General features: G+C 30.8%; 6 protein-coding genes, 4 long non-coding RNA genes, 8 other non-coding genes and 1 pseudogene across 32 annotated transcripts in view; 14 read left to right on the plus strand and 5 right to left on the minus strand.

Annotated features, from left to right (window-relative positions):
* LOC145326852 (protein N-terminal asparagine amidohydrolase-like) overlaps positions 1–982 on the plus strand; it is a 17,273-nt gene extending 16,291 nt beyond the window's left edge. Inside the window, exons 10-11 of the mRNA XM_080170290.1 lie at positions 1–75; positions 480–982. The exon at positions 1–75 is cut by the window's left edge and continues 35 nt beyond it. Of these exons, the coding sequence (XP_080026416.1) occupies positions 1–75; positions 480–639 (235 nt within the window). The 3' untranslated portion in view covers positions 640–982. The remainder of the gene's footprint in view (positions 76–479) is intronic.
* A 3,700-nt stretch (positions 983–4,682) lies between these two features.
* Positions 4,683–6,994, minus strand: LOC145326881 (uncharacterized). Its single transcript, XM_080170318.1, has 4 exons — positions 6,674–6,994; positions 5,978–6,247; positions 5,402–5,535; positions 4,683–5,238 (listed from the first exon to the last, which is right to left on the minus strand). The coding sequence occupies exons 1-4, from the start codon at positions 6,693–6,695 to the stop codon at positions 4,756–4,758; spliced, it is 909 nt and encodes a 302-aa protein (XP_080026444.1). The 5' UTR covers positions 6,696–6,994; the 3' UTR covers positions 4,683–4,755.
* A 2,107-nt stretch (positions 6,995–9,101) lies between these two features.
* Positions 9,102–11,134, minus strand: LOC145326883 (uncharacterized). Its single transcript, XM_080170321.1, has 4 exons — positions 10,986–11,134; positions 10,498–10,608; positions 9,822–9,936; positions 9,102–9,238 (listed from the first exon to the last, which is right to left on the minus strand). The coding sequence occupies exons 1-3, from the start codon at positions 11,132–11,134 to the stop codon at positions 9,879–9,881; spliced, it is 318 nt and encodes a 105-aa protein (XP_080026447.1). The 3' UTR covers positions 9,102–9,238; positions 9,822–9,878.
* Positions 11,111–14,438, minus strand: LOC145326882 (ral GTPase-activating protein subunit alpha-1-like). Of its 2 annotated transcripts, none has more exons than XM_080170320.1 (4): positions 14,230–14,438; positions 13,390–13,497; positions 12,728–12,845; positions 11,111–12,113 (listed from the first exon to the last, which is right to left on the minus strand). In XM_080170320.1, exons 2-4 carry the CDS (start codon positions 13,491–13,493, stop codon positions 11,907–11,909), a joined length of 429 nt encoding a protein of 142 aa, XP_080026446.1. In that variant the 5' UTR covers positions 13,494–13,497; positions 14,230–14,438; the 3' UTR covers positions 11,111–11,906. The 2 variants fall into 2 exon arrangements, with proteins under 2 accessions (XP_080026446.1, XP_080026445.1); XM_080170319.1 differs by having other exon boundaries at positions 14,126–14,244.
* A 12,557-nt stretch (positions 14,439–26,995) lies between these two features.
* RpS3A (ribosomal protein S3A) lies at positions 26,996–31,403 on the minus strand. The gene is made up of 7 exons (XM_080170292.1): positions 31,265–31,403; positions 30,264–30,378; positions 29,515–29,595; positions 29,076–29,183; positions 28,390–28,485; positions 28,009–28,125; positions 26,996–27,311 (listed from the first exon to the last, which is right to left on the minus strand). Exons 1-7 carry the CDS (start codon positions 31,351–31,353, stop codon positions 27,111–27,113), a joined length of 807 nt encoding a protein of 268 aa, XP_080026418.1. The 5' UTR covers positions 31,354–31,403; the 3' UTR covers positions 26,996–27,110.
* Positions 31,404–33,210: 1,807 nt separating this feature from the next.
* On the minus strand, positions 33,211–37,547 carry LOC145326853 (uncharacterized). 4 transcript variants are annotated; one of them, XR_013881992.1, is made up of 7 exons: positions 37,334–37,547; positions 36,589–36,671; positions 35,995–36,056; positions 35,569–35,631; positions 34,470–34,650; positions 34,234–34,355; positions 33,211–33,761 (listed from the first exon to the last, which is right to left on the minus strand). It is a non-coding gene; the product is annotated as an uncharacterized LOC145326853 (long non-coding RNA). The 4 variants fall into 4 exon arrangements; XR_013881994.1 differs by having other exon boundaries at positions 33,211–33,751; positions 34,234–34,368; XR_013881991.1 differs by having other exon boundaries at positions 34,234–34,368.
* An 884-nt stretch (positions 37,548–38,431) lies between these two features.
* RpL3 (ribosomal protein L3) lies at positions 38,432–45,411 on the plus strand. Its single transcript, XM_080170293.1, has 8 exons — positions 38,432–38,580; positions 41,204–41,450; positions 41,983–42,097; positions 42,393–42,548; positions 42,964–43,129; positions 44,030–44,199; positions 44,658–44,847; positions 45,136–45,411. The coding sequence occupies exons 1-8, from the start codon at positions 38,578–38,580 to the stop codon at positions 45,292–45,294; spliced, it is 1,206 nt and encodes a 401-aa protein (XP_080026419.1). The 5' UTR covers positions 38,432–38,577; the 3' UTR covers positions 45,295–45,411.
* A 246-nt stretch (positions 45,412–45,657) lies between these two features.
* LOC145326856 (uncharacterized) lies at positions 45,658–93,188 on the plus strand. Of its 11 annotated transcripts, XR_013881995.1 has the most exons (25): positions 45,658–45,741; positions 46,041–46,130; positions 46,316–46,364; positions 46,538–46,587; positions 46,782–46,834; positions 47,365–47,413; positions 47,655–47,711; positions 48,628–48,691; positions 49,013–49,053; positions 49,224–49,273; positions 49,542–49,601; positions 49,773–49,819; positions 49,989–50,031; positions 50,218–50,259; positions 50,448–50,489; positions 61,532–61,573; positions 61,938–61,998; positions 62,171–62,228; positions 62,377–62,416; positions 69,768–69,850; positions 70,046–70,085; positions 72,254–72,328; positions 72,595–72,686; positions 86,532–86,576; positions 93,141–93,188. It is a non-coding gene; the product is annotated as an uncharacterized LOC145326856 (long non-coding RNA). The 11 variants fall into 11 exon arrangements; XR_013881997.1 differs by lacking the exons at positions 69,768–69,850; positions 70,046–70,085; positions 72,254–72,328; positions 72,595–72,686 and adding an exon at positions 79,521–79,577; XR_013881996.1 differs by lacking the exons at positions 69,768–69,850; positions 70,046–70,085; positions 72,254–72,328; positions 72,595–72,686; positions 93,141–93,188 and adding exons at positions 79,521–79,577; positions 86,748–86,814.
* Positions 46,165–46,251, plus strand: LOC145327328 (small nucleolar RNA snR61/Z1/Z11). Its single transcript, XR_013882156.1, has one exon. It is a non-coding gene; the product is annotated as a small nucleolar RNA snR61/Z1/Z11 (small nucleolar RNA).
* Positions 53,958–54,044, plus strand: LOC145327329 (small nucleolar RNA snR61/Z1/Z11). Its single transcript, XR_013882157.1, has one exon. It is a non-coding gene; the product is annotated as a small nucleolar RNA snR61/Z1/Z11 (small nucleolar RNA).
* LOC145327338 (small nucleolar RNA snR61/Z1/Z11) lies at positions 72,363–72,438 on the plus strand (annotated as a pseudogene).
* Positions 72,721–72,807, plus strand: LOC145327330 (small nucleolar RNA snR61/Z1/Z11). The gene has a single exon (XR_013882158.1). It is a non-coding gene; the product is annotated as a small nucleolar RNA snR61/Z1/Z11 (small nucleolar RNA).
* LOC145326857 (uncharacterized) lies at positions 74,677–76,046 on the plus strand. The gene is made up of 4 exons (XR_013882006.1): positions 74,677–74,883; positions 75,573–75,612; positions 75,787–75,831; positions 76,003–76,046. It is a non-coding gene; the product is annotated as an uncharacterized LOC145326857 (long non-coding RNA).
* Positions 80,193–80,278, plus strand: LOC145327334 (small nucleolar RNA snR61/Z1/Z11). Its single transcript, XR_013882162.1, has one exon. It is a non-coding gene; the product is annotated as a small nucleolar RNA snR61/Z1/Z11 (small nucleolar RNA).
* On the plus strand, positions 86,380–86,466 carry LOC145327336 (small nucleolar RNA snR61/Z1/Z11). Its single transcript, XR_013882164.1, has one exon. It is a non-coding gene; the product is annotated as a small nucleolar RNA snR61/Z1/Z11 (small nucleolar RNA).
* Positions 92,772–92,857, plus strand: LOC145327335 (small nucleolar RNA snR61/Z1/Z11). The gene has a single exon (XR_013882163.1). It is a non-coding gene; the product is annotated as a small nucleolar RNA snR61/Z1/Z11 (small nucleolar RNA).
* An 8,951-nt stretch (positions 93,189–102,139) lies between the features above and the next one.
* LOC145327331 (small nucleolar RNA snR61/Z1/Z11) lies at positions 102,140–102,226 on the plus strand. The gene has a single exon (XR_013882159.1). It is a non-coding gene; the product is annotated as a small nucleolar RNA snR61/Z1/Z11 (small nucleolar RNA).
* A 1,475-nt stretch (positions 102,227–103,701) lies between these two features.
* Positions 103,702–103,788, plus strand: LOC145327327 (small nucleolar RNA snR61/Z1/Z11). The gene has a single exon (XR_013882155.1). It is a non-coding gene; the product is annotated as a small nucleolar RNA snR61/Z1/Z11 (small nucleolar RNA).
* A 3,122-nt stretch (positions 103,789–106,910) lies between these two features.
* LOC145326858 (uncharacterized) lies at positions 106,911–107,543 on the plus strand. Its single transcript, XR_013882007.1, has 3 exons — positions 106,911–106,952; positions 107,139–107,183; positions 107,313–107,543. It is a non-coding gene; the product is annotated as an uncharacterized LOC145326858 (long non-coding RNA).
* Positions 107,544–144,179: the final 36,636 nt, after the last annotated feature.

Raw genomic sequence — 144,179 nt, forward strand, 5'->3', positions numbered from 1 at the left:
TGCCCTGAAGAGAATCAAACAGGATCCATATCCATCTGTCTCCATCTTTGGAGCTAATCAGCCGAGACTATACAGGTAAAATATTCCTTGTAGGTTAATCTTAATTTTGGAATATTTGCTTTTTAATGTTTTTTTTAGCCTCAAGAGATTTTTTAATTAGGGGAGAGCGGGGGGGTAGATTAGAATATGTAGTATAAAACAACTCTATGTCAAATATGTTTTCTCCCGGTAAAAAAGGCAAATCATCTTCCAACTGTTAAGAATATGCTGTTTTTAAAGAAGGAAATCAGGTTTTGACACGATTGCAAACAAAAAAGCCAATAACTTGTAAGGTTTAATGTAAAGTTTCTCTAAAAGAACTATTCGTTTGCAAGGTATTAAGGTACAGACAAAAATACATTCCTTCTACCTAATAAAATTTATAGTAACTTGGAATTATATTTTAAACATTTATAACCAAGAAATCAAATTTATTTCAGGAAAGATGAATTGTCAGGTCACTGGGTGCGGACTAACAAGGAGCCAGAGCCTACCTGGACCCAGACAGGTCCCCCACCCCCCATACAGCATCATAATTTCAAGCAGGAACCTGTGCCTCACTGGCCCAGTATTCCTGTACAGTCACAGATTTACTATTAATAGCTTCTCAAGGTTTAGTGATTTTTTGAAATATGGAAAAACAATTGAAATTTTGATTATGCTTTTCGAGAGGTGTATTAATCAAATTCAAAAGGTACTTTTTAAAAGCCCCAAAATTTGTTTGTTAAATAGTTTTTATGGGGGGGCCACATCTCCTTGCTAGTATTTAAAGCAGGTTCTTGAAATTTACATTTGTAATTATATCTTATATTTCTTATAAAATATAAAATTAAATTTATCCAATGAAGTTATTCAAAATCCAAAGGTGCTTTCTTAATTTTTTTATAATGTATTATGTTTGTTTTTTGTATTTTAGTTGATATATATTTTAGATAAATTTTTTACTTGTATAACTGTTTGAATTTGTGTTTTATTGTATTTTTGTTAGATTCACTTTTGTTGCCAATTGAACACCCCAATTCTCCTCTTTTTGATGCTGTGAGTATTGGTGCAAAAATATGACGTAACAAAAAAAATTAGCCAATGAGAGGCCACTATAAATTTTACCATTGGTCAATAACGGCCTCTCATTGGCTAATTTTTTTTGTTACGTCATATTTTTGCACCAATACTCACAGCATCCCTCTTTTTAATAATTTTCATTAAATTTAGTCATGCCGGATTTTACCTAAACTATTAAGTTCATTCAATTTGGGGATAGTTATTTACAGGGCTCGTCAGCTGCTTGTAAGCCTCATTGAAACCGTCATATTATAACTTCATAATAAACTGGATATTTAAACCTGTCCTTAAATAGGCAATCAATATTTTTGAATTTTTTATTTGCACCCAAGAAGATTAAAATTTGAGGCTTATGGGAGGCTGAGGCTTAGCTGCCTAGTCCCGGTTATTGGCATTCCTTTGGCAATAAAATAGATTTTACTGTACCTTTTCTAAAAATAATTCTGCCTGGCCATATTACATGGTGATTTAGTTGTCATGTGCCCGTGAATTGTTTGCCAAAACTTTAAAAATAAAATAATATGCATAGCATTTCTATAAATCATACTCTTCTTTTTTCTCATTTCTTAAAAAATTCAATGAACTTTCTAAAATTAAGAATAAATCTGTTTTTATGCTTTTTGGACTTCACTTTTTTTCTGTTTCCTATTATTGTTATGATAATGCTATACATATGTGGATATTTCTATCCTTTTGTTTATATTTTCAAAATAAATTTTCAATAAAATTGCACAAAATCTGTATAAAACACTTATTTTGTAAATGTTAGTATCATAATTTAGTAATAATTTTAAGCTTTGTGATTTTTCTTTAGTTGTTACTCTTATTGTTAAAAATTTAAATGCCAAAAAAACTAAATTTAGCTCTAACCCAAAAATTAAAATTAAAATTAAACTAGTCGCCTTTTACTTTTATAATTTAGTAAAAAAAACGAAATTTACAGTAGTAAATGAAATAATTTTTAATTTAAGTTTTGTAAAAGTAATTTAACATTTTGAAAATGTTTTTCCTATTTTGTATTTTAAGCCCTGAAACTTGATCTTTTTAGTTCAATATTTGATGAAATATTGATATATTTTGCTCAAATTAAAATTTTGATAATTTGTAAAAATGTTGTTTTGAAATTCTATATTTTTGTGTCAGATTTATGTATTTAGTTAGAATAAATGGATTTTTCTTAATTTTTTTCGTTCTCAACGAGGCAACTCTACAATAAGAGATATAAGTTTTCCGGAATTTTAATGTAGGGAGTAGATTTGAAATCTGCATCAAATTTTAAGGATTTTTTTATAAAATACGTTTTTTTTGTAAAATTCTTTATCTAAAAGCGAAAATACATTTTAAGTTAATTAATTTTGACCAATAGGATAGGTGGATTTTAAACTACCTGCGCTCTAATTGGTTGAATGATGTACGACATCCAATCAGAGCGCAGATTTTTTAAATCCACCAATCACAGATGCCAAAATTAATTAACTTAATTTGTATTTCCGCTTTTAGATAAAGAATTTTACAAAAAACGAATTTTATAAAAAATCCTTAAAATTTGATGCAGATTTCAAATCTACTCCCTACATTACAATTCCGGAAAACTTATATCTCTTACTCTACAAGTCTATATCTGTCTGTCAGTTATGATTTTTAAAAAGCGAAGCTTTTCTATATTTAGGGTCCATCCGTCCGATCGAAACTTAGTTGAAATATAATGCATTGAATAACAACATAAGTAATGTGAAACTTCTCTAAAATAGAGAACCCAATCAGTGCAGTGGTTAAGGAGATATACAGCTACAGACAAAATACCTTTATACAATAGGAGTAAGGAATCTAAATATACAAACCCATGTACCAATAAGTAGTATTTTTGATAACCTTGGATCTGAAATCTTTCATAATTATATTAAAAATTATAGAACCTTTTATCCATTAGAAAGTGGACTAATGTTTAGAAAAGCCAAAGGATTTTTAGTACTTTTAGAAAAGCATAGAGAAACCTTTCTTCATTCAAATATTACTTCATCTGTTTGGGCAAAAAATGTCAAATTTAACAATGTTGATATAATGGAACTAAACGAGCATGGACTAAACACCATTGCATCAATTCTTGATTTCATCAAAATACAGCACAAAGTTTTATATCGGCCATTGTTAAATTCTGCCATTAAAGAAAATCTTACTGAGAAACCAGTTTTATTAAAACTACAAAAAGTGGTGGAAAATATGTGTAGTGGTTTTGAATTTAATAACTTCATCTGTTTAACTGAATCAAAACAAAAGTTTGTTTTGAAGCCTATCATAAAGCTTTTTGAAAACTCTCCCAGAATATATACCTTTTATTTTAAAAAAACAAACAAAGAATTATTGCAAGATCAATTTGTCCCCCCTTCATTTAAAACTAGAAAAATGGATAAAAAATACAATCCAGAATTTGAGGTTTTCAAAAATAGCTTTAATAAAATTCTGTCGCTTCCTATTGTTTTATACTATAAAAGTTTTCTGTTTGAACAATTTAACCGTACTCTTATAAGTAGAAGCAAATTGTATGAAATGAAATTATTGGATAATAATCTTTGCTTGAAATGTAACGTAAAAGCAGACACTGCTCATTCAATTATGAAATGCTACTTCCCTAGTTATTTTACGCATTGTCTCGCATTATTTCTTGATAATTACTACAATGATGGTAAACCAGATTTTATTTTTTTGAAAGAAAACTTTTATCTGTTCAATATACATTTTCCTGTATATCAAAATGATGAATATATTCAAATTAGTATTTTAACACTTATAGCAAAAGACAGATCATTAAAAATAAGCAAGGATGAACAAATATTGAAATTCAGCGATTTTAATTGTTTTGCTTAAACAATGTTTATTGCTCAATTTGCTTCTAAAATTCTCAATAACACTGGAATTAATAGTAACTTAATTGATAAATTTATTGATTATTTGATGCTCAGTAAAAATAATGTCCACTTATTTCGCATTAGTTAGATATTATAATTTACAATATTGTATTATCATAACATAATTATACCAAATATTAAATGTGTTTAATTTGTTTCATTGCATTGAAATAAATTTTAAAACAACAACAACAACAAACCCATTGAGAGTACAAAGGATTTTTTAGCTAGCAATGAAACTATACTTTAAATTCTATTTTTATCCTTTTAACAAGGAAGCTCTAAAATCAATTGGGACAAGCGAACCTTAACACTTTAGGGGTGTCAGAACTTAAACAGCTGAATATAAGTCTTAGTAAAAATAGTGCGAATTTGTAGCAAATTATACAGATTTCTTTTCAAGAGAGAAAGAAAGAATTATACCTTTACCCGTAAATAATTATTCCAAAAATTTGAAAATTATAACAATTTCATGTAGAAATAGTAAAAATAAAATATGTTACATATTATGATAATAATGCTAAAAATTATATCAAACTGTTAAAGCAATAATCATGCTAAGTTTGAAATAAATAGCATCTAAATTAATAATCAGAACTATCAATTAATGAAATACGGGCTGACAAGATTTTTAAAAAGCTCCGCAGTAGAAAATAAAATAGGTTATGTACTTACTACTTTAGTTATATTTCATAAATTTATGCTAAAACATATATAAAATAGATAAAACTTGTTCAAACATCATAATTTAATGATAGTACTGTGGTACATATCTATATCCAGAGGCAGGTGCATAGGTAGTTCCAGATACTCCGGCAACTGGAGCTGGACGGATGAGCCTGTAGGTTCCATAAGACCTGGGAGACCTGGGCAAATATCCTCCATTGTAGGGGCTAGCAAAGGTAGAGTAACCATTATAATATTGGGCAGGGTTGCCATAGGATGAGAGGGAAGGGGTGTAGGCAGGGTTCCCATAGGAAGTATACACAGGGTTGTAGGCAGATACAGCTGGTACATCATAACTCCTAGCACCTCTAAAGGCATTGATGTTGGTCTGACCAACTCCATTTACATTAACGAATCCATTGCCCACAAGTCCTGCAACTCCAGTTCCCTGAGCATTGACAACACCAGTTCCCACGGCAGCTGTGGCTCCAACTCCCTGGAATCCACCCTGACCAACAAAGTTCTGGAAGCCACCAACAACACCAACACCGGGAACTGTTGCTACCTTAACAATATTTCATATCAGGGATCTCATGGGATAAGACAATGCGTAATAAATTAACTAAAACTCCCATATTCAAGATGGACACAATTAACACTTTGGATGATTGAAAAGATAAAGTAGTTATACAATTTTGAATTAATAATTTAGATAAAAATATCTATACCTGGATTTGTCCAGCTCCATCAAACTGTGCCTGTCCTTGTCCCATGAATACTCCAGCAGGGAAAGCTCCTGCAAAATCGACCTCTCCCTCGCCAGCAAAGAATCCAAGGCCAGTTCCAGCTGCAGTTACATCACCTGAAATTTTACTTTTGTATTTTAGATTAAAAACATGTTCATCCCAAATTATTCTAATTATTCAGGCTCTATTTAGCTTTCAACTATAGACTAAGTTATAAAGTTAAAAGACTACAAATTTAGAAACATCCAATTAAAGATCTATTAAAGTATCAAAAATTTACAGCTACAAAATACCAGTGTAATTTACAGTTAAATGACCCCTCCCTCCTTGGGATAACTAAACATTATTAAAAAAGATTATATAATAATATCTTTGTTTCATGGCGAATTAATTTTCTTTATACTATGCACTGCTGCCGGCACCCCAATAGTTAGGGGAACTTTAACCCAAAACCATCCCTAAAAGCTATTTAAAGATTTCAGCAATAGCGTTACGGATAGACAGACAACGTGAATTATATTGAGTAGCTTTGCTACTAAGAAAGTTTAAGAAATGAACCTGTTCCAGTAAAGATGACAGATCCACCTGGAGCTCCAGCAGCCATAGGACCAGCAGGACCAGTAATTGTTGCAGGTGCTACGGGAGCAACACCAGTGGGAGCAATGGGAGCACTTGCCAAGGGCTGATGCACTCCATAGGGATAGTATCCAGGATAAGGGTAGTAGGAGGCAATAGTCTCATAAGGGAACTTGAGCCCAGGGCGGATATACTGCTCCCCATACACAGGAATAACGTTACCAGCTTTCACAGCAGCAACGCACAAAACTCCTAAAAACATAGAGTAATTAATGTGTTAAAATAGTAGACAAAAATGACCACTAGTAACCAATACAAAAAATCGTAGATAGAAAAACGGACAAAAAAATTTAAAGGGCATGTATTATTGAAATAAGAATATAAATCTGTTAGAGAAAATAAAAAAAAAAAACTTTATGACGTATTTTCAAATTATAAATATTCATAATTTGTAGCAGGAATGACAGACCAACGGACAATGTAAATTAAATACTTAATGCTTCTGTAGATTATGATTAAAAGTAATAAAGTTTGAACACTACTATAAAAGAATCAATCACTCATAATTTAAAGATTAAAAGCCAACAAATAAGATAATATAATCTAGGGATATTAATCAAACTAGCAGAATAAAAAGAGAAAAGAAACAGTAAATAAAAAAAGAAAAAGGATGATTACCAAATAAAACCAATGATCTCATATTGCAATTTGATGTTGAACTATAGATAGAAGCAAGAACAACTCTATTTTATATGATTAAAAAGTAAATAAAACATTGGCGTGCCAAGAGTTTTGCTAAGGGGTTGCATGAAGCGCAAAAAAAAATTGACCTCCTCCTTAAACCAAAATCGAGGAGGGTGTATGGGGTTGCAATTTGTGGGTGATGACAAATTTCATTGGGGGTGTATCAACCCTCTTTTATTTTGCACTTTATTCTGCACACTTCTGATTTATACAAGAAAAACTCTTTAGTTTGTTTTGTAAAGTGTGTTGCATAAATAAACATAGATTTATTTCTCTTTATTTATATTTCTAAACATATTTCTAAAATCGTACAAATACCATCTATCTCTCTTTGTGGGTATTTTAATGTTTTAAAATACTAAGCATAAACTTGACAATAATATTTTTAAAAAATATTTAAAGAACCAATGTATAATTTGAAATATCTGTCTGTCTGCCAGTACGTCAGTAACGGATAGCTAATTAACGTAGCATGTTAAAATTGTCCTATTGATTTTAATCTTGGCTTGATGATTCCTGTTAGAATTATTAAGATATTTTGGGTCTCGAGCTGTAGTACTCTGGAGATGTGACTAGATTCAAAGTTTAATTTTGCATCCTTTTTTATATACTTGATCCGGATCGGTCATGCTTCAAAAGACAAAACTACTTATTTTTATTAATATTCTGTGCATCATTGCATATTCTCTCTCGTTTTCATTATTTTATTTTGCTTGTATATTGTCATCCTGGTCTAAATTAAACAAAATACAAAAAGTAAATCCCAACATGGTGATTTATTGAGTAGCTTTGATATTAAAACCAAATTTTAAGGACAAATGGGTCATTTAGGTTCGTTAAGTAGATCGTCAGAGGATGTATATAAAATGATTTTCTAATTTAGTAAATCAATGGTTTCTAAATTGGGATATTGTAAATAGATTGATAAATATAGCTAACTAAATGTATCTAATAGTACTTGTATGTGTTTAATAAAATCTCGAAACAGATTTACTAACAGTTTTACAAAATTCAGGACCCCCCTATCTTGCAAGAGCAATATCTAATTCTACAGATTAAAACTAAGAAATAATCTAGAAAAGTACAAATCTTTTTCTATTTTTTTATGTTTGTATTCGAATGGGTAGAGAAAGGGGAGAAAAATATCCTAAAACAATCGCATAACAGTAACTTACAAAATAAAATACTAGCCTATTAATATACGAAAACCTATGGAGAACCCAATTGGTACAGTAGTTTCCGAGATCTTTAGCTTCAGACAAAAATCTTATTATAGTATATTAACTAATTTAGCTAGTTAAATAAGTAGTTAAGTGTCTGCTTGCCATGTCTTTAATACATTCATTGGTTGCAAGAATTGGGTATATATTTGAAGGGCCATATGAAATGAACGCAGTATAAATGGACAAAGAATTAATATTAGAGTAAAAGAGAAATAGAGTAGCAAAGCAAAAAAACATTGATATTTCAAGAACAGCTTTAAGACTGGCAGTGTAGTGTTCAGGGGAATCTACACAAAAAAAAATATTTCAATTACAATTAATCAAATTTTCCCAATTTTTATCTCAATAAAGGGGAAAATCTGGTATTTTTACATTAAAAAGAAGATAATAAATTTTCTTTACATTTTTAGTCTAAGTGTATTAAGAAATATTTAATGAAAAAGCTGCTGCTGGGTCATGGAAAAAACCGAAGTAGAGTGTTTTGTTGTATTTTTCACAGTAGCTTTTATCTTGTTTCCACGATCCAAAAAGCTTAAATAGCACTCTATTAATAATAGGTCTTGAGTGCGCTGAATTAGGGTAAAACTAATAGTCTTATTGACCTTGTTTAAACTAAAATCAAGCACTAATTCCCAGGTTCTAATTAATACCATAAAAACACCTAGGTTTTACCACTTTTATGGTAAAATTTTACCAGCCTATACGATTTAAAAGGTGGTAAAATTTTACCGTAACCGTGGTAAAAACACTTTTTGTGGTACTCTCTGACGCTTTTTACCAGCGATTTTTACCACAATTATCGGTAAAATTTTACCAGATTTCCGGTAAAATATTACCATTTTAGGACGCAAATTTATACCAGATTTTGACCAATTTTTACCACTTTTTTGGTAAAATCTTACCGCAAATTTCTGTAAGATTTTACCGAAAAAGTGGTAAAACTGTTCAACACCTGGTAATATTTTTGCCCTAAATTGGTAAAATTTTACCAGAAATAGGGTAAATATGGTAAAAATTTACCAAAAATTGTGGTAAAAACGGGTGGTAAAAATCACGAGAAAGTGGTAAAAAACGACCTTAATTATAGAAAAACATCGCTTGTAGGTATAAATCGCAAAAATAAAAAAAAATTGTTTTCATTTTTATCTTTATTGATTGAAACAACACTTAAACATATTTTTCTTGATTCTACTGCTCTGGCCGCGAAAACTGTTGCGCAACCTCCTGGATTTGCTGGGCACCGGCCCCATTCGACCTCGTATCACTGATATTCAACCTGGAATAAAATTGCTCATTAGTTAATTAGATAATTACAGGGATATAAAGGGATAAGACAATGGCTGATAAATTGATGTTCATCTCTAATGATGATACACATCGTTACCCCTTCTGTAGATTACAATAAGTGATTGAAATGTTAGGACACTCAACTTAATGAACCAACCAATAAAAAATCAATAAAAGTACCCAAGGTTGTTAGGCCAAAGAATAAGAAAATGTTATTTGAAAACTTTGGGGGCTAGTGTAATTTACAGCCCAATGTCCCATCCCTCCCTACTAAATATCTAATCTATAATACAAAGTAGAACGATGTCTGTCCGTCCGTCCGTCCGTCCGTCCCAAAGATAAAGCCTATACTCGCTGTTTACGCAAATGTGTCAGAACTTCCCCCCCCCCTTACTCTCACACCTAAATTTTTTCTTTTGAAAGCAAAAATAAAAGTGTGTAGGTTCGACTCCCCCTCTCCCCCCTCATTCATTTCCTACAGGCATCTTGACATGTGGCAAAAAAATCAGCAAACTTATCTAACTAAACATCTTTGAAAACGCAGAACGAGAAAAAATAAAGGGAAAGCTTACCTGGAAAACATAAGCAGTAACAACATCCCTGGCTAACAAGAACATGCTGTGTCCATACTACTCGGCATTACTGATTATATGCTTCACGTGGCGTATGGAGTCGTGGAACGCGGGGTCCTAAGTTATGGAGGATTAAATGAAGGAAGGAAGTGGACTGTTTATTACACTAGTCCCCAAAGCTTTATTTTCTTCTTCGTTGCTTTAACAACTCTAGGGACTTTTATTGAATTTTGAATGGTTGATTAATCAAGTTAAGTGTCTAAAGCTTTCAACAACTAATTATACTCCACAGAAGGGGTAATTTTGTGTATCATCATTGCTGATGTACATCAATTTATCCGCCATTGTCTTGTCCCTTTAGATCCCTGTCCCAAACAAGTACTAATATTAGATAAATTTAGACCTAAACCCCAGGCAGGGAGGGTAAAATATGGTGTAAATATCATAATGGTATCCAAAGTTTCAGAAACAAGTTTACTTATTCGTCAACTCAAAAACTTTGAGTACCTAATTTTTATTAGGTAAATCTTGATTTAATTTCAATACTTCGTCTTTTGTCCTATCCCATAAGAACCATGTTTCCCGTTGTGTCTACAGAAACGTAAATTATTTTAGTACAATCTTTTTTTAAACTTAAACAATATTTTACTTCGTCTTAAATCATTTAATAACCCATTCCTGAATAGCCTTGGTCCCTGGTCCACGTCTACCCGGGGAGGGTGGAGGTCCCCTGCGTCCTGGAGAATAGTCACCTGGTGGCCCTTTGGATGGGGGTGGTGACATGTACCTTGAATATTCAGATTAGTTTATAATAAGTAAATGTTATGTCGTTATCTATTAAAAATAACATATATCATCAAAATTCTAAAAAATACCTATTAAAAATCAAATTAGGTAAAAAAACTAGGTACTTTATGTCATTATTGAGAGGAGACAATGAACTGTTAATTTCATCAGTCCCAAAAGTTTTATTATAACGTTTTCTTATTCATTGGCTTAGGTAACTACTTTGGGGAGTTAATTAAATTTTGATTTATTGTTTCAATAAGTTGAGTGTTCAAACGTTTTTTAACCACTAATTTTATGTATCATCGATGTTGATGTTCATCAGTTTATCGGCCATTGACTTATCCCTTTACATCCCTGATATAAATTTGATTTTACCTTGGGGGTGGCCGACCTCTTGGTTCAGGTGAGTAATCCCTGGGTGGTGGGCCCCTACCGGGAGGTCCCCTCCTGGGTGACGGGGAATATTCTCTGTGGTGGGGGGGAGGAGGTCCGCGGGGGGGTCCTCGTGGCGACATATCCCTCATTGGCGGTGGGGGGCCTCTGTAACGTTGTTGTGGAGGGGAGTAGTCGCCCCTGGGGTGTGCCTCCCTTGTGAAGTAATGTGAGGGGGGTCCGTAGCCATCTCTCCTCTCATACCTGAAAAAATAAAAATAATTTACTTAAAAAGTTAAAATTCATTAAAAAAAAGGTTTTTAAAATTTTTTGATTGGTAGAAAAGGGAAGAACTAATAAAAAAGAGCATATCTAGGTAGGAAAGTTATTGTAATTTTAGAAAATCTTTAATAAAGCAATAAAAGAGATGGTAGGCATTTAAAGTTAGCAAATTTGGAAATTACACTAATATATTTTGTTTATATACTAAATTGTTTAAAGTAAAAAGGTTCTTTGTCTTTAGCTTAAGATTTCGATAACTACTAAACCGATTGAGTTCTCCTTTATAGGTAGGAAAGCTTCTCATATGACACGGAATGGTTTTAGACTATATTTCTGTCCCCTATCTATCCTTTTTAATACAGAGCCCCTAAATGCTAGGGCCGCAGCCGCTAGCAATATCCGCAGCCGCTAGGCAGGCAAGGGGGCCGAGCGCTGCGGCTAGGCAGGCTAGGGAGCCGAGCGCTACATTTCTAAAAGGATAATACCACCTACTCTAATGAATGTAGAATATACGTGGATATTACGACAGGGGGAAAAAATTGTCGTTATTTTAGCTTGCTAACATGAAATTCGTTTATTGGTCAGTTTGTTCAACCAGTAGTAGGGTAAGGATTGGGTTTAAAGAAGGGGGGTATCTTTATTTTAGCCAGCTGTGAGCATCTCCTTATCAGAGTAAATGAAAATGTGGTACAACATCCCAGTAATAATATATCGATTATTTTTATAAACTTTAATGGAAAAAACATTAAAAAAATAATATACCTGTCTAGCTAACACTCTGGTAAGGGTTTCCATAGTCTTAAACCACTCCCGGATTAATTCTTCCCATAAAGTTAGTCCACTCAAAACCTAAAACAAACGAACTTATTTTGACAAGTAGAAAAGTTGGTGGAAAAATAATTCATCTAAATTAATGAAGCAAAAATTCGTCCCCAAACTTCATTTTTAATTCTTGATACAGATTTTAAAGGGTGGGGCTTAAAGGGTGTTAACTCCACTCAACCCGTAAAACCCCTTATTTGTTTCCCTTCAAAATTAAAAAAAAAATATATTAGATTACCAACCTCAAACCTTTGAAATCCCTCATTTTATCCCTCTTAAAATTAAAAGCTTGACGTACAATCAACCATTGGTTGTCTTTAGGACGATTGGCAAATAGATCTGATTCCTGTACTGTAGAACAAATAAAACATTATGGAATGGATATAGAATATACGTGGATATTGATGACAGTGGAAAAATTGAAGTCAATTTAGGTTGCTAACATGAAACTCATTCAATGGTCAGTTTGTTTATCCAGTAGGACGGGACGGAATGGAGTAAAGGGGGCGAATTAGGGTTATCGTCATTTTAGCCCACTGGGAGTTTTACTTTATTAGAGAAAATAAAAATCTAGTGTAACATCCAAGTAATAAAATATCTATTTCTGCAGGTTATCTTAATTATAGTATAGCTAACATTACCTCTAGAAACTGATCCCAAAGTTCACAGGACACAACAACATAGAGATTAGCCTTGATCCATGTGACAATGAGGGTCTGGAAGATGGCCTGGGTCAACCTTCCTCCAAGGGTGTCCTCCCTGATAAGCATAGATAACTATTAACTAAAGATCCAAGAACAAATTAAATATAAATAGGCTATTTTTATTTAAGTGTGTAGGTAGGTATAAAGTATACTTTTTATCTAAAAATGGTATTTTTGTCTCTGATTTTATTTATCGCGTCGTATTATAGACAGCTTTCCGCGACTGGTAAAATGAGAAATTTTCAGATCAATAGCAATTTTGTTAGCCCCGAGGGGCCAAAGGACTGGCCTAACAAAGCTGGTATTGATAATATAATTTCTAGACTATTGTTCATAGAAAATTGTCTGTAATACGTAATTTTTCAGTATGGCCCAGAACCATTTTTAATCCAGGGGATATTTATCGGTTTCAAAGCCATACTGGAAACTCTTTGTTTAGGTCAAAACTACATTAATATCAATTTTTCTTTATTTTAGATTTAGTGTGCTGACTAAACAAACTAATTTCATTACTTCTTCTTTACAAGCAAAATGCTAGTGAATTTGTTCTTAAATACTTAAAGAAAATCGTAACTTCTCTATAATAATTATCTATGTGCCTGCGTCTTGGTGGTGTTTCTGTGAGGGTGAGTTGAGTTATCTGCAGCAAGATAAAGAGTAACTGCTCCCATGTTCGCCCGTCCATCTTTACATTCATTACCATAAACCTGACCAAAATAAAATTATTGTTAGATTAGGAATATCTATTTCTTAAATAAAATTAACAGGATGTCTTTCTGTACCATGTGAAAAAGTTTAATTTTAGCTATAATGGGAGAAAAAATCGGCGTTATCCTCTTAGAAATTTTTTTTTCAATTTTTTTCAATTTTGTACCCCCACACCCCCCCCCCCGACTACCGACGAACAACTATTTTAGGTTAGGTTAGGTTTTAGGCTAGGGAGCCGAGCGCTGCGGCTAGGCAGGCAAGTGGGCCGAGCGCTGCGGCTAGGCAGGCAAGGGGGCAGAGCGCTGCGGCTAGGCAGGCTAGGGAGCCGAGCGCTGCGGCCAGAGTTCATAGTTCGCTGTCGGGGGGGGGGGGGGGGGTACTCAAATTTTCAATATTGAAAAAAAAATTTCTAAGAGGATAATACCAAAAAATCAATTTAATGGACATTTTATATAATACGGAAAATTTCTTCCTTTCCCTGTACCTTATAAAAATCGTCGGAAAAAGCCGTTTTTTAAGCAAACAAAAGCGCGTTTTGCTCTATCTGTGAGATAAATAAGATAATGTTAAGATTTGATATTAAGATGAGAAAAATTTACGTTCACAGTCCCTTTAAAGACACAATACCTGTAATAATAATGTACAAACTTTTCAACCACTAATAATACCCTGGCCTTTCTAATTATAAGCCTAGGCAGAGCCATGCTGGTGATGCTAGCTCAAGCGTGTACCGTGGTTTCTGTAGAACTGTACTTCTGAAGCCAATACAGGGTTACGAAAGTTTAAATTGATGTTTTTTTTTTAATGTTAATATTAAATGTAATATAGTTTTGTAATGACATATAAAATATATATTCGATAGAATATAAAAAAATATAGTGCATTCAATATTAAAAAAAAATATTTAAATATATATATAGTTGTTAACCATATATGAACATATATGAATCTATTTCCGGCCGGGTTCTTAAAAGATATTGCCGCGTTTCTTCGACATTTTTTACGCTATGAATAACAAGCGCGACATTCGCGAAATCTAAAAGAGTATACAATGATTTATTTAATTATTTCGCTTTTGATGGTACGGCCTTCATAGAAAAAAAAAGATTATCTTCAATCCATTTTTGCTGCATATTAATTAATGCATCTTTTTAGAGCTGTGTTAGACATTAGAAAAATTGCTAAAAAAATAATTTAAAATTCAGTATTTTTATGTTATATACTCTGTTTGAAATTCTATCGTCAACGTTCAATCGAAATCAATGTCTAAAAAACGCCGAAAAAATGTGGCATTCATCTTTTAAAAACCCATCTCGGTGGTATTTCCGGTTGGCAAAGACAACATAAATATAGAAATCATGAAACATTGTTGTTCCACAATTTTGCCACATTTTTAAACATCTTGCTTAAAAAAAATCTTCCTTGTAAATTCTACAAATTTAAATATTTAGAGAAAATTGAGTAGTAATTTACTTCTTGATTCAAAATATTTGATTAAATTGAATCAAAACTAATAATTATTTTTGGCACTCTATATTCAAATAATCATAAGCTTATCAATAGTGCGCATGCGCGCACAGAGGTGCCATAAATTTCAAAACTTAAAAATATAAGTTTTGTAGCGAAATTACTCTATAATTCGAAATCTCTGTCTTTCTTTTAGAAACATTCAGGGGAATATACGAAAGCTTATATTTATATTAAAGATGAAAAATCGATAAATTCAAATGCACACGGCACATCTGCGTAAACACACCCTGGATTTTTTTTCTTTTAATTTTAATTCGTATGAAGCTAGCTCAAATAAGTAAATATTAAATTTGATATATTTTTGACGATGCGGGAGGATGTTTTAAAAGAAATGATGAAATAATTTTCAAGGTTTTAAAAAAAAGTTAGCTTCTTTTATGCGAAAAAATTCAATAAAAAGTAAAAATTTTTACCAAAAAGTTGGTCAAATTTTACCAAGTTTTTTTTTTTGGCAAGGTCCAAAAATCTGGACTTAGCCTAAAAATTTACCTTGTCAATTTTTACCAAAAAGTTGGTCAAATTTTACCAAGTTTTTTTTTTGGCAAAGTCCAAAAATCTGGACTTAGCCTAAAAAAATACCTTGTCAAATTTTACTAACTTTTTGGTAAAAATTGACCAAATTGCGTTTTTTTGTCTAAGTCCGAAAATTCGGACTTAACCTGAAAAATAGAGTTGTAAAATTGACCACATTTTTGATAAAACTTCCAAAAGTGGTAAAATTAAAAAAAAAAAAAAAAAATTTAAATTTAGGCTTCATTGTATAGAAGTCATTATTTTAAAGTACTACAACTGATTATGAAGAGCTGTTTTTAATTTAAAACACAAAAAACGGGTTTTTTTGTTTCGTCAAATTTTACAAAAAAAATGGTAAAATTTGACTAATTTTTTGGCTAAAATTTTTGCTGGTAAAATTTACCACGAAACTGGTATATTTTACCAGGTTGACCAGCTTTACCACTTTTCTGGTAAAACGATTTTTTTTTCTGGTATTTCGTAGAACCTGGGTTATACAGTATACAGTTTTTTAGATGGGAGTAATTGTAGACAAAGCCCAGTTGTATGTATGGCTTCTCATTTTACAGGGATAAAAATAAATTAATGAAGCGCAGCTATAAGGATAAAAAGTAAATTTTTAACTATAATAGAGGGAATTCATTGAAGCTACCTTTATAGCAGATTTTAAAACCCATGCATGTTTAACGTGAAGCATAGGAATAAGAGTACAATTTAATAATTTAGCTAGTCCATTCCAGATAAACCTTGAATCACAACAATTTTAATAGTCTATATATATATACTAGCGGCTTCGCCCCTAGCCTCTAGGGGCTTTGCCCCAAGAGGTTTAATCAACCTAATTTTTCGTATTTTAGATTTAAAAAGAAAAAGTAAAAAAATTTTTTTTTTTTTTTTTTGGGGGGGGGGGTATTTTTCATTTTTTGGGGGGGTTTGGGGTGTCCCACCCCCCAAGAAAATAGCTTAAAACCATCACAGGACCAGTAGGTATATTCCCTGAAGAGTAGAGCCCAATCGGTTCAGTGGTTACTGAGATCTTAAGCTTCAGACGGACAGACGGACAGACGGACAGACAGACGGACAGACATCGTTCTACTTTGTATTATAGATATGTCAGTTGCATGGAATTATGAGGTTGGTTCTGCTGATTTTGTACCATTAAATTTATCTGAAATGTATTTCGGCATTAGGCCCAACATTTATCTACCAATTAAGGGCATTCTTATACTGACACTTCATACTCCACTCTTATTTACTAAGTATATTTGCAATAACTTTTATTTAATGAAATCTTCCAATTTTTAACATGTACAAAACAGCCTGCTTAATTGCTTCAAGATCCATGTCAGATCTATATAGGAAATAAATGTCTATAAACGAGCTCAAGTTTTCCAAGAAATATTTGTTTAAAACTCATAGTGCTCCAATAATCCATAATAAACTCTCATTGCCCAGAACGATAAGACCCATTATTTTACCTTATTAAAAATAAATTCCTTTTTTTAATTTCATGTTGCTATTTACCTTATATCAATGTATTTAATTTCTAATCATAAAAAAGAAAATTTAAATTTATAATATAATAAGTTTAAGAAAACTCTGTTTTAAAAGAATTCGATTGTGGCGACACTTTGTGTGTTCAAATATTAAACTAAAATCGTAATCATCATCATTAACCCTTTGGTGATGGTAATGTAAAGAAAAAAATATAATTTTAAAAAAATCTTTTTAAAATCATTTAGATTATTAAATATTTACTTTCTTTTAGATTGTAATGCCGGGTGAGGAAAATAGATTTATTGAGAAATAGATATGCATATAGAAAACTAGCCAATAGGGAGATAATTATGTCGAGCCAACTCTCGTGTTGATATAAAAGCAACAATAAAGTTTAGCATGGCGCGTATGCAGGGATCCAAAGGGATAATACAATACCCAATAAATTAATGTACATCCCCAATGATTATACACAAAATATCCCCTTTCTGTAGATTACAATTAGTGATTGAAACGTTTGGACACTGAAATAAATGAACCAACCAATCAAAATTCAATAAAAGTCCCCCTGGTTGTTAAGCCAACTAATGAGAAAACGTTATCATAAGACTTTAGGGACTAGTGTAATAAATAGCCCAATGTCCCCTCCCTCCCTGGTTGGTATGATGGTAAGGTCAAGACTAATTTTATCTTCCCACGACTCTGAGGTCTCAACTCTGCCCAGGTGTCCACACTTTTCAACTAAAATGTTATTTTCAGGAAAATATTGTGAATTAGGAAAAGAAATGTGGTAAGGGTAATTAACAGAGTGAAAGGGAACAGCTGAAAATTATCTATAAAACTCTAGAGATTTAGGTTACATTCTCATTGGATTGTACCAATAATTACAATCTACAAAATGTTGGTAATTTTTTTGTTTATCATTATTGGGGGATAGATAACTAAATGTTTCTTCTATTGACATATCATGTAATTGTCTGAAAGATTGTAATAAAATTGTCTTTTCTTAGTTGCAATACCGCATGTACATTGCATATTGTAATCTGAAAAATATAAGGATGTGTTTAAAAATGTGTTATCATTTGTTTTGACTATATTGTATAAACAATCTTAAATCTCCTCAACATTCAACCAAGTGCTGGTGGATAATTGGGCAAAAAATGTTATTTTCAATGTGGTTGTAGAAAAGTCATTAAAACAAAGAATCTTTAAAAGGTGTAAATAATGTTGCAAAATTTTTTGTAGGAGAGTTTATAAATATGCGATAAAAGAGAAGCTCCAAATAAATGGTAAAAGTGTTACCAATAAAAAATTGTAGTAAAGATATTTCTACCTGGTGTTCAAATGAATGCTCTTAAAATGTCATTATATTCTGTTTTTCTATCTTCTCATATGCCGAAACGGCAACTTAAAAAGACAGTTCCTTTTTTTAATGACTTTGATTTAAAAACACAAGTGTAGGCTTATAACAATGCCTTCATTTAATCCTTGAAATAAATCCTTACATTTTACAAAATGTTTATGTATATCTTTCTGATTGCGAAAACGTAAAACTTTAAGTAAAAGATACATTTCATTTTTTTTTTCATTTTTCACAAATATTAACAATTACGAAATCCCCCCCTCACCCCCCCCCCCCCCCATTGTTTAACTTTTTAAAAGCGAGGCTTTTCTATAATAAGGGTCGGTTTGTACGTCCGTCCGTCCGTCACACACGGATAGCTTTTTCCCGTTAATTTAGGCATGTTAAAATTGTCCTATCAATTTCAAACTTTGCATGGTGATTCTTTTAGTAGTCAGGTACGATTTAGAAAGCGTAGCAACTCTATAATCATTACAAGAATGTCCGTACGTCCATTTTAAACATGTTGATTTTTTCAATTTTTTAACAACAAATTCTTATGTGATCTAATCATCCGATTGATTTTTGGTATGTTGATTCCTTGGACAACAAAGTATAATGTTATAAGCGAAGCAACTCTATAATCAAGTCCTAAAAATGTAAGTATGTCCATATACATACATTATCCTGTATTAAGCAGTTTTTCAACAAATTTACTTACAATTTTGCTTCGACTCTTATACATTTAAATTCTGATTATGCAGTTCTGACACTATATAAGTGTTACTGCCGTTTTAGTGCTTCGCTTTTATGGATGTTGTCATCCTTGTTCAAAAGCAACTTACTTGCCTTGCAGATTTTATCTAACATCAAAATAGTTCTTTCCATAAAAGTTGTTTAAAGATACTGATACCCATACTTAATTTAGGACTAACGGCTACGTAAAATGTTTTCTTTTTAATCTATATTAATATCAAAATATCCGTTAGTCAGCGCTTTATATTTTATTTTATTTTTGGCGATTTCTCTGTAAAAATGTGTGACTTGGCAGCGGCCAAATGTAAAATAACAGTTTATGTAGAATCTTTAACATGAAAATTGTCAAGGAGACAGCTGAATTAGGAAAAGCTGCTATAGCTTCACAAAAGCTGCTGCCGAGCCGTGGTTAAATATTGATATTTAAAGAGGTATTTCTTAGAACTAATTTATAAAACACTTAGGTAAATAAACCATATGATTTAATAAAAGTTTCGGTTAAGGTCAGATAATTTCCCAAGTATATCACCTCCTTTTTATCTCACCTACATAAAACCTACGTGTAAGATTTAATCTACAGAGATAAAGGGATTCCAATTATATAAAAACTATCAAATCAATAAGCAAATTAAATAATAGTTATTTCTCGCATCGTATTATAAACGGCTTTCCGCGGATATAGAATGTACAAGCCTTAGGCACCTCGTGGCTAAAAAAACTAGTTTTAATCTTATGATTGTACATTTCTATATTCGTAGAAAGCTGGATATAATACGATGATAGACAAAGTTTTTTCGTATGGATGAGAACCGGTTCCTATCCACCGGATTTGAATGAATATGAGAAAAATATTTAAAAAGAGATTGCTAAATAATAGATACAAATCATCATATATTAAATAATTGCAAGTAGGGTGGAGGGATGAGAGCTGAAATTATGTTTTTAACCTAGGTTCATTTTCTAAAGGAAAATAGCTGTAAACCAGCCTACGGTAATTTTAAAATAGCTTCAGCTGTTTTAAAAATCTTCGGTTGCACTCACATAGACATCCCAATACTTGAGTTAATATGTAATAAAAAGCTCCTTTATCTCTGTAAAATACATGCAACCAACTCTTTTTACATGCGTTTTTTAACAACAAAAAGTTCCATTTTTAGTCCTACTAAAAAGGAGTATCAATTTAACACAATTTTACGTTTGTCTGACTCTAAATGTATGTTATTCTCACATCTTTTTATAGAAAAAAACCGAGGCGTTAACAGATTTTATGGCTTCGAAACAGATTAATGTCCGCTGGATTAGAAGCGGTTCTCAGTCATACTAAAAAATCACGAAAAGCATCGCATTACAGACAGTTTTCCAAGTATATTAAAATAAAGATCATAAAATACCAGTTATGATAATATACCACTCGGGGCTAAGAAAACTGGTTTAAATATTATAATGTTTTGATTTAATATCCGCGGAATGCTGTCTATGCGATATTTATTATGCTTTTAAATATTCTAAATAATTTACATGAATTATATCACAAGTTAAATTTTTTATCGTTATATTTTCGAATTTAACTATATGTTCTGGGACTTGTTGCTTTATATCTCAGAAACGGCCTCACGCCAAAGAAAGATTATAAAGAATTTTAGATACGATAATTTAATCTTTTCTTTTCTAAAACTTTACGTATTTCTTTATTTGACCTTTTTCGATCTGTTTCATTCGTTTCTTCGCCTCAAGCCTCAACTAAAAACTTCAAACCTAAGAAAGGTTTCAATCTTTCTTTACATCTCTCCAAATCTAAATCCAGGACTTATTGAAACTTTGGATGCACATTTGCTGTTTCAGATATCTTTACCTCCAACGAGAACAAATGGAGGTATTAATATTGTAGCCTAACAAGGATGACAACATCCATAAAAGCGAAGCACTGAAACGGTAGGACAAACGGACATTAACACTTGTATAGTAACTGAACTGAAAAATCGGAACATAAATGTATAAATGTCGAATCAAAATTGTAGGTAAATTTGTTAAAAAAACTGCTTAAAAACAGGATAATGTTTATGGACATACTTACATTTTTGGACTTGATTATAGAGTTGCTTCGCTTATAATATTGTTCTTTGTTGTCCCAGGAATCAATATACCAAAAATCAGATCAAACGGATAATTAAAACACTTGAAAATTTGTTGTTAAAAAAGTAGAAAAATAAACATGTTTAAAATGGACGTACGGACATTCTGGTAATGATTATAGAGTTGCTACGCTTTCTAAATCTTACCCAACTACTACAGGAATCATCATGCAAAGTTTGAAATCGATAGGACAATTCTAACATGCCTAAATTAACGAATAAAAGCTATCTATCTCGGACGAACGTACGGACGGACGGACTGACCCTAATTATAGAAAAGCTTCGCTTTTAAAAAATAAGATTCTTAAATGTATGTAAATATATATGATTACTTGGATCATACACCAGATTTGTATGTTCTCTAATAAAGTGAAACAAGCAGCGGGCTAAAAAATGATTCCCACCTTCAACACACTATACCCCATCCCATCCTACCGGATGAACTAACTGACCAATAAATAAAATCCGTGTTAGCAAGCTAATTGGACGACAAATTTTCTCCTGTAATAATATTCATGTATCCATGCAGATATAATCTTTATTATTGAATTAGAAATTTAATTAAATATGCATTTATAAGAAGTTTTCCGTTATTTTTTCCAATAAATCTCCTATAAAATATCTATGGTCCATGAATTTTTAGCTTCTGTTTCAAAAAATAAATACATTTTTCTAGTACAAAATAAAAATATTTAGAGCCAGTGTTCGAATGAAAAATCCATCCAGAAACAATCAAGAAGTACGGCTAAGAGGCTTTTAGGATAATTCATAGAATAGATAGCTGAAATTTACAAGGTACTGTTAACTGTTTGTTTTGTAAAGTACTTAGCAGAATGGTGCCATTAAACAAACACGGACTTTTCAATTAATTTTTGCAATTAATTATAAGCAAACATGATAAAATGGTATTTCTTGAAGTAAAAAGCTTTTCTTTTATAATGAACCAAACCAAGTACGCAGAATAAAAAACAAGGATGACAGCATCCACAAGTAGTAAAGTTCATAAATATTAATGCTAATACAACACAACTGAGAGACAGACTCTAACAGTGAGAGCTTATGAGAACATGTTCATTAGTCTCTAAAATAAATTGGTCAGTTGATATGTCGGGATTGCTCTGGAATACATTAACTAATTATAGGAAATATGCTAAGTTTAATAGGGATATTATGCTGGCGAAATGTTATTCACTTTACCTTCTACATGCTTGGCTGTTCTCTTATATCTACGAGTAGCTACGCTTCTTGGGGCCTTTACGGTAGAGGTTGAGTTTTGAAAAGAAAAATTTTAAAAAAGGACTTATTTAGGGGGGAGGGGACATTTTTTGAGGGTGGAGATACCCTCCCCCAAATAGTTAAAAAAAAACTTCGCTGGGCTTTACGGTAAAGAAGATCTATATCGGTTCAGCGATTAGCGAATCCTTCGCAACAGAGAAAAAAATTCTTACTACTTTAAATAATAGGTTGACCTTTGCCATGCATGGATACTGTCATCCTTGGTTTTTAATTACATGACAGTTAGTTAAATATTTTCCAGTACAATGGATCTAACATATATATGTGGATATTATGACAGAGGAAAAGTTGTTGTCAATTTAGGTTGCTAACATACAATCATTTATAAGTCAGTCCGTTCATCCAATATGATATTAGAGTACATAATGATCTGGTGCATGATCCAAGTAATAATAAATCCATGCCACTACCATTGCATTCTGCATTCAGTAAACATTAACCTATGTGTTCTTTTTTCTTTTAATTGAACAAAACCTAACAAAGAGTTAACAAATTGATAAGCTTTAGTGAACTCTTATACAATGAATATTTTAAAGGGTATAATACTGTTTGCTTCTATAGTCTTATGTGGTGTGCAACTTAAGACGGCATTTGAAAACTTGTTCAATCCTCCAACAGTAGACTCAACAAGACAAGTTCATTTAAAAGAAGTTGATATACCTCTTATTACTGTTTGCCTTATAGATCAACTTAACCAAGAAATGCTTAAAGAGCTTGGTTATTGGTTTGAAGAAAGTTTGATGATGGGTAACACTTACACCAAATGTGATGGGAATCCATGTATATCATGGGGAGCACACCTAAACCTGTCCTTCAATCAAATTATAGAAAAGGTTTACACCTATCCTAATTTGGAAACACAATCCCGTGATTTAATACCAAGTCCAATAAATAACTCAGTATATTTGCCTGGATTTGGATTGTGTTCAGAAATTTCTGATTTTGATCCTGTTGAAAAGTTGATTATTGTGCGTAATGATCCACCACAAGCATTAAGAATTTTGATTACGGACAGGCAGTATAGAAGTTATGTGATGCCACATATCTCATCACATGTGGGTAACAATATTCTGGTGGTACCTGGCAAAAGTTCTTTCACTACTGTTGATATTGAAATAAGGTCAACATGCAAAACAGAAGCTAACACTGAAACACAATTTGATTTTAAAAAGTGTGTAGATGACAGGATACAGAAAAAAATTAGTAAGGAACTAGGGTGTGTACCTCCCTGGCTCTCTCCAAATAATCAGTGCAACAAAACATACACAAACGGGTTTGGATACGAGTTTGTTGAGGAATATACCACCCCTCTAAGAAATAGGGATAACATTCTGGATGAGGCTTTGTGCAGAAAATCCTGCACTAGAACCAAGTATATTGTACATGAAAGAGAATCGATAAAACAAAGTGTAGGAATGATTGAGATATCTTTCAATCAAAATGTTTTGATAACTGAAACAGTATTCAATTATGGTCTCTTTCAATTCGTTGTAGATGCTGGAAGCTCTCTGGGACTTTGGCTTGGTCTTTCTGTTCTTGGCCTACATGATCTAGCCCTAGAAACATTCCATTTCTTAAAAAACATTGAATTTTTTAAGAAAATTAAATCAAGCTTGAGTAAAGAAAAGGAAAGAAGAACTTAATTTCATGATAATTATCAGGGCTCTGCAGCCGCATGTAAGCCTCAGTAAATTTGTCATGTTATAATTTTAAATATCAGCTGAGCGAATTTTTTTTTTTTTGCGCACCAGCTTCTTTAAATTTGAGGGTTATGCAATATGCACGGCTGCCGAGTTCTAATAAGTATCCTAATGAAAAGATTTAGGCCTCTTTAAATCAGATGTTTAACGCATGAAAAAAAAACAATTTAAAAATTCTTTTTTTGATGAAAGTTAAATGTTCTGAAATATTAAAAGTTGCTCTAAAATGTTGAAATGTTTATTGTGTTCATAGTTCTTCTTACATTAGAAGTTATTCAAATTATAATGAACATGTACATAGATCTTTAATTTCTTTTTAAATGCCCTCATATATATTATAATGTATGTGTTGTCATCTATTTGCTTTGTTACTTATAAATGTTTTAATACTTTACATATTATAATTACGATGACGTTTTAATGAATGAAATATTTCTAGTAATATTAATTATTAATTAATGAGGGCAAAATTATTAGGTTTGCTAAAGCAATTTTATACCAATAAGATGCAGGTAAAAGAGAATGGTATTCTGACAAACAATTCTAAAGGAAAATTTCCCTAAACCCCCTTCCCCTTTTGCTCCCCTTCTTACCCACCCCTAACTTCCAAAGGTTTGGTGATTTTTTGTAGAATTGATTGTTACAATAACTAGGCCTGGGTACATGTAAAGGTATGAGGTTTACATTCATTGTATTACTTTATTATTATAACTTACATGTATGTAAAAAATAAATGTTTCTTTAATCTTTTTCAAACCTATGTACTGAACTAGCGGCTACGTCCAAATAGTCCTCTAGGGATCTTAAGGCTAGGGGAAGTCGACCGCCCCCCACTTTCAATTGTAGTGTTTAAAGAAAAAAAGATTTTTTTTGGTGGGGGGCGGCATTTTTCTTGAGAAGGTGGTGGTACCCTTCCCAAAAATGGTTATTAACCTTCCCAGGACCTATTAGAAGCTACCCTGTAAAGGAGTACCTTATCGGTTGAATGGCTAGCGAGATCCTTCGGTACACACAGATCCTGTAGCTTTATAAGGATTAACTTAACAGCTCAATCCTGAATTTTAGAGAAGCTTGGTATTTAAGTTTGTTAGCAGGGAAAAGGTAAAATGCCCTATGGATTCTATAGCTATCACGGGGGGGGGGGGGGGGGTTGTCAACAAACCCTCCCACTATCTATATTTCTAGCCAAGCCAATCATACTTTAAAAGTAGGGAGGCGGTTGTGACACTTTTTGAAACCCAAACTAAAAGTCAAAGGAACTCTACTAAAACATCACAGGGATTTTGCATGGCGGGAACTTTCAAGAGGTACAATGTGGAACTTTGAAGAAACGGTGACGGAACCACCACTATCGCGCCGAAAACTGTCGTTTCCTGCCGATTTAAACCCCTTTTCTCGCCAAATCAAGATAATTTGGAATCATCAGACGTACAAACTTATTAAAAAAGTGTCAATGCAAAAAAAGGAAACTTTTTGCTGAAAAAAGCTTGTTTCGAATGATTTTAATGAATTTGGTAAAGGCAAAAAAAATATTGGCAGTTTTTGGCAAGAGCGTGGGTTTAGCCGCCATTTCTTCACAGTTGTATATCTTAAAAGCTACTACCATACAAAACTGGACCGATACGACCTTTCCCTGTAAGTACTAACTGTGCATGGTAATGCGATGGGCCTGTTTTAGGTAGATGCGCATTTGAAATCAGCATGAATCATTTCATTAATAATCACGTTTGACGCGGTGTTGAGCTGGATCACATCACCTCCCAAACCACTAGCGAGTGCGCTACGTGCTCAGCCACGGTTTTGATTTTTTTAGATCAGCTAGAAGTTTAAGAAACTGGACTATAATTTCCCGAAGGCTCTAGATAGCCCATAAAGTCAAACTCTATAGCGGGCTTGTGTACATTTTGTCATGATTAACACTGTACGATTCAATAAATACAAGTTTTCCGTACAATTCTTTTCACAAATACCACTTCAGAAGCTAATTGAAACTTCCCTCATTTAGAGACTTGGGTTCAATTGTTAACGAGATATTACTAAGAGGTCAGCTGAATGAGTTTCCGATTGTGCACATAGTTTCCTCATACTATAAGTGTTTACTACTAGCTAAAAACGCTTCAAACTTGCAAAAAAAGAAGATAAATTAAAATTTCGCACGTATAAATCTTGTATACATTAAATCGCTTTTCCCTTTGACCAAAGTAACTGAAAATAAGTCTTGCAACATTTGGATTATCTGCTGTACAACTTTGGAAATTATGGAAGAAATATGCAATACTTTTTCAGTTGATCTAATCAGGATGAACAGAACAAAAACCTCGTCGACAGACAAATGGACTAAGTGAATAAGAAAATGTTAATTAGACTTTAAAATTTACCAATCTATCTTCGACAGCAACAGAGAAAATAAAATGACGGGACTTTGTGTTTTGTTATTGCTAGAAAATTATTAAAATCATGCCAGAAATATCAAAGATTTGGAGGTGTCAGTAAAAAAAGAAAAGCCGCACCTTAGCAGTCTTGCTCTCTATTATTGAAACTTAATAACAAAATTTTGGTCTAGCTTTAATGGCAGCTATGTAAATTGAAGGGAATACACAATACTATCTAACATAAAGACAATATAAATTATAGAGCTTCTTCGCTAGGTAAGGCAAAATATATCTTGCATCTTAACTTTGAAAATACTAGTTAATTATAATTACTAGATCTAATGTAATTAACAAAACCATTAACTTATTTTTATTCTTTATTCATGGAAATATGGGGCCGAAGGCTTTCTTCTGTGTATGATAACAATACAAATTAGCTTATAATAGCAAATAACTGTTGGGAGGGCGTCACTATTAGACAGATTCCATAACTGGAGGCTCATAACCATCAGCTCTCTCAACCATCTCGCCGGTGACTGGGTCCTTGGTGACGGTGACCTTGCCGCTTCCCTCGCCGTGCATCTCGAGCAGCTTGGTCAAATCGTACTTAGGCCTCTTGAGAACCTTAACCTTGCGGATGTAGACATCGTGCAGGGGGTAGATATGATGACAGGCCTAAAAAAAAATATTATTATTAGGTACCTAAGTAAATGGACCATAAACTTAAAGGGGTAGTTTCACGAAATGCATTTGAACTTAATTTAGTGAACCGCATATTTTTTCTTAGTTAATTGGGTAAACTACATTTAAATAGCATATATTTAAAATGAATTCAATTTTCTACCACGTATTTATTAAAATATCAAGACCTGAAAATTGTCTTTTTGTGATATATGCAATTTAAAAAGACGATTTTCAAGTCTTGATATTTTAAAAACTACGTGGTAGAAAAGTGTAATTTTTTCAAATATATGCCATATAAATGTAGTTTAACCATTTAACCAGGATAAAATATGCGGTTCACTAAATTAAGTTCAAATGCATTTCGTGAAACTACCCCTTTGACGGAAAGACCTATCAGTTTTCAAAAAGCTTCAAACACCAAGTAAGAATAATGTCCATAAGAACTTAAGAAGCACAGAAAATAAGATGGTACGCTCAATGCTCATTGACTAAATTAAAAGCAAATTTAAATAGCCTTAATCAGCGTTAGGGAGCCGCCTGTGAAAACAGCCAGAGCAGTTCTTTAATGAAAATAACTGCGACTCCGAAACGCTGGCCTTAATTATTCTGGGACCTATGCCAAACTTCCTACCCCAACCGGGATTTTGACAGACAAAAGAATTAATTTGACTTATTAAAATATTGTTACCTTCATCATATCGGCGGCGATGGAGTCAGGGATGAGCTTGTTGACGACATCCTTGAGGGAGCAGGCGGCTGTCTCCTTGGTGATAATTTCCTTCATCTTCTTGCGGATACGACGCACCTTAAATAAAGAACAGTAAAAAAATATTCAGTGATTTCAAGTAAATGAGAAATCACGATAAATTGATGTATGTCCATAACTGTTTATTAAAATTAATAGAGATGTCTGGAAAACATGTACTTAAGAAACAACAAATCAAAATCATTAAAATTGCCCATAATTTTTTGAGCTTACGAATGTGATAAAATCCCTCTCTACCTCACTGGGAAATAGGATTTGTAAACATCTTTCAAATATTTGTTATCTATTGTTAAAAGTGGTCACCTTCTCGCTCTTGGCGTAGCAGGTTTTCTTCTGGGAGTTCTCGTGCTTCTTGGTGAAACCAATGGAGAAGAAACGCAGGGTATAACCATCAGTGGTCTAAAAATAATTGTTTTGTTTGCTCAAGCCTTCATAGTTTCAAATGTAATATATCAGGCATAGATAACTTAAGATTCCTCTAACCTAACTCCCCATAAATCTTAATGTTGGCGATTAAAATGTAAATTTAGTAAATATCCCCCCCCTCCCCAAACATAATTTTATTTAGAACTATAGGTACAGCACAATTGTGGATTAGGAATTACCGACGAAGAAAATATAAGTAGAATTAAAATCCTAAAATTGTTAAAATTAATAAACACGAACAACTAGGTATTAAGTTAATATAAATATATTAAAACTTCATATCGTATTTGTTTGGCAAGATGATTTCTGTTATGTAATATTTAGAAAACATGACAGCTCTTCAAAAAATAAGATCCAAAACCTACTATATTTTATACCTTTTTACTTTTTTCTTCCGATCTTAAAACAATTTTCTCAATATTATAGGATTTGTTAGCTTGTCTGATTTGACAAGATGCACTTTATCGCATATTGTCATCCTTGTTTTACTAAGCTAAGATAACTACACTTTAATGCAAGAACACTAATTTCAATGAAGCAAGTTGTAAAAGCATTAAACTTACCTTGACATCAGCGTGAGCCTCAATCAGTGTCTGCCATTTCTTGACCATGGATCTAAGCTTGTCAGTGGTCAGGTCCATGCCGTAGAAGTTGGTCAGGCAGTTCTTGCCCTATAACAAAAGCATTATCATTTAACAGGTAAAACTTATTACGTACCTATTAAGATTTTAAAAGAATACTTTACTTGATAAAAATCTGTTAGCTTAGCAATTAAAGAATGCAATGGATTATTAAACATAAGCTAAACTAACTAAACATTTTATCACAAAATTGCCTTTTTTTAGTATTTCCTTAAGCTTTACATTTATCTTAAAAAATACTTTCGACCCCACTTTAGCTTATTTCGCCTGAGAGAATTATCTAGGCTCAATAAAATATTAAAATTGCTTAACTTAAACATTAAAATCTGGAAAGAAGTATCTTACTAAGAACAATTCTCACCTGAACATCTTCGCAGACGAGCTTGAATTTTCTGAAAGACCTCTCAGCATCATTCTCTGACTGCAGATCAGCGAGGGAAACCTAAACAGCACATATTGTTCTAATGTGGGTCTTTAATAATAAACTGCTGGACCTGTGGTTACTACTTCCAGGGATGCAACCCCTCCAAATATAAAAATATTAAATGTGAAGGTTCAGACTAATTTTATAATAGTAGCATAGTCAATTAAGCAGTGTTGCGGAGCCGGGAGCCGCAATATTTAGCTGGAGCCATAATTTTCGTTAAAAAACGGCTCCGGACTAGATAAATAAAGAGATTTTTAATTAGGTAACTCTGTTTTGTCATGTGCAAATGCCCCTATTAGATTTTTCAAGTAAATTTTTATCAAAAATTAAACTTTTAAAACCTCCAAAATTTAAAAATAGACATGGGAAAAAAATATGTAGTTTTTCTTGATTTTAGGTCGGAGCCGGTGTCAAATCCGGAGCCACCATCATCACAGACGGCTCCTCGGAGCCGGAGCCGCACCAAAATCAAACGGCTCCGCAACGCTGCTATTAAGAATACTTAGATATAATACAGTCCAAATCAAATTCTATCATTGTACAGCTTTAAATATTTTAAATTTCATTAAGTAATACTAAATACGATAGTGTATACGTACGATTTAGGAATTATTTGCAAAACTTTAAATATATTTCATTGTCATTAGTTATGACAACCTTAAATGGAGTGTTTAAAAAATTACCTCATAAACACGGCCCTTCAAGCTGTCGCTGGAAATCTTGGTACCAGCAGTTCTGTTAACAAGGGTCTTGCCGACCTGGCGGACCTTGAACATAGAAGGAGCCTTAATGTCGTACCTGAAATTTAAAGATATTTGATTCAAGATTCAAAGTTTATCAATACAGAGTTTGAGATAAATTAAATTCAGTTCTAAGTTAAATTGTTGGGACAGTCACACTAAAAGTCCGTCAAAATATGCAAGTATTCTCTTTTACTACATTAAAACAATTATTAATGGATATACCTAAGCATATTACTGTACTTAATATTTCAGCAAATACGATGAAAATAAGTTTCCGTATAACCCCTTTCGTAGCAACGCCTCTTTGGGGGCGTTTAAATATATTTTCACAATGGATTTTAAGGAGGTTAATTTAGGTTAGGTGATTGCCCCGTAGGGCAAGGCAATTGGCCCCGCAGGTTAGAGCCCCCCCAACAGGTAAAAATTTGAGAAAAGCTACTGTGAAAATACGAAGAAATTCTCCTTAAGAGGCGTTGTCACGAAAGGGACTATATCTTAAAGTTGTTAATTACCCCCTCCCCGATACAAAATTAAAGTAGTTTAAAACCCCTTCCCCAATACAAAACAAGTTGTTTATCACCCTATCCCACATACTAAAAAGTACCTATTAAGCTTCTCTAAAGATTTTAGCTAGACCCCTCCCACCTGGTGCCTAACGAGAGGGGGGCGAAGGAATTATAAGGACAAGAATAACTTAAATAAAAGATGAAAGCGTTAAAACCATAATTGGAAAGATAACAAATACTATTTTAAATAATTATACCCCAAATGTATTCCTAATCCTACGTGAAGATTACTTAAAATGTATAACTGAATTAGATCACTGGTTTAAGACAAAACTACAATAAAACAAACATTCCATATAATTTACATAGGTACTAATTTAATGATACAGACATATTAGAATTTGCGAATATATCAGTGAACTAATAGATACTTACCATTCCTTCCTGGTGAAGGGGTCGATAACCTTCTTCTTGGCTCCCTTTTTACCTCCGATTTTCAATCCTTTATTTTTGCCGACGGCCATATTGCCTGAAAAAAATTATAAAATTTTAAATCACTATCTTGGTTAAATAAATAAATTTATTAATACAACATTTTAATTTTTACGTCCATCTATACGCGGAACAGATATAGACAGCTAGCTAGATAATAATCAATTTAAACAAAACATAAATGAAATTAGCGGCAGCTTCGGACGAAAATTAACCTAATTCAACAGACTTCGAGACAACCTATTATAAAATTAAATAACTTTATGAAGGGAAGAATTGAATCAAAATTGAAAACATGACAGACAATACAGGAAAAGGTATAATAATGCTCTTAAGTACAAAGTATCTTAAAGTTAAATTTAAGTAAAATTTACAGCTGTCTATTCTACAACTTAGCCGAGAAAATCGCAATTTTCCTGAACACAAAAGCCAAAACCAATTAAAAATACTTAGACAGATTAATAACATAAAACTTTATGCACTAATAATCACAAACTTAAAGATATTCATATAATTATAAATCAGCTTGGGCCAAATTTAAATCTTTTGGATTGAAAATTGATTGAAATTCTTGTGCACACGCATGTTTTTGGGGAGCGCTGCGAATGCCGCGTCTCATTTCATACAATATCCAATGTGCCCCGCAGGGCAAAATATTAACAATTTTATTATTTTTACATTAAAGTAACAGGATGTGTTTCCATCCAGAGATAAATTACTCCTAAAAACATAATCCTTCTCCCAAAAAAATTTTAAAACTTTTTTTTTTGAGATTGGTGTTCCAAAAGCTTCGATCAGTAGGATATTTCGTAAAAACGTAGTGTATAATAGATTCAGTGGTTAGTGAGATCTTAAGCTTCATTCAGAAAGACAGATGGATAGACAAACGGCTGGTAGGACAGATATGAACCATTTTACTTTCCAATATTGATTATAATTTTGAGGAGGAATATTTAAAGCAAAGTCCCTGTAGTCGTAGGCGGCAAAGAATAAATTAAATAGATCAACCATTTTACTTTCACAAATATAGAAAAATGTAGTTTTTATTCATAGTATTGTTAGAATTTTATTTCTTATGCTTAACCTATATATGATCTAAAAAAAATGTTAATTTTCTCTGGCTAAATTCTATTTCAGTGTTTATTTTCCCCACAGTTTAAACTTTATTTAGGTATTCTATATAATTTGTTATTTATGGCGGAAATTGGCCTAACTTTGACAAATCATAGACTAACATCGGACATAAAATTAGCCATGAAAATATAAAATTAAAAAGGCCGTAAAAAAATTAAATGCAAAATGGCTTTTCGTTAATAAAAAAATCACTGCTAATTTGCGTAAATTATTAAACCATATCCAAGCAAAAAACCGAAAGATCTAGTGGATTGAGTAGAGTAAGTTTATAAAATTGTTTTTTCTTGCTTATTATACGGCCATAAAAGGTTAAAAAACTATCAAAAAATCCATACAATAAACTAAAAATATGTTAAGAACACATATCTTTTGTATTCCCAGCTAACATTTTCATTGAAATTCATTTAAAATTCATCTTTTTCGCTTACATCTATTCATTTAAAATCATCATGCCAGAAAAATGAAAATCAGGGATATTTCAGAATCAACTCCCTTCTAAAATGGCACCGATTTTGATGATTATAGAAATGAATTTTAAATGAAAATCATTTTTGTGAAGACCTGACTTTTAAATGAAAATCATTTTTGTGAAGACCTGACTTTTAAATGAAAATCATTTTTGTGAAGACCTGACTTTTAAATGAAAATCATTTTTGTGGAGACCTGACTTTTAAATGAAAGTCATTTTTGTGGAGACCTGACTTTAGAATGACGCAGCATTAAAAATTCATTTAAAAATAATAAAACAAACGAAAATCTATAAAAAATATATATTTGGTAAATATTTCAATTGATCAGACATTTTAACAGCACCACAATAATAGATATTTAACGCATCGTATTATAGACAGTTTTTCGCGAACATTAAAATGATAAAGCTAAGATATGGCCCTTCAAGGCTAACAAAACTAGTATATATGTCATTATTTTTATTTTGTGGAAATTGTCTATAATAAGACGCTATACATGATTTTCCAGTATGACTAAGAACCGGTTCAATTCCTGCAGAAATTAATCGGTTGCAAAGCCATACTGAAGACTAAATTACCTACTTAATTAGTCAATAAGTTACAATTTTATTACAGAATAGGTGTCAACATGAAGGATAGAAGGCGTTATTGGTAAAAAGGGAATCATCCCTTCCCCCCACCTTCCCCGTGTTCCAACATAAAACAAAGATAATAATATCCATAAAAGTGAAGTAACAATTATTCTGGTGTCAGAATAAGCAGAACATTTGTAAGTAAATAAAATTGTATAAGTTGTTTTTAAAAATTACTACCTACTGAAACAAACCTTTAAAGGGCTTAAAAATGACTTGTAAGATACTTGCGGCTACGCAAGAAGACTCTAGAGGCACTTAAAGTTGGGGGGTGGGGGGTGGGGGGGGAATGACAATTTTGGGCAGGGTACCACCACCCTCCAAAGAGAAATCGCCCCTAAAAACGTATTCCCCCCCCCCCCCCCCCCAATAATAATTATTATTTTTAAAACTAAAATTTTAATTTAAAAAAATAGGTTTTGGGATTCACCCTCCGCAAGTGACCCTAAAGTCCTCTAGGGGCGAAGCCGCTAGTAATTTATATATTACTAGGGCTCTACTTTCAAAAGAATATGGAAGGGCAGAAAAATAGCCTAAAATATACCTACACAGACGTATTAAAAAAACATAACCATCCTAAGACCTATATGTATCAGATAGTGAGATCCTTTGCTACAGTACAGACAAAAAAAAGCTTACTACTTTATATATTAGGATGATTGTATATTGTAGGTACATAAGAAATACATTATTAGACAATATAATAAAACCCATATTCAGCACATAAGCAAAAAAATATGATAAATTAGGCTTATAATAATTAAAACTTAAAATTACTGAAGTTTTTTAATTTAAGAGCTGTAGTTTTAAACTTATTGATATTTAAAGACATTAATGTTGTTACACAGAATAATATCATTAAAATATCAATCAGGCAAGAAATAAATCTATGAGTAATAAAATAATACTCACTCGAGTCTTTGAAGTAAATTAAGAACTTTGGTTTTTGACTAGAAATAAAAAGTAGGTTTATTTGAACAGTACTGGCTAAGAAAGATTGATAAATTATTAAATTATTGTTCTTCTCGACATTGATCTTCTTCAACTCTGCGCCCAGGACTATTGCGGATATGTTGCACACAGATTTTGGTATCTGAAATATTAAATTTTTTTTATTTATTCTGTAAATTGTCTTTTTTTACTTTCCCTTTTACAATGATTTACAAAATAAGAAAAAAACAAAGCTATTATTGTGATGTGTATGGTTGTCTCAAGTCCTTGGAAGAAAAATTACAAAGAAAACTTTATTCCTTAAGTTTCTTCTTTGAAAGTTTTACTATCTATTATCTTAACTAATTTAAAGAGGTAGTTGCACGAAATGCATTTAATCTTGAATTTAGTGAACTGCATATCTTTTTCTGTTCAATAGTTTAAATTACATCTAAAGGACATATATTTGAAAGAATTTTAATTTTCTACCAGGTAGTTTTAAAATATCAAGATTTGAAAATCATATTTTATTTATATTTGCAACATAAATGGAAGTATGAAATAAAACATAGAATAAATAGGTCCCTCACACAAAGTGCCTACAGAGCTTGGAATCACCCCCTTATTTTTTTTTAAAAATGGTGTTGTTAGTTTTTTTTTATAAACTAACCCTTTAAGGCCCTAACCCTGTGGGGCTACCCAATACAACACAACATAAACTTACCTATCCTATAGTGACAAAAAAAATATTTTCAATTTAATTAAAATAAAGAGTATTTTTGGTATACCAAAAAAATAAAAAGTCGAAATTTTAAAAAATGTTAAATTTTTAGCTTTTAGTTTCGACATATATATGTACATATACTAGACAGACAGGCAAAATCCACTTGCAAATTATTGGCACAAATCTAAAATCTAAAAATACGATTGCTCAATTTCTTCTAATTGTAAAAACATACGGACGGACGGATCAGTGAAAGGACCTCTATTTATAAAAAGCTTAGTTTAATCATTCATCTATTTTCTCAGGTCATTAGGCATACTGGAACTTTAATAAAAAGACTTTTTTTGTGAATCTTACCCTTAAGTACAGACGGACTGGCGGGGCAGTGGTGAACTAAACAGAAGCACCAATTCTGCTCAACTACAATCAACACAGAAATAAGCTTTACATAATATCTAGCATCTTAAGGGATAAGTCTAAAAACAATAAATTTATAAACATTTGAACACAACTAGCTCGGACAAAAGTATATAATATTTTTAAACCAACGAATATAAGAAAGTGTTTATATAACTTTGGGAGTGTATTGTATAGTCAATTGTCCCCTCCCTCCCTGATTACCACAATTTTCAGGAAACTATAACGTGATTTTAAAAGTTTCTAGAATGCTTTATCAAAATTAATTTTACAAAAACTTCTATTACAGATAGGTACATTTATCAGATGTAATATCTAGTTTTTAAAAAAGATGCCAAATCCCTTATGCAGAGTCTTATTTCATTCCTTGAAGTTGAGTCCCAACTATAGAATTCACAATCACATCCACCCTTGCTCTCATTATTCACCTTAAAACAAAACAAGGATGACAACATTCATAAGTTTCTTTCAAAGCACAAAAAATCATGGAGGGACAAATGGATAAATTGATTAATAGAGCAGATATACAGCTGTCATAAAAAAGCAAATCATGAATATTACAAAGATATGTTAACCTTGCTACTGAAATCGTTCAAAGGATATACCAAAAAAAATATGCTTCTTTAAAAAAGATAAGTTACCTACTTTGTATGAAAGGACACTCAAGTTCAACTCAACTAACCAATAAAAAAGGGGGGGGGGGGCGAATGTGCCACTTTTTGAACCCAAACGTAAAACACGCATGATCTTAGCCCATTAAAGAGTTAAAGCTCTAAAATTCGGTAAAGCAGTTGCTTACGTGGAGAACAATATGGAACTGTAAAGAAACGGCGGCGTTCACAAAAAGAACCCTTAAGTTGTTAAGCCAACTAATAAGAAAATGTTATAATAAACCTTAGGGAACCAGTGTAATGAACAGCCCATTGTCCCCTCCCTCCCTGACTAAAAATACTGACAAACCTGAACTCAAAGAAGGCAGAAATAATGTTCTTGCATCTCATCTTTATCCCCTCTGCCTGGTTACATATCCGACAAACAATAATCTAAACATTATTTTCTTTTTACATACCTATCTTGATTAATATAGTTTTTTTTCAGTCCCACTTTGAAACCGATTAATATCTGCTGGATTAGAATCGGTTATCAGCCATACCAAAAAATCACGTAGAGCATCGTATTAGAGACAATTTTTGACAATCATAAAATTAATATCAGTTTTGTCGGCCTTTGCCTTTGGCCCCTAGGGGTAAAACAATGGGTTTAATCTAACATTTTTTTATTTTACTATCCGCGGAAAGCTGTCTATAATACGATGCGACTAATAACACACCTCTTCAATAAACGTATCTGATAAACAATATCTTGGTTTGATTAAGCTATTGAATTTAGTAAAACATTTGGATAAATATATTTAGTTTTCTACTGCATGTACAATTCCAAGGCTTAAATAACCATGCATATGTCAGTAACCACTGAATCGATTGAGTTAGTAATATATTTTTTATAATCTTTATTAAACTTTAGATAATAATTTCTGCAACAAGGCTATATGTCAATTTTGATCATGTTTAATCATTGGAACTTTAAAAAGCATTTTCTTTAGGTACTTGGTTTTAAAACTTTCCGACCATTGTTTTCTCCCTTTAATAAGAATTCTAAGTGAGTGTCTCTGAGCTTCTATGTTAAAAAATTAAATAGTCCACACATGTACGTCCAAAACTTCTTAGCTGGAAGAATAAGGTTACATTTGATGGACTTTTGGTAGCTCTAGCTCCATCTTTAAACAGTCAACGAAATATTTAACAAAAACAGGCCATCTAAAGTTAAACAAATAATTCGAAACATCTGAAAATATAGAAGATTAGTGAAAAGTATGATAATATTATGAATGAGTCGCATACAGTAAATTTTAGTCGAAAATGGGTTTATTTCTTAACTTCTAGAAATAGTACGCTTATGCAATGATTATCATAAATATTAACTAAAGTTTTTACATCTAATTATATCATATAATAAATAAAATAGAACAGAGATAACAATTTGAAGTCTATAAAACGCGAACATACAAGCTTCGCTTAGTAATAATAACCGTTGTATTATATTTAATTTTAAACTGTCTCGTCTGCTGCCCGCGTTTTCTTATAATATGTACAGAAAATTCTCACCTGTAAAATTTCCTCGCATATAAGAGATTAAAATCGTCCATAGGCAAAACTTTTTTGAAATACTTTTATTTTATATGATTTAAACTGTTTATTTCATACAATTTTTTAAGTTTCAAGAGAGCATAATCGTTTAATTATTACAATTTTCTAGATGATTTGATTTTAGGAGTAAAATTGTTATGCAGAAAATGTACAGTGAATGCCGCGTTTAATTTTTAAATAAATAAATGAAATGTCGTATTTCTCATTTTAATAACGGACTAAATGAATTTTGGATGAAATTCATTAAATTTTAAAAAAAAAATAAAATTGAAAAATGCATGCTACATCATCTTTTTTTCATCACTAGACTTAAAAAAAGATTTCTTTAAAAATTAGGAAAAATTACAAAAATGAAAAATAAATGCTGGTCATTCACTTTTCATTTTCAATGAAAAAAACATTCTTTTCATCTTTCAGGCATTTGGGGGAAAATTACAAAAATGAAAAAAAAATGCTGGTCATTTATTTTTCATTTTCAATGAAAAAAAGATTCCTATCATTGCTATGAATTTAAATTTGTCATTTAATTTTTTTGGAGAGATGACGCATGTTTGACTGGGTTCTGATGTTGAAAGAGAATATCTATATTAATATTTAGTCTATGATTTCCCTGCTTGGGAACCGGAAGCCATGTGTACGGTCTAAGTTAATGTAGTGCATGTGTTTATCTATTCAATTTATATTATACCACGGCAAGTCAAGGAAGGCAAATTCGTCTGACTTAGCCTGTATCTAACTAATCATGGTAAGTTTAATTATTGTTTATCAGTTTTTTTTTATTTATTAAGAGTTTGTCCAATATTGTATTTTAAATATACTTCTGCCTTTTTATGCATATTGTTTCAAATTAAACTAGATAATTGATTTGCAATAATTGGATAAGGTTACTTAATGCTTTTGGGGGCATTTAAGTCTTTAAAGTATTGTTGTTTATAAATTTTGAGATTTTAAGGATTATGATTATTTTTTGTCTATGAGAACCATAACGACTCAGTTGTATAGTTAGATCCTTTGGTATACACATACTCCGATAGACTAATTTTAATGCGTTTTACTTAGAATTGGCAATTTGACTTAAAGCAATACCTCTCAAAGTAAATAATGTGATTACATCGTTATATTATTTTTAAAGTATTGCTATATAAATGTAATAACATTGTCTAGTGAAGTCTTAATTCCATGGCTTCATTGTGGAAGTTTATTAAACATTTATAATTTTTTGTTTCACCTAAGATTGGTAATCTAATACTAGAATCTCTTCCCTGGTTAGGTTAGGAGGGGTGGGGAGTTGGTACTTTAACTTTAGAATTAATCCCAGTCCTAGAATTAATATTCAGTCCTAGAATTAATCTCGTTAAATTTTTTCATTATTAAAAATTTAGTTCTGTTGCAATACTACACAAAATGATAATGCTTTTCCATCTTTATTTCGTTTGCAAGTTTTGCTAGATAAATGTAATAACATTGTTCAGCAGTGAAGTCTTAATTCGATCCATGGATTCATTGTCGAAAAGATTATCAAACAGACTTTTTTTTGTTACCATAGAACTGTAATTTTTTTTCTTAGTTGCTTCCCAGGGTAGCTTGTGTTAGAGGGGGGGGGGGGGGTAGTCAATACTTAAACTTTAGAATTAGTTCAGTCTTAGGATCTATTTTCCTCGTCTAACTTTTTTTTTGTCATAAAAAAATTAAAGAAATTTTTGTTGCAAAACTACACAAAGTAATAATGCTATTCCATCTTTATTTATTTTGCAAGTTTTGCTAGAAAAATGTAATAACATTGTTCAGCAGTGAGTCTAATTCAATGGCTTTATTGTCGAAAAGATTATTAAACAGACTTTTTTTTTGTTTTCACAAAATATCCTGTCATACATAGATAAATGTAATGCCATTCTTGATTCCATGGCTTCAGTGTCAAACATTAAAGTATTTTGTTTTTTCCAAGATCGGTTATTTAATTTTTTAATTGCTTCCCTGGGGTGGTTTAGTAAGGGGGGTGGAGGTAAGCCAGTGCTTCAACTTTAGAATTAGTTCTAGTCGTCTTAATCTTTCTCATCAAATTTTTTCCCATAAAAAATTAATGTAATTTATGTTGCAATACTTCACAAAATAATAACGTTATTCCATCGTTTTTTTTATGCAAGTATTGCTAGATAAATGTAATATTTCAAGCCCAGTGTAGTCTTATCATGGCTTCAATGTTAAGCATTATTAAACATTTCTTTCAATTCAGATAGGAAATTGTAAGAGGAGAAACTTTAAAATTAATTTATTTTCAGATTTTCTTCCCTGGGTTGGTTGAGCTTAAAATATATATTGTTATAGGATTTATGCCTTGCCTATTTAAAATGTTTAAAGATCGATGATAATAATATGATATAAAAGCTTTGAATTTATTAATGCATACTAATCAAAGTAAATAATGTTATCCATAGTTATTTATTTTTTTTGCAGTATAGCTATATTAATTTGATATAACTTCCCAGTGTTGTTTTTGAATGGCTTCATTGTCTGGAATTATTAAACATTCACCTATTTTTGTGATGCCAAATCCTATCCCTCCAATATATAAATTGTGATTGAGGACAAACTAAAAAAAATTGTTTACCCCTGTGCTAATTGAACTAAATAGTTAAATAGTTAAAAAAGTTTAACAACTAAATTCGAATTCAAAGTGCCTTTTGTGCACGGATTACGAGAGGATTGCATTAACCCCCCCTCTGAATAAAATACTGGGCAATACTATTACCAAGGTAAATAATGTAATCATCGTTATTTATTATGGATGTATTGCTAGATTAAAGTAATAACAATATCCCAATGTTGTCGTTAATGGCTTCATTGTCAAGATTTATGAAACAAGTAATTCTTTGTATTTGTAACCTGGTAGGTTTGTTGGGGGTGTAGTCTCTAATTTAACTTTAAAATTATTCCTAACCTAAGGATTTACATCTTGATTTCTTAAAATATACGAATATGAAACGTATAATGCAATACTACATAAAGTAATAATGAGTTTCCATCGTTATCTATGCTTTAAGAATTGCAAGTGCCATTTATTAATTGATTACGAGATGGTTGCATTTACCCTCCCCCTTTAATTGTAGATTATTCATCTAACTGAATAATCGTTAAAACCTAATTTCCTGATATAACATTTAGTAATTACACAAAGCATTACAATTACCAAGGTAAATAATGTTATTAAATCGTTATTTACTATGCAAGTACTGCTAGATAAATCCTAAAAGAAATTAAACCAACTCTCATTGAAATGTGTGTGTTGGGTCGGATCTTTGTACATATCCATATCATTATTTTAATTGAAACTCTGTAAACTATAAAAAGTAATAGTGTTTTTTATTTAGTCTCACAGAAAGTTCGAGGCGCCGCGTCACGGCAGCAAGGGATTTCTTCCCAAGAAGAGGGCCAAGTCTGTAAGAGGAAAGATACATTCCTTCCCTCAGGATGACCCTAGCAAGCCTGTCCACATGACTGCTTTCATGGGCTACAAGGCTGGTATGACCCACATCATGAGGGAGATGGACAGACCTGGCTCTAAGTCTAACAAGAAAGAGGTTTGTGAGGCAGTCACCATCCTTGAAACTCCTCCAGGTAACTTTGTGTTAACAAGTGGGGGTTAATTTTGCATTTTAATTTCTGCGGAAAGCTGTCTAAAACGCAGTGCGATTGTTAACTTAAGGGGCAAATTCTTTAGGGAGGATCCATAGATTAGGGACACATAATCTAATTTTTAAAATTAAAAAAAATTCTATGATAATTCCCTTTTTTTCTCCTCTGAAAAAACTAGGGTGATTATTATTTAAATGTGTAGCGGCGGAAAAATATCAATCTTGTTCAGAATATAGTTACACCCCTCAAGATTTCCTTAACATTTTCTCATAATTTTATTAAAATTCGCCCTAAAATATAGTTTATTAATCTGTGGAATGTGGATTTTGGATTTTTTAAAATAAAAATCTAGTCTTTACAATAGCGATATCCAACCCTAGAATAAGCCCCAAAAGCTGTGAAATAAACTACAAAATAGAAAGGAGTCAGAATCTGCAATTTTAATGGGTCCAAAATTTGGGCTGACTGTATTTCGAAATCTGATTGTCAACCTTAATTTTTATGTATTGTCTAGTTATTGTCATCGGAGTTGTTGGTTACATCAAGACTCCCAGAGGTGAAGCCACCTTGAAGACTGTCTGGGCTGAGCATATCGGTGATGAAGCCAAGAGGAGATATTACAAGAACTGGTAAGTATTAACTTAACATTATTTTAGACTCTGCTTGCCTTGCTCAATAATTTCCATGTCTTGACAAATATTTTGATTAAAGGACTTCAATTTTTTAATGCTTTATATGAGCAATGAGTCTAGTAGCTTCACCAGGCTATCTGTAGGTTTAATAATTAACAGTACTGGTCGCTACATATACATCCTCCTCTGGTTTCGGCCATGAAGGTGTTTTTTTCTGGCTCGTCCAATCCAGAACCATTATTGGTTTTGCGAAGACCTGCCGGGGCATATAAATATTATTTTCTCCCCCCAGGTACAAGTCCAAGAAGAAGGCCTTCTCTAAGTACAGCACCAAGTGGGCAGATGAGCTGGGTAAGAAGGAGATCCAGAAGGATCTTGACCTGATCAAGAAGCATGCCGTTAAAGTCAGGGTCATTGTCCACACCCAGATGAAGATTCTCAACAAGAGGTAAAATTAAGTTTATATTTTATTATATTTTTTTTCTTACATTTGTTGGAAAGTAGTTCTATTTATGGGAAATAAACATACTTTAATAAGAACTAGAACCAGAAGTATATATTTTCAAATTTGACCCTGCTGAGGGGGGGGGGGGGAAATAAATGAAAAAATGTAAAAATTAAGAGAACTGTAAACATTTTCTCACCTTTTTGGTGAAAAAAAAACTTTAAGAACATGTGGGAGGGGGGATATTTTTTAATTTCCTTCCTTGCTAAAAAAACTAGGGGAAAAAAAATATAGCAACCGGGGAAAAAAATAAAATCTTTAGCAGAATATACACCCCTGACTAGAACTTTAAAATCTTTATGAAAGGATATAAAAAAATTTTTGTGAAGAAAATAATTAGATCATTTTCCTTTTTTAGGCAGAGGAAGGCCTTCATTATGGAAGTCCAGCTGAACGGTGGAACCATCGCTGAAAAGGTTGACTGGGCCACTGAGCACTTTGAAAAGACTGTCCCCGTCTCTGAGGTCTTCAGCCAGGATGAATGCTTGGATGTAGTTGGTGTCACCAAGGGTAAAGGTTTCAAGGTAAGTTTCGTTAAACTGTAGATTCTGGAACTGGATAGCCCCGTAGCGATAAGTCTCTACTCATGGGTTATTTATAGAAAAATTTTGACCACTATTCTCGTATTTGTCTTTAATACAGTCCCACCACACATACTTCAGTTCATTAGATTTAAGATATTTTACTATTACGTCTTTAAGTACAATAGCAGCTCTTCAATTGTACAGTTATTAATGCTGGCAACAATGTTCTATGCTGCTTATATAACTTTTCTTTTAACAGCCTAAACAATATTACAATGTTGTATTTGGTTTCACTGAAGAAAAACAAAACTGAAATCTTATTTTGTTTTTGCTCCTAAATCTATTTCGTAATACAGGGTTTTAAAAAAATCAGATTTCTTCAATTATCTATCAAAATTTGGGGATGGGGATAAGTTGTTACATTTGGTTTGTTGTATTACTACATTATTTAATTTCATAAACAAACTAAATAATTTTGAATATTATGTCTTTGCTTTCATTATTGATTTCTTTAATGCAATATATTTGTCTTAAAGTAGTTTCTTTGTTTATCAGGGGTGTATATTCTGCACAAGATTTATTTTTTTTCCCCTGCTACAAAATTCTTTATTTTTCTTCCCCCCCTAGTTTTTTCTGACCAAGTAGGGGGGAAATGGAAAAATATTGAAAGAACTCTATATTTTATTTATTTTATCCCTCCTACCACACATTTTTTAAAGTTTTTTCACCAAGGACGGGGGGGAAATGGAAAAAATGTTTTCAGTTTTCTTAATTTTTACATTTTTTTCCCCTCCAACCACTTATTTTTTATTTTTTTCCCCCCCCCCTGAGCAGGGGATCCCATGTAGAATATACACCCCTGTTGTTTATTTGGTCTTGATAAAAGAAATTTTAATACAGGGTGTGACCAGCAGATGGCACACAAAGAAGCTGCCTCGTAAGACCCATAAGGGTCTGCGTAAGGTCGCCTGTATTGGAGCCTGGCATCCCAGCAGAGTCCAGTTCTCTGTTCCCAGAGCTGGTCAGAAGGGTTACCATCACCGAACCATTATTAACAAGAAGATCTACAGGTATTAAAAACTTTAAGAATTTTAAAGGGATATTAGATTTTTGTCAGTTTCCCGTAAAAGGACTATTTTAGACTGGCGCTGATCCTCCCTTCCCCCCTTCGTTATTTTAAACGAAAGCTATTTTCAGTAGGTTGGGCTGGTACGGGGTTTAATAACCAAGGAGAGGGGGGAGGGTATGGTAAGTCTTTTCAGTTTCCTTATTTTTTACATTTTTTCCACCTACAACCACTTATTTCTTAACCCCCCCCCCCCCTGAGCAGGGTCAATTTTGAAACACCCATGTGGTTAATTGTGTTCGCTAGGCTATTTGAGGGGAAAGTTCAGATTTGATGTCAAATGTGGATCGTATATGGAACTTCCAAAGATTCAAACCATTTCACATCTGAACTTTCAAAGTAATTTATTTTGTGAAATCTGAAAATGTATTAAACATAATAATGCACGAAATTATATTTTAGAGTCGGAGTTGGATACTATATCAAGGACGGCAAGTTGATCAAGAACAATGGCTCTACTGATTACGATATTGCCGAGAAGTCTATCACTCCCATGGGAGGATTCGTTAACTACGGTGAGGTGAAGCAAGACTTCTTGATGATTAAGGGATCCTGCCAGGGACCCAAGAAGAGAATGCTGACTCTCAGAAGGGTAAGTCAATATCATTTTATAGAGAATTGATCAAGCTGTGGAAAAATTCTCCCTGAATAGTGGGAACATGTGATAGTAAATAAGTATCCAGTTACATGTATAAAGTTGGGTTCTCTGATAGATCCCTACCGTAAATATTTAAGAAAAATGTGTCTTTCGTCTTAAAAAGTTTCAATTCAAATGGTTTCATACGAGCCTAATTAAATACTCTTCTCTGACCTTTTAATTTTTTAAAATCTTTCCTTTGCAATTGTTATGGGTACTAATAAAAAATATTTTTTTTTCTAGCCTCTGCTTACTCTGACCCGCAAGTGTTTCACCGAGAAGGTCAACCTCAAGTTCATCGATACCAGCTCCAAGCTTGGTCATGGTCGCTTCCAGACAAGCGCCGACAAGCTTGCTCTCATGGGACCTCTCAAGAAGCACGCTCTCAAGGCTTCGGCTTAAGATCATTGTGGCTCGTATCTATGGTGGCTTGCAGAGGAGCTTTCCTCTTATGTATATCATGCTATTGCCTTCCTGTGTTATGATTAAAACTATTTTGAAATAAATAGTTAATATATATATTTTGTTTTTCATTCTATTTAGATTTTTATGTAAACTTTTGTTGGGTGGATTCTGTGGTTCTCTTCTCAATTTTAGGTAAGAATTTTAAAGATTGTGTTCCACTATTACATGATGAATTTTTAATAAACACATGCTTTGGTTATGACTATAAATGATTTTACTTGATAACATCTGAGAATTTTAAAAATAAATTTATTCGTTTATTAATTATTTTTCTTATTAAAACTAATTCAATTTTTAGGTTTTTTTCTGATAATTTGTTGATAAAATGCTAGTTGATAGTGGATTACCCTTGGTTACACTTAATTACAACAGAACAATCTAAAGGTAATAAACTATTATTTATACTGTAATTTAAAATTTAACATGCTATTAATTAACCAGAGGTGTATTCTTAAAGCTTGTGCCTAACTAAAATTCACCTCAGTTCTGCTTCTAAATTGCAGTGAACAAAAATAATACTATTCTAAAATCCTGATTGTTTACTATTATTACATGATGAATTTATGAAACACATGCATGGTTATGACTAATGTATGATTTTACTTGATAACTTCTGAGAATTTTTAAAAATAATTTATTTGTTTTATTAATATTATTCATATTGAAATTATTTCTATTTTCAGGTTTTTTGATAATTGTTGATAAAATGCCAAACTAATGTTTGTTGTGGATTCTCTTTAGTTAAACTTTAACAACCACTGAAAATTCTAAAGGTAATTAACTAATATTTATACTTAATTTGAAAACTTAACATGATGATATAAATTAACCAGTTCTGCTTCTGAATTGCAGTGATGAACAAAAATACCAAATCATCCCATAGCGCTCTGATACTAGTTATTGTATTTTTAAAATAAATCCGAAATAATAAAGAAAATAAAAAATGTAATATCTTTAGGTACTGTGACTGACAGTAAAGAAGTCTGCTTTTTGTTAATATATTAAAGGTAAGAATTTACAATTTCTGAATAAACACCCCTTGTCTCTGTATTAATATGAGGAAAAACTTGCTGCAATTTCCTGACATTGGAATGAAGATTAACCTTGGAGAACTGAAGAAAAAATATTTATTTGAATTTTATTAAATTTCAAACTGTGAATATAATAAGTATATTTTTAGGTGGATTACTTCAGAACCAGCATTCTTCAAAATAAAAGATTCAATTTCAGGTAAAAACAAACTTCACATTTTTTACCTATATAATGAACTAATAACTTGTGTGATCAAATGATGCATTATATATACTCGACTCTATGAAGTAAATTGATATAAATTTGACAAAATACTGATATTAGTAGCTTTATTCTTTAATAGGGGATTTGGGAATTTATTCTATTCTGAAGCTTGCTTTTATTATTTTCAGATGGTTAGATTTTTTGCACCTGATGCTTTTAATCTGTTCAGAACTTTTATCAGGTAATGCAGATTTTAATTAAATGCTTTTTATAATTTGGATTTTATTACTTTTATCTTGCTTCAGGGATGTATATTCTGCACAAGATTTATTTTTTTTCCTCTGCTACAAATTTTTTCCCCCTAGATTTTTCTTAAAAAGTAGGGGGAAAAATAGAAAAATATTTAAAGAACTCTATATCCCTCCTACCACACATTTTTTTAGTTTAACAAAGGAGGGGGGCGTAATTGAAAAAATGTTTTCAGTTTTCTTAGTTTTTACATTTTTTTTCCCTCCAACCACTTATTTTTTATTTTTTTCCCCCTCCCCCTAAGCCGGGGATCCCATGCAGAATATACACCCCTGTCTTGCTTTAGAAAGGTAAATTTTTATATATTTTTTTGCGATTTAACTCACTTTAATCTTATGATGATTACTTTATTGCTCTTTCTATGATCTACATGATTATTTTAATATGTTTAACTGACTATTAAGATTTTTGCAAGTTTTGTACTTAAGATAGGAGGAAATTTATATATCTGTATTTTTTTAGGACTGAAAGAAGCTTTAACTTTTCTCCCTTCTGAAAGCAAGTTTATGAGGTAAAAATTCATTGTCATTGACTCGTTAAAGTTGTGTATTAGCAGTCTACCCAGTTGTCCAGTATTTCATACAGGAACAATTCTTCAATATTCTGCTTATATTATAATACTTGTTAATTAGTCAATATAGATCTTTTATTTTATATTGGTGCTATAAACCTGTAACAAATTTTATTTATAACACCTAGCTTATATTTATTTTATTTACTTCGGCTTTATTGATATTAACTTTTATTTTCAGGCCTTTTAAATGCTGCATCTATTGTTTTGATTCTCTTTTCTCTAACTGGATGTAAAGGTAATCATACAAAATATATTTTTATTTTAGTTCTAGCAGTTTTGCCAATTGTCCAGTTTCTTAATACAGGCACAATTCTTCCTTGTATACTGCTTATATTATATTACTTTACTAATTAGCCAATTTAGATTTTATTCTATATTGGTCAGTCGTTTTGTTACATGAGTTTCCTGAACTGACATTTATTTTCTGTTCAAAGAAAGTTGTTCCACAAACTAGACTTGTGATTCATTCTCATTTTTTAACTGGAATATGACATTGAATTTTTTTTCCCTGGACGTTACACCAGATTTTCATGCTTACTAGTAAGTGAAATTCATGCATTTCATACTTTTTAAATTAATGAATTTAGTGTCTAATAAAATCGGTTATGTTAGCAACTTTAATTGTCAAGTTTTAAATTGTTAACTAAAGGAAAGAAATATACAAATGTTTTTATTTATAAAGGTTACTAATAATTAGTATCAGGGTTTCGGATCCGGATCTGGATCCGGATCCGCATATTTTCGAGCCCAAGGATCCGGATCCGCAAAAAAATGTGGATCCGGATCCGGATCCTTGGACTCAAAAAAATGCGGAAAAAATAGAAAAATCTACCTAAATTTATATAAAATCTCAGACATTCTCTTGATGAGAGCCAATCTTTAAGGTTTAGGGTCAGACTTGAAAATTAAAAGTATTTTTGACTTCGAATTAAAGAATAAATATTTTTGAAAAATTTGGTGATTTTATTTTTATTGTCAAGGATCCGGAACAGGATCCGGTAGGATCCGGATCCGGATCCGGATCTGGATCCGGATCCGGATCCGCACTGACCAAATTTTGAGGATCCGGATCCGGATCCGCAAAAAATCAATGCGGATCCGAAACCCTGATTAGTAGTGTTATTTTGAGTATTAATTGGATTTACTGTTAGTATTTGTGGATTGCATGCCTACCTAACTACCTACAAAATGAGGCTTTATCCATCATTGAGAAAGGTATTTTACATACAATGTAATAAATATTCCTTTCATATATTTCTGGTGTTAATTCTGCATAAGAAACAAAATGTTTTTTTATTATCATTCTCCCCCTCGTACATAATTTCTATCCAACCCCCCTCTCTTTTATTCTTGAACAGGGGATTGGGAATTAATTCAGAATATAACACACCCCCTGTATATTTCTTTTATATTAATGATGAATAATCCCTTGACTGTCTGATAATTTAATGAAGACAAGTTCGCAACTGATAATAATAGATCAAAGTAAATTTATAAGTTAATATAACATGTTTCCTAATGTATTAATTTATTTAGATTTGAAGATTTTCTTATAATGAAGCTTACTTAATCACAAGGTACTTTTTCTTAAATATTAAGCAATGTTTGATATTATATTTACTTATGATGACAAATTATTCGCTACTACTTACTGTTGAATGATTACTACCCCACCAAGATCGCTGAAATAATCTCAAATACTTCCATTTGCTTTTCTATCTTTAAAGCTAATTGTTTGTTTTTGTAGGTTGATGGACAATAAATTATGTGATATTAATGAAAGAAAAAATTAGTAAGGTTAATATTTATTTTTAGTAAATGGATTAAAGGGATAATGGGTTAACTAAACTAAGATTTTTCCTTTAAATGATTATCTTATCTTTTATCTTAAATTTATTCTTTTATACTTTTAATTAAATGCTGTGTTACTAATGATGATTCTTGTATTATTCGCTACTCTTTACTGATGTATGAAGATATTCACACCTATAACTGAAATGTATTATCAGTACATTGTATGCTGTAATGAAAACCTTATTAATATAAATATAAATTTTAATTGCAGGACTTTGATACAGATGAGTCTTCTACGTTAATCACTTGAAGACATAATAACATGCAAAAGGTACATTTTATTATTCATTAGTATTGTTAATGCTAATAATGATGATAAAATGTAATGGAATTACCGTCTGATAATTATGAAGCATGACTTTTGCTGCCTTCCTTCTGATTTTAATAACTTTTTAAATATTTTTTAAAACTTAAAAACCAAATAAATAAAGTAAAATTTGAGGCTTGTCAGTAGATTCAAAACTTCCGATTGAGCATCTTGTCATAGGTAAGAGTTAAAAAAATTTTCTTATTCTGTTAATAATGATGTAAAACCCAGAACCTACATTATATTCTGATAATTATGAAGCACAACGCTGACTTCCTTCTGATATTTTAAATTAATTCAATAATAGTTATTACATTTATGTTAACATAATTAAAAGTGTTTTTTTTTCTAGATATTGCTTCTGATGAAAGAAATTGTTAAATCTCCTGTAAAGGTAAGGTTATATTTTATATACTCTGGTTTTATTTTTAAAGTTACTTTCCTGATGAAAACAATTTTAATCTTTCGTAGTTTCCTCTGAAACTTTGTGTTCATGAAGTTTTCCTTAAACGTCTGATAAAAATTAAATCTTTAGATAGGCTTAAGTTTTTAGCTTCAATTTACAGTTTTATATTTTCAGGGTGTCAAGAACATTAATTCAGTGTTTCAAGAAAATCCAAAGGTATTTATATTTTAATGAATTACTTGTTTGTTTTATTTTTAAAGTTTCTTTCCTGATGAAAACAATTTTTATCTTTCGTAGTTTCCTCTGAAACCTTGTGTTCATGAAGTTTTCCTTTAACGTCTGATAAAAATTAATTTTTAGACAAGCTTAAGTTTTTATCTTCAATTACAGTTTTATAATTTTAGGGTGTCAAGAACATTAATTCAGTGTTTCAAGAAAATCCAAAGGTATATATATTTTAATGAACTATTTGTTCCTTTTATTCTTAAAGTTTCTTTCCTGATGAAAACAATTTTTATCTTTCGTAGTTTCCTCTGAAACCTTGTGTTTATGAAGTTTTCCTTTAACGTCTGATAAAAATTAAACCTTTAGATAATATAAGTTTTATACCTATATTTGACAGTTTTATATTTTCAGGGTGTCTAGAACATTAATTCAGTGTTTTAAGAAAATCTAAAGGTATATTTATTAACTATTTGATTCCCTTTAATATTTTGAATTTTATTTTGTTCATTTTCTTCTGATAATTTTAAAAAATACACTTAAATTAATTAATTTGAATTACTAAAATTCTTTCTTATATTTAGACTGGTTCTACTGAAAGGGTTTTTGGAAATGCTCGAGATAAGATTAAGATTAAAAGGTATTCTAATAAAAAATTGATGCTTTTGTGTTACTTTTTATATTGTGATGAAATATAAAACGTCTGAATTTTATGTTGTAATAATTTTAGCAGAATCAACCAACTGATATCTATATTAAACTAATGAATATATTTTTTCGCTTGCATTGTCATAACTGTTTGTTTTTGTTTCAGGACTCCTTGATAGCAATGCAGTATTATATTTGTGTTTGGTAGTAGCTATTGTTCATAGGTAGGATATGTCTTAAACTTTGACTTTCTCTTATTAATGATTAAAACTTGTATTACTGAATATAATGATACATGTGAATTACATCTGAAAAATATTCATTTTAAATTGGATATAATAATCTATTTCTTATGTAATTATAGTTTATTAATTTAGGATTTGATGGAATATTAGTGTATTGTTAACTTTCTTCTATGTAAGCTATATATTTAATAGTATTGAATGTAATAAATATTGAAATTTAATAAATATTCTAAATAATATTTGTTATTAATTTAGTTTTTATTTATATGTATCTCAAGAAAATTTGCTGTACTTGCAAGATATTGTCAGTATTTCAATTTTCTTGAAAGATTATCATTGAAAAGAAAAGCGAAATGTCTGTTTTTGACCTTGCAGAAAAATATATAGAATCTGTAAGACCTCTAAATTAATTTGTTAGAAGGGCAACTTGTTGAATTAATATTTATGCGAATCTTTGAAATGTCTATTTTCTTATAAATACAGTAACCTATTCTGTCTGTAGAATAGGTTTTAGGGTTAAATCTCCTCTGCAGGTTTCCTATTGCTAACTCTATAACTCTTGGTCAAATGCCTATGATTACATCTAAACCTAAACTATTGAGCTTCGTAGGGCTAGGGACGTTTCTGTTATAAAATTTTTATTGTGTTGGTAGTGTTGTCATGAGTATAATATACTACGTTTAGTAGTATGCTGGAAAAAATACTAATTTGGTTTTGGAAATCTGGATGAATATTAGTTTTGTCTAAATAAGGACCATGAAGTATAACGGATATTGGATTTTTTTTGAGTTGGATTCTGAAATATTTAAAGCTTTTAAATAAAAAAAAGTTTCCACTACTGTGAAGTCTTCCTTAGATGTTTGATTTTATTGAAATATATTGTTTTTTATTTATTTCATTAATGAGGACTATCTATGAACAAGAGCAAGTGATTCTAAGCATCTTCCAGCATTGACCCATAATATTTTTTTTTTCGTAAAAAAGCTTTATGTTTAATATTTGCTTTATCGACAAAAAAGTTAAGTTTCACCATGGTTTTATATAAAAAAAACTGAAATGTTGCGTATTGTTTGATGCAATATTATTGATTGTTTTGACGAGTTCAAACTGTTAGCTTTGACACAAAAGTATATTATTGTGATTAAAAATGTATATTTGGAAAAAAGGGTTGATATCTGTAAACAGTTTAAGGGGGGGGGGGGGGGGGAAGTTTTGACACATTTACGTTAACAGTGAGTAGGCTTTGTTTTTGGACTGAGAGGATAGGTTATTAGTGATATAATCATTCTTATATGATGAATTTCCCTCAGATTTAAGATTTTTTGGATAGGCCTCCAGGTTCCGGAGCTCCAGGCCTCCAGGTCCTCTCTGTACAGTTATTTCTGGGGGAAATTCTTCATAAGAATGATCTTATCCCTAATAACCTATCCTCTCAGTCCAAAAATAAAGCCTTTACTCACTGTTTACGCAAATGTGTCAAAATTCCCCCCCCCCCCCCCCTTGATATAATTTTGCATTTACAACATTTGATGCTTTTCTGCCGTCTTATTTTATATTGTCCTTTGAACTCAACAAAGTAGTAGATGATATTGCTTTAAAAAATGCTTTACTTTCAATTTTTCTTAAAACACAATTGTGAAATTAACTTTCGAGTCGATAAAGCAAATATCAAACATGAACCTAGTTAATTCACTAAAAAAATACTATGGATCAATGCTAGAGGTGCTTAGAATCACTTGCTCTTGTTCGTGGATAGTCCCATTTAAAACTTTAATTCTAGGTTCATTAGATATCTTAAAAATATTTAGAAGCTACTACAATTCTTTAAAAAGAAAAGATAGATTCTCATTTTTGTGTACTAACAAGAAACTTATAAAGTAAAAGGTTTCTGTTATAAATGCAAGGTAAATTACATGTACAATTTGTCTTTTCTTGTACATCTCTAGCAAGTGCTACCCAAATAATTCCTACATGATTACAAAGATTTACACTGATGTACTGTATGTGAAGTTAATACTTCCTTAGATGTCTGATTCTTGTATTATTCTTAATATTTTAAATTCTAGGCCATTTCTAATTTTAAAATTTAATATGATTAGGTACTGTGACAGTAAAGAAGTCTGCTTTTTGTTAATATATTAAAGGTAGGAATTTACAATTTCTGAATAAACACCCCTTATTTCTGTATTAAAATGAGGAGAAACATGCTGCAATTTCCTGACATTGGAATGAAGATTAACCTTGGAGAACTGAATAAAAATATTAATTAGAATTTTATTAAAGTGACACTTTTTGTAACCAAAACTAAAAGTCAACAAAGGAACTCAACTAAAAAAAGAGTTACAGGTTTGAGATTTTGCATGGCAGTTGCTTTATAGGGGTACAATATGGAACTGTGAAGAAATGGCAGCGCAACCGCCATAAACTGCCGTTTCCCGCCAAATTTTTTTTGCCTTTTCTCGGCGGTAAACGGCGGTTGCACCGCCGTTTCTTCACAGTTCCATATTGTAACGCTATAAAGCAACTGCCATGCAAAATGTCAGACCTGTAACTTTTTTTTAGTTGAGTTCCTTTGATTTTTAGTTTTGGTTTCAAAAAGTGTCACTTTTGCCCCCCCCCCCCCCCCCTTTTTAAACTGTAAATGTATATAATATAAATGTAATTTTATTTTTTAGGTTTTTTTGATGGTTTGTTAATAAAATGCCAAACTAATGTTTATTATGGATTCTCTTAAGTTAAACTTTACAACAACTGAACAGTCTAAAGGTAATAAACTATTATTTATCTTTAATTTAAAATTTAACATGATGATATAAATTAACCAGTTCTGCTTCTGAATTGCAGTGATGAACAAAAATACCAAATCATCCCATAGCGCTCTGATACTAGTAATAGTTTTTTTAAAAAAATAAATCTTAAATGATAAAGAAAATATAAAATGTAAAATGTAATATCTTTAGGTATTGAGACAGTAAAGAAGTCTGCTTTTTGTTAATATAATAAAGGTAAGAATTTACAATTTCTGAATAAACACCCCTTGTCTCTGTATTAATATGAGAAAACATGCTGCAATTTCCTGACATTGGAATGAAGATTAACCTTGGAGAACTGATAAAAAAAATATTTATTTGAATTTTATTAAATTTCAAACTGTGAATATAATAAGTATATTTTTAGGTGGATTACTTCAGAACCAGCATTCTTCAAAATAAAAGATTTAATTTCAGGTAAAAACAAACAAACTTAACATTTTTTAACTTTAAAGAACTAATAACTTGTGTGATCAAATGATGCATAATATATACTCGACTCTATGAAGTAATTTGATATTAATTGGACAAAATACTGATATTAGTAGTTATATTCTTAAATAGGGTATTGGGGATTATATTCTATTCTGAAGCTTTTATTAATTTCAGATGGTTTTTGCTCCTAATGCGTTTAATCTATTACTTTTATCAGGTAATGCAGATTTTTATTAAATGCTTTTTATAATTTGGATATTATTACTTTTATCTTGCTTTAGAAAGGTAAATTTTTATATATTTTTTTTTTGCTATTTATACTCACTTTAATCTTATGATGATTGCTTTATTGCTCTTTTTATGATCTACATGATTATTTTAATATGTTTAACTGACTATTAAGATTTTTGCAAGTTTTGTACTTAAGATAGGAGGAAATTTATATATCTCTGTATTTTTTTTTAGGACTGAAAGAAGCTTTAACTTTTCTCCCTTCTGAAAGCAAGTTTATGAGGTAAAAATTCATTGTCATTGACTCGTTAAAGTTGTGTATTAGCAGTCTACCCAGTTGTCCAGTATTTCATACAGGAACAATTCTTCAATATTCTGCTTATATTATAATACTTGTTAATTAGTCAATATAGATCTTTTATTTTATATTGGTGCTATAAACCTGTAACAAATTTTATTTATAACACCTAGCTTATATTTATTTTATTTACTTCGGCTTTATTGATATTAACTTTTATTTTCAGGCCTTTTAAATGCTGCATCTATTGTTTTGATTCTCTTTTCTCTAACTGGATGTAAAGGTAATCATACAAAATATATTTATTATTTTAGTTCTAGCAGTTTTGCCAATTGTCCAGTTTCTTAATACAGGCACAATTCTTCCTTGTATACTGCTTATATTATATTACTTTACTAATTAGCCAATTTAGATTTTATTCTATATTGGTCAGTCGTTTTGTTACATTTGCAAATATTGAATTTGAAGTTTTAATTTGAGTATGGTATCCCTTTAAAGCGCCATTTGAATAGCTTTAAAATATCGAAATGCTCAGAGAATATAAATACTAGAACACGAGTTTCCTGAACTGACATTTATTCTCTGTTCAAAGAAAGTTGTTCCACAAACTAGACCTGTGATTCATTCTCATTTTTTAACTGGAATATGACATTGAATTTTTTTTCCCTGGACGTTACACCAGATTTTCATGCTTACTAGTAAGTGAAATTCATGCATTTCATACTTTTTAAATTAATAAATTTAGTGTCTAATAAAATTGGTTATGTTAGCAACTTTAATTGTCAAGTTTTAAATTGTTAACTAAAGGAAAGAAATGTACAAATGTTTTTATTTATAAAGGTTACTCATAATTAGTAGCAGGGTTTCGGATCCGGATCCGGATCCGCAAGGATCCGCATATTTTTGAGCCCAAGGATCCGGATCCGCAAAAAACTGCGGATCCGGATCCGGATCCGGATCCTTGGACTCAAAAAAATGCGGAAAAAATAGAAAAATCTACCTAAATTTATATAAAATCTCAGACATTCTCTTGATGAGAGCCAATCTTTAAGGTTTAGGGTCAGACTTGAAAATTAAAAGTATTTTTGACTTCGAATTAAAGAATAAATATTTTTGAAAAGTTTGGTGATTTTATTTTTATTGTCAAGGATCCGGAACAGGATCCGGTAGGATCCGGATCCGGATCCGCACTGACCAAATATTGAGGATCCGGATCCGCCAAAAATCAATGCGGATCCGAAACCCTGATTAGTAGTGTTATTTTGAGTATTAATTGGATTTACTGTTAGTATTTGTGGATTGCATGCCTACCTAACTACCTACAAAATGAGGCTTTATCCATCATTGAGAAAGGTATTTTACATACAATGAAATAAATATTCTTTTCATATATTTCTGGTGTTAATTCTGCATAAGAAACAAAATGTTTTTTTATTATCATTCTCCCCCTCGTACATAATTTCTATCCAACCCCCCTCTCTTTTATTCTTGAACAGGGGATTGGGAATTAATTCAGAATATAACACACCCCCTGTATATTTCTTTTATATTAATGATGAATAATCCCTTGACTGTCTGATAATTTAATGAAGACAAGTTCGCAACTGATAATAATAGATCAAAGTAAATTTATAAGTTAATATAACATGTTTCCTAATGTATTAATTTATTTAGATTTGAAGATTTTCTTATAATGAAGCTTACTTAATCACGAGGTACTTTTTCTTAAATATTAAGCAATGTTTGATATTATATTTACTTATGATCAGGGTTTCGGATCCGCATTGATTTTATGCGGATCCGGATCCGGATCCTCAAAATTTGGTCAGTGCGGATCCGGATCCGGATCCTACTGGATCCGGATCCGGATCTTTGACAATAAAAATAAAATCACCAAATTTTTCAAAAAAATTTATTCTTCAATTCGAAGTCAAAAATACTTTTAATTTTCAAGTCTGAACCTAAACCTTAAAGATTGGCTCTCATCAAGAGAATGTCTGAGATTTTATATAAATTTAGGTAGATTTTTCCATTTTTTCCGCATTTTTTGGAGTCTAAGGATCCGGATCCGGATCCGCATTTTTTTTGCGGATCTGGATCCGGATCCTTGGACTCAAAATATGCGGATCCTTGCGGATCCGGATCCGAAACCCTGCTTATGATGACAAATTATTCGCTACTACTTACTGTTGAATGATTACTACCCCACCAAGATCGCTGAAATAATCTCAAATACTTCCATTTGCTTTTCTATCTTTAAAGCTAATTGTTTGTTTTTGTAGGTTGATGGACAATAAATTATGTGATATTAATGAAAGAAAAAATTATTAAGGTTAATATTTATTTTTAGTAAATGGATTAAAGGGATAATGGGTTAACTAAACTAAGATTTTTCCTTTAAATGATTATCTTATCTTTTATCTTAAATTTATTCTTTTATACTTTTAATTAAATGCTGTGTTACTAATGATGATTCTTGTATTATTCGCTACTCTTTACTGATGTATGAAGATATTCACACCTATAACTGAAATGTATTATCAGTACATTGTATGCTGTAATGAAAACTTTATTAATATAAATATAAATTTTAATTGAAGGACTTTGATACAGATGAGTCTTCTACGTTAATCACTTGAAGACATAATAACATGCAAAAGGTACATTTTATTATTCATTAGTATTGTTAATGCTAATAATGATGATAAAATGTAATGGAATTAACGTCTGATAATTATGAAGCATAACTTTTGCTGCCTTCCTTCTGATTTTAAACTGTTTTTAACCTATTTTTAAAACATATATCAAAAATATACTATGACACCAGTAGAATTAAACTGCAGAGCCTAAATTTGAATTAAGTCCCCAATAAACTTTTTTGAGGGGATTTAAAAATTAATTTTACTGTTGCTGTGGTCTTTTTTGATCAGAGCAAAAGGTCTTTTTTTATTTGGGTAAAATTCGTAGCTTTTAGAGTGTTTTGCTTCATATATATAGTATTCTGGTATAGAGTAAAATTAGGCCTTTTGATTTCATCTAAACTAATTCATTAAAAACTTAATTCTTTACAATATATCAATGAATTAACTTTATCGTGCTTGTTTTCCATCAATTATTTAAAACACAAAAAATTGGCTGTAAAGGGTTAAATAGTGAAAGATGACAACAAATGTTTACGCAATACAAAAAAAATTTTTTTGTCACATATACAAGGTGCATTATTTGCCAAATGTACCACTTTTCTGCACTACCTCTCCGATTTTGTTAATACTCTATATTTTGGTCCGTTGGGTCATTCAAGGATGCTGGATGGCCAAAAAAAAGTTTCAGAGTCCCTGGATGTCTAGATATCTAGCTATCTATGAAGGTAGGTAACAAAAATGTAAAAAACACCCATTTTTTCACAATTTTAAAAATTAATTTTTTCATCAATCTTACATCCAATCTATACATTTTATACACCAAAATGATCATTTATTCATGTAAAAAGCGCACATAATGCTATTTTGGCCAAAACTCTAATTTTACAGGGTGTCCAACAAAAAGTGTATTTTGGATATCTAGCATAATACCCAAAATACCTGTCCAAAAAAAATCATTTTTTTTGGCTTAAATCCTGTGTTTTATCTGTGTGCATATGTGGTATATAACGGTTTGGACCACCCGGGACTATAAAATTGTCAAATTTCACTTTGGGACACCCTGTAAATGTGATTTTTGCGTCTGTAGAGCTGAAACTTGGTCCAAATTGGCTATTTTTTTCAAATTACTCTAATATGTGTCTTAGTATGTTTGGCCATAGTGTTTTCTGACCAGATCAATAATTTCATATTTTTTGGACACCCTGTATTTTCAAAAAGAGAGAAAAATTTTTTTGTTTTTTTTTAAATTTTTTTTCTATTTTTAAGTTACTTAAAACTGTCATATAGATTCAGATTTTGACTAATAACAATAATATTTGCCTATTTTACAATTTTTTACACTTTTGGGACACCCTGTGCATGTTTTTGAAAAATTATGGTTTTTGCCCATTTTTTGGGGGAAGGAGTCGTTTTAGGGCCATAGACTATTTCTTCATTTTTGTAGAACTTTTCAAGACACATCATTTGTTATTTATGCAAAAACCGCAAAAACCGAACCGTTTTGCCGTTATTCACCGCCAAAGGCGGAATTTTTTACGTTTTTGCCGTTCCGGAGGTTGTAATGGGCATTTGTGATAAGAAAACGTTGATTTATCAAGATTCCTCTTAAATACTTTTATTTAGGTAATTTCATTTACTAAATTTCATATTAAGTAAAATTTTTTGTGCAGCTAACCGTTTTTCGTCGAGATGGATTTCAATTGTTAAAACAAGAAAATTAAGTGAATATAACATAAATAATTGCTATAACATAAGTGATAAAAGAAACATAAATCATGTGCATTTGAAATTCCTTTTGACAAAAATCGGTTGGATATACAAAAAAATTTACTTCACATGAAATTTAGTAAATTTAAATGCCTAAATAAAAGTATTTCACAGTTATCTTGATAAATCAACGTCTTCTTACCACAAATGCCCATTAGAACCTCGGGAACGGCAAGAGCGTAAAAAATTCTGCATTTGGTGGTGAATAACGGCAAAACGGTTCGGTTTTTGCAATTTTTGCATGAATAACAAATGATGTGTCTTGAAAAGTTCTACAAAAATGAAGAAATAGTCTATGGCCCTAATTCGACTCCTTCCCCTCAAAAATGGGCAAAAACCATAATTTTTCAAAAACATGCACAGGGTGTCCCAAAAGTGTAAAAAATTGTAAAATAGGCAAATATTATTGTTATTAGTCAAAATCTGTATCTATATGACAGATTTAAGTAACTTAAAAATAGAAAAAAAATTTAAAAAAAAACAAAAAAATTTTTTCTCTTTTTTTGAAAATACAGGGTGTCCAAAAAATATGAAATTATTGATCTGGTCAAAAAACACTATGGCCAAACATACTAAGACACATATTAGAGTAATTTGAAAAAAATAGCCAATTTGGACCAAGTTTTAGCTCTACAGACGCAAAAATCACATTTACAGGGTGTCCCAAAGTGAAATTTGACAACCTTATAGTCCCGGGTGGTCTGAACCGTTATATACCACATATGCACACAGATAAAACACAGGATTTAAGCCAAAAAAAATGATTTTTTTCGGACAGGTATTTTGGGTATTATGCTAGATATCCAAAATACACTTTTTGTTGGACACCCTGTAAAATTAGAGTTTTGGCCAAAATAGCATTATGTGCGCTTTTTACATGAATAAATGATCATTTTGGTGTATAAAATGTATAGATTGGATGTAAGATTGATGAAAAAATTAATTTTTAAAATTGTGAAAAAATGGGTGTTTTTTGCATTTTTGTTACCTACCTTCATAGATAGCTAGATATCTAGACATTCAGGGACTCTGAAACTTTTTTTTGGCCATCCAGCATCCTTGAATGACCCAACGGACCAAAATATAGAGTATTAACAAAATTGGAGAGGTAGTGCAGAAAAGTGGTACATTTGGCAAATAATGCACCACAAATATGATAAAATATAAGATTATTCAAACTTATTTTTTTAAATATTTTTAAAAAGCATGTATCTTTTATGCGTATAGTTTTCATTCTTTTCATTTTAATTAAATAAAAATTATTTAACTACATTGGAAATAAGTCACTTTGTGAAAACACTCGTTTTTGAATTATAAAAAACTGAAATGAAACAAGGCTTCTAATTGGTTCAGACTTCAGAATAATATGTTTTATTTTAATGTTAAATTTCTTCTATATTAATTATTGTTTTAGAAAAAAATTATTTGCATCGAACAGAGTAGAGTTTTTATTATTGTATTGATATAATCTGAATCACATCAAATTGTTCTGTAAGAAACAATTTAACCCCGAACTAATAAATGCTTTTGCTTCCATCAAAATGATCACAGCAACATATAAAATTGATTTTTAAATCCCCCAAAAAAAGTTTATTGGGGACTTAATTCAAATTTGGGCTCTGCAGTCTGATTCTACTAGTGTCATAGTATATTTTTGAAATATGATAAAAAAATAGGTTAAAAACAGTTTAATAACTTTTTAAATATTTTTTAAAACTTAAAAACCAAATAAATAAAGTAAAATTTGCAGACTTGTCAGTAGATTCAAAACTTCCGATTGAGCATCTTGTCATAGGTAAGAGTTAAAAAATTTTTCTTACTCTGTTAATAATGATGTAAAACCCAGAACCTACATTATATTCTGATAATTATGAAGCACAATGCTGACTTCCTTCTGATATTTTAAATTAATTCAATAGTTATTACATTTATGTTAACATAATTAAAAGTGTTTTTTTTTCTAGATATTGCTTCTGATGTAGAAATTGTTAAATCTCCTGTAAAGGTAAGGTTATATTTTATATACTCTGGTTTTATTTTTAAATTTACATTCCTGATGAAAACAATTTTATCTTTCGTAGTTTCCTCTGAAACCTTGTGTTCATGAAGTTTTCCTTAAACGTCTGATAAAAATTAAATCTTTAGATAGGCTTAAGTTTTTAGCTTCAATTTACAGTTTTATATTTTCAGGGTGTCAAGAACATTAATTCAGTGTTTCAAGAAAATCCAAAGGTATATATATTTTAATGAATTACTTGTTTCTTTTATTTTTAAAGTTTCTTTCCTGATGAAAACAATTTTTATCTTTCGTAGTTTCCTCTGAAACTTTGTGTTCATGAAGTTTTCCTTTAACGTCTGATAAAAATTAATTTTTAGATAAGCTTAAGTTTTTATCTTCAATTACAGTTTTATTATTTCAGGGTGTCAAGAACATTAATTCAGTGTTGTAAGAAAAACTAAAGGTATATTTCTTAAACACTTGTTTCCTTTAAATATTTTGAATTTAAGCTACTATCTGAAAATTATTGTTTTTTTATGATAATTTTAGAATATATACTTTTAAATTATTTTTATTTACTAAAATTCTTTCTTATAGATTAGACTGGTTCTACTGAAAGGGTTTTTGGAAATGATCGATATAAGATTTAGACTAAAAGGTATTCTAATATAATATTGATGCTTTTGTGTTACTCTATTTATTGTGATGAATTTAAAACGTCTGAATTTTATGTTGTAATAATAATAGCAGAATCAACCAACTGATTTCTTTATTAAACTATTGAATATACTTTTTGCTTGCATTGTCGTAACTGTTTGTTTTTGTTTCAGGATTAATGGATAGTGATGTAGTATCTTATTTGTGTTGAGTAGTATCTGTAATTCATAGGTAGGATATGTCTTAAACTTTGACTTTCTCTTATTAATGATTAAAACTTGTATTACTGAATATAATGATACATGTGAATTACATCTGAAAAATATTAATTTAAATTTGATAAACAATATATTTCTTATGTAATAGTTAAATATTTTAGGATTGGATGGAATATTAGTGTATTGTGAACTTTCTTCTATGTAAGCTATATATTTAATAGCAATGAATGTTATAAATATTGAAATTTAATAAATATTCTAAATAATATTTGTTATTAATTTTATTTTTTATATATATGTATCTCATGAAAATTTGCTGTACTTGCAAGATATTGTCAGTATTACAATTTTCTTGAAAGATTATCATTGAAAAGAATAGTGAAGTGTCTGTTTTTGACCTTGCAATGAAATATATAGAATTCCAAAGATCTTTAGGTAAATATGTTAGTAGGATAAGTTGTCAAAATAATGTAATATGCCATTCTTTGAATTGATTAACTATTTTATAATTAATCAGAAATCATTCTGACTGGACTAGGATTTAGGGTAAATATTTATCACAATCGTCTAGGTTGCCTATTGCAAATTGTTAGTCAAATGCCTGTGATTATATTAAAACCTGAACTTGAATCTTCGTAGCCTTAGGGATGTGTCTAGGTCATATTTGTACATTTCTTGTCAGTAGCGTTGCTGCTAGTATAATATATTGTGTTTATTATTATGCTGAAAACAAGTGGAAGGATTTCTTATGTTATTTGTCGAAGCCTTTACAAGCTGGAGGCTGAGTTACTTGTCTTGGAATGAGCAAGAATTTTTTTTTGTAGACCTTTATTTAAGTAATTAAGTTTTTAAAAAATTAAGTCTGTTTTAAGATACCAAAACGCAACAAAAAGATTAAAACTACTATTATGAACAATAAAATTAAGATCTTTATTTTGACATTTTACTTTTTTAATTCTATTTTTTTTAACTTGCAAGAATAAAAATGAGAAATATATAATAATGTAGGCTTAAGAAATAGGTGTTTATTTAAACTTTTACAATGAGAAAAATATTACAAATAGATTCTAAGCAAAATTGAAATAAAAAGTTTACAAAATAGTAATTAAACTACAAAATTATATGAAAATATTATATTATGCAGGCAACCATCTTAAAGTCATGTTTGAGATTAAAAATGGGAAGGGGTAAGAAGGGGGGTGTAAAGTGATGCCTGTACTAAATGTTAAACCATTTTTATTTTGTTTACTGTTTATATTTTTCTGATTCTAAAAGTTTAAGAATTCATATTTTTTATTTTGTGTTGGAATATGTTTATAATGATTAAACAGAGGTTTTAAAAATATTGATATTTTTTCAATAATTACCTGACAGAATTCAAAAGGTAAAGTGATAGGGTAGTGCGGGGTCTAATTCCGGTCACTCGACCAACTTTTTTAAAACCGTTTTTTAACGGTGTTCTAAACGTTAGCGAGAGATCTTCAGAAAAGCAAAGTTGTAGTTTATTGCCTATACTTTCATTTCATACTTCAGCAAATTTTTGTCAGATCATTTCTTCTATGATTTCTGCGAATCAGAAATGGCCTCTAATTTATGTATAAAGCTTAAAAAAACCTAATCATATAATAAAAAATATGATTTTTTTTTAAAAGTTTGCATGAAAAAAATCGATGTTTGTTTTTGCGATTTTACCGACTTTTTTAAAATGGGCAAAATGTGGTCAAAAAATTTTCTGATCTGCATGCGACTAGTACCGTTAGAAAGCTAATGACCTCAGCTTTCTACTCATAGTTTAAAATGTTTAAAATAGTGCACTCTTAAAAACCGGTTAAAGTTTTTGGGAAGTATGTTTTTTTTTTTTAAGTTGAAGCAAAAAATTGACCGGAATAACCCCGCACTACCCTACTATTTTTGGTTATCATGGCAATTTTTTTCTTTAGTACCCTTTTAACAAAGATTGAACTAATTATTTGTAAATTCCCATAACTAATAAGTACCTTCTATTAAAATTTAAAACTTTAATTTCATGTCTCTACATAATTTTTTTTATTTTACTTGGCTAAATACAAAGTTTTAGGCTATTATAAGCTCTAATCTTCAAAAGGCTTAGACTTTATATTGAACTGGCGGCGACGCCTCCTTTTAGGGGCAATTTTTAAAAGGGTGTAGTTTTTGTTCGAAGAAAAAACTAAAGTGAAATTTTTTTAAATGGTGTATTTTTCTATTCTAGTCCGGAGCCGTTTTTTAACGAAAATACGTCCAGGGCGACCACTGCATACTATATATACTATTTATACTATATAGGATGAATTTGGATACTATATCATACTATATGACAAAAATTTACTATATATACTATATAATATTACCTTTATTTGACCAAAATTTACTATATATACTATATGATATTAAATTTAAATAACAAAAAAACGAATATTGTCATTTTGAGACAACGCCTATTTTGTCTTTTTTTCACAGTAGGTTTTCTTCTATTTCTAGCCCCTGCGGGGGGCTTTATCTCTGAGGGGCAATCATTAACCTTTCACTTACCTAACCTAACCTAAAATAACCTATCAAAAGATACTGTGATATGACAAAAATGCATAAAGCTCTACAGTAATTGAGAAAATCCTGAAAATATGTTATTGTTTGTGATTAAGTTTTAAATATCAGTTATTTTTCATAGAATTAACTTAACTGGGGAGGGAAAAGTTTTGCCATTTTAGCTTACTCTGTGATTATTAAGCTAGGTATTAATTTGAGACTATAGCTGTTGGGATAAAAGTTTACTTTTGTTCACTGTTATTTATTCATTTTTTGGATAGGTTTCCAGGTTTAGGTGCTGCAGGCTGGAAGGTGGTTTCTGGACAGGTAAAAAATTTAAAATTTTTGTTTAAAGATTTAGAGATCAACTTATATTAAACAAAATATGCATCTTTTAGGATGATATTAACATCTGAAGAAAAAATGAAAATTAGCCTCCAGGGTCAAGTCCTGCAGGCCTCCAGGTTCACTCTGGATAGGTAAAAAATATAAATTTTTATTTTATGTTAAAGGTCAACTTTTAAAACAGAATATGTATTTTTTGATCTTATTAACATATCTGAAGAAAATATATAAATCGGCCTCCAAGTTCAGGTCTTGCAGGCCTCCAGGTTCTCTCTGGACAGGTAAACAATCAAATTTCTTATATGAAGAGTTAGAGGACAATTTATATAACAGAATATGCATTTATTTGGATAATATTAACATATTATTATACATTAACATAATATTTTACCTGTCCAGAGTCCATCTGGAGGCCTGCAGCACCTTAACCTAGCCTGGAGGTCGATTGTCATTTTTTCTTTAAAACACATAAATATTATCTAAAAAAGATGCTTCTGTTGTTTAATAAACTAACCTTTAACTCCTTAAATTTAAAATTTTGATGTTATACCTGTCCTGAGTCCACCTGGAGGCCTGAAGCACCTAAACCAGGAGGCTAATTTATTTTTTCCTTAAAATATATAAATAACATCCAAATATAAGCTCATTTTGTTTAACAAATATTCCATTAACCGTTCAAATCAGAAGTTTGATTTTACCTTCCCAGAGTCCACCTGAGGGTCTCCAGCACCTGAACCTGGAGGCTAAATGTCATTTTTTTTCTTCAAATATGTAAAAAAAATACCCAAAAAAGATGCATACTTTGTTTTATACGTTGACCTCGAACTCTTCAAACAAGAAATTTGAATTTAACTGTCCACAGAACCAGATCTTGGAGGTCGATTTTAATTTTTTCTTCAGTTATGTTAATAACATCCAAAAAGATGCATTTTCTGTTTTATAAGTTAACCTCTAACTATTCTAATAAGAAATTTGAATTTTTCACCTGTCCAGAGTGAACCTGGAGGCATGCAGGACCAAAAATTGGAGTCTGATTTTAATTTTTTTCTTCAGATATGTTCGTAACATAAAGATACATATTTTGTTTAATAAGTTGATCTCTAACTCTTCAAAAAGAAATTTAATTTTTTTTACTTGTCCAGAAACCACCTTCCAGCTAGCCTGCAGCACCTGAACCTGGAGACCTATCCAAAAAATGATTAAATATACGTGAAGTTCTACCCAAAAGTAAAATTTTATCCCTAATGACCTATAGACTCACATTAATACCTAGCCTAATAATCAAAGAGTAAGCGAAAGTGGCAAAACTCATCCCCACCCCTCCCCCCTTATATGTGAAATTACTTTGATAACAGCTTTGCCTCGAGTTTTTTATTGATGATTTAAATATTAAGTATTACTAAATGAAATAAAGTCCGATACTATATCATACTATATGAGTAAGAAAAAATATACTATATATACTATATGGATTAAAAAAATATACTATAAAAATACTATATTTTTTTTGGTTTTGGAGTGGTTGCCCTGTACGTATATCCTAAAAATGTGCTTGGTATTTTCTTACGGAAGTGTGTATATTTTTATGTCATGTGATCACTGTACAGCCAATTAGAGGGCTTAGTTGATGGTGAGTGGATTACACTTCATCACGTGATCGTTGGCTGTCCAATCTGAGGTCTTGGAATTGAATAGCTCATCACGTGATCACTGGCCTGACAATGAGAGCTCTGTGTTATCAGCTGGTATATCAACTTCGTGGTTTATGTGGGAAGAAATGGGGGGGGGGGAGGTGGTGTGTTGGGGGGGGGGGGGGGGGTGATCTTTGCCTTCAAAAAGAGGAAGTTGTAAGAAAAAACTCAAGACGGTAATTTTAGCCTACCAATTTAGAATCCGGAATCTGCTATAAAAAACGGATTCTGGATCCGGAATAGGATTCCAAAATTGGCTGAAAATTGGGCGGATTCCGGATCCGGATTCCCATCACTAATTTATATAACAGAATATGCATTTATTTGGATAATATTAACATATCGGGATCCAAGTTTAGGTTTATTCAGGACATGTAAAAGACTCAAATTTCTTATTTGAAAAGTTCAAGTTCAGGCCTCCAGGTTTTCTCTGGACAGAGACTACATGGAATCCTGCAGCACCTGGACCTGGAGGTCAATTGAATTTTTTCTTTAGGTATGTAAATAACATCTAAAAAGATGCTTATGGTGTTTTATAAACTAACCTCTAACTACATAATTAAGAAAGGGGGGAGGCGGATGTGCCTCTTTTTGAAACCAAAAGTAAAACGTGCATGATCTCATCCCATAAGAGTTACAGCTCCAAAATTTTGCACAGCAGTTGCTTTTGTGGAGAAAAATATGGAACTATGAAGAAACGGCGGCGGAACCGCCACTCCCGCCAAAAACTGCCATTTCCCGCCGAATTTTTTTTTGCCTTTTCTTGCCATAATAGACAATTTTCAATCATCTGAGATAAACTTTTTTTCTCATAAATTTCGCTTATATTTTCACTTGACAATTTAATGAGAAAAAAAGTTTATCTCAGATGATTGAGAACTGTCTAATTTTGCGAAAAAAAAGCAAAAATCGGCAGGAAACGGTGGTTCCACCGCCACTTCTTCACAGTTCCATATTGTTCTCCACAAAAGAACTGTTGTGCAGAATTTCAGAGCAGTAACTCTTTTATGGGCTGAGATCATGCACGTTTTACTTTTCGTTTCAAAAAGTGGCACATCCGCCTCCCCCCTTTTGATTTTTACCTGCCTAGAGTCCACCTAGAAGCCTGCAGCATCAAAACCTGGAGGTCGATTGTCATTTTTTCTTTAAACATATAAATAGCGTCTATAAAGATGCTTATGTTGTTTAATAAACCTCTAACTCCTTAAATTTAAAATTTTTATTTTATTCGTGTCCAGAGTCCACCTGGAGGCCTGCAGCTCCTAAACCTGAAGGCCAATTTTATTTTTTCCTTTAAATATATAAGAACATCCAAATATAAGCTCATTTTGTTTAACAAATATACCATTAACTGTTCACTTAAGGGAAGTTTTATTTTTACCTGTCCAGAGTGTGCAGGACCAGAACTTAGGGGTCGGTTTTTTTTCTTCAGTTATGTTATTATCATCCAAAAAGATGAATATTCTTTTTTATAAGTTGACCTATAATTCTTCAAATAAGAAATTTGAATTTTTTACCTGTACAGAGTGGACATGGAGGCCTACAGGACCAGAACTTGGAGGCTGATTTTAATTTTTTCTTCTGATTTGTTAATAGCATTCAAAAAGATGCATATTCGATTTTATTAGTTGGCCTCTAACTCTTCAAATAAAAGAAATATTTATTACTTGTCCAGAGTGCACCTGGAGGCCTGCAAGACCAGAACTTGGAGGCCTATTTAATTTTTTTCTTCATTTATGTTAATAACATCCAAAAAGGTGCATATTTTGTTTTTTAAGTTGATCTCTAACTCTTCAAACAGAAATTTTATTTTTTTACTTGTCCAGATAGCCTGCAGCACCTGAACCTGAGACCTATCCAAAAAATAATTAAATATATGTGAAATACTAACCAAAAGTAAACTTTTATCCTAAACAACCTATAGTCTCACATTAATACCTTGCCTAATAATCACAGAGTAAGCTTCTTATATGTGAAATTGCCTTGATAACAGCTATGCTTTTAGTTATTATTGATGATGTATATTCTATGTATTACCTACTAAATAATTCTAAGTCCGATACTATATCATACTATTTGAGTGAAAAAAAATATACTATATATACTATATGAATTTAAAAAATATACTATAAAAATACTATATTTTTTTTGTTTTGGAGTGGTCGCCTCGTACGTCTCTGGCTCCAGCAAATTATGGCGGCTTCCGGCTCCGAAACACTGCTGGGAAGAATCTTAAGCTGCGTTTTTCATATTTGAGTTCCCTTTATTGTTTTATATGGTGAGAAACGACACTATTACTTTCTGAGAAAATGATTAATATTTTGTTGTTGTAGCCCTGATTCTCTGAAGTTAGGATTCAGATGCACACGGAGACTGGAAGTGAGAATTCTTTGGCCAATCTTAGATTGGTAAGCTTCGCGCACAGCTGAATGTATTCTATGTTACATTACAAGCTGACCCGCAATTCTCGTGGAAGCTACTCAATTATTACATCACCCTGGCCTAGAGATTTGGCGGGTGTTCCATATTAAGCCACCCTAATTAATGGCACTCTCATACGAGGAGCATGGACGAGGGAAAGCATTAATATTTTGTCATGCTCCACACTGAGCAGATTTTTATGAAACATTTGATATTCTTCTAAATATTTCTAATTTTTAAAAAGTTCAGGATATTTCTTGGTGTATTGGAGACCAACTCTTCAATAAAAGGAAAATATTATGGATTTATTTTTATTTAAGGTTATTAAACTTTTAGTCAGAACACCAATGAAAATTTATGAAATTATTTATTGCAAAATTTATTTACATGATGGTAATGGTAATTTGCGACTGAATAGTTAAAAGTTCCCGCCTGCCAGCGGAATATGGCTTTTAATTCTGTTTAAATCCTATTTCTGATATTTAGAACAAAGATCTTCAGGTACTTCATTGACTTCATGTATTATTTTGTCAAAGTTTACCTTTCTTTAGATTTATCATCGGAGCGAAGATTCTCATTACTTGTGTACTACATAACCTTAAACACAGTGAAAGGTTACTGTTAAAGATGCAAGGTAAATAACCTGTACAATTAGTTTTTTCCTGTAAATCTCCGGCTGGAACTATCCTAAACTTCCTACATGATTACAAAGATTTACACTGATGTACTGCATGTGAAGTTAATACTTCCTTAGATGTCTGATTCTAATCTTATTATTCTTAATATTTTTATATTCAGAGTTATTTTTAATTTTTTTTATATATTTCAGTATGTTGAAATTTGGATTTTAGTTAAATATCTTCTTAAAGGTAATCTTTCTATTTTTGGAGTAGTTTTTTTCCCCTTTAGATATTAAATATTAGAGTATTTAAACTCGTGAAAGGTGGTGTTATTAAAATAGATCTTTGTAATTAATTTCTAGTTCTTAAAAAACAAGAAAAAAAGATTAATTTCTATTACACATGCATGGTTCTGACAATTGAATGATTGCATTTACTAATGTCTGACAATTCCAAATTAAAGGGATAGTTCTACAAAGTGTATTTAAAGAGTTAGGATACTTAGAGTAGTGAACTTTTATATGTCATAGTAGAATATATTAGACATTGGATAGATATAATTATATGTTAAAGAATTTTGAACATTGACCAGACCCAACTTTTTTTATTTGACAATATCTAAAAAAGTTAGTGATATGCCACAAATAACATGAGAATGGTTTATTTTTTTCCAAATATGTATAGCCAAAACACAAATATCAGAGAATCTTTTTCCACATATTTCACAAGAGTTATAAAAAAATTGTACAGGGGTTCCCCTTGGGACAAGTTACTTAAAAACATAAAAAATAACGTCCGGATTATAATAGGACAGGTTATCTATAGATTCTTTTTAAAAAAATAAAGAAAACTGTCCGGTTTACTTATAATATACACATAATCTCACGTGGAAATACCAACTAACCATACAACATACATATACAGGGTGGGGTAAATAAGACCGGACAAACTTTTAACGGCCATAGCGCTAAAACTATTTTACCAATCAGGACGTTTGACTACACTATAAAAAGCTTAGTTAATAACCTTTCATCACAAAAAAAATCTTTCGACGAAGATGAACGTGTACAACGAGCTAGCCGCGCATATGTTGAACAAGGCAGATTCCAAATGCGCTGGTGGTTTAATCTGGTTTCTCGACTAAGGTTCACTAAATCTTGCCTCAGCCCATCTGTAGGTGAGGTAGATTTATGCAACTTGCTGGGGATACTGTTAGATACACTAGAAAAGACAAGAGCTCTCTATCTGAAATGGCTTGGCCGTAGTACTCCAGCAAAGCAAAACAGGGCAGATTTTGAGATGTAAAAAACGTCACAAAACCGTGAAAATTTCTTGGTTTGACTTTAGGGACCCATATTGAACTTTAAAACTCATTTTAGACTATGGGATGCACTGACAACCCTAGCTAAAACTACATGCCATTTCCAAAAAGGTAAAGAACGTTGTTCTAGCTCAACTGTGGTCCAAATAAGAGCCTCCGTGTATAAGGGTAGCTTGAAAGTTGGACGAATTTGGATCCTGCGGTTACTCTCGTTCCTAAGGAAACGTGGCCTCCCAGCAGCCCGATCTTAATTCAATGGACTTTAGGGACTGGGGCTACTTTGAAGCATGCACCAATAGACGTGCACATACCACAAAGACCTCCCTCATTGCTACTACCAAAGAGAACTACGCCAGCTTGTACAGGTACATTTTGACCTGGACCTGCTGGCGGTTGAGAAGGCGGGTAGAGGCGGTAATTAAGGCTGGCGGCGATTTTATTGAATAATCTAATGGTCATATACCTATTTTGCTTGCCAGTTTTTAAAATTCAATAAAACCTTTAAAATTGACGAATTTATGTTTATTTGTTTAGAAGTTAGAATTTGTCCGGTCTTATTAGCCCCACCCTGTATATATTATAAAAAGACCATTCTCATGTAATGTATGTTGCAAATCACTAACTTTTTGAGATATTGTCAAATAAAAAAAGTTTGGTCAGGTCAATGTTAAAATTCTTTATCGCAATCATATCTATCCAATGCCTAATATATTCTACTAAGACATAGAAAAAGATCACTACTTTAAGTACTATACTAAATATTTTATTGGTCATTCTTTGTTGTTTTGTGTATTTTGTTGTATAAAAAGTTTGAAGTTCTATGAACTAGTAAATGCTATCTAAAGTTGTATTTATGACAAAAAAGTTTTGCCATATATAACATGCAACGAAGTTGAAAATAAAAATGAAAAACTCATTTTTTAAGGAATAACCCTGGTCAAATCTTTTAAGTTTAATCAATGATTATATTCTGCACTACTACGTTACTTAAAATAGAAAAAACTTAGTTCACTATTTTATTTAAAATTCACTTCGTGAAACTATCCCTTTATTTTTAACATCCATATTCTCTTTAAATTAAATATTTCTATTCTAGGTTACTTAAATAGTTGAAATCCTAATTTTTATTGGACATCCTCATTGCTAAACTAGAACTTATAAATTCTAGAAGGTAAAATTCTATATTATTATATTTCCCAAGAAAGTTTACATGATGATATAAATTAACCAGTTCTGCTTCTGAATTGCAGTGATGAACAAATATACCATATCATCCTATTCTACTACCCAGATTGTTTTCTATTATTACATGATGAATTTCTACACATGCATGGTTATGACTAATGTATGATTTTACTTAATAACGACTGATAATTTTTAATATTAACTAATTTGTTTTATAAATATTAATTTTATTGAAACTAATTTTATTTTCAGGTTTTTTTTGATAGTTTGTTGATAAAATGCCAAACTAATGTTGATAGTGGATTCTCTTAGGTTAAACTTTACAACAACTGAACATTCTAAAGGTAATAAACTATTATTTATCCTTCATTTTAAAATTTAACATGATGATATAAATTAACCAGTTCTGCTTCTGAATTGCAGTGATGAACAAAAATACCAAATCATCCCATAGCGCTCTGATACTAGTAATAGTTTTTTTAAAAAATAAATCCTAAATGATTAAGAAAATATAAAATGTAATATCTTTAGGTACTGAGACAGTAAAAAAGTCTGCTTTTTGTTAATATTAAAGGTAAGAATTAACAATTTTTGAATAAACACCCCTTGTCTCTGTATTAATATAAGGAAAAACATGTTGCAATTTCCTGACATTGGAATGAAGATTAACCTTGGAGAACTGATAAAAAAAATATTTATTTGAATTCTAATAAATTTCAAACTGTAAATATAATAAGTATATTTTTAGGTGGATTACTTCCGAACCAGCATTCTTCAAAATAAAAGATTTAATTTCAGGTAAAAACAAACAAACACATTTTTTACCTAATAAATAATAACTTGTGTGATCAAATGATGCATTATATATACTCGACTCTATGAAGTAATTTGATATTAATTTGACAAAATACTGAAATTAGTAGTTATATTCTTTAATAGGGAATTTGGGAATATATTCTGTTCTGAAGCTTTTATTATTTTCAGATGGTTAAATTTTTTGCACCTGATGCTTTTAATTTGTAAGAACTTTTAGCAGGTAATGTAGATTTTTATTACATACGTCTTATCATTTGGATTTTATTACTTTGATCTTGCATTAGATTTTTGTGTTAAGTGGAATGTGTAGCTGGCTTAAAAAATACCCCATTGACCCCCTTAATCTCAAACCCTTCTCGCCTACTGGGTGTAAAAATTGATTAATTCTCAATCTAAATGATAATTCTAATATAAGATTCGCTCAACCTGATATGTTATATTGTTGATACCGTAACCTTGATGACCTTTTGTCCAAACATAAAATGTTTTTTTTTTTTTAGATTGACTGGTTTTATACAGTATTACTTTCTTCTAAAAGAGAGGTAATATTTGATAGAATTTTTCGGATTTCTACTCAATCAAATCTTACTATGATGATTACTTTATTGCTCTTTCTATGATCCACATGATTATTTTATCATCTTTAACTGACAATAAAGATTTTTGAAAGTTTGGATTTAAGATGGAAGGAAATTTATATATATTTGTATTTTTTCAGGACTAAAAGAAGCCTAAACTTTTCTCCTCTCCGAAAGCAAGTTTATTAGGTAAAAATTCATTTCTTTTATCTTTGTATTAGCAGTCTAACCAGTTGTCCAGTATTTCATACAGGAACAACTTCAATTTCTGCTTATATTATAATACTTGTTAATTAGCCAATATAGATCTTTTATTCTATATTGGTGCTATAAACCTGTAACAAATTTTATTTATAACATCTAGCTTATATTTATTTTATATATACTTCGGCCTTATTGACATTAACTTTTATTTTCAGGCCTTTTAAATGCTGCATCTATCGTTTTGATTCTCTTTTCTCTAACTGGATGTAAAGGTAATCGTACAAAATATTCATGTTATTTTAGTTCTAGCAGTTTTGCCAATTGTCCAGTTTCTTAATACAGGCACAATTCTTCCTTGTTTACTGCTTATATTATATTACTTTACTAATTAGCCAATTTAGATTTTATTCTATATTGGTCAGTCGTTTTGTTACATTTGCAAATATTGAATTTGAAGTTTAAATTTGAGTATGGTATCCCTTTAAAGCGCCATTTGAATAGCTTTAAAATATCGAAATGCTCATAGAATATAAATACTAGAACACGAGTTTCCTGAACTGACATTTATTCTCTGTTCAAAGAATGTTGTTCCACAAACTAGACTTGTGACTTATTTCCATTTTTTAATTTGAATATGACATTAAGTTTATTTTTACTTGTACGGTACACCAGATTTTCATGCTTTCTAAGAAGTGAAATTCATACATTTCATACTTTTTTAATTGATGAATTTACTTAAATATTAAGCGATGAATGATATTTTATATACTTATGATGACAAATTATTCGCTACTACTTACTGTTGAATGATTACTACCCCACCAAGATCGCTGAAATTCTTGTAAATATTTCCATTTGCTTTTCTACTTTCAAAGCTAATTGTTTGTTTTGTAGGATGATTTACAATAAAATCTGTGATGTTAATGAAAGAAAAATTATCAAGGTTAATATTTATTCTTAATGTATTAAAGGGATAATGGATTAACTAAACTTAAGATTTCTTCTTTAAATGAATTTTCTAATCTTATATCTCAAATTTATTCTTTTATACTTAAAATTAAATACTGTTTCTTATGATGATTCTTGTATTATTCGCTACTCTTTACTGTTGTATGAAGAGATTCACACCTAAAACTGAAATGTATCACCAGTACATTGTATGCTGTAATGAAAACCTTATTAATATAAATTTTAATTGCATATACCTATGATATTTTATATACCTATGATGACATATTATTCGCTACTACTTACTGTTGAATGATTACTACCCCACCAAGATCGCTGAAATAATTACAAATATTTCCATTTGCTTTTCTATCTTCAAAGCTAATTAATTGTTTTGTAGGAAGATGTCCAATAGATTATGTGATGACAATGAAAGAAAAATTATAAAGGTTAATATTTATTTTTAGTCCATGGATTAAAGGGATAGGATAATGGGTTAAGATTTCTCCTTTTAGCTTAAATTTTTTTTATACTTTTTAATGCTGTGTTATTAATAATGATGATTATTGTATTATTCGCTACTCTTTACTGTTGTATGAAGAGATTCACACCCAAAACTGAAATGTATCACCAGTACATTGTATGCTGTAATGAAAACCTTATTAATATAAATTTTAATTGCAGGACTTTGATTCAGATGAGTTTATGTTAATCACTGCCAACGGTACGTTTTATTACTCATTAGTATTGAAAATGCTAATAATGATGATAAATTGTAATGGAATTACCGTCTGATAATTATGAAGCATAACTTTTGCTGCCTTCCTTCTGATTTCAATATTTTCTAAATATCTTTTATGAAACTTAAGAACCAAAATTAATTAAGTATAATTTGCAGGCTTGTCAGTAGATTCAAAACTTCCTATAAAGCACCTTGTTATAGGTAAGAGTTTATAAAATTTTCATATTCTGTTAATTATGATGTAAAACCCAGAACCTACATTATATCCTGATAATTATGAAGCACAACGCTGACTTCCTTCTGATATTTTTTATTAATTCAATTATAGTTATTACATTTATGTTAACATGTTAAAAAGTGTTGTTTTTCAAGGTGAAATTGCTTCTAATGTAAGAAATCTTATCAATCTCCTGTAAAGGTAAGGTTTTATTTTATATACTCTGATTTTAATTTTTAAGTTTCTATCCTGATGAAAACAATTTTAATCTTTCGTAGTTTCCTCTGAAACCTTGTGTTCATGAAGTATTCCTTGAACGTCTGATAAAAATTAAATTTTAAGATAACTTAAGTTTTTATTTATCTTCAATTTACAGTTTTATATTTTCAGGGTGTCAAGAACATTAATTCAGTGTTTTAAGAAAATCCAAAGGTATATATATTTTAATGAACAACTTGTTTTTATTTTTAAAGTTTCTTTCCTGATGAAAACAATTTTTATCTTTCGTAGTTTCCTCTGAAACCTTGTGTTTATGAAGTTTTCCTTTAACGTCTGATAACAATTAGACCTTTAGATAAGCTTAAATTTTATCTTTAATTACAGTTTTATAATTTCAGGGTGTCAAGAACATTAATTCAGTATTTTAAGAAAATTTAAAGGTATATTTATTTTAATTAACTACTTGTTTCCCTTAAATATTTTTAATTTTATTCAAACTACAATCTGAAAATTTTAGAAAATACTTTCAAAATTAATTTTTATGAACTAAAATTCTTTACAGGTAAGACTGGTTCTACTGAAAGGGTTTCGGAAATGACCAAAAGGTATTCTAATATAAAATTGATGCTTATGTGTTACTTTATTTATTGTGATGAAATTAAAAACATCTGAACATTATGTTGTAATAATTTTAGCAGAATCAACCAACTGATTTCTTTATTAAACTTTTGCATACTATTTGCTTGCATTGTCGTAACTGTTTGTTTTTATTTCAGGACTAAATGATAGCGATGTAGTATCTTATTTGTGTTGAGTAGTATCTGTAATTCATAGGTAGGATATTTCTCAAGCTTTGACTTTTCTTTATTAACCCATTAGTGCCGAACCGGGTTTTAAAACCCGGTGCCAGAAAATGTAAAAAAAAATGGTTTCCGGCTTCATAATTGCATCATTCTCAGTATGAATCCCCCCTCTACTACCCTGGCTTTCATTTCCCCCTGGTACAGGCAGTTTTGCTTACTTCCGTTTGCCGGTATAGATCAACAAAGTTTGAAAATCATGACAATTCAAAATACCCCATCTAACTTTTTTTGTTTTTATAGTAAAGTCGCTGATTTTTTTCGTTAAATCTAAAGTTTATTGACAAGTACATCTATTTGTGAATTCGTTTTATTTAAATTTTTTTTTTTATATGATTTTTTTATCGTTTTTTTACGCCCTATATAGGCCCGGTTCGGCATTTCCATTTTGAGTCTGAAATTTTTATTACCCGGTTTCACTAATAGATCTTTTTTGACAACAACAACAAAACAGGGTTTTTTTACCCGAAATCGCCGGCTAAACACAAAATTTGTAATAAATCGCTTCGTATTATACTTGTAGCTCTTTAGATTACATGAGGTTGTGTAGTTTTCAATTACGGATCGTATCAAAGTTCTAAAAAGTGTTCATCTCACTTTTGGCGTTCAAAAATTACATTTTTCGATTTTTGGTCAAAATAACCGGGTTTATACAGGTCAACCGGGTTTTAAAACTGGGGGAAAGCACCAAAAACGGGTGTTAATGCCTGGTTGGTATTTATGGCCAAGCCGAACCGGGTATTTTTGCAACTTTCCTGTGCACGCCACTAGAGCAAAACAAAAAAATACGAATTCCGTTTTGACCATTATAAAGCTTCCCTGAAACTTACAGCTCGATCGGCCCATAAAAGTGGCGCTCGGCACTAATGGGTTAATGATTAAATCTTATATTACTGAATGTAATGATACATGTGAATTACATCTGAATAATATTAATTTTAAATTAGATATACTAATCTATTTCTTATGTAATAATAGTTTAATATTTTAGGATTGGATGGAATATTAGATTATTGTAAAATCTCTTCTATGTAAGCTATATATAATAGCAATGAATGTAATTAATATTGAAATTTAATAAATATTTTAAATAATATTTGTTATTAATTTTATTTTTATATACATGTATCTCAAGAAAATTTGCTGTACTTGCAAGATATTGTCAGTATTACTATCTTCTTGAAAGATTATCATCGTAAAGAAGAGGGAAATGTCTGTTTTTTGACCTTGCAGAGAAATATATAGAATTCAAAAGATCTTATAATAAATTTGTTAGGACAACTTTTCAAAATAATATTTATGCTAGTCTTTGAATTGTTTATTTTCTTTTAAATTCAGTAACTTATTCTGTCTATAGAATGGGATTTATGGTTAAATCGCCTCTGCAGGATTCCTAATGCTAACTCTAACTCATGGTCAAATGCCTGTATTACAAAAAAACTTAACTATAAAGCTTCGTAGGGCTAGGGAAGTGTCTAGGTTATAAAATTTGTATTTTTCTGGTGTTGGTAGTGTTGTCGCAAGTGTAATATACAATGTTCATTAGTATGCTGAAAAAATACAAATTTGGTTTTGGAAATTTGGATGAATATTAGTCTTTTCTTAATAATGCAATAACAAATTTAGGACCATGAATTATAACGAATATTGGATTTTTTTTTGAGTTTGATTCTGAAATACTCAAGGCTTTTAAATAAAAAAGTTTCCACTACTGCGAAGTCTTCCTTAGATGTTTAATATCTTTTTTTTTCGTTAAAGAGGACTATTTACGAACAAGAGCAAGTGATTCTAAGCATCTTCCAGCATTGACCTTTTTTTTTTGTAAATAAGCTAGGGTTATGTTTAATATTTGGTTTATCGACAAAAATAGTTGGGTTTCACAATGGTTATATATGGAAAAAAACTTTGAAATGTTGCGCATTGTTTGATGTAATATTATCTTAAAGCGTTGACACAAAAGTATATTTTTGTGATTAAAAATGTATATTTGGAAAAAAGGGTTGGTATTGTTAACAGTTTAAGGGGGGGGGGGAAAGTTTTGACACACTTGCGTAAACAGTGAGTATAGGCTTTATTTTTGGACTGAGAGGATAGGTTATTAGGGATATAATCATTCTTATATGATAAATTTCCCCCAGATTTAAGATTTTTTGGATAGGCCACCAGGTTCCGGAGCTCCAGGTCCTCTCTGTACAGGTAAATCTGGGGGAAATTCATCATAAGAATGATTTAATCCCTAATAACCTATCCTCTCAGTCCAAAAATAAAGCCTATACTCACTGTTTACGCAAATGTGTCAAAACTCCCCCCCCCCCCCTAATGTAATTTTGCATTTACAACATTTGATGCTTTTTCGCATTTTATTTTGTCTTAGAACTCAACAAAGCAGTAGATGATATTGCATTAAAAAATGCTTTACATTTCCAATTTTTTTCATATAAAACAAATGTGAAATTAACTTTAGAGTCGATAAAGCAAATATCAAACATAAACCTAGTTATTTCACTAAAAAAATACTTTGGATCAATGGTGGAGGTGCTTAGAATCACTTGCTCTTGTTCGTGGATAGTCCCATTTTAAAACTTTAATTCTAGGTTCATTAGATATCTTGAAAATATTTAGAAGCTACTACAATTCTTTGAAAAGAAAAGGTAGATTCTTATTTTTGTGTACTAACAAGAAACTTATAAACTGAAAGGTTACTGTTATAGATGCAAGGTAAATTACATGTACAATTTGTCTTGTACATCTCTAGCAAGTGCTACCCAATAATTCCTACATGATTACAAAGATTTACACTGATGTACTGCATATGAAGTTAATACTTCCTTAGATGTCTGATTCTTATAGTTTTATTTTTAAAATTTAAAATTCTAGGCCATTTTTAATTTTAAAATGTAATATGTTTAGGTACTGTAACAGTAAAGAAGTCTGCTTTTTGTTAAAATATTAAAGGTAAGAATTTACAATTTCTGAATAAACACCCCTTGTCTCTGTATTTATATGAGGAAAAACATGCTGCAATTTCCTGACATTGGAATGAAGATTTACCTTGGAGAACTGAATAAAAATATTTATTTGAATTCTATTAAATTTTAAACTGTAAATGTATATAATATAAATGTAATTTTATTTTTAGGTTTTTTTGATGGTTTGTTGATAAAATGCCAAACTAATGTTTATTGTGGATTCTCTTTAGTTTAACTTAACTACAACTGTAAACATTCTAAAGGTAATAAACTATTATTTATCCTTTATTTTAAAATTTAACATGATGATATAAATAACCAGTTCTGCTTCTGAATTGCAGTGATGAACAAAAATACCAAATCTTCCCGTAGCGCTCTGATACTAGTAATAGTTTTAAAAAAAAATAAATCATAAATGATAAAGAAAATATAAAATGTAATATCTTTAGGTACTGAGACAGTAAAGAAGTCTGCTTTTTGTTAATATATTAAAGGTAAGAATTTACAATTTTTGAATAACCCCTTGTCTCTGTAATAATATGAGGAAAAACATGCTGCAATTTCCTGACATTGGAATGAAGATTAACCTTGGAGAACTGATAAAAAAATATCAATTAGAATTCTATTAAATTTCTAACTGTGAATATAATAAGTATATTTTTAGGTGGATTACTTCCGAACCAGCATTCTTCAAAATAAAATATTTAATTTCAGGTAGAAACTAACTTCACATGTTTTACCTATTTAAAGAACTAATAACTTGTGTGATCAAATGATGCATAATATATACTCGACTCTATGAAGTAATTTGATATAAATTTGACAAAATACTGATATTAGTAGTTTTATTTTTAAATAGGGAATTGGGGAATATATTCTGTTCTGAAGCTTTTATTATTTTCAGATGGTGAGATTTTTTGCACCTGATGCTTTAATCTGTATGAACTTTTAGCAGGTAATGCAGATTTTTATTAAATGCTTTTTATCATTTGGATTTTATTACTTTTATCTTGCACTAGATTTTTGTGTAAAGTGGAATGTGTAGCTGGCTAAAATAATACCCTACACCCCGTTGACCCCCTTAATCCTAATCCCTTCTCGCCTACTGGGTGGAAAAAAGTTATTATGCTTATTTATGATTAATTCTTCTATGATCTAAATCAGTGTTTCGGAGCCGGAAGCAGCAACATCTTTGGTGGAGCCGGAGCCGTATTTTTCATTAAAAACGGCTCCGGCTCCAGATTAGCCAAAAATGATTTTTTAAAGTAATATTATAAATTGGCAACTGTCTTTTTCCATATACATATAAAACTGAATAACTATTGTTACTTAACAAATGGACAGTGGACACACATCCTTCTACTTTTATATAGCTTTAATCAAATAAAAGCAAAATATTTTATATTATTTATTTTATTTTATCAAATTCAATAATTATTAAAAATTGACATATTAATTTTAAGGTAGGAGCCTGTGTCGGAGCTGTATTTCCAGATACGGCTCGCCGGAGCCGCATCAAAATTAAACGGCTCCAACACCTTGATCTAAATGATTATTCTAATATTAGATTCGCTTAACCTGATAAGTTATATTGTTGACACTTTGCTAACTTTATGTAAAAACATATAATGCTTATTTTTTTTAGATTGACTGGTTTTATACAGTAACATTTTCTTATAAAAGAAAGGTAAATTTTGATAATTTTTTTGCGATTTATACTCTCTTTAATCTTACTATGATGATTACTTTATTGCTCTTTCTATGATCTACATGATTATTTTAATATCTTTAACTGACAATTAAGATTTTTATTTAATATAGGATAAATTTATATTTCTCTGTATTTTTTTAGGACTTAGAGAAGCTTTAATTTTTCTCCCCTCTGAAAGCAAGGTTATTAGGTAAAAATTCATTTCTTTTGTCTTTGTATTAGCAGTCTACCCAGTTGTCCAGTATTTCATACAGGAACAACTCTTCAATATTCTGCTTATATAATACTTGTTAATTAGCCAATATAGATCTTTTATTCTATATTGGTGTTATAAACCTGTAACAAATTTTATTTATAACTCCTAGCTTATATTTATTTTATATAAACTAAGGCTTTATTGATATTAACTTTTATTTTCAGGCCTTTTAGATGCTGCATCTATCCTTATGATTTTCTTTGCTCTAACTGGATGTAAAGGTAATCATACAAAATATTTATGTTATTTTAGTTCTAGCAGTTTTGCCAATTGTCCAGTTTCTTAATACAGGCACAATTCTTCCTTGTATACTGCTTATATTATATTACTTTACTAATTAGCCAATTTAGATTTTATTCTATATTGGTCAGTCGTTCTGTTACATTTGCAAATTATGAATTTGAAGTTTTAATTTGAGTATGGTATCCCTTTAAAGCACCACTTAGATAGCTTTAAAATATCGAAATGCTCATAGAATATAAATACTAGAACACGAGTTTCCTGAACTGACATTTATTCTCTGTTCAAAGAAAATTGTTCCACAAACTAGACTTGTGATTCATTCCCATTTTTCTATTGGAATATGACATTGAATTTATTTTGACCTGGACGTTACACAAGATTTTCATGCTTTCTAGTAAGTGAAATTCATGCATTTCATACTTTTTAAATTGATGAATTAACTGTCTAATAAATTAGGTTTATGTTAGCAACTTAAATTGACAAGTTTTACATTGTTAACTAAAGTAAAGAAATTATTTTTATTTATAAAAATACCCATAACTTCTGTTATTTTGTGTATTAATAGGATTTATTATTATTAGTATCTGTGTATTGCATGCCTACCTAACTACCTACAAAATGAGGCTTAATCCATCGATGAGATGCATACAATCTAATAAATATTAATTATTTCCAGTGGTGTTAATTCTGCACAAAAATGTTAATTATCATTCTCCCCCCTCATGCATAATTTCTATCCAACTCCCCCTCTCCCATTTTTGAATAGAGGATTGGGATCTAATTCAGAATACACACAAAATATAATGATGATTAATCCCTTGACTGTCTGATAATTTAATGAAGACAAGTTCGCAACTGATATTATTAGATCAAAGTAAAATTATAATGAAATATATCGTGTTTCTAAATGTTTTAATTTTTTTAGATATGAAGATTTTCTTAAAATAATGAAGCTTTCTTAATCATGAGGTGCTTTTTTTTTTTAAATATTAAGCGATGTTCGATATTTCTTGCTTATGATGACAAATTATTCGCTACTACTTACTGTTGAATGATTACTACCCCACCAAGATCGCTGAAATAATCTCAAATATTTTCATTTGTTTTTTATCTTCAAAGCTAACTGTTTGTTTTGTAGGTTGATGGACAATAAATTATGTGATATTAATGAAAGAAAAATTATCAAGGTTAATATTTATTTGTTAATGGATTAAAGGGATAAGATAATTCAATTGATTAACTAAACTAAGATTTCTCTGTTTAATGAATTATCTAATCTTTTATCTTAACTTTATTTTTATGTTTTTAACTAAATGCTTTCTAATAATGATGATTCTTGTATTATTCACTACTCTTTACTGATGTATGAAGATATTCACACCTATAACTGAAATGTAAAATCAGTACATTGTATGCTGAAATGAAAACCTTATTAATATAAATTTTAATTGCAGGACTTTGATACAGATGAGTCTTCTACGTTAATCACTTGAAGACATAATAATGTGCCAAAGGTACGTGTTATTACTTATTAGTATTGTTAATGCTAATAATGATGATAAATTGTAATGGAATTACCATCTGATAATTATGATGCATAACTTTTGCTGCCTTCCTTCTGATTTCAATATTTTCTAAATATTTTAAAACTTAAGAACCAAAATGAATAAAGTAAAATTTGCATTTTGCAGGCTTGTTAGTAGATTCAAAACTTCCTATCAAGCACCTTGTCATAGGTAAGAGTTAAAAATATTTTCATATTCTGTTAATAATGATGTAAAACTCAGAACCTACATTATATTCTGATAATTATGAAGCACATCGCTGACTTCCTTCTGATATTTTAAATTAATTCAATAATAGTTAATACATTTATGTTAACATAATTAAAAGTGTAGTTTTTTCTAGGTGAAATTGTTTCTGATAAAAGAAATTTTACTAATCTTCTGTCAAGGTAGATTATATTATATACTTTGGTTTAAATGTTAAAGTTTCTATCCTGATGAAAACAATTTTTATCTTTCATAGTTTCCTCTGAAACCTTGTGTTTATGAAGTTTTCCTTAAACGTCTGATAAAAATTAAACTTTTAGATAATATAAGTTTCATATACCTATATTTGACAGTTTTATATTTTCAGGGTGTCTAGAACATTAATTCAGTGTTATAAGAAAATCTTAAGGTATATTTATTAACTATTTGTTTCCCTTAAATATTTTGAATTTTATTAAAACTGAAATCTGAATATTATGATTGTTCATTTTCTTCTGATAATTTTAAAAAATACACTTTTAAATTAATTTGTAATTACTAAAATTCTTTCTTTATAGATTAGACTGGTTCTACTGAAAGGGTTTTTGGAAATGCTCGATAAGATTAAGACTAAAAGGTATTCTAATAAAAAAATTGATGCTTTTGTGTTACATTATTTATTGTGATGAAATTTAAAACGTCTGAATTTTATGTTGTAATAATTTTAGCAGAATCAACCAACTGATTTCTTTTTTTAAACTATTGTATTTACTTTTTGCTTGCATTGTAGTAACTGTTTGTTGTTTTTAGGACTAATTGAAAGCAGAGCAGCATCATATAGGTGTTGGGTAAAAGCTGTATGTCAGGTAGGATATGTCTCAAGTTTTGATCTTCTTTTATTAATGATTAAAACTCATATTACTGAATATAATGATACATGTGAATTACATCTGAAAAGTAGTAATTTTATATTGATTAAACTTTTTTTTTCTTTTGAATATTAATAATAGTGTAATTTTTTTTAGGATTGGATGGAATAAATAATGGTTGTGAAGTTTCTTCTATGTAAGATATATATTTAACAGCACTGATTGTTAATAAATATTGAAATTTAATAAATATTCTAAATAATATTTGTTATTAATTTTATTTTTTATATATATGTATCTCAAGAAAATTTGCTGTACTTGCAAGATATTGTCAGTATTACTATTTTCTTGAAAGATTATCATCGAAAAGAAAATCGAAATGTCTGTTTTTGACCTTGCAAAAAAATATAAAGAATTCTTAAGACCTTTAAATTAATTTGTTAGAAGGACAACTTGTCAAAATAATATTATGCTTATCTATGAAATGTCTTTTCTTATAAATACAGTAACTTATTCTGTCTGTAGAATAGGTTTTAGGGTTAAATCGCCTCTGCAGGTTTCTATTGCTAACTCTAACTTTGGTTAAATGCCTATGATTACAACAAAACCTAAACTATAAAGCCTTGTAGGGCTAGGGACATGTCTCGGTTACAAAATTGTCGTGAGTATAATATACTACGTTTATTAGTATGCTGAAAAAAATACAAATTTGGTTTTGGAAATCTGGATGAATATTAGTTTGTCTAAATAATGCAATAATAATTTTAGGACCCTGAAGTAGAACGGATATTGATTTTTTTTGGGGTTGGATTCTGAAATAAGGCTTTATCTTTTGAAGTTCCCACTACTGTGAAGTCTTCCTGAAATATATTAATTTTTTCATAAAAGAGGACTACCTACGATCAAGAGCAAGTGATTTTAAGTATCTTCCAGCATTGACTCGTAATAATTTTTTTGGTAAATAAGCTGGGGTTATCAATATTACTAAGTAGAACGATGTATGTCTGTCTGTTTGTTTGTAGCAAAAGATCTCGCTAACTGCTGAACCGATCGGGTGTTCCTTTACAGGGTAGCTTCTATTAGGTCCCGGGTAGGTTCATAACTTTTTTCCTGGGGGATGGGACATCCCCAACCTCCCAAAAATAAAATACCCCCCCCCCAAAAAAAATTCTTTTAAATCTAAAATTCGAAAAATAGCTTGATGTAACCTCTTGGGGCAAAGCCCCTAGAGGCTAGGGGCGAAGCCACTTGTGTTTATAGTTGCTTTATCGGTAAAAAAGTTGGGTTTCACAATGGTTATATATGAAAATAAAACTTTGAAATGTTGCGCATTGTTTGATGCAATATTATCGAATGTTATGATGTTGTTTAAAGCTTTGACACAAAATTATATTATTGTGATTAAAAATGTACATTTAGAAAAAGGGTTGGTATCTTGTAAACGGTTAAAATGTAATTTTGCAATTTACAACATTTGACATTTCTAATGTCGGACAATTTAAAATTAAAATTATTCAAATATTCATATTCTCTTCAAATAAAATACTTTTATTTTAGGTTACTTAAATCCTAATTTTATTGGACATCCTCATTGCTAAACAACTACTATTCTATTAGGTAAAAATATTCATTATTATTATATTTCCCAAGAAAGTTTACATGATGATATAAATTAACCAGTTCTGCTTCTGAATTGCAGTGATTAACAAAATTACCAAATCATCCCATAGCGCTCTGATTCTAGTAATATTTTTTAAACAAATAAATCCTAAATGATAAAGAAAATATAAAATGTAATATCTTTAGGTACTGTGACAGTAAAGAAGTCTGCTTTTTGTTAATATATTAAAGGTATGAATTTACAATTTCTAAATAAACACCCCTTGTCTCTGTATTAATATGAGAAAACATGCTGCAATTTCCTGACATTGGAATGAAGATTAACCTTGGAGAACTGATAAAAAAATATTTATTTGAATTCTATTAAATTTCAAACTGTGAATATAATAAGTATATTTTTAGGTGGATTACTTCCGAACCAGCATTCTTCAAAATAAAAGATTTAATTTCAAGTAAAAACAAACAAACTTTACATTTTTTACCTATTTAAAGAACTAGTAACTTGTGTGATCAAATGATGCATAATATATACTCGACTCTATGAAGTAATTTGATATAAATTTGACAAAATACTGATATTAGTATTTCTATTCATATAGGGAATTGGAAAATATATTCTGTTCTGAAGCTTTTATTATTTTCAGATGGTTAGATTTTTTGCACCTGATGCTTTTAATCTGTTAAGAACTTTTAGCAGGTAATGTAGATTTTAATTACATACGTTTTATCATTTGGATTTTATTACTTTGATCTTGCACTAGATTTTTGTGTTAAGTGGAATGTGTAGCTGGCTTAAAAAATACCCTACACTCACCGGCCCATTGACCCCCTTAATCTCAAACCCTTCTCGCCTACTAAGTGGAAAAATTGATTAATTCTCAATCTAAATGATAATTCTAATATAAGATTCGCTTAACCTGATATGTTATACTGTGATACCTTGATGACCTTTTGTCCAAACATAAAATGATTTTTTTTTTTAGATTGACTGGTTTTATACAGTAATACTTTCTTCTAAAAGAGGTAATATTTGATATAATTTTTCAGATTTCTACTCACTCAAATCTTACTATGATGATTACTTTATTGCTCTTTCTATGATCTACATGATTATTTTATCATCTTTAACTGACAATTAAGATTTTTGCAAGTTTGGATTTAAGATGGAAGGAAATTTATCTATATCTGTATTTTTTTAGGACTAAAAGAAGCCTATACTTTTTTTTTTCTCTGAAAGCAAGCTTATTAGGTAAAAAATCATTTCTTTTATCTTTGTATTAGCAGCCTAACCAGTTGTCCAGTATTTCATACAGGAACAACTTCAATATTCTGCTTATATCAAAATACTTGTTAATTAGCCAATATAGATTTTTTTATTCTATATTGGTGCTATAAACCTGTAACAAATTTTATTTATAACACCTAGCTTATATTTATTTTATATATACTTCGGCCTTGTTGATATTAACTTATATTTTCAGGCCTTCTAAATGCTGCATTTCTTGTTTTGATTCTCTTTTCTTTAACTGGATGTAAAGGTAATAGTACAAAATATTCATGTTATTTTAGTTCTAGCAGTTTTGCCAATTGTCCAGTTTCTTAATACAGGCACAATTCTTCCTTGTATACTGCTTATATTATATTACTTTACTAATTAGCCAATTTAGATTTTATTCTATATTGGTCAGTCGTTTTGTTACATTTGCAAATATTGAATTTGAAGTTTTAATTTGAGTATGGTATCCCTTTAAAGCACCACTTGAATAGCTTTAAAATATCGAAATGCTCATAGAATATAAATACTAGAACACGAGTTTCCTGAACTGACATTTATTCTCTGTTCAAAGAAAGTTGTTCCACAAACTAGACTTGTGATTCATTCCCATTTTTCTATTGGAATATGACATTGAATTTATTTTGACCTGGACGTTACACAAGATTTTCATGCTTTCTAGTAAGTGAAATTCATGTATTTCATACTTTTTAAATTGATGAATTAACTGTCTAATAAATTAGGTTTATGTTAGCAACTTAAATTGACAAGTTTTACATTGTTAACTAAAGTAAAGAAATTATTTTTATTTATAAAAATACCCATAACTTCTGTTATTTTGTGTATTAATAGGATTTATTATTATTAGTTTTTGTGTATTGCATGCCTACCTAACTACCTACAAAATGAGGCTTAATCCATCGATGAGAAAGGTATTTTGCATACAATCCAATAAATATTTATTTATTTCCAGTGGTGTTAATTTCTGCACAGAAATGTTTATCATTCTCCCCCTCATGCATAATTTCTATCTTACTCCCCCTCTCCCATTTTTGAATAGAGGATTGGGATCTAATTCAGAATACACACAATATATAATGATGATTAATCCCTTGACTGTCTGATAATTTAATGAAGACAAGTTCGCAACTGATAATATTAGATCAAAGTAAAATTATAATGAAATATATCATGTTTCTAAATGTTATAATTTATTTAGATATGAAGATTCTCTTAAAATAACGAAGCTTTCTTAATCATGAGGTACTTTTTTTCTTAAATATTAAGCGATGTGCGATATTTCTTGCTTATGATGACAAATTATTCGCTACTACTTACTGTTGAATGATTACTACCCCACCAAGATCGCTGAAATAATGTCAAATATTTTCATTTGTTTTTTTATCTTCAAAGCTAATTGTTTGTTTTGTAGGTTGATGGACAATAAATTATGTGATAACAATGAAAGAAAAATTATCAAGGTTAATATTTATTTGTTAATGGATTAAAGGGATAAGATAATTGATTAACTTAACTAAGATTTCTCTGTTAAATGAATTATCCAATCTTTTATCTTAACTTTATTCTTTTATGTTTTTTACTAAATGCTTTCTAATAATGATGATTCTTGTATTATTCGCTACTCTTTACTGATGTATGAAGATATTCACACCCATAACCAGGGTTTCGGATCCGGATCTGGATCCGGATCCGCAAGGATCCGCATATTTTTGAGTCCAAGGATCCGGATCCGCAAAAAAATGCGGATCCGGAGCCTTAGACTCCAAAAAATAAGGAAAAAATGGAAAAATCTACCTAAATTTATATAAAATCTCAGACATTCTCTTGATGAGAGCCAATCTTTAAGGTTTAGGTTCAGACTTGAAAATTAAAAGTATTTTTGACTTTGAATTAAAGAATAAAATTTTTTTTAAAATTTGGTGATTTTATTTTTATTGTCAAAGATCCGGATCCAGTAGGATCCTGATCCGCATCCGGATCCGGATCCGCACTGACCAAATTTTGAGGATCCGGATCCGGATCCGCATAAAATCAATACGGATCCGAAACCCTGCCCATAACTGAAATGTATCACCAGTACATTGTATGCTGAAATGAAAACTTTATAAATATAAATTTTAATTGCAGGACTTTGATACAGATGAGTCTTCTACGTTAATCACTTGAAGACATAATAATGTGCCAAAGCCTAAAGGTACGTGTTATTACTTAAAAGTATTAATAATGCTACTAATGATGATAAATTGTAATGAAATTACCGTCTGATAATTATGAAGCATAACTTTTGCTGCCTTCCTTCTGATTTCAATATTTTCTAAATATTTTATAAAACTTGAGAACCCAAATTAATAAAGTAAAATTTGCAGGCTTGTCAAAAGATTCAAAACTTCCGATTGAGCACCTTGTCATAGGTAAGAGTTAAAAATATTTTCATATTCTGTTAATAATGATGTAAAACCCAGAACCTACATTATATTCTGATAATTATGAAGCACAACGCTGACTTCCTTCTGATATTTTAAATTAATTCAATAATAGTTATTACATTTATGTTAACATAATTAAAAGTGTTGTTTTTTTCTAGGTGAAATTGTTTGTGATGAAAGAAATTTTACTAATCTCCTGTCAAGGTAAGGTTATATTATATACTTTGGTTTAAATTTTAAAGTTTCTTTCCTGATGAAAACAATTTTAATCTTTCGTAGTTTCCTCTGAAACCTTGTGTTTATGAAGTTTTCCTTTAACGTCTGATAAAAATTAAACCTTTAGATAATATTAAGTTTTATACCTATATTTGACAGTTTTATATTTTCAGGGTGTCTAGTACATTAATTCAGTGTTGTAAGAAAAACTGCTGAAGGTATATTTCTTTAACACTTGTTTCCCTTAAATATTTTGAATTTAAGCTACAATCAGAAAATTTTTATGTTTTTTTTCTTATTATAATTTTAGAAAATATACTTTTAATTATTTTAATTACTAAAATTTTTTCTTTACAGATAAGACTGTTTCTACTGAAAGGGTTTTGGAAATGCTTGAGATAAGATTAAGATTAAAAGGTATTCTAATATAAAACTGATGCTTTTGTGTTACTTTATTGATATTGTGATGAAAATTAAAACGTCTGAATTTTATGTTGTAATAATTTTAGCAGAATCAACCAACTGATTTTTATTAAACTATTGTATATACTTTTTGCTTGCATTGTCGTAACTGTTTGTTTTTATTTCAGGACAAATTGATAGCGATGTAGTATCATATTTGTGTTGAGTAGTATTTGTATTTCATAGGTAGGATATTTCTTAAGCGTTTAATTTTCTTTTATTAATGATTAAATCTTATATTACTGAATATAATGATACATGTCAATTACATCTGAAAAATATTAATTTTAAATTAGATATACTAATCTATTTCTTATGTAATAATAGTTTAATATTTTAGGTTTGGATGGAATATTCGATTATTGTGAACTTTCTTTTATGTAAGCTATATATTTAATAGCAATGAATGTAATAAATTTTGAAATTTAATAAATATTCTAAATATTTGTTATTAATTTTATTTTTATATATTTGTTTCTCAAGAAAATTTGCTGTACTTGCAAGATATTGTCATTATTACTATTTTCTTGAAAGATTATCATCGAATAGAATATTTAAATGTCTGTTTTTGACCTTGCAGAAAATATATAGAATTCGAGAGCTCTTTAAATTAATTTGTTAAAAGGATAATTTGTGGAAATAATATTTATGCTAATCTCTGAAATGTCTATTTTCTTATAAATATAATATCTTATTTTCTGTAAAATAGGATTTAGGGTAAAATCGCCTCTGCAAGTTTCATATTGCTTACTCTAACTCTGGTCAAATGACTGTGATAACAACAAAACCTAAATTTATGACTTTTATGTACTCTAATTTTCTAGCATAGTGTCAAGTTCTATTTCTGGCTTGAATTAAATTATGGTCGATAAGACGTTACTCTCCTTTAAGGATATGTCATACCGGTATATCCTCTTCCATAACATAGTTTAATTCCAGAAAACTACTGTCCTGTTAATATTAGATTTTCCTTTAAACCAACTTCAGAATGTTTACGTCCTAGCTTGCTAAGTTATTGTTTATTCTTAATGTTAATTGATTGAAGGAGGTTAAGATATCTATGATATACTCTAATCTGTTGAAGTTTCCACTACTGTGAAGTCTTTCTTAGATGTTTGATTTTATTAAAATACATTTTTTATTTTTTTTTTCATTAAAGAGTACTATCTACGAACAAGAGCAAGTGATGCTAAGCATCTTCCAGCATTGACCCATAATAATTTTTTTGTAAATAAGCTAGGGTTATGTTTAATATTTGCTTTATCGACAAAAAAGTTGGTTTCACCATGGTTTTATATGAAAAAAAAACTTTGTTTGATGCAATATTATCGAATGTTTTGATGAGTTCAAACTGTTTAAAGCTTTGACACTAAATTATTGTGATTAATAATGTATATTTAGAAAATGGGTTGGTATCTTGTAAACAGTTTAATTAATGTAATTTTGCAACTTACAACATTTGATGCTTTTCTGCAGTCTTCTTTTATTTTGAACTCAACAAAGCAGTAGATGATATTGCTTTAAAAAATGCTTTACATTTCAAATTTTCAGTCCCATTTTAAAACTTTAATTCTAGGTTCACTAAATATCTTGAAAATATTTAGAAGCTACTACAATACTTTTAAAAGAAAAGGTAGATTCTTATTTTTGTGTACTAACAAAAAACTTAAAAACTAAAAGGTTTCTGTTATAGATGCAAGGTAAATTACATGTACTATTTGTCTCTTCTTGTACATCTCTCCTGTACATCTCTGGCAAGTGCTACCCAATAATTCCTACATGATTACAAAGACTTACACTGAATTACTGCATGTGAAGTTAATACTTCCTTAGATGTCTGATTCTTATCTTATTATTTTTAATATTTTAAATTCTTAGGCCATTTCTAATTTAAAAATGTTATATGTTTGATGGTTTGTTGATAAAATGCCAAACTAATGTTGATTGTGGATTCTCTTAAGTTTAACTTAACTACAACTGTAAACATTCTAAAGGTAATAAACTATTATTTATCCTTTATTTTAAAATTTAACATGATGATATAAATAAACAGTTCTGCTTCTGAATTGCAGTGATGAACAAAAATACCAAATCATCCCATAGCGCTCTGATACTAGTAATAGTTTTTTTTTTTAAATAAATCATAAATGATAAAGAAGATTTAAAATGTAATATGTTTAGGTACTGTGACAGTAAAGAAGTCTGCTTTTGTCAATATATTAAAGGTAAGAATTTACAATTTCTGAATAAACACCCCTTGTCTCTGTATTAATATGAGGAAAAACATGCTGCAATTTCCTGACATTGGAATGAAGATTAACCTTGGAGAACTGAGAAAAAATATTAATTAAGATTTTATTAAATTTCAAACTGTAAATATAAAAAGTATATTTTTAGGTGGATTATTTCCGAACCAGCTTTCTTCAAAATAAGATTCAATTTCAGGTAAAAACAAACAAATTTCACATTTTTTACCTATTTAAAGAACTAATAACTTGTGTGGTCAAATGATGCATAATATATACTCGACTCTATGAAGTAATTTGATATTAATTTGACAAAATACTGATATCAGTAGTTTTATTCTTAAATAGGGTATTGGGGATTATATTCTGTTCTGAAGCTTTTATTATTTTCAGATTGTTTTTGCTCCTGATGCTTTGAATCTATTAATTACTTTTATCAGGTAATGCAGATTTTAATTAAATGCTTTTTATAATTTGGATTTTATTACTTTTATCTTGCTTCAGGGATGTATATTCTGCACAAGATTTATTTTTTTTCCCCTGCTACAAATTTTTTCCCCCTAGATTTTTCTTAAAAAGTAGGGGGAAAAATAGAAAAATATTTAAAGAACTCTATATTTTATTTATTTTATCCCTCCTACCACACATTTTTTTAGTTTTTTAACAAAGGAGGGGGGCGAAATTGAAAAAATGTTTTCAGTTTTCTTAGTTTTTACATTTTTTTTTCCCTCCAACCACTTATTTTTTATTTTTTTTCCCCCTCCCCCTAAGCCGGGGATCCCATGCAGAATATACACCCCTGTCTTGCTTTAGAAAGGTAAATTTTTATGTATTTTTTTGCGATTTAACTCACTTTAATCTTATGATGATTACTTTATTGCTCTTTCTATGATCTACATGATTATTTTAATATGTTTAACTGACTATTAAGATTTTTGCAAGTTTTGTACTTAAGATAGGAGGAAATTTATATATCTCTGTATTTTTTTAGGACTGAAAGAAGCTTTAACTTTTCTCCCTTCTGAAAGCAAGTTTATGAGGTAAAAATTCATTGTCATTGACTCGTTAAAGTTGTGTATTAGCAGTCTACCCAGTTGTCCAGTATTTCATACAGGAACAATTCTTCAATATTCTGCTTATATTATAATACTTGTTAATTAGTCAATATAGATCTTTTATTTTATATTGGTGCTATAAACCTGTAACAAATTTTATTTATAACACCTAGCTTATATTTATTTTATTTACTTCGGCTTTATTGATATTAACTTTTATTTTCAGGCCTAAATGCTGCATCTATCGTTTTGATTCTCTTTTCTCTAACTGGATGTAAAGGTTATTGTACAAAATATTCATGTTATTTTAGTTCTAGCAGTTTTGCCAATTGTCCAGTTTCTTAATACAGGCACAATTCTTCCTTGTATACTGCTTATATTATATTACTTTACTAATTAGCCAATTTAGATTTTATTCTACATTGGTCAGTTGTTTTGTTACATGAGTTTCCTGAACTGACATTTATTCTCTGTTCAAAGAAAGTTGTTCCACAAACTAGACTTGTGATTCATTCTCATTTTTTAACTGGAATATGACATTGAATTTTTTTTCCCTGGACGTTACACCAGATTTTCATGCTTACTAGTAAGTGAAATTCATGCATTTCATACTTTTTAAATTAATGAATTTAGTGTCTAATAAAATCGGTTATGTTAGCAACTTTAATTGTCAAGTTTTAAATTGTTAACTAAAGGAAAGAAATGTACAAATGTTTTTATTTATAAAGGTTACTCATAATTAGTAGCAGGGTTTCGGATCCGGATCCGCAAGGATCCGCATATTTTCGAGCCCAAGGATCCGGATCCGCAAAAAAATGCGGATCCGGATCCGGATCCTTGGACTCAAAAAAATGCGGAAAAAATAGAAAAATCTACCTAAATTTATATAAAATCTCAGACATTCTCTTGATGAGAGCCAATCTTTAAGGTTTAGGGTCAGACTTGAAAATTAAAAGTATTTTTGACTTCGAATTAAAGAATAAATATTTTTGAAAAGTTTGGTGATTTTATTTTTATTGTCAAGGATCCGGAACAGGATCCGGATTCGCACTGACCAAATTTTGAGGATCCGGATCCGGATCCGCAAAAAATCAATGCGGATCCGAAACCCTGATTAGTAGTGTTATTTTGAGTATTAATTGGATTTACTGTTAGTATTTGTGGATTGCATGCCTACCTAACTACCTACAAAATGAGGCTTTATCCATCATTGAGAAAGGTATTTTACATACAATGTAATAAATATTCTTTTCATATATTTCTGGTGTTAATTCTGCATAAGAAACAAAATGTTTTTTTATTATCATTCTCCCCCTCGTACATAATTACTATCCAACCCCCCTCTCTTTTATTCTTGAACAGGGGATTGGGAATTAATTCAGAATATAACACACCCCCTGTATATTTCTTTTATATTAATGATGAATAATCCCTTTTAATGAAGACAAGTTCGCAACTGATAATAATAGATCAAAGTAAATTTATAAGTTAATATAACATGTTTCCTAATGTATTAATTTATTTAGATTTGAAGATTTTCTTATAATGAAGCTTACTTAATCACGAGGTACTTTTTCTTAAATATTAAGCAATGTTTGATATTATATTTACTTATGATGACAAATTATTCGCTACTACTTACTGTTGAATGATTACTACCCCACCAAGATCACTGAAATAATCTCAAATACTTCCATTTGCTTTTCTATCTTTAAAGCTAATTGTTTGTTTTTGTAGGTTGATGGACAATAAATTATGTGATATTAATGAAAGAAAAAATTATTAAGGTTAATATTTATTTTTAGTAAATGGATTAAAGGGATAATGGGTTAACTAAACTAAGATTTTTCCTTTAAATGATTATCTTATCTTTTATCTTAAATTTATTCTTTTATACTTTTAATTAAATGCTGTGTTACTAATGATAATTCTTGTATTATTCGCTACTCTTTACTGATGTATGAAGATATTCACACCTATAACTGAAATGTATTATCAGTACATTGTATGCTGTAATGAAAACCTTATTAATATAAATATAAATTTTAATTGCAGGACTTTGATGAGTCTTCTACGTTAATCACTTGAAGACATAATAACATGCAAAAGGTACATTTTATTATTCATTAGTATTGTTAATGCTAATAATGATGATAAAATGTAATGGAATTACCGTCTGATAATTATGAAGCACTAGAGTTGGCTCGATATAATTATCTCCCTATTGGCTAGTTTTCTATATGCATATCTATTTCTCAATAAATCTATTTTCCTCACCCGGCATTACTATCTAAAAAAAAGTAAATATTTAATTATCTAAATGATTTTAAAAAGATTTTTTAAATTATATTTTTTTCTTTACATTACCATCACCAAAGGGTTAATGATGATGATTACAATTTTAGTTTAATATTTGAACACACAAAGTGTCGCCACAATCGAATTCTTTTAAAACAGAGTTTTCTTAAATTTATTATATTATAAATCTAAATTTTCTTTTTTATGATTAGAAATTAAATACATTGATATAAGGTAAATAGCAACATGAAATTAAAAAAAGGAATTTATTTTTATTAAAGTAAAATAATGGGTCTTATCGTTCTGGGCAATGAGAGTTTATTATGGATTATTGGAGCACTATGAGTTTTCAACAAATATTCCTTGGAAAACTTGAGCTCGTTTATAGACATTTATTTCCTATATAGATCTGACATGGAACTTGAAGCAATTAAGCAGGCCGTTTTATACATGTTAAAAATTGGAAGATTTCATTAAATAAAAGTTATCGCAAATATACTTAGTAAATAACTTTTGCTGCCTTCCTTCTGATTTTATTAACTTATAAATATTTTTTAAAACTTAAAAACCAAATAAATAAAGTAAAATTTGCAGGCTTGTCAGTAGATTCAAAACTTCCGATTGAGCATCTTGTCATAGGTAAGAGTTAAAAAAATTTTCTTATTCTGTTAATAATGATGTAAAACCCAGAACCTACATTATATTCTGATAATTATGAAGCACAACGCTGACTTCCTTCTGATATTTTAAATTAACTCAATAATAGTTATTACATTTATGTTAACATAATTAAAAGTGTTTTTTTTTCTAGGTGATATTGCTTCTGATGAAAGAAATTGTTAAATCTCCTGTAAAGGTAAGGTTATATTTTATATACTCTGGTTTTATTTTTAAAGTTACTTTCCTGATGAAAACAATTTTAATCTTTCGTAGTTTCCTCTGAAACTTTGTGTTCATGAAGTTTTCCTTAAACGTCTGATAAAAATTAAACTTTTAGATAGGCTTAAGTTTTTAGCTTCAATTTACAGTTATATATTTTCAGGGTGTTAAGAACATTAATTCAGTGTTTTAAGAAAATCCAAAGGTATATATATTTTAATGAACTACTTGTTCCTTTTATTTTTAAAGTTTCTTTCCTGATGAAAACAATTTTTATCTTTCGTAGTTTCCTCTGAAACCTTGTGTTAATGAAGTTTTCCTTTAATGTCTGATAAAAATTAAACCTTTAGATAAGGTTAAGTTTTTATCTTCAATTACAGTTTTACAATTTCAGGATGTCAAGAACATTAATTCAGTGTTAAAGAAAATTCAAAGGTATATTTTTTATTTTAATGAATTACTTGTTCCCTTTATATTGATAAAGGGGGGGGGGGGAAATGTGGTGACTCGTGCCACGACATATCAGCAATTTTATTTTGGGTGCTACTCCCTTAGTTTTAGAGATAATTGGATGAAGTCTTTGGGGCTGGGTCAGTAATTACCCCAACTATTGGTATCTTCAAAAAAAAAAAACTGCGGCGGGACCGCCGCTCCCGCCGTCCGCCGCCGTTATCCGCCGCCAACAAAAAAAATTTTTTTTTTGCATTTCTCGCCAAATTAGGCAATTTGGAATCATTTGAGACATGTTATTTTTTTTTTTAAAATTTTCCCCTTACAAGCATCCCTGCTTTAATGACTAAGTCCCCCCACAGGGCTGCTTGTAAGGGGAAAATTTTTTGAAAAAAATAACATGGTCTCAAATGATTACATATTGCCCAATTCGGCGAGAAATGCAAAAAAAATTTTCTTTGGTGGCGGCGGAAAACTGTGGCGGACGTTTTTTTTTAAAGATACCAATAGTTGGGGTAATAACTGACCCAGCCCAAAAGACTTCATCCAATTATCTCTAAAACTAAGGGAGTAGTACCCGAAATAAAATTGCTGGTATGTCGTGGCACGAGTCACTACATTTCACCCCTCCCCCCCCCCTTTTACTACAATCTGACAATCTGATTGTATGTTCTTCTAAAATTTATGAAAATACACTATTTCAAAATTAATTAAAATTTTTTCTTTACAGATAAGACAGTTTCTACTGAAAGGGTTTTGGAAATGCTAGAGATAAGATTAAGACAAAGGTATTCTAATATAAAATTGATGTTTTTATGTTACTTTATTAATATTGTGATGAATTTAAAACGTCTGAATTTTATGTTGTAATAAAAATAGCAGAATCAACCAACTGACTTCTTTATTAAACTATTGCATATACTTTTTGCTTGCATTGTCGTAACTGTTTTTTTGTTTCAGGATTAATTGATAGCGATGTAGTATCTTATTTGTGTTGAGTAGTATCTGTAATTCATAGGTAGGATACGTCTTAAACTTTGACTTTCTCTCATTAATGATTAAAACTTGTATTACTGAATATAATGATACATGTGAATTACATCTGAAAAATATTAATTTTAATTAGATAAACATTTCTATTTCTTATGTAATAATAGTTTAATATTTTAGGATTGGATGGAATATTAGTGTATTGTGAACTTTCTTCTATGTAAGCTATATATTTAATAGCAATGAATGTAATAAATATTGAAATTTAATAAATATTCTAAATAATATTTGTTATTAATTTATATTTTATATTAATTTGTATCTCAAGAAAATTTGCTGTACTTGCAAGATATTGTCAGTATTACTATTTTCTTGAAAGATTATCATTGAAATGAAATGTCTGTTTTACTTGAAAGATTATCATTACGTGAAATGTCTGTTTTTGACTTTGCAGAGAAATATGTAGAATTCGAAAGATCTTTAAATTAAGTTAGAAGGACAACTTTTCGAAATAATATTTATGTTAATCTTTGAAATGTCTATTTTCTTATAAATACAGTAACTTATTCTGTCTGTAGAAAAGGATTTAGGGGTAAATCGCCTCTTCAAATTTTCTATTGCTAATTAACTCTTTGTCCAATGTCTATGATAACAACAAAACCTAAACTAAAAAGCTTTGTAGGCCTAGGGACATGTCAAGGTTATAAAATTTGTATTTTTCTTGTGATGGTAGTGTTGTTGCGAGTATAATATACGTTTGTTAGTATGCTGAAAAAATGCATATTTTGTTTTGGACATCTGGATGATTATTAGTCTTGTCTAAATAATGCAATAATAAGTTGAGGACCATGAAGTATAACAGATACTGAATTTTTTTTGGTCTGATTCCCAATTATTCTTTCTTAAGGCTTTTAAATGAAAAAATAGTTACGGGATTAGATACTGAAAAGAATTTTAAGCGGTGTTTTTCATTTTTAAAATTTTATTGCTGATAATTTGCCACAAAATCTCTATGATTTTTATGTTCTCTATTGTTTTGGCAGTGTCTATTCTATTTCTAATCTATTTCTGGCTTTAACCAAACTAAAATTAAATTATGGTAGATTAGATGTTACTCTCCTTAGAGGATATGTCATACCTGTATATCTTCTTCCTTAGCATAGTTAAATACAAAACCACTGTCCTGTTAATATTAGATTTTCCTTTAAACTAACTTCAGAATGTGTACGTCCTAGCTTGCTAAGTTATTGTTTTTTCTTAATGTTAATAGATTGAAGGAGTTTAAGATATCTATGATGAAACACTTTCTAATCTTTTGAAGTTTCCACTACTGTTAAGTCTTCCTTAGATGTTTGATTTTATTGAAATATATTGTTATTTATTTTTTTTCATAAAAGCGGACTATTTACGAACAAGAGCAAGTGACTCTAAGCATCTTCCAGCATTGACCCATAATATTGTTTTTTTTTTGTAAATAAGCTTGTGTTTTGTTTAATATTTGCTTTCTTGACAAAAAAGTTGGGTTCCACCATGGTTTTATATGAATAAAACTTTGAAATGTCGCGCATTGTTTGATGCAATATTATTGAATGTTTTGATGTGTTCAAACTGTTGTTAAAAGCTTTGACACAAAAGTATATTATTGTGATTAAAAATGTATATTTAGTAAAAGGGTTGGTATCTTGTAAACAGTTTAATTAATGTAATTTTGCAATTTACAACATTTGATGGATTTCTGCCGCCTTATTTTATTTTGTTCCTTGAACTCAACAAAAAATGCTTTACATTTCAAATTTTTTTCATATAAAACAATTGTGAAATTAACTATAAAGCAAATATCAAACATAAACCTTGTTTATTCACTAAAAAAAATACTATGGATCAATGCTGGAGGTGCTTAAAATCACTTGCTCTTGTTCGTGGATAGTCACATTTTAAAACTTCTAGGTTCATTAGAAATCTTGAAAATATTTAGAAGCTACTACAATTCTTTGAAAAGAAAAGATAGATTCTTATTTTTGTGTACTAACAAGAAACTTATAAAGTAAAAGGTTTCTGTTATAGATGCAAGGTAAATTACATGTACAATTTGTTTCTTCCTGTAAATCTCTGGCTGGAACTATCCAAAAATTTCTACATGATTACAAAGATTTACACTGATGTACTGCATGTGAAGTTAATACTTCCTTAGATGTCTGATTCAAATCTTATTATTTTTAATATTTTTATATTTAAAGTTATTTCTAATTTTTTTTATATATTTCAGGATGTTGAAATTAGGATTTAAGTTAAATATCTTCTTAAAGGTAATTTTTGGAGTAGTTTTCTTCCCCTTTAGATATTAAATATTAGAGTATTTAAACTCGTGAAGGGTGGTGTTATTAAAATAGATCTTTGTAAATAATTTAGTTATTTAAAAACACGAAAAAAAGATTAATTTCTATTACACATGCATGGTTCTGACAATTGAATGATTGCATTTACTAATGTCTGACAATTCCAAATTAAAGAGAAAGTTCTACGAAGTGTATTTAAAGAGTTAGGATACTTTGAGTAGTGAACTTTTATATTTCATAGTAGAATATATTAGGCATTGGATAGATATGATTATATGTTAAAGAATTTTTAACATTGACCAGACCAAACTTTTTTTATTTGACAATATCTAAAAAAGTTAAAGTGATATGCCACAAATTACATGAGAATGGTTATTTTTTTCCAAATATGTATAGCCAAAACACCAATATCAGAGAATCTTTTTCCACATATTTCACAAGAGTTATAAAAAAATTGTACAGGGGTTCCCCTTGAGACAAGTTACTTGAAAAACATAAAAAGTAACGTCCGGATTATAATAGGACAGGTTTTCTATAGATTCTTTTAAAAAAAAATAAAGAAAACCGTCCGGTTTACTTACAATATACATACACATAATCTCACGCGGAAATACCAACTAACCATACAACATACATATATATATATTATATAAAAACCATTCTCATGCAATTTATGTTGCAAATCACTAACTTTTTGAGATATTGTCAAATAAAAAAAGTTCGGTCAGGTCAAAGTTAAAATTCTTACTCGCAATCATATCTATCCAATGCCTAATATATTCTACTAAGACATATAAAAGATTACTACTTTAAGTACTATACTAAATATTTTATTGATCATTCTTTGTTGTTATGTGTATTTTGTTGTATAAAAATTTTGAAGTTCTATGAACTAGTAAATGCTATCTAAAGTTGTATTTATGACAAAAAAGTTTTTGCCATTCAGTTCACTATTTTTTTTAAATTCACTTCGTGAACTATCCCTTTCTTTTTAACATCCATATTCTCTTTAAATTAAATATTTCTATTTTAGGTTACTTAGATAGTTGTTGAAATCCTAATTTTTATTGGACATCCTAATTGCTAAACTAGAACTTATAAATTATAGAAGGTAAAATTATATATTATATTTCCCAAGAAAGTTTACATGATGATATAAATTAACCAGTTCTGCTTCTGAATTGCAGTGATGAACAAAAATACCAAATCATCCCATAGCGCTCTGATCCTAGTTGATTATTTTTTTTTATAGAATATCAAATAATAATAAAAATGAAAAAGTAATAATTTTAGGTATTTTATTTGTCAGCTGCCTATACAGCAATCTGCTTAATGTTACTATCTTCATGGTAGGTAAGACTTAAATTTTATCTTAATTTTAAATGATGTCTTATCTTTCTGACCTACTTGATGACAGAATCTAACACCAACCATCAATCTGATACTTGCAAAACTAATAATTTTTATTTAATAAAATTATTTCTTAAACTGTTTCTTTTAATTCAGAATTTGTGAATGCAGACTACTTTACTAAAGTTGCTTATGATATTAAATGAATTCTACAAGGTATATTTACTCAAATTTTTTGTTCATGTAAAGAATTTCTTAAATTTAATATGAGGAAAAACATGCTGCAATTTCCTGACATTGGAATGAGGATTAACCTTGGAGAACTGATAAAAATATATCTAATATTAAAATTATCCTTTATAATTCAAACTGAATATATAACTTGTTAAATTTTCAGTTTCAAAGGATGATTGCTGACATAAAAAATAAGAACTTCAAAATCTATGTTTCTTCTAGGTCTAAAAAAAAATTTCAGGTAAAACTAACATACAAAATAGGTTCTAAGTTAAGAACTAGGCACTTGAGTTAAAATGCTTTATTTTATGTTATCATATGATCTATGAAGTAAATTGATATTAATTTGATAATAAACTTAGTTTAGTTTTGTATTCTTCTACATAGAAAATTGAGAATTTTTTCTTTTCTCAAGCTATCCTTATTTTCAGTTGACCAGATTTATTGCACCTGATGATTTTACGCGAGTTAAGGTAAGAACTGTTAATTAGATTGGCTCAGATTTTTTATTAAAATGATTATTATTTGAACTTATAAATCGATTCTTTCAGTATATTAATATTATCATTACTTGGATCTTTCACTAGATCTATTTGTCAAGGTGCAATGTGTAGTTGGCTAAAATATTTCTATTTTAGGTTACTTAAATAGTTACATAAATTCTAATTTTTATTAGACATCTTCATTGCTAAACTACAACTGATAAACTCTTTAAGGTAAAAAATATACATTATTATTTTATTTCCCATGAATGTTTACATGATATAAATTAACCAGTTCTGCTTCTGAATTGCAGTGATGAACAAATATACCATATCATCCTATTATACTACCCAGATTGTTTCCTATTATTACATGATGAATTTCTAAAACACATGCATGGTTATGACTAATGTATGATTTTACTTAATAACGTCTGAGAACTTTTTAAAATTAATTTATTTGTTTATCAATATTATTCTCATTGAAGCAAACTTTATTTTTAGTTTTTTTTTTGATGGTTTGTTGATAAAATGCCAAACTAGTGTTTATTGTGGATTGGATTCTCTTTAGTTTAACTCAACTACAACTGTAAACATTCTAAAGGTAATAAACTATTATTTATCCTTTATTTTAAAATTTAACATGATGATATAAATTAACCAGTTCTGCTTCTGAATTGCTGTGATGAACAAAAATACCAAATCATCCCATAGCGCTCTGATACTAATAGTTTTTTAAAAAATAAATAAAAAATGATAAAGAAAATAAAAAATGTAATATCTTTAGGTACTGTGACAGTAAAGAAGTCGGCCTTGTGTTAATATATTAAAGGTAAGAATTTACAATTTCTGAATAAACACCCCTTGTCTCTGTATTAATATGAGGAAAAACATGCTGCAATTTCCTGACATTGGAATGAAGATTAACCTTGGAGAACTGATAATAAATATTTATTAAGATTTTATTATATTTTAAACTGTAAATCTAATAAGTATAATTTTAGGTGGATTATTTCCGAACCAGCATTCTTGAAAATAAGATTCAATTTCAGGTAAAAACAAACTTCACATTTTTTACCTCTATAAAGAACTAATAACTTGTGTGATCAAATGATGCATTATATATACTTGACTCTATGAAGTAATTTGATATTAATTTGACAAAATACTGATATTAGTAGTTATATTCTTAAATAGGGAATTGGGGAATTCATTCTGTTATGAAGCTTTTATTATTTTCAGAAGGTTAGATTTTTTGCACCTGATGCTTTTAATCTGATAAGAACTTTTAGCAGGTAATGCAGAGTTTTATTAAATGCTTTTTGTCATTTGGATTTTATTACTTTTATCTTGCTTTAGAAAGGTAAATTTTTATATATATTTTTTGCGATTTATACTCGCTTTAATCTTATGATGATTACTTTATTGCTCTTTCTATGATCTACATGATTATTTAAATATCTTTAACTGACTATTAAGATTTTTGCAAGTTTTGTATTTAAGATAGGAGAAAATTTATATATCTCTGTATTTTTTTAGGACTGAAAGAAGCTTTAACTTTTCTTCCTTCTGAAAGCAAGGTTATTAGGTAAAAATTCATTTCTGTTGTCATTGACTCGATTAAGTTGTGTATTAGCAGTCTACCCAGTTGTCCAGTATTTCATACAGGAACAACTCTTCAATATTCTGCTTATATTATAATACTTTTTAATTAGCCAATATAGATCTTTTTATTCTATATTGGTGCTAAAAACCTGTAACAAATTTATAACACCTAGCTTATATTTATTTTATATACTTCGGCCTTATTGATATTAACTTTTATTTTCAGGCCTAAATGCTGCATCTATCGTTTTGATTCTCTTTTCTCTAACTGGATGTAAAGGTTATTGTACAAAATATTCATGTTATTTTAGTTCTAGCAGTTTTGCCAATTGTCCAGTTTCTTAATACAGGCACAATTCTTCCTTGTATACTGCTTATATTATATTACTTTACTAATTAGCCAATTTAGATTTTATTCTATATTGGTCAGTCGTTTTGTTACATTTGCAAATTATGAATTTGAAGTTTTAATTTGAGTATGGTATCCCTTTAAAGCGCCATTTGAATAGCTTTAAAATATCGAAATGCTCATAGAATATAAATACTAGAACACGAGTTTCCTGAACTGACATTTATTCTCTGTTCAAAGAAAGTTGTTCCACAAACTAGACTTGTGATTCATTCTCATTTTTCAACTTGAATTTATTTTTCCCTGGACGTTACACCAGATTTTCATGCTTACTAGTAAGTGAAATTCATGCATTTCATACTTTTTAAATTAATGAATTTAGTGTCCAATAAAATAGGTTATGTTAGCAACTTTAATTGTCAAGTTTTATATTGTTAATTAAAGAAAAGAAATGTACAAATGTTTTTATTTATAAAGTATACTCGTAATTAGTAGTGTTATTTTGAGTATTAATTGAATTTATTATTAGTATTTGTGGATTGCATGCCTACCTAACTACCTACAAAATGAGGCTTTATCCATCATTGAGAAAGGTATTTTACATACAATGTAATAAATATTCTTTTCATATATTTCCGGTTGTTAATTCTGCTTAAGAAACAAAATGTTGTTTTATTATCATTCTCCCCCTTGTACATAATTTCTATCCAACCTCTCCTACCCTATTCTTGAACAGGGGATTGGGATCTAATACAGAATATAACACACTCCCTGTATATTTTTTATTGATAAATGATGATTAATCCCTTGACTGTTTGATAATTTAATGAAAACAAGTTCGCAACTGATAATATTAGATCAAACTATATTTATAATGTAATATAACATGTTTCCTAATGTTTTAATTTATTTAGATTTGAAGATTCTTTGCTGAAGCTTTTACTGAAGCTTTTTTAACATTAGGTAATTTTTTTCTTAATATCAAGTAATCTTTAATATTTCTTGTTTACTTGTGATGACAAATTATTCGCTACTACTTACTGTTGAATGATTACTACCCCACCAAGATCGCTGAAATAATCTTAATATTTCCATTTGCTTTTCTATCTTCAAAGCTAATTATTTGTTTTGTAGGTTGATGGATAAAAAATTATGCGATATTAATGAAAGAAAAATTATCAAGGTTAATATTTATTTTTAGTCAATTGATTAAAGTGATAAGTTACTGGATTAACTAAACTACGATTTCTCCTTTAAATGAATTATCTAATCTTTTATCTTAAATTTATTCCTTCATGGTTTTAATTAAATTCTATGTTTCTAATGATGATTTTTATGTATTATTCGCTACTCTTTACTGTTGTATGAAGAGCATTACACCTAAACTGAAATTTATCACTAGCTCATTATATGCTGTATATTAAACCATTTTAATACAAATTTTGATTGTAGGAGTTTTAAGTGTATTAGAGTTTCCAGATACTTATAAGAACTTGTCACAGGTATGTCCTGTCAATAGATTTTAATTAATGCTAATAGTGATGATAAATGTAATTGAATTACCGTCTGATAATTATGAAGCATAACTTTTGCTGCCTTCCTTCTGATTTTAATAACTTTCAAATATCTTACAAAACTTGAGAACCAAAATTAATATAGTAAAATTTGTAGGATTGTCAGTAGATTCAAAACTTCCTATAAAGCACCTTGTTATAGGTATGAGTTTATAAAATTTCTTTTTCTATCAGTAATGATGTAAAACCCAGAATCTACATTATAATTCTGATAACTTTGAAGCACAACGCTGACTTCCTTCTGATATTTTAAATTAACTCTATTATTATAGTTATTACATTTATGTTAACCTAATTTAGTGTTATTTATTCCAGAACAAATTGCTTCTGATGTAAGAAATTTTATCAATCTCCTTTAAAGGTGAGGTTATATTATATACTCTGGTTGAAATTTTTAAGTTTCTTTCCTGATGAAAACAATTTCAATCTTTCGTAGTTTCCTCGGAAACCATTTGTGTTAATGAAGTTTTCCTTAAACGTCTGAAAATAATTAAACCTTTAGATAATCATAAGTTTAATATTATATTTGACAGTTTTATATTTTCAGGGTGTTCAGAACATTAATTCAGTGCTTTTTTATGAAAATTCAAAGGTATATCTATTTTAATGAATTTTATTCAAACTACAATCTGAAAATAATGATTGTTAATTTTCTTCTGACAATTTAAGAAATAAACTATTTCTAAATTAATTTGTATTTACTAAAATTATTTCTTTACAGATCAGATTGGTTGTACTGAAATGATGTTGTAAATACTGAGGATAAATATTCAGATCAAGACTAAAAGGTATTTATTATTAAATTGTTGCTTTACTTTGTTAATATTGTGATGAAATTTAAAACGTCTGAATTTTATGTTGTAATAATAATAGCAGAATCAACCAACTGATATCTTTTTTTTAACTATTGTATATACTTTTTGCTTGCATTGTAGTAACTGTTTTGTTTTTGTTTCAGAACTAATTGATAGCAGAGTATATTGGTGTTAGTAGTAACTATATTTCATAGGTAAGATAAGTTTTAATCTTTGTTATGACTTTATTAATGATTAAAACTTTTATTTCTGAACATAATGATACATGTGAATTACATCTGAAAAATAATGATCTTTAATTGGTTTAAAGTTCTTATTTCTTTTTTCAAAATTTTTATGTTTTTAGGATTTGGTTGGAATTCATAATGACGGAGAAGTTTTTATTATGTAATCTATATATATGCATGGTACCTACTATTGATTGTAAATAAATATTGAAATTTAATAAATATTCATAACAATTTACTGTTATTAAATTTATTATTCATAAAATGTTCTGTTCTTTAAAGTCTTTGAATTTTAATGACAAAGTCTTATAAAAAAGTAACAGGATGTCTGTACAAGGATTTTTTTAGCCGCTGAATCGATCGGGTTCTCCTCAATGGGGTAGCTTTCCATAGGCACTGGGAAGGTATATAACTATTTTGGAGGAGAGTACCATCATATATGTGACGCAATGAATGATATATCTAAATCCTGTTCAACCAAACTGTATAAATTCATCAAAAAATTTAACAAAACCAAATATTTCCTACGAGCTCCGCGGTTTTCCTTAAGTTCTTAGTATATTTTAAAAGCCTATCTCCTCTAATTTAATTAAAATTACACGTAGAATGATTACTAGCGCCGCAGTGCCCTTTGAGGAATAGTATTTAATAGTCTAATTTTAAATGTGTTCAAAATATATGCCTCTACATAAAAATCCCATAACCAATAAAAATTTTGTTTGAAACCCTTTAGGTCATACAATACCTAAAAATGACACTTTGTTTCAAGTCGTTTTTGTTATTGTTTTGAGATATTTGTATGCTAGGATAACAACTTGCAAAGGAAACTAAAAAAATATTTCCAATAAAAATATTTTTCGGAATAAGATCTAGCCAACAAGTGAATTAAGTCTAAAATAATATTTAGGGGGCAGATAAAAAGGTTGTTAATCTTTGTGTTCCCTTTAACTACTACTAAAATTCACATATAGGTTTCGTAATTTTTTTCCCTAGTTAATTTCGTTGTTGGTATAAGCTGCAATAATTTACTTGCAAGTTTTTATTAAAACCCGCTTGTGTGCTAAATATTATCAGAGCCCTGCTTACTACAAGAATTTTATTATCGAGTCAAAGTGCTTTTATAGATTGTTATATTTATCAGCTGGCGGCTGCAGTTTAGGGTGAATTTCCTCAAAGTACCAACTAAGCACAGAATACTAACTACTCTTTTATTTTCAAATAAATTAAAAATAAGGGTTGGGGGAGAAGTTTGTTTTCCATTTAACCTATGTGTTGATATATAGTTGAAAGTACATGAACAACTACTGTTAATTGTTTTAATAAGTTTGGGTATTGTCATTTTCGTGACATCTCCTCTTAAGGGCGTTTTGTCGTATTTTCACCGTATCTATTGATAGGTCATTTTAGCTTAGGTTAATATTGATGATTGCCCCGCAGGGGCTAGAAATAGGAGTAAAGATATTATGAAAACAAGAGGCGATGTTACGAAACTGACAATACCCAAAAGATCTTGAGATTCAACTTTGATGTCTTGTTATACTAATTAACTTTAGAGTAGCTTCGCAGTTTAGAAACAAGGCAGGCCTGAGTTTTGAGTGACACTCACGAATTTAATTCAGAGTCTGCTATGATACAACAAATTTTATATATCCAGGGAGGGAGGAGGGGCAATGGAATCTAGAATTAATTTACTACCCCCAAATTATAATCCAAAGTCCAAAATTAGACATAAAAACTTCGGGGAAGATTAATTTTGATATTCATGAGATTAGATAGGAAAATGGTGGTTAAATCTTTCTCAAAGACCATTAATTTGCCTAATTGTTTACTGTTAACCAAAGGCAGAATCATTTTTGTCTCATCCTTGTAACCCTGGTTGCTATTGGTGTATGTATCTAACTTAGATCTTCTACAATGAGACATCCCTTTAAAAAGTAGTAAGGTTGTGTTTCCTGTCCGTTACAAGATGGTAGATAAATTTAGGCTTTCTTAGATGCTAGGGGCGCAGTTGTTAGGGAGGTAATATTTTTTGGGCATATAATGAATTATCTTACATGCAGCGGATAAAATGAAAAATCTACTGAATTTATAATAGCGAAGCTACTATATAACTCGTTTTGTCTGCATCTGTTAGATGCCTTTACTATTGACTAATGGGCATTAAATGTCAAGTCTATCATTTCTATCATTTTTTTTAGCTAGCTACTCTAAACTAGAGGAAAGTATCTGAACGCCTTATGATAAGCTGTTATGTCAATAGATAGTCAATTTAAGGGCTTGTGTGTGTAAAAATAGCATTAATCCATCTTTTTTCAGTACCATTAATAAATTTTAATAATAAGGAAAATCCTTTCCAGTAGTAATTCTTAAAAGAATCCTATATAAAAATAATTAGCTTTACTTTTATATTGCATTAAGTAAATATGATTTTATTCAATACAAGCGTTTGCAACCCTATCATTTAAGGTAAGGAAAGCAGTAGAAAAATAGCCTAAAACTATATCAAATCTAAAATTAATATAAATTAAAAACTTTCATGAAACGGAAAACTATTTTGCGGCAATGATTAGCGAGATCTTGAAGGACAGACATAAAAAAACTTACTACTTACAATAAAAAAGAATTCATGCATTTATATCTTAAAATGTAACATATCTAATGTCTAAACATTTAATGTTAGTCTAATATAAAGTCGTGCTTGTGGATTTAAGGGGTTTAATCAAGCTGTCTCAACACTAATTGGATAAACCAATTAGTAGTACTTATATAATAAAGATATATTATATAGAGAGCTACATTTTATGTTTATTACATTATTTTTGACAATTATCGGCTAAACCTAATTTAAGTTATTATATAATGATAAACAAATAGAGAATTACCCTCTCTCAAAGTAGTTATAAACCTTTCCAGGACCTATGAGAAGCTACACTGTAGAAGTAGACCATATCGGCGTAGCGGTTAGCAAGAACTTTCGGTACAAACATACAGAAAAGATCCTGTTACTTTTATATAAGGTTAAAGGTTTTTTACCAATTTTAGTAGCGAAGCTACTCTATAATTTGAAATGTCTGTCTGTTCGTATGTCTGTCTGAAATGTTTTTGGGGAAACGTGATTTTCTCACCTCCTATAACAGATAGACAGCTGAAATTTTTAGTGAAGATTCCCAATATATATTCCCATCTAATATCCAAGATAGAGGACTCAAATTCTCCGGAATTTATTTTTATATTTTCACCAAGTTTTATTAAGATATGTCTATAAATTGGGGTGCTAGATCGATTCCTGGAATTTTAGGTTTTGTGATTTTCTCTATTCCTTTTCAGTATTGACGGCTGAAATTATCATGGATTGATTTTGCCCATATTCTATATTTTTCCATCAAGTTTCATTAAGATTTGTTTATTAATTGCGGTGCGAGATCGATTCCTAGATTTCATGATTTTAAAGGTTGCGTAATTTTAATGGTTTCTTGATTTTCCTATTTTATCAAGTTTAATGTTTTTTGTATGACACTGCTCTATATTAAATTTTTCCCTGAAATCCCTTCATCATCTTTGAGCTTCGTTACTTATGGATGTTGTCATCCTTGTTTTGACATTGATAAGTCAACATAAGAAATTGTAAAGATATAGAATATAGAGAGTAAAATAAGGCCAAGCTCTTTTACTTAACGCTTAAACCAATTAGTATTTTTTTTTTTGGGAGTTGACCCTCCACTTTTAATTTTAGTTCAAAAAGAAAAAGTAAAATACTTCGGAGGGTGGAGATATTCGCTCTCTAAATAATTAAAAACATCCCCTTGACCTAAAAGAAGTTTCATTGTGACCAGTGTTCTAGCGGCTAGAAAGATACTTAGCTACAGTACAGTCAGACTGACATCCTGTTACTTTTCAATAAGGATAAGGTATAAATTTAGAGCGCTACATTTGAGTTTTGATACTTTCATACCTAGACTATGGTATACCTCTTGGATACCTTTTGGAACTCTTTGTTACACTTTATACCACTTTTTCTTCAGTTTATTTTTCCAAAGGTTTATCACTGTCATTGTTTGTTTAAACATAGATGGGTGCTTTCCCTCAAAGTGCATGTCGTACACTACCTTCCTTCCCTGTTTTTTAGATAGATTGAAAATAAAGAGGGTGGATTGTATTTTTCTAAACTTAACTCCTGCAGGGGTGAGGGTTATTTCTTCGGAGCCTTAATCCTGCGGGACTGCTCAGTATCCAATATAACCTAAATTAACTTGACCTAAAGTTATAAACAAACAAAGATAAAATCTCCTCCACTCTTAATTTTTAATCAATTTAAAATAAGCTGGTGAGGGGGGGGGATTTCTGAGCCTCACAAGACACTTTGATGGAAAACGTCCACAGATGGACTCAGTGTGTGATTAATTTAAGCGTTAGACTTCCTTAGTATTATACACAATACATTTAAACTTTAATTGCATGTGTCTGAAAGTCTGTATGTCCATTAAGATCGTTGTAACAGAAATTTCTAACTTGAAACTAAATTGTTATTTATAAAATGACTTTAAAATCTTATGTTAACGCCTAATATATGAATGTATATACTATCGGCTTCGCCCCTAAACCCTCCCTTTCAAATTTGGTTAAAAAGATAAAGTAAAAGGGAGGATAGGGTACCCTACATCCCCCCCCCCTCAAGAATGAGAACCCTTCCTAGGACCCATAAAAAATGCCCAGTATAGGAAAAATATATCGTTTCAGCCAGTGGCGTGCGAACCGAAGGGGGCATTTGGGGCAATCGCCCCCCCCTAGCGACCAAAACGCCCCCCCCTAGCCACCGCCCCCCCTGCCCCCCCCTAAATGTTGAAAAATGCCCCATTTTGCCCCCCCCCTGGTCAATAAAAATGCCCCTTTTTGCCCCCTACCCTACAAAAAGCAAAACTATCCCAGTTTCAAAAAAAAAGATCAAGAAATACTCCAAAAAAAAATTTTTTGCGCTTCGCGCCAAACAGACAATTACTATTCATTTAACCTTACCAAATTTTTTAATTAGTGTAGAAATTAGGTTATAATCTTTTTTCACTGAACATAACAAACCAGGTAATAGGAAGTATTTTATTTTGTATAATATAAACTTTTTACCAAATAAATTTTGTACATCCCCAATGATGATACACAAAATCACAAACCCTTATTTAGATTACAATTAGTGGATGAAATGTATGGAAACTCGACTTAATTAACCAACCAATCAAAATTCCATTAAAGTCCCCAAAGTTGTTGAGCCAACGAATAAGAAAATTTTATATGAAATATTGGGGACTAGTGTAATAAATAGCCCAAAAACCCCTCCCTCCCTGCATATTTGAAGAAAAAAATTTGCGCTTCGCGCCCTTCCAAACGGTTTCTGCTTTTTATCACATTACATTGTATATTGTGTTTTTATTTCTTTAAAAACATGTGTAAACAACAAATATTTAATCAAAAAGTTATTTTATATAAAAAAGAAACAGCGTTGATATTTATCTAAGCTTTTTTCTCAACACTGTATGTCTGTCTAAATGAATAACTATATATGATGTCATTTTATTTTCAGGATAAGTTTATCATTTTTTTTTGTGTACATACCCTTACAAAAAGACATGTTTTTTTATGGCAATTTTCATTAAAAACCATTAAAACTAACTACACTCTATATTCCTAACCTGATCAAATACGCCACTCTTGTTGTCTTTAATTGATTTTAGTTCAAAGGGGAAGTAAATATTTTAGGTGCGCTTCACGCACCGCCCTTATAAATCATTGGAAACACCACTTAATCAAAAATTAACAGAGTTTTAAAGTGCCATTTAAAGAGGGTAGGATATGTTGATATAACTTTTTAGCTTCTCTATAATTCACTATGGCTGTCAGTACGTAATGCTAAAGGGGAAATGTGATTTTTTCAACTGCAATTAAAGATAGAAGGCTAAAACTTAATGTTAACATTCCCATCATTATGGAGTATAATTAACTATTAAAAATTCATGGAGGTTGGACTGCTTTTTAGGACGTTTTTGGCTATTTTTGTATCTTTTAAATTTCAGGTATAGTCCCTTTTGTGACATTGCCTCTTAAGGTGCATTTCGTCGTATTTTCACAGTAGCTTTTCACCTATTTATAGCTCCTGCGGGGTCAATTGCCTAACCCTGCAGGGAAATCACCTGACCTAACTTAACCTAGAATAACCTTAAAAGCTACTATGAAAATACGACGAAATGCCCCTTAAGAGGCGTTGCCACAAAAGAGACTATACCCTATATTTCTAAGAGATTTTTATATCTGTAGATGACAATTAATTTTTTTGTGGATTATGATATTTAAAAAAATAAAATTTCTCGCTGATTCGAGCATCCAGTATGTAATTTACTTTGACTGTCATCACACAACATACAGGAAAAAGGATTTGTGACTTTTTCTACCTAAAATATATATTTATTTCAACAGATGCTCTTTAAATTTACTTGTCTGTATTCTTATTCATGATTATTTAAAATCAGTTTTACATATTAGGTTAATTTTTGGTAAATTATTTCCAAAATGAGTGTTTTTATCTCCCCCCCCACAAAATTTTTTTAATGAGGTTATTCATCCTTCCTGCTGAGATTTTATAACATCCCCTTCCACCCATAAAAAATGTTTTGTGGTGGGGGGGGGAGGTTAAATTATCTTCTGTACTTTTTTTTCAAAGATGCTTTCTAGCTCCTTTCCCTTCGGTCATTGCAGGGTGGGGAGAAGAGATGGGGGAGAAGGGATGGGGGAGAAGAGATGGGGGGGGGGAAAGATGTGGGATATAAATGGGAAAAAGGGATGGGGGAAGGGATGGGGAAGAAGGTAAAAGAACTAGAAGGCCCATAATCAAATAATCCCACCCCTTAAAACGCCCTTATTTAAAATTAGTATATATAATCAAAATGCCCCCCCCTAAAGCAAAGTGCCCCCCCGGGGCACTTTGATTTAGGGGGGGGGCAAAATTTTACAAAATCTTCAAAATGCCCCCCCCTAGACAAAGTGCTTCGCACGCCACTGGTTTCAGCGGTCAGGGAGATCCTTCGGTACACACAGCAGACAGACAAGCAAAAAAATCACGAAACCTAGAGAAATTAATTTTAGTAGTTGTTATGATAAAGTATGGATAGCTTGAGTAGCTTATACCCCAAACTATCCTCTCCCCTGAACATAAAACGTATTAGCCAATTATTGAGGTCTATATTAGCAATCTAATTTGAGGACAAAAATTCCCCCGTCACAATAACGTCGTAGTCTAATTCCATTCTTTAAGAGTTTTAAATTTTGATTCAATGTTTTAGACAGTGCTACGAAGCTCATTATAGTGCCTATAAAAATGACGTCATACAATACAAATGACCAATAATAGGCCAATACACAGACTTAATTATTAAAGGAAAACAAATATACATTTTAATGGACCAATGATAGGCTTAGAGGCACTATAAAAAGCTTCCAGTGCTACATATTATATCTTATGTTATGTATCTCATCCTTGTTTTTATGCTTGATCTGACGCGTGAAACATTTTACATACTTTTGGGTTGAATATAGCTAAAGGCTAATTTTAGATAAAAAGATAGGGAGAGAGAGAGATAAAGAGGATTGAGAATATAAAGAAAATATTTTCTAAAATGGCGGTTTTATTCAATTTTCAGATGGACAAAAGGAAAATGATCGTATACAGTTATAAATACGTCTGTCAAGAACGTGGTGACTCTATTATTAGGGCCAAACTGTCTACATTTCCAAAGCTATTCTTAGATAACATCATATCCGTAAGTGCTAACAGAAAAGACATTGTAAATGTACAGTAAATTACACTTTTACCCAAATTTTTTAAAATTTGTTGTCTCATTCGCTGGCTTACAAGCTTTGGGTAATTTGATAAATTTTAATTGGTATAAACTACAAGTATTCAAACTTTACGCCTAATAAATTCAATCTACAGATGGGGTAATATTGTCCTTGTTATCCCCTCCTCACATTTCTAGAGAGCTTCTGCTTTCAGTAGTGTAAGGAAGGAGGGTGTCAAAACTACTCTAATATAGAATATTAGGAGTATCTGCACCTCCTTTACCACACTCCTGGATTATTGCTCTGCACGCCACTTGCTTCCTTCATATTTTTAACATTGTCATTATTTACAAGATATTTTTTGTGTATTGTATGTTTATCGTTTTGGAAGCGAATCTACTTAGCAAGTCCTTCAAGGTAATCTGTCAGTCTGTCCAAAGAAGTGGAAATGCAACAAGTGGGGGGGGGGGGGGTGGAGTAACATTAACATTTTAGTAAAAAGGGACTTAAGAACAAACGTTGTTAAAAAAAGGGTGAAGGAAGCGAAAATTTACTTTGACTCACTTATAGTCGGAAATTCATTATCAAACAGGGGACATGCAACAAATTTTTTAGCCCTCTAGCTATAATAGGAGCTGAGATGATAGGAGATAAGGGGGTCATTGCAAAGCAAGGAAATTCTATTTAAAACTTCTAAAAAATTTAACATAAATTTTGAGAAATTGTAAATGTTCACCAGATTTGTTAAAACTAATGACTTTATATCACTGTTCACAAGATATCAATTTACTTGCTTAGAATAATTTTTACCCTATATTATTTCATTTAATCACATAAGCCAAGTGTATAAATAATGTTAATTAACCTAAACTGTCAAACATCCTAACCGCTAATGTCTTGTATATCACCTATTATTATTGTTATACCTGGGGATAAAGAGATTGGACAATGGATTTAATATTTATTCTTTAGATTGTCTGGGACAACCAACGCAACTTTTCTTATTTTGGCTAACATTTACGATTTTATATACTAGTGCAGAGGTGGATACTTAAAAACCTTTAAAACATTTGAAGACTCTTTTGAAGACTCTGTCTTCAAAAAGCCGAGCTTAGATTTTTACCTCTTCTAAAAAACACTTCAAGGGCACTTTAAGTTTCGTCAAAGAGGTTTGGTGATATAGTATATTTTATTGTCTTTGAATAAATCTGGTTTTGGCAGACTATTAGGCTAGTACTCTACAGTTTATTGCCAATTGTCCTATCCCTATATCCCTGAATATAACCCAAATCACAATCCCCCCCCCCCCAAAGAATTTCTATTTCCCTAATTATGCATGTATGCTATGCATGGGAATAAATGAACAAGGATGACTAGACTATACACAGTAATAATGTCTAAATTTTCAAAATTCATTATTTAAAGAAAAAGCTAATATCTTAAAGCTGTTTACATTTACTTTTTTTTTAATTTTTACCAAAATGCCCCTGTGAAAATATTTAACTATGATTTCAATTTTCTTTAATGTTAATTCTACTAGGGGAATTTTTTATACATCCCTGGTTGGTTTTAGGCTGTTTAAGAGTTAAGCCTTAGGATAGTTTGAGGTTATTTTTCTGCCCCTTTTTGTTCCCTTAAATATTAGAGATGCAGCAGTTAGTCCTCTTTATAATTAAATATTCATAAACTTCTATTAACTTCTATGTATGTAAAACTTTTTATTTTAAAACAATGTGAATATACGAGTAGCTTCGCTCTGGAAAGTCAGAAGAGCATTTAAGCGACACATCCTTCCCATTTCAGGATGGGATAGGAAACTAAAACTAAATTATTTGTTATTTCAATCAAGTTTTGGTGTTGTTATTGTATCAAAATAGTAATACAGTTAGGGAGTTGAATCCATTTTTATAGAAGCAGAAAAATAATCTATGATTATGGTTTGGACCCTCTAAAACTGTAATCTACCTTTCCACTTTCCCCTCTCTTGGTGAAGATATCTTCAACGCCGATACGATTTTTGAAATGTAAGATTCTACTTTCCCTTCTCTTGGTGAAGATATCTTCAACGCCGATACGATTTTTGAAATGTAAGATTCCACTTTCCCCTCTCTTGGTGAAGATATCTTCAACGCCGATACGATTTTTGAAATTTAAGATTCCACTTTTGCCTCTCTTGGTGAAGGGCGATGAATGCGGCAACTGCGGCAAAATATGGTTATATTTGGCGGAGGCGAACACAAAATGGAGGCGGCAGGATTGTCCAGTCAAGGAAGAGAATAAATGGTAGAGCGGCCGGTTGCAATGGAGCAAATGTTCTTTAGCGGCGAACATATATTGAGTGGAGGAAAGTGAAGTATATATTGTTATAGCGGCAGTACAAATAGGCGGCGGACAAAATTTTCAAAGGGCTTCGATCGCGATGCCACAAAAACAAAAAATGCCTAAAATTGAACAGAGAATAATAATTTCAGGTTAGATTTTCAAAAATCCAAAGTTGATTTTTCTGTGGAGAGTCCTTTTAAGGGATAAGACAATTATGGATAAATTAGTGTTTCCTTTCTGTCTTTTAGATTCTATTTCTCTCTTCTTGTAAAAGTTATCCTAAATTCACAAGGGGATATTTATACAAGATACATTTTTGTACACCCTTAAATTTGACAATCAAAAAAAGAATTGGTAAATAAGTTTAGACACTACTAGTTTGTACCAATAATTAAAGACCTGATAATAGTTATTTCTCGCATCGTATTATAAACAGCTTTCTGCGGATATAGAATGTACAATTACAAGATTAAAACCAGTTTTTTTGGCCGTGAGGTGCCGAAGGCACGGGCTAAAAAACTGGTTTTAATCTTAGGATTGTACATTTTTATATTCGTAGAAAGCTGGATATAATACGATGCTAGACATGGTTTTTTCGTATGGATAAGAACCGGTTCCTATCCACCGGATTCGAATGAATACGAGAAATGTAACTAAAGTTTTTAAGCAAATGAATGAGAAAATTGTAGGTAAAAGTATAATTTATTGTCAAATGTCCCCACCTCCTCCCTGAAAATTGCTCAATAATTGTCGCCACTAATTTGACACTTCAATATCAAAATTTCTCACACATTAGAATTGAGGGCGGGGGGGGGGGGGGGGGAGGCCTTAAATTTTGTTCACTCAAAACCGCATTTTTTAAAATGCCAAGCTTTTCTATAATTAGGATCGGTCCTTTTAGATTACAAATAAAAATAAAAGAACTTCCAAACATTTTAAAACTTCATTGAAATTTTGAACATGCCAGTTTTTTTCTGTTTAAAAATAATACGGCCAGATAATATAATATTATTAGTTTTGTATATACATCTTTTACTATAAAGTAGGTTTACATAGAGACAAATGGATAAGTTATGGGAACTAGAAGAAAAATAGGAAAATAACCTTAACCTTAACCAAATCAGTTTACAGAAATGACGTACTTTTGAGGAAAAATAAAAAATAATGACACCATCTATTTACGCGAATTTGAAAATCAGAAAAATTAAGACTCCCATGACTTGATTATAGAGATGTTTTGCTTAAATGTTTATGCTTAATCTTTCTGGGAACCTATACTAATGAAATTAATATGGTACGATGATCATACTAATAAAAAATATAGGATTTTGGAGTTGCTATGATTTCCAAATCTAACCTTATTGTTGAAAATTGAGCTTTGATAATGATATTTAGTGGCATAATTGGAGTTTGACAAAATAAATTCAAAATATATAACTTTCTATTTTGATGTATAAATGATTTTTAGTTTTTTTTTAATATCAGGTGTACAAAGTTTCTTGTTACTTAGTCATAAATAATTGTCCTTGTTAAAAGCGTAGCTTATCTATAATTTGTGTCGGCCTGTCCGTAACGGATAGCTCCCTTTGAAACTTGCTGATTTATCACTTTGTTGACAACATTTTTTTGTATGATCTAATTGTCTTATTCATTTGATTTTTGGAATGATGATTCATAGAACAACAAGGTCCAATATTATAAGCTGAGCATCTGTATAATAGATCCTAAAAATGAAAGTATGTTCTAATACAGTGAACTGTATTTATGCAATTTTTGCAACAAATTTTTGTTCCATTTGTTTAGACTTACAATTCAATGTTCTGCTTATGAAGTTCTGAGTTATTATTCATTCGTCCTTCCTTCTTATGCTAGAGCTTTGCTTTTATGGTTGTTGTTATCCTCATTTTATTTATGATTAATTGAAATATTAATTACAATAATTAAAAATTATAAATAATTTTTGATCTGCTTTGTTTCTAAATCAGTTTCAAATAATTTATTTTTGTACATTTTTACCAATGAAATGAATAAGGATTCTAAATTTAAAAGCTAAGTTCTTCTTAAATTAGGATCGGTCCGTCCGTACACCCGTCAGTACAAAACGGATAGTTCTTATCGTTAATTTAGGTATTTTAGACTTGTCCTATTGATTTCGAACTTGGTATGCTGATTTCTGTAATTGTTAGGTTTGGTTTAGAAAACGTAGCAACTCTATATATTATTGTAACCAGAAAGTCCATTTAAAATATGTAATATAATTTTACCTTTTCATCTGATCTTGGTTCTCCGCAATACTGTTAAATCATGTAAAGCATCGTATTACAGACAATTTTTTACGAATATTAAAGTAAAAATAACAAAACTGGTTTTAATCTTATAATTTTTAATATTATTATCTGTGGAAAGCTGTCTATAATACGATGCAATAAATAACTATTCAAGGATTGAATGAACGCAAAAAATCAATACAAAATATGTAAATTGTTTTTTGGAATTACAATCGCTGTACCAAAATTTCTTTGTTATTTCATTGCCGTTACAAAATGATTTAGCCTTTCTCATGAAATTGTTACTTTATTGATACTTTGATTAGATATTTCCTTTATTTTAGGCAGACAATCAGTTAGCTAACTGGTAATTAGTGATTGATTGTCATTTTTAGTGGATAAGCTAATCTATAATTCACTTTGTCAGTTCGTCCGTCAGTCTGCAAATGGGATATTTTTCATATTTTCATTAACTTTAACTATTTCATGCATTTTCTTTTTTCTGTCTATGATATTGCAGATTCAAAATATGTATATAAACTTATGAAGTTACCAATTAATTGAAAGATAGACAGACAGATGAATTGTAGAGGACCACTGAACTGGGTCATGTTCGAGCACAGTAACAAGAGTAGAAATTTGAAGTTTGACAAGGGAAAAAAATTCACCTAGAGTTGTGATCCCATTGCCCCTACCCCCTCCACAATATTCTTAAAATAATTTTTTTTAAATGAAGGTGAAGTGGTGTTTTTCCTGTGCCCTTCCCCTGTGGAGTCCCTAATACGCAGGTCTGGTTTCTGTTCTCAAATATGAACAATTTCCTAGGTCCTCTAATAGACAACAGAAGACAACACATGCATAAATTCATCTACATACTTCCACCATTAATTGTTTTATGTGTCTGATCTTTTCAGACATTAGACCATGTAAGTAATTGCTCATCACTGTTTTTTCCTTCTCTTTAATACCTCAAATGGTTGAAGTTTTTTTTTATAATTTATATTTTAAGTTTAATATATGTTAGGAATAGTTATTTATCCCATCGTATTATAGACAGCTTTCTGCAGATATGATGCTATAAAGTTGATATGATTATTCAGTATGGCTGAGAACCGGTTCTAATCCAGTGGATATTAATAGGTTTCGAAGCCATGCTGGAAATTATTTTTTGATTTTTACAATATCGATTTAGCTTTTAGGATATTTTTGTCTGTCTGTACGCTTCTAGGGGTACCACTACCCTGCCAAGAGACAAACATCCCAATAGTAGAAACTTTGTCTAAAATCAAATTCTATGCTTTGTCATTTATTTAGGTTAAAATCATGTCAGCAAAATAAAAAGTGCTTTCCTACAAAGTTCTTGTTGCGCACAAGTAACCCACTTAAAATTAAGGGGGATGAGTTTTTTTTCTATGATTGACCCCTGCAGAAAATACATCTGCAGGGCTACCAAGGACCTAATGCAAAATAACCTAACCTTATCTAAAGTAACAAACAAACAAAAAAAAAAAATTCCAATTATTTTCAGTTTTTAAAAACAATTAAGGGGTGGTAGGGGGATTATTTGTGCTCAGCAAGGAACTTTGAGGAATAATAAAATATTTGTACCACAACATAGCACAACAACATCTTGTGTTGTTGTTGGGTTGTTGCAGAGAGACAAATTATTTCTTGAGATTTATTCCATAGAATAAAATCTTTAGAAAAACTAAACCACAATTAAAGTTTTAAATTAAATTGTTGCAATTTATAATACTTACTTTTTTTTTGAAGTGTAGCTATTCCTTATTTTAGCTATGTTACAAGGCATACCCGTTTAAAGCAACTACAACATATTCATGCTTGATGTTATATAAGATTATTTCTCAGAAGTTTCTTTCTTTACATAATAAACTATGTACAAAGTTAAGTATATTACAAAAAATACCTGTTTAAAGTGCTTTAACATTATTTTCTGTGAATTTTCTTTCATTGCATAATGTACACACCTGGTAATCTAGACCATTATCAAAATGTAAATTAAATTGCAACATATACCTGCTTTATGATCTACAAAATTAATCCCAAGATGTTTCTTTCATTACATAATGTGATTGATAATCTAAACCATCCTATTCTATGTTGTTTAGTATGTTAAAACAGATACCCGCTTAAGGTTCTGTAGCATATTTTTCTAAGAAAATTAATCTATTAGATAATGTATAAGGTACATAGTTGTTAATCTATAACATTATCTTCTATGTAGTTTAGTGTGTTACAACATGTACATGTGAATCTGATGATTAAATCACGATCAAGCTCGGCACAGCCAATTAGTACAACATGACAGGGATCTTCAGGGATAAGACAATGGACGATAAATTGATATACATCCCTAATGTAGATCCTTGTTTCCAAAATAAATTTGTATAATTGGGTTTCTGAGTCTGTAAAGTTTAATCAATAAGATAACGTTGTTATAATAAATTGGGTATCGGTGTAATTTACAGTCCAATGTCCCCTCCCTTCCAGACAACATAGATAGATAGTTACACATATAAAGAGAGATAGATCAAGCTCATCTCAGGATTAAACACTGGAATAAATACAAAAAAAAATACTTGTATATAATCAAGTCTAAAATACAACAACACTCTGTAACCAAGCAACATATCTATATTATAGATGTATTTACAGACAACTACCTCCCTTCATTTTTCAAAGACCTCTTTCGTCTGCTTTTAAATTATTTTCTGCTACTTGGCTGTGTGATATTAGCGATACCATTGGTTGATTTTTAATGGCCCATTAAAAAGGTTGCACAAGACGGTTGCAATGGGGAGATACAGTTATTTAGCCTTTTCTCCCTCAAGTGTTTTACTCTAATAACCAAGTCTTAAAATGTAAGTATGTCCATTTAAAGCATCATACATCAAAATAATTTTGTGATTAATTTGTACTGAATAATTACCAATACTAAATACCAATAACAATGTGTAATATTGAATATTAAATGCATTGTTACTCTTGATTGTTAATGTTTGTTTTATCATTAGTTTGCTCAAGAACTTTTAGTAACATATTGAAATTTTATAGGTTAGCAGTAAACTGCTGGTGTCCAAACTGTTCAACCAATAATTTAAAACTATTTACATCGTTGGGGATGTATATCAATTTATCGTTCGTTGCCTTATCCCTAAATATTTCAGCCTATTACAGACAATTATTACATGTCTAAGCAATTATGAGATTATAATATGTACATACACTCTCAGATAAGTCCCCCTATATATGATTTATCTAATTTGTAGGGCAGCAACTCTGTAATTTTAATAGTTCACCAAACACATTTAAGAATTGAAAGGTAAAGTATTTCTTAACCTAGGACTTGTTTTGTTTTGAAAAGTTAGAAAAAATAATATAACAACTTAAACACAAGAGTTAATGTAGGTTAATATTGTATTCTAATGGGCTAAACTGAAGACTGCCAAAACGTTGAATTTAATTCAAATTCTCTGCCCTCGCCATGCTTTTTTATGGGTATTAGTGTAAAAATGAATATTTTCCTCCTTGTTTGATTTGAAAATGTTGTGTATATGAAAACTCTTGCAAGCTAGGTTGTTTCCTTATAAACACTCCTAATAGGTTAAGAAGGTGCCTCAAATTTACCCATAAAAAATCAAAGAGGGTAGAACAATGGTAGATAAATTTTATTAACCTCAAAAATCTGAGAGGGAGGGGGGGGGGGGTTGGAATATTAATCGACCATTGACTTCATCATTGGGATAATATAGTAGTTTTGCAGTAGCATTGCCTAATTTTGTGAAAAAAATGGCTTCTTAAAAATGCTAAAATGATTGTTAATTTGAAAGAACATTGTATACAAATTTGTAACCTATATTATGATACAAATATATGTAGGATATAGTGTTGTTTGCTTATACAGAGACATAAATTGAGTAAAATAAATCCATAAGTCATATAACAGGACTTGGCATTTTATGACGCGACTAAGCCTAAAATTTAAACCAGTTTGGATGCCTTAAAACCTTTATGTAATAATATTTGCATCATGCTAAGAATCTCAGCTAAGTTTTAAAATGGTAAAAGGTTTAATTCCTTTAATTACAGGCGGCCGACGCGCAGCTTCCGATCTCGGATAGATATTTTTATAGGTAGATAGACAAAATATCACTCTAATCACGTGTAATAGAAATCTGTTTAATTAATTTTCTCGTATTCATTCAAATCCGGTGGATAGGAACCGGTTCTCATGAATACGAAAAAACTATGTCTAGCATCGTATTATATCCAGTTTTCTACGAATATAGAAATGTACAATCATAAGATTAAAACTAGTTTTTTAGCCGGTACCTTCGGCTAAAAAAAATAGTTTAAATCTTATAATTGTACATTCTATATCCGCGGAAAGCTGTTTATAATACGATACGAGAAATAACTATTATCAATCACTGTCACAATTCCCCGTTTGTATGTGTGTGTGTGTGTGTGTGTGTGTGACTATGTGTATGTGTGTGTGTAATATTTTCTGGGAGAATCTCACACGAGAAGGGCAATTTGGTTTAACCTTGCGAAAAAGGGTCCAATTCCAGGGATCTAAATAAATAAGACAATGGCCGATAAATTGATGTACATTCCCAATAATGACACAAAATTACTTATTCTGTAGATTAGAATTATTGGTTGAAACGATTGAACACTCAACTTAATAAACCAACCAATGAAAATTCAATAAAAGTCCCCAAAGTTGTTGAGCCAGCGAGTAAGAAAACAACCTAGGAGTCAAACAGACTGGCCCTACTTTAATGTATTAGATAAATTTTAAAATATTACACAAGAACCATAGAGATACTGTGCTAACAAGGACGGCAACATCCATGAAAGCGGAGCTCTGAAACGGTAGGACAAACGGACACTAACATTTGTATAGTGTCAGAATTGAATAATCAGAATATAAATGAATAAGAGTCGAAGTAAATTTGTTGAAAAAGTTCTTGATAAAGGACAATGTTTATGGACATACTTAATTTTTTAGGACTTGATTATTGAGTTGCTTTGCTTATATATTGTACTTTGTGGTTCCAGTATACGAAAAATCAGAACAATCGTATAATTAGATCACATAAAAATTTGTTGTTAAAAAAGTAAAAAATCAACATTTTTAAAATGTATGTACGGACATTATGGTAATGATCATAGAGTTGCTTTCTAAATCGTACCTAACTACTACAGGAATCACCATACAAAGTTTGAAATCGATAGGACAATTCGAACATGCTTAAATTAACGAAAAAAGCTATCTATCTCGGACGGACGGACGGACCGACCTTAATTATAGAAAAGCTTTGCTTTTAAAAATTTAGGAAAACATAGAGATTTTATATATGTACATATTATTAAATATGTGGTATATCCATCTATATATTAATATCTGTACCTATATAAATAATACATAAAATTTAAATAACAATATCATAAGCATTATTGACCATTTACAGTTATTCATTACTCATAATAATTTTGCTTAAAAGTGAGCCTATGAAGTATTTATGTAATGGATATACTATATATTGGGTGTTTAGATGAAATAGTTGAAATTTGCTTGTTTTCGTTAACTTTTTATAATTGTTAATCGACTATCATAATTTGGTAGTGGACAAAAGTCATTTTAATTAAGTTTCTTGAAAGTATATGCTATTTTATTATTGCACTGGGAACCTTTATTTGACGGGGTAGGGAAGGGCAGCAGAATAGCCTAAAACCAAAACTAAGACTTAAATCTAAAAATAAAAAGCCTCAAACCATCCTAAGACCTATGTGATTCTTCTCTAAAAATTAATTATGGAAATCTATAGATAAAAAGACCTTTTGGAAAGACTGTATTATTTATTTTTAAATTTATTTGATGTCCAATATTTAGTGATCTCACCTATTCATAGAAAGGCTTCGTTTTGCCGGCCCTCTCAATAAAAAAAAGGATGCTACCAAGTACCAATATCAGTCTATTTTTTAAAATGAAAAATCGGGTATACTCCTTTTCACGACATCCCTCCATATGGAGCGATGATTTTAATTGATCGCCTCTTATGACATGGGGCGATGTAATGGCTCCTTGAAAGGGGCGATTTAATAGCCCCATATAACAAGAGGCGATGTTATGACTCCTTGAAAGGAGCGATTGAATAGCCCCTTGCCCTAAGAGGCGATTAAATGATCCTTTATCGCTCCTTTATCGCCCCTTCTAAAGAGGAGATGATATGTCCTCTTATCCCAAGGGGCTATTTAATTAAATATCGCCTCTTCATGGCCCCTTCACTATTATATATATCTTAGTCCCTTGATGGCCCCTACATCGCCCCTTCATTGCTCCTCCATCGCTCCTTCTCCAAATTTATATTACATTGTACTTTGATGGCCCCTACATCGCCCCTCCAACGCTCCTACATCGCCCCTTCATCGCTCCTTCTTCAAATTTATATTACATTGTACTTTGATGGCCCCTACATCGCCCCTCCATCGCTCCTACATCGCCCCTTCATCGCTCCTTCTTAAAATTTATATTACATTGTACTGTGATGGCCCCTACATCGCTCCTACATCGCTCCTTCATCGCTCCTACATCGCCCCTTCATCGCTCCTTCTCCAAATTTATATCACATTGCAACTTGATGGCCCCTACATCACTGCTACATCGCTCCTTCATCGCTCCTACATCGCTCCTTCATCGCTCCTACATCGCTCCTTCATCGCTCCTTCTCCAAATTTATATTAAATTGTACTGTGATGGCCCCTACATCGCTCCTACATCGCCCCTACATCGCTCCTACATCGCCCCTTCATCGCTCCTTCTACAAATTTATATTACATTGCAACTTGATGGCCCCTACATCGCTGCTACATCGCACCTTCATCGCTCCTTCTCCAAATTTATATTACATTGCAACTTGATGGCCCCTACATCGCTCCTCCATCGCCCCTTCATCGCTCCTTCTCCAAATTTATATTACATTGCAACTTGATGGCCCCTACATCGCTGCTACATCGCTCCTTCATCGCTCCTACATCGCCCCTTCATCGCTCCTTCTCCAAATTTATATTAAATTGTACTGTGATGGCCCCTACATTGCTCCTACATCGCTCCTTCATCGCTCCTCCTTCGCCCCTTCATCGCTCCTTCTCCAAATTTATATTACATTGCAACTTGATGGCCCCTACATCGCTGCTACATCGCTGCTACATCGCTCCTTCATCGCTCCTACATTGCCCCTTCATCGCTCCTTCTCCAAATTTATATTAAATTGTACTGTGATGGCCCCTACATTGCTCCTACATCGCTCCTTCATCGCTCCTACATCGCCCCTTCATCGCTCCTTCTCCAAATTTATATTACATTGCAACTTGATGGCCCCTACATCGCTCCTACATCGCTTCTACATCGCTCCTCCATCGCCCCTTCATCGCTCCTTCTCCAAATTTATATTACATTGCAACTTGATGGCCCCTACATCGCTCCTCCATCGCCCCTTCATCGCTCCTTCTCCAAATTTATATAACATTGCAACTTGATGGCCCCTACATCACTGCTACATCGCTCCTCCATCGCTCCTACATCGCCCCTTCATCGCTCCTTCCACAAATTTATATTACATTGTACTTTGATGGCCCCTACATCTCTCCCCATCGCCCCTTAATAGCCCCTTACCTTAATTTATATAAAAAAGCCCCTACATAGCCTCTCCATCGCCCCTTAATAGCTCCTTACCTTAATTTATATAACATAGCCCCTACATAGCCTCTCCATCGCCCCTTAATAGCCCCTTACCTTAATTTATATAACAAAGCCCCTACATAGCCTCTCCATCGCCCCTAATAGCCCTTACCTTTATTTATATAACAAAGCTCCTACATAGCCTCTCCATCGCCCCTTAATAGTCCCTTACCTTAATTTATATAACATAGCCCCTACATAGCCTCTCCATCGCCCCTTAAAAGCCCATTACCTTAATTTATATAACATAGCCCCTACATAGCCTCTCCATCGCCCCTTACCTTAATTTATATAACATAGCCCCTACATAGCCTCTCCATCGCCCCTTAATAGCTCCTTACCTTAATTTATATAACATAGCCCCTACATAGCCTCTCCATCGCCCTTTAATAGCCCCTTTCATTAATTTATATAACATAGCCTCTACATAGCCTCTCCATCGCCCCTTAATAGCCCCTTACCTTAATTTATATAACATAGCCCTACATAGCCTCTCCATCGCCCCTTAATAGCCCCTTACCTTAATTTATATAGGATAGCCCCTACATAGCCTCTCCATCGCCCCTTAATAGCCTCTTACCTTAATTTATATAATCCTTACCTTAATATATATAACATAGCCCCTACATAGCCTCTCCATCGCCCCTAAATAGCCCCTTACCCTAATTTATATAACATAGCCCCTACATAGCCTCTCTATCGCCCCTAATAGCCTCTTACCTTAATTTATATAACATAGGCCCTACAAAGCATCTCCATCGCCCCTTAATAGCCCCTTACCTTAATTATATAACATAGCCCCTACATAGCCTCTCCATCACCCCTTAATAGCCTCTTACCTTAATTTATATAACATAGCCCCTTCATAGCCTCTTCATCGCCCCTTACCTTAATTTATATAACATAGGCCCTTTATGGCTCCTGTACAGCCTCTGTAATTGTATTGCCCCTTCATTATAGAAGGTAGGGCATTAAGGTAAGGAAGGAATGTGACCCTCTACAGTTTTAAATTTAAGTTTTAAAAGGATGACAAGGATGACAACATTTATAAAAGCAAAGCTCTGAAACGGTAGAAAAAAGTTTAATGAACATTAATAATGTAGAGTGTCAGAACTGAATAGTCAGAACATAAATTTAAAATTCGAAACAAAATTGTAAGTAAATTTATTGAGAAATTGCTTACATGCAGGAAAATGCTTAAGGACGTACTCACATTTTTTGGACTTGATTATAGATATGATTCGCTTATAACATTCTATTTTGTTGTCCTAGGAATCAGTATCCCAGAAATCAGATTAATCGGATAATTTTGATACATAAAAATTTGTTGTAAGTTAATAATTAGTATGCTTAAAATGGACGTACGGATATTCTGATAATGATTATAGACTTTCTAAATCGTACCTTTCTACTACAGGAATCACATGCCTAAATTAACGAAAATAGCTAACCGTTACGGACGTACGGACTGATCCTTAATATAGAAAAGCTTTGCTTTTAAAAAGTTAAAAAGATTTTTTGAGGGGATGGGGTAATATTTTTCTTGGGGTGAATTTTCTGGGAGGGTGGAGATACCCTCCCTCGAAATAATTATAAACCCTCTATGAACTTAAAAGAAGCTTCACTGTAAAGGAGAACCATATAGGTTCAGCGGTTAGCTTTTCTACAGACAAAAAAAGATTACTACTTTATATAATAGGTTATGAAAAAGGAAAAAAAAGCAAGATAACAAGGATAACAACATTCACAAAAGCAAAGCTCTAAAATCAGGAGGTCAAACATAAATTTTGTTAAAATTAGCGTAAATCTATAATACAAAGTAGAATGATGTCTGTCCATCCGTCTGTCTGTCTGTCCGTCTGTCTGTCCGTCTGTCAGTCCCTTAAGATCTCGGTAACCACTGAACCGATTATATTCTCTATTCAGGGAATATACCTACTGGTCCTGTGGTGGTTTTAGGCTATTTTCTTGGGGGGTGGGATACCCCCAACCCCCCAAAAAACAAAAAAATCCCCCCCCATTTTTTTTTTGCTGAAGATTTTCTTGGTCCTATTACGAATTTCGCCAAAAAAAATTTTTATCACCTCTTGGGGCAAAGCCCCTAGAGGCTAGGGGCGAATCTGCTAGTATAGAATATAGTAAAAGGGCATAATTTTATTTTTAGTATTTGATTATAATACTAAACCTTGTTGTCCTAAGAAACATTACTCCAAAACCCAGATGAATGGGACAATGATATTATACAAAAAAAATGGACGTACATACTTTCTAGTAATGAATATAGTATTGTACCCAACTGTTATAGAAATCATTCTGCAAAGTTTGAAATCGATAGGATATTTATAACATGTCTAAATTAAAGAAAATATCGTCTAACCGTTTGGACGTATGGACAAACCAATCCTTACTATAGAAAAGTTTCGCATTTAAAAAGGAAAATTATAATGAAAATATAATGAATTAATAAAATAAATATAAATAATATAATAACATAATGAAATAAAGAAAAAAAAATAAACTAAGAGAATGAAATTTTTTAGTTAAATAGAATATTGAATAAGGATCATATAATGGACAAACAGACAAAGTAAGTTATAGAGCAGACTTTAAGAGAATATGCTATTACTCAAAGATTATCACGAGACCTAAGTCTTTTGAAGCATAATTGAGAGACAGACAAAATAATTTATAGACTGGATATACATATGTCATGGGAATATTCACTAAAAATCTCAACAGTCTATCTTTAACAATAGCAGAGAAAACCACAAGCTTAACTTAATGAGAAGAGCAATGACGAAAGGACTAACCCTAATTGTAGAAAAGTTTCTCTTTTAACAAAAAAAGTATTTTTTTTGGTCTGAAGCTTAAAAATTTCATAAACTGACTAAATTCTCCATTTAAGGGAAGCTTCACATAGGTCATGGGATGGTTTTTTGCTTTTTCATTTTCAGATTTAAGCCCCTAATTGGTTTAGGCTATTTTTCTGCCTCCTTACATTAAAAAGAGCGCAGCTGCAAGTGAATAAGAAAAGAGAAATATAAAAGAAGAATACATATTATCCTATTATATAAAGTAGTAAAACATAAACAAACGTTGGAGTGGACAAACCTAGGAATGGGACAATCGTCGGAGTGGACATTGCTTATGTAAAACGCAGGAGTGTCTTTTATTTTATTTATAAGATAAAAATCTTTCAAAACAAAAAAAAAATCTTGAATATCTTTTCTCACAGACTGAAATTTTAAAATCAGTCTGACAGTTTTCCAAAGTAGGTAAGTTCTATCGAAAGGCAAAGGTTTGAAACAGATAGAACATTTCATTAAACTAAAACATATTTTTTTCTCACATTGTTTACAACTGTCAAATATGTCTTTTTATATGCCTAACCCCTGCAGGGGGCTTATTTGTATATTTATATCTTAACCTAACCTAACCTGTGTAGAAATAACTAAACAAATGTTGTTGAAACCTAATTTTTAAGATATTATAGACACTTCTGCGTTTTACTTATATCTGTCCACTCCGACATTTGTCCGAAATATCCTGCGTTTGTCCTCGTTAGTAAGGCTTTCTGTTCTGAAACTTAAGATCTCAATAACTACTAAACAGATTGGGCTTTCTATTTCAGGTAAGCTTAATATTTGTCTTGTAATGGCTTTAGGCTATTTTATTTTAAGTCGAGGGATGGTTTTAGGCTATTCTATTTTAAGTCCTGGGAAGCTTTTAGGCTTTTATTCATTCCCCTTTGAATACAGAGCCAATAGATGCTGGGGGCGTAGCCGCTAGTCGATATACAAAGTTTTTTTTTGTCTGTAGCAAAGGATCTCGTTTGCTGCTAAACCGATATGATGTATGTCTGTCTGTCTATACCGTAGGATCTTGCTAACCGCTGAGTCCTGAGATGATTTTAAGATAGTTTATTTTTTTTCCTTATAATAAAATAACAGGATATTTGTCCATAAAAAGCGAAGCAATATCTTAATTTTTGTTGTTGAAACTGTTATTCAGTTGATTATACCAAGGATCTAAAGGAATAAGACAATGGCCGATAAATTTTTATCCATCCCTAATAACGATACACAAAATTGCAACACTACAACCAAAATATGACAAAAGTCCCCAAAGTTTTGAGCCAACGAATAAGAAAACTTCATTATAAAACTTTGGAGACTATTGTAAAAATTGCCTAATGTTTCCTTTCTCTCTGAGATTATACAGACTATCCTTAAACTAATATTTACATTAAAGTAACAGGATGTTTATCAGTATCAACTGAACCGATATGCTTCTCCTTTACATTGAAGCTTATTTTACTCGCAGGAAAAGTTTTCATTTTGTGGAGGGGACCAACACTTTCAGCCCCCGGAAGGTATCACTTCCCTTAAATTCTTAACCTTCCCCCTCCCCCCCCTCTCCACCACATCTATTCATTAAAGTACTCCTAGGGTCATCTATGGGATTAGCCGTTAGTGACTTAAAAATAATTCAAGTGCAATGATATATTTACCAAATTAATACGATAATTTTGTATACATTTTTTATGAAAAAAAATTATTTTGCCAAAGGCAGCCAAAAAATAAGCAGCAAATATTTCAAAAATGCTCTGATAATCAGAGATCTACAGGGATAAGACGATTGTCGATAAAATGATATATATACATATATACAGTGTGTTTTTTTATGAGAACTTTTTTGAAAGCAATTTTACCTTACTTATAGTTATCAGAATTTAATGATTAATGGCTTATTCTCTTCTTTTTTTATAACCTTTAATAGAAAAGCAAAAAATATTTCAGTTTTTATTCAAAAAGTACAGTAAATTAAAAAATTTAAAACTTAGGTGTCAACATCTAAAAATGGTTTTAGTGCATTTTTCTTATAATCTACCTTTGCAAGAATGGCTGCAAAACGCTTCAAAGTTGAGATATAGAGCTAAAAATTTATATAGATACTATTTGTGACATGTACTAGAACATTTTGAAATTTGAAGGCCATATCTCAACCAGGGAGGGAATACTGGCCCCCCAATGTACTCCCTCCATTCTTGGAAAGGGTAGAAGATTTGAGCATAAGAAAAATGCGCTAAAACCATTTCTCGTATTCATTTGAATCCGGTGGATAGGAACCGGTTCTCATCCATACGAAAAAACTATGTCTAGCATCGTATTATATCCAGCTTTCTACGAATATAGATATGTACAATCATAAGATTAAAAACAGTTTTTTTAGCCGGTGCCTTCGGCACCTCGGGGCTAAAAAAACTAGTTTTAATCTCATAATTGTACTTTCTATATCCGCGGAAAGCCGTTTATAATACGATGCGAGAAATAACTATTTTAGATGTTGACACCCATGTTTTGAAATTTTGAATTTACTGTACTTTTTAAATAAAAACTGAAATATTTTTTTGCTTTTCTGTTAATGGTTATAAAAAACGAAGAGAATAAGCCATTAATCATTAAATTCTGATAACTATAAGTAGGGTAAAATTGCTTTCAAAAATGTTCTCATAAAAAAAAACACTGTATATATATGTATGTTTATATATTAATTATTCCCATTGATGATTCACAAAATTACCCCTTCTTTAGTTTAGAATTAGTGGTTGAAACATTTAGACACTCAACTTAATGAACTAAACAATCACAAAACAATAAAAAGTCCCCAAGGTTGTTAATCTAACGAATAAGAAAACGGTATTATAAAACTTCGGAGACTAGACAGCACTCTTGGATAAGCCAACTTATAACACTTTGGGAACTATCCCAATCCTCCCTGGCGAAATGACAATGAGATTTTTTGGTAAATTTGTGGCAAACTTTATTCTTAATAAATTAGCACTTGCCAAAATTATACTGGAGAGATATTTCATTGAAGAATAAATCTTTTTTTTTGCCCAAACTTTTCGTCATCCAATAATAACAGATAAGTTAAACATTGTAAAAATAATATAGTAACTTAACTCGAGTTGTCAACGGCAGAAATTAGGTCCTGAGATGGTTTTAGGCCTGGAAAGGTTTATAACAATTTTATCTGTATTTCTTAAAATAAATTAACAGAATCTTTGTCTGTATGTATGAATGTCTGTCTGTACCGAAGGATCTTGCTAACCGCTGAACCAATATGGTTCTCCTTTACAGTGAAGATTCCTATAGGTCCTGAGATCGTTCTCCTTAATAGGGTAGCTTCTCATAGGTCCTGGGGAGGTTAATAACTATTTTATTTTAATCCTTATAATAAAGTAACAGGATCTTTGTCTGTATGTATGTCTGTCTGTACCTTGCTAACCACTAAACCGACATGGTTCTCCTTTACAGTGAAGCTTCCTATGGGTAATGAGATGGCTTTAGGCCATTTTATTTTTAATCCTTATAAAAAGTAACAGGATCATTGTCTGTATGTATCAAAGAAGATCGCTAACTGCAGAACCGATATGGTTCTCCTTTATAGGGTAGCTTCCAATAGATCCTGGGAAGGTGTATAACTGTTTTGAAGGAGGATATAAGGGGCTATTAAGGGGCGATGGAGAGGCTATGTAGAGGCTATGTTATATAAATTAAGGTAAGGGGCTTTTAAGTGGCGATGGAGGGCTATTAAGGGGCGATGGAGAGGCTATGTTATATAAATTAAGGTAAGGAGCTATTAAGAGGCGATGGAGAGGCTATGTAGCGGCTATGTTATATAAATTGGCTATTAAGGGGCGATGGAGAGGCTATATAGGGGCTATTTTATATAAATTAAGGTAAAGGACTATTAAGGGGCGATGGAGAGGCTATGTAGGGGCTATTTTATATAAATTAAGGTAAGGGGCTATTAAGGGGCGATGGAGAGGCTATTTAGGGGCTATGTTATATAAATTCGGGTAAGGGGCTATTAAGGGGCGATGGGGAGGCTATGTAGGAGCTATGTTATATAATTAAGGTAAGGGGATATTATGGGGCGATGGAGAGGCTATGTAGGAGCTTTGTTATATAGATTAAGGTAAGGGGCTATTAAGGGGCGATGGAGAGGCTTTGTAGGGGCTATGTTATATAGATTAGGGTAAGGGGCTATTAAGGGGCGATGGAGAGGCTATATAGGGGCTATGTTATATAAATTTAGGTAAGAGGCTATTAAGGGGCGATTGAGAGGCTATGTAGGGGCTATGTTATATAAATTAAGGTAAGGGGCTATTAAGGGGCGATGGAGAGGCTATATAGGAGCTTTGTTATATAAATTTAGGTAAGGGGCTATTAAGGGGCGATGGAGAGGCTATGTAGGGGCAATGTTATATAATTAAATTAAGTGGCTATTAAGGGGCGATAGAGAGGCCATATAGGAGCTTTGTTATATAAATTAAGGTAAGGGGCTATTAAGGGGCGATGGAGGAGCGATGTAGGGGCCATCAAGTTGCAATGTAATATAAATTTGGAGAAGGAGCGATGAAGGGGCGATGTAGGAGCGATGAAGGAGCGATGGAGGAGCGATGTAGGAGCAATGTAGGGGCCATCAAGTTGCAATGTAATATAAATTTGGAGAAGGAGCGATGAAGGGGTGATGTAGGAGCGATGAAGGAGCGATGTAGGAGCGATGGAGGGGCGATGTAGGAGCAATGGAGGGGCAATGTAGGGGCCATCAAAGTACAATGTAATATAAATTTGGAGAAGGAGCGATGAAGGGGCGATGTAGGAGCGATGAAGGAGCGATGTAGGAGCGATGTAGGAGCGATGTAGGAGCGATGTAGGGGCCATCACAGTACAATTTAATATAAATTTGGAGAAGGAGCGATGAAGGAGCGATGTAGGAGCGATGGAGGGGCGATGTAGGAGCGATGGAGGGGCGATGTAGGGGCCATCAAAGTACAATGTAATATAAATTTGGAAAAGGAGCGATGAAGGAGCGATGGAGGGGCGATGTAGGAGCGATGGAGGGGCGATGTAGGGGCCATCAAAGTACAATGTAATATAAATTTGGAGAAGGAGCGATGAAGGGGCGATGTAGGAGCGATGAAGGAGCGATGTAGGAGCGATGTAGGGGCCATCACAGTACAATTTAATATAAATTTGGAGAAGGAGCGATGAAGGAGCGATGAAGGAGCGATGTAGGAGCGATGGAGGGGCGATGTAGGAGCGATGAAGGAGCGATGTCGGAGCGATGTAGGGGCCATCACAGTACAATTTAATATAAATTTGGAGAAGGAGCGATGAAGGAGCGATGTAGGAGCGATGAAGGGGCGATGTAGGAGCGATGTAGGGGCCATCAAATTACAATGTAATATAAATTTGGAGAAGGGGCGATGGAGGAGCGATGTAGGGGCCATCAAGTGGGTTGTTATATAAATTAAGGTAAGGGACTACGGAGGGGCGATGGAGAGGCTATAAAGGAGCCATCATGGGGCTATAGCATAGCCTCTTATCATAAGAGGCGATATGAACGCCCCTTTAAAGGAGCTATTAAGAGGCCATGAAGGAGCTATAGCATAGCCTCTTATCATAAGGGGCGATATGAACGCTCCTTAAAAGGGGCTTTCACATCGCTCCATATGATGAGAGGCTATGCTATAGCTCCTTGAAGGAGCTATAGAAAATCATCGCTCCATATGGAGGGATGTCGTGAAAAGGAGTATACCCGAAAAATCTTTTCATAGAAGCTTTATATGTTATAGATTATGAACAGGTTTAAGTCAACTTTTACTTTTTTCTTTATTGTTATTTCTATCCAATAGGAACTATGTATTATTCGAAATGGCATGGAAGTGCAAAAAAAGCCTAAAACCAGCCAAGGACCTCAATGTTTTCCCTACATTGGAGAACTTAATCGGTTCAGTTGAAATCGTAAGTTACAAATAAAAAATTACTACTTTAAATATTAAGATTTAGTTTAGTTAAATATCTGATTCACTTGTGAAAAAATCACAAAACCTTTACAGAATAAAATTTGTGCATCATAATTAAAACTTAATTGTTTGGTCCAGACTGTTCTTTAGAGGGATCTAAAGGGATAAGACAATTGCTGATAAATTGATGTACATGTACAATGATGACAAACAAAATTACACCTTCAGTAGATTAAAATTAGTGGTTGAAACGTTTGAACACTCAACTTAATAAACTAACTAATCAAAATTCAATTAAAGTATCCAAAGTTGTTAAGCCAACGACTAAGAAAACGTGTAATAAACAGCAAATTGTCCCCTTTCCTTCTGGTTCATAATATCATTGAGTTGATAATGTAAATTTGTTCATTTGGTCTGTCATTATACAATAGTAGTCTTTATCTAGGAATCAAATGTTTTTTTTTTATGTTTTATAATAAATTTTGTAAGTTACATTTTTCTGAGTCAGATGGAAGTCACAAATTTTTAAAGATTTTTTTTAGTGCTTTGCCTCAAAGTTCCTAGTGAAAACAGAGCATACCCCCCCCCCCCCCTTATTATTGAAATAAACAGAAAATTAGGTTTATTGGTTACAACTGGGGCAGGTTTTATGCCACAAGGGCTACCATGTACCCAATATAACCAAACCTAGAATAAAACACTGACGCACTTGAAAATCTCTAAATTAAAAATTTATGTAGATTTAGTTTTAATGAATATGAAAGATGTGTGAAAGAACTATTTTTTTTTCTGGTGGTCATTTCTCTTGGGAGGCCATTTCAGACACATTTTATAAGACATCCTGTTACTTTTATATAAAGATAGTTTAAGTCGGATCAGAGGGCCAGAACCGTCAAGTGTAGCTACTCTATAATTTTATTAAAAAGTTAAAGTCCGGAAAATAGACTTCTTGAGCTTTTCTGAAAATCTTAATTTGGAGATCGTAATGAACACATCGTAAGAGACAAAGATATTTTACTGTACTATTAACTAAATTTGGTTACTTTGAAAATTAGTATGGGGGGATAAAGAATTTGGTATTCTTCCAATACTGATACAATTTTATTTTAGCGTATAAAATTACAATAATAGTTTAAATGATTATATTTTGGGTTAGCTAGACCAAACATAATTCTTGTAAGGGCAAAATATTAATGCTACACTACTAATTGAAAAAAATCTCCTTTTTTTATGAAAAAAAATCGCTCAAATGTTGAAATATCCACATGAGCAGAGTAGAGCATAGCAAAAACAATTTCAAGCCATGAGATTTTTGGAAATTAGAAATTTTAGATCATGAAACACAAGGTTTTACATCAAGGTTTACTAATAAACTCAAACAAACATTATGTTATAGATGTTAACATATCAGCCATTAGAATAAAAAAAATTTATATGAAACAATTTGACCAATAGAAATAATACGTGGGTATATTGACAGGAAGAAAATTAGGTTGCTAGTATGGACCTCATTTTTTAGTTTATTCATCCAGTATGATTAGAGGGGATTGGATAAAGGAGGTGGATGTTGGATATCGTTATTTTAGCCAGCTGGGTGTATCACCTATGATAATATTGTGCAACATCCAAGTAATAATATATCAATTCTAAAAGTCGACGTCCAAATTTCTTGTCATTAATATGTTAGTTATTTTTCTTCTCTCGCAATTGGTAAAAATGATGAATATTGTACGTCGACAAAATGTTTAACAGTCTGTTGTAAATTGTCGACTTAATACAACAACCTTGATAAAAACCTTGGGTTCTGAATCTGATTGTTTTGATCCCATCATATTGAGGGCAACACAAGGATACAGAGAAAGGATAATGATCACTAGATTAATCTCCCCCCCATTATTGAAGTTATTTATATTGGGAGATTTGTATTAAGGTAGTGAAAAAACTCATCCGCTCTGCATCAAACCTACCAAGTAACAAAGTAATGGACGTAGAATATCGTGGATATTATGACAGGGGAGAAGTTATAGTAAATTTTGCTTGCTAATATGGAACTTCTTCTGGGACGTCCAAGGGGGGGAGGGATGAAGGGGTAAAGGGGTGATTACCCCCCCAAAATTTTAAATTTTAATTTTTACCCCCCCCCCCTCCCCCAAATAAAAAAGCTTGGTAGTCCTTTAACTTCCCTATTGGTCAGTTCGTTCATCCAGTAAGAGGGGATGGGTTAAAGGGGTCGTTATTTTAGCCCGCTGCGAGTTTCACTTAATTAGAGGACATGAAAATCTGATGAAAGATCCAAGTAACACTATATCCATTAGTATTACAGATGTAGATTAATCCATGGAGGGTGGGGACTAAATCTATAAATTATACCCCCAAAGTTTTATAAATTGCTCTTTTATTCAATAGCTTAAAAACTTTGAAAACTTAAATTAGTTAATTTTCTAAAATTACCAAATATAGTTTATCATTCCACTTTATTTGAAATATTGCAAGTAAGGGCATGTTTAATGACAAAAATAGTTTTGTATTTCATTTATTTTTTCTTAAACAATACATACAAAAGAATTTTTGTTAGTGTTACTAAAGAATTCTATTCTATAAACAAATAAATTACATAGAGTGCTAGAAAACCTAAAACCTAAAACTTAAAATAGTTAAATAGTATAAATAGATTTCTCGTATTCATTGGAATCCGGTGGATAGGAACCGGTTCTCATCCATACGAAAAAAACTATGTTTAGCATCGAATTACATTCAGCTTTCTACGAATATAAAAATGTACAATTATAAGATTAAACCCAGTTTTTTTAGCCAGTGCCTACGGCACCTCGGGGCTAAAAAACAGGTTTTAATCTTACAAATGTACATTCTATATCCGCGGAAAGCCGTTTATAATACGATGCGAGAAATAACTACTAAAGACTTAATTAAATTCTGATTGGTTAGTCCAAATTTTTCAACTAATATTTAAGTAAAGGGGCAAATGACTATATTATGTTGATTTTTATTTACATTTTAAAGCTATTAGTCATTAATTTTTTGTTAAATACAAAAAAAAGATAAACGATTATTGAATATTTGTTTAGCTTGTTGTAGCTGCGCTACAATTGTCCATAATTATCCTTGTTGTTGTGAAAATGTAGATTCTACAAATACTACAACATAGTTTCAGTGCAAGATATAGATTTTGAGATTTCATTCAATTGTGGATGTAAGGTTATACGGTGAAAAATATTTTAAAGAAGCTGTATCAACTTTTTTGCTTTTTATTTAAGATAGCTAGCCGGTCCTTTCAGTAAGTAGTAGATGTAAAATTTTTCATAGAATTCAGATATGCAATCGGTTTTTTTTGTAGACCTCTTATTTTTTAAGTAATTTAAGTTTTTTAAAAAAATAATTAAGTCGGTTTTAAGGTACTAAAACGCAACAAAATAAAAGAAGAAAATAGCCAGTATAAACAAAAATAGTAAGATCTTTAATTTGACACCTTACTTTTAAAATTCTGTTGAGTAATTGTTGAAAAAATCTATTTTTTTAACCTCGGTTTAATCAAAACATTAAACCTAAATATTTTCTCATACAGACATAAGAAATATGGGTTCATATATACCATTAGAATGAGAAAAATAATATGAATCCATTGTAAGCAAAATTGAAAAAGTTTTAAAAAATTGTAATAAAAAATAGAAAAAATAAAAAAGTTATTTTAAGAATTGTAACTACTAAACTAGCCAATCACAAATCGCAAAAATTGACGAATCGGGAAGCTTAATCTATAAAATTAACCTATAGAATTGCCAGAAAAAAAGGAGAACGTTCATACAATATATACAATAGATACTACAATAAATATAGTGATATTAAAGAACATGTAAAGAATGAAAAATTATGAACAAATATGCATCAGTCTGTTTATAAACTTCAAAACAATGCAGTTAAAAATACATTATTGTTTCTTGTGTTTAAAAAATATCTGCTACATTGCATTGTCTTTTGTTTAGGTTTTTTTCAGGTTTGGTTTAAGCTAACCCTTTAAAGCCGAAAATTATGATTCTTAAAATAAACTTATTTTTTTTATTATAGTTTTATAAAACTTTTTCAATTTTGCTTAGAATAGATTCGTAATATTTTTCTGATTCTAAAGGTATATATGAACCCATGTTTTTTATGTCTGTTTGAGAAAATATTTAGGTCTAAAGTTTTTATTAAACCGAGGTTAAAAAAATAGATTTTTTCAATAATTACTCAACAGAATTTTAAAAGTAAGGTGTCAAATTAAAGATCTTACTATTTTTGTTCATACTGGCCATTTTATTTTGTTGCGTTTTAGTACCTTAAAACCGACTTAATTATTTTTTTAAAAAACTTAAATTACTTAAAAAATAAGAGGTCTACAAAAAAACCGATTGCATATCTGAATTCTATGAAAAATTTTACATCTACTACTTACTGAAAGGACCGGCTAGCTATCTTAAATAAAAAGCAAAAAAGTTGATACAACTTCTTTCAAACATTTTATAATGTCTCTAAGAATTAAATTAATTAAACTTATATTGAAAATAATTTAGGAGTCTCACTGTACAGAGTGTAGAGTACAAGAATCTAGGATAATGCAACAAAGAGAAATTCCAATTATGAACTATTTGTCCCACTGTGTAGAGTACAAAAATCTAAGATTATGAAACTAAGAGAAATTCCAATTATGACCTATTTGTCCTACTGTGTAGAGTACAAGAATTTAGGATTGTACAAGAGAGAAATTCCAATTATGACCTATTTGTCCCACTGTGTAGAGTACAGAAATCTAGGATAATGCAACAAAGAGAAAGAGCTTTACAATGACACATTGTAAGGAAACAAGGATGACAACATCCATAAGTAGCGAAGCTCAAAAATTATAAATAGACATCTGGAAATGATCTATAGAGTATGTCATAAAAAACTTCAATAATAAAAACCACGAAATCTTTTAAAAATGTATATTGTATATCTTTTCAAGCATTAAGCTAATAAGAAAAACGTTAAAATCTAAAATTCGATTTAGCACCCCAAACAATAGTAAGTCTTTATAAAACTTGATCAAAATATGTAGAATAATGACTATTTCAATCACTAAAAAATCCAACCGTTTATCTTGAACAGGAGTTGAGAAAATCGCAAAAACTTAAAAAACTAGGAATCGATCTAGCACCCTAACCAATAAGGGTATCTTAATAAAAATTAATGGAAATATGTAGAGTGTAAACTTATTCAATCCCTGAAAATTTCAACTGTTTATCTTGTATAGGGATTGAAAAAATCATGCAAACTTAAAAATCTAAGAATTTATCTAGCACCCCAACCAATATAGGCATCCAAATAAAACTTGATTGAAATATGTAAAATCTAAATTTATTTAATCCCTGAAAATTCCAGCCGTTTATCTTGAACAGGAATCGAGAAAATTACAAAAACGAAAAATCTAGGAATCGATCTAGCACCCAAATTAACAGACAGACGGACAAAACAATGTATAGATTAGATGGGCATATGTCATAGAAATCTTCACTAAAAATTTCAGCTGTCTATCTTGAATATGAGCCGAAAAAATCACGTTTCCCCCATAGTGTTACGTACGGACTGACGGACAAAGTGAATTATAGAGTAGCTTCGCTACGAAAAACATATAACAAATCTAGATCCATAATCAATAATTTGAACAATAAGAATACAGTAAAGCAACAATTAGCCCTTAGTATCGGTTAGAACGTGTACACATTTTAGTAAACCAGGGGATTTATTTTTTCATTTTATCCAAATATTGTAAGGAGAAGTCAGCTATCAGTACTTAAATTTTTAGGGATAAAGGTAGCTAAAGGTAGGTAGGTAAGGAAAATTTTATTGTCCCAAAATGTTAAAACAAGAATTTTTGTCTGCAATAAATCCCTCCTTAAGTTGAACATGTTATTGTTTCTGATAGATCATCTAGGGTTATAAATCTATTTTTAGGAACCTTTAGTAAGGAATATAGGTGAAACAGTGTCAATTCCTTAGAATTTGTGCTAATATTGAGTCATATGTAAAAATGACACATTCTGCTGCTTTGCTAGGCTGATGACATTATATTTAGTGTAGAGGGAATTTTAAGGCCTAATAAATAGAGAAGGGTAAATGTGTCAAAAGGTTTGTTGTCTATGTGCTTTTGATTTTTGTATAATCTATATCACAGGAAAAGTGTAAATAAACTTATACTCCCAAGAACATTCAAAAATTTTAAAAAATATCTGTTTTATCATGTATGGAATAATTATCCAATCCGTTTATCCCTTATTGGAATACAAACCAATATTAATGACTTTTTCTACCAGCTAGAGACACTATCTCATATCTGAGACGGACACTCCATAGACAAAATATTATATAGATTCTATATATTTTCTACCAGCTAGAGACAATATCTGATATCTGAGACGGACACTCCATAGACAAAATATTATATAGATTCTATATATTTTCTACCAGCTAGAGACAATATCTGATATCTGAGACGGACACTCCATAGACAAAATATTATATAGATTCTATATATTTTCTACCAGCAAGAGGCACTATCTCACATCTGATACAGACACTCCATAGACAAAATATTATATGGATACTATATATTTTCTACCAGCTAGAGACACTATTTCATATATGAGACAGACACTCCATAGACAAAATATTATATAGATTCTATATATTTTCTACCAGCAAGAGGCACTATCTCACATCTAAGACGGACACTCCATAGATAAAATATTATATAGATTCTATATATTTTCTACGAGCTATATCATATCTAAGACAAACACTCCATTTTTATATAGATTTTGTATACATTTTGTAAAAACAACTTAGTAAACTGTAACACAATCGTATTTGATGATTTTTTTTGGCTCATAATAGATTTCAGATTATTTCCAATAAATGTAATACTTTGTCAATGATTAGGGGACATTCCTAAAAGTGATTTTACATGTACAAGGTAACTTTTATAGTCCGGTCATTTGTCAACTTTTTAAAGAAGGATATCTTGTTCAGATTTCTCTCACTTTCTCTCTCTTTTTATATTTTATTCTCTCTTTCTAATCTTCTTTTCTTATAACTCTCTCACTTTCTTTTATCTCTAAAGAGTAAATATAAGGATGACAACATCAATAAGTAGCAAAGCACAAAAACATTAAAAGATGTCTAGAAAACAAACAGATTAACAAAGTAACATTTAGATTTCGTAGATGCTAATAGATCAGATTGATTATCTGAAATAATTACAGAAACATGTTATTGTTTAATTCTGTAATTTGGACCAAAACTTCAATTGCAATGTAAAAATGTAAAATACTCAGCCGCGGGTCATACCTATTTTTTGTTTAAATGCAATAATTTTCTTTGGTCAATTTTCGCACTAAAAGTGCAAGTAATATTATAATTTAATGCAATATATCAGAATATAAAGATCTTATCTAAGCACTTAGTTTTATATTTTCACTACATTGAACAGGACAATTGTATCAGTAAACAGCGCAGCA

Source organism: Acartia tonsa, chromosome 8, assembly GCF_053477335.1.
Source record: "Acartia tonsa isolate MP-2025a chromosome 8, ASM5347733v1, whole genome shotgun sequence".
In the NCBI taxonomy this organism is placed as follows: Eukaryota; Metazoa; Arthropoda; class Copepoda; order Calanoida; family Acartiidae; genus Acartia; species Acartia tonsa.

Excerpts from the sequence above, each read along its gene's own strand:
- LOC145326881 (XM_080170318.1), bottom strand. The coding sequence starts at position 6,695 with ATGAGATCATTGGTTTTATTTG. Across the intron at positions 6,248-6,673 it reads GAGATCATTGGTTTTATTTG|GAGTTTTGTGCGTTGCTGCT; the intron begins GTAATCATCCTT and ends CTATGTTTTTAG. Across the intron at positions 5,536-5,977 it reads TGTCATCTTTACTGGAACAG|GTGATGTAACTGCAGCTGGA; the intron begins GTTCATTTCTTA and ends GTAAAATTTCAG.
- LOC145326883 (XM_080170321.1), bottom strand. The coding sequence starts at position 11,134 with ATGAGGGATATGTCGCCACGAGGACCCCCCCGCGGACCTCCTCCCCCC. Across the intron at positions 10,609-10,985 it reads AGAGGTCGGCCACCCCCAAG|GTACATGTCACCACCCCCAT; the intron begins GTAAAATCAAAT and ends TGAATATTCAAG. Across the intron at positions 9,937-10,497 it reads GGGACCAAGGCTATTCAGGA|CCCCGCGTTCCACGACTCCA; the intron begins ATGGGTTATTAA and ends CATAACTTAGGA.
- LOC145326882 (XM_080170319.1), bottom strand. The coding sequence starts at position 14,202 with ATGGCTCTGCCTAGGCTTATAATTAGAAAGGCCAGGGTATTATTAGTG. Across the intron at positions 13,498-14,125 it reads TTTGTACATTATTATTACAG|GTTTATGGTAATGAATGTAA; the intron begins GTATTGTGTCTT and ends TATTTTGGTCAG. Across the intron at positions 12,114-12,727 it reads TTTGGGATCAGTTTCTAGAG|GTTTTGAGTGGACTAACTTT; the intron begins GTAATGTTAGCT and ends CGTTTGTTTTAG.
- RpS3A (XM_080170292.1), bottom strand. The coding sequence starts at position 31,353 with ATGGCCGTCGGCAAAAATAAAGGATTGAAAATCGGAGGTAAAAAGGGA. Across the intron at positions 29,184-29,514 it reads TCGTCTGCGAAGATGTTCAG|GGCAAGAACTGCCTGACCAA; the intron begins GTGAGAATTGTT and ends CTTTTGTTATAG. Across the intron at positions 28,486-29,075 it reads AGGCTCACGCTGATGTCAAG|ACCACTGATGGTTATACCCT; the intron begins GTAAGTTTAATG and ends AATTATTTTTAG.
- RpL3 (XM_080170293.1), top strand. Across the intron at positions 42,549-42,963 it reads ATGAAGATTCTCAACAAGAG|GCAGAGGAAGGCCTTCATTA; the intron begins GTAAAATTAAGT and ends TTCCTTTTTTAG. Across the intron at positions 43,130-44,029 it reads CCAAGGGTAAAGGTTTCAAG|GGTGTGACCAGCAGATGGCA; the intron begins GTAAGTTTCGTT and ends ATTTTAATACAG.